Below are 144,179 nucleotides of genomic sequence, written 5' to 3'. Positions count from 1 at the left end.
ACAAGTAACAGGATAAAACACCATTGAGCCACAGCAGGTAGGGGAGGGAAGAGATCTTTTTTTTCCCTCTCCATTTCACTCTATGGCAAATGATGGGTGGGGCCAGATCTCCGACACAGGTTCACAGGGGGCACTTTCACACATTGTCCTAGCAGCAGCCTGACCCTCAAAGACCAGCTTGGCCTCAGGGGTTGGCCCAGACTGTGGGCCTCAGTAGGGCCCTTGGTGGTATTAGGAGTCATGTCAATTTAGAGTCGGATTGCAGTAGGTCCACAGACATTGCCCCCAGCAGCAGTTTGGGCTTAGACATCACCATGTTTCCAGATGTCAGCCCAGGTCTCTTAAATCCGTATGACCCCTATAGGAACACATCCCTTGGACACTGACTTAGTCACAAGTCATGGTCCAGACTCTGGGCATCTTCAGGATCCTTACTGGTAACAGGAGCCCTGGACCACACAGCATAGACCCCACAGCTGCATCAGGGTCCTGGACTAAGTCATCTTCCATGGCAGCAGCCCAGGCCCAGACATCACCATGACCCTGGGTGTCAAGCTGGCCACCTGAGTCAGCCAATTCTTCAGCACCCTCGACTCTTCAGATCAGCCTCTTTCCCCAGCACATAAATCAATCCCCCCATTTTCTTCTATTTCCCCACCAGGTATTCATTTCCCACAATAATTTCTGACCTTTCAGTGCCTGGCACTGGGCAGACTCACGGTTGATTCTGCCCTCCCCAGGCCCTACTGTGCTACTTTTTGCACACTAATTTTTGCTAGTTAAAATTTAATTTTTAGAAATATTTTATTAATTCTTTCAGGATTCCATGCAATGTGTTTTGAACATATTTGCCTCTCCTCCCCAAACTCCAACCATTACTACTCTCTTCACAGTCCCCTCCCCATTCCCAACCAGCTTTGAGATTCCTTCTTCTTTCTTTTCTTTTCTTTTCTTTTCTTTTCTTTTCTTTTCTTTTCTTTTCTTTTCTTTTCTTTTATTATTCCTCTCTCATATAGTAGATACACCCTGACTCTAGCTTTCCTTCCCTCTCTTCCTCCCAGATTTCCTATCTCCCCTCCCCCACACATCCACTGCTCCTCTGTTTCTCTTTAGAAAAGAGCAGGGCCTCTCACTGAACCCAGCATAACAAGATGCAAGAAGTTTAGGCACAAACTTTCATATTAAGGCTGGATGAGGTAAACCAGTAGGAGGAAAAGGGTTCCAGTAGAAGGCAAAAGAGTTAGGGACACCTCTTCTCCCACAAAGACTCCAAGCTAAAGAATCACAGCATGCATGCAGAGGGCCTATTGCAGACTCATACAGGCTTTGTAACTACTGCTTCAGTCTCTGTGAGCCTCTATGAGTCCCGCTTAGTTAATCTTTATTTTTCCATCATGTCCTGTTTGTGCCCAATTAGTCTTGGGAGTAGGACCTTCCCTGGAGCATTATCTACTTATAGGGATGGGGGGTGATCATACCTATAATCCCTTATCCGTCAACTGTCAAATGCCAATAACACCCCAGTTCACGATGAGAGTTCTTGTCCATTATCTCACTCTGCTGAGGTTTGCCAGCTGAATGGTGGGTGGGTCCTGTGCCTGCTGTCGATCACTGTGATTTCCTATGTGCATCTGCCCTATTGTGTCTGAAAAAGAGGTTACTTGATGGTTATCAACCACCTCCAGCTCTTACAAGCTCTCTGTTTTCTCTTTATTGAAAATATGTATTACACACATTAAAAACCATGATCTACTAAATTTAAGAGTTTATAAAGGATGATTGGCTAACGACTGATAAAAAGCTTGTCTGAAGAGGAGACATGGGGCTTTGAGTCAGAAATGGGATAGTTTTGGTATAAATCATCATTATCTTCTCTTAAAAGATATATATTTATACATTCTAAATTAATTCATAGTTTAACACTACTTTATTTACTATTGCAGGGAATGGAATGGAAAAATCCTAGATACCCATTGATTGATAAATGGATAGTGAAAATCTGATACACAGACAAAATAGAGTATTATTTTACCCTAAAGAAAAATAACATTTGAATGAAAATAGGCAGACTTAGAATGTATAATATTAAGCAAGGTAATTCAAACTCAGAAAGAAAAGCACCTTCATCTTTTTCCTCATATGTAGCATATAATGTAAACAGGTGTTAATGTAGGTAGAGTATAACCTTGAGAAAGAAATCCAAGAAAAGGGAACATCAGGTGATGAGGAGAGATTGAATGAAGACAGAAGGACACATGAGTCATGAAAAAGGATACAAAGCTACTTGTTTCTCTGGTTTCAAATCTATCGTGTCTCTACCTTGTTAGTGGATAAGTGAATATAAATGTAATTGATAGTAAGTGTGTAAAACCCTACACAAAGATCACCTACCTATCTTTAGAATTGAATGGTGGCTGTAATAATAAAGAATGCATAGGCTTTAGGACTCAGAATAAGTTTTGTTTGTCTTACCCCAAATCTAGCTGTATGATGTTTTTTATTTGTGTGTTCATTACAATAAAGTGAACACAGAGACCCACAACTGGGTAACCTGCAGAGACTAAAAGATTTTGGAACACTCAGTCCCAAAGGGTATGATTTTTTCAAATCCCCTGCCTCAGGGCGCATGGAACTATGCAGAAAAGAAGGCAGGAAGATAGTAAAAGCCAGAGTAGATGGAAGACATCAAGGGAACACTGCCTTGCAGTCACAAATATGAGCTCACAGACTGTGGCAGCATGCACAGAACATACAGAGTTCCAAACCAGATGGGATTCCAGTGTGAGGTGGGATGTGGACACATTCTTCCACCCTTAAACAAGAAGCCTCTCCAATTGAATTTGCTGACAGAGGAAAAATAAGTTTTCTTCAATGAAGTCTTACTGGGTATATTTATTAAACTTGAAGGTGGGCTCCATGCCCAGTAGTAGATGGACAACACAGCACAGATTTAATGGTATTTCTGTTTGTTTGGGCATTTTTCATTTTACTGCTCTTTCACTTGTATAATACAATTTCTGGTTTTGTGTTTTTATATTTGTGTGCATATATATATATATATATATATATATATATATATATATATATATCTTTTGGGTTTCTTTCCCTTGTTTTTATACAGGGATATGAGTGGAGGAGAGCTGGGGATGATTTGAGAGTAGTTGGAAAAGTGGAAACCAGCATCAGAATACTTTCTGTATTTTTTGAATAAAAATATAAAAAGAAAAATATTTTTTTGAGTTTTATTTCTAATTAAAAATTTAAATATATTTTCACATATTATCTACTCAAGTTTCCTTTTATTGTTACCTAGACACTATAAAAGCATAAAGTAATTAAAGTGTAGATAAAGAGTAGAAACCAAAAACCCTTTTTATTTATTTATTTATTCATTTATTTTACATCAAGACTGTAGATTCCCCCTCCATCCCTTTCATCCTCCCATTTACTGCCCCTCCTCTGCCCCCTCCCCCAATCTATTCCTCCTGTGTTTCTGATCAAAAATGGGCAGGCTACCCATGGGTATCAACAAAGCATGGTTTATTAAGTTATGGTAAGGCTAACCACCTTCTCTTGGATTAAGGCTGCACAAGTCAATCCAGTATGAGGAATATATTTTTTCAATATATTTTCAAGAGCCAACCTAAGTGTTAGGGACAGCCCCTGCTCCCATTGTTTGGAGTCTCACAAATGGACAGAGCTACACAACTGTCACAAATATGTAGAGGGCTTAGGTTGGTACCACACAGGCTCTCTGGTTATTGCTTCAAAGTCTGTGAGTTCCTGAGCCAAGTTAGTTGTTTCTGTGAGTTTTATTGTGATGAACTTGACCCCTCTGTCTCCAACAATTCTTCCTTCTCGTCAGCAGGGTTCCCTGAGCTCAGCCTAATGTTTGGATGTGAGTCATTACATCTGTTTCCATCATTTTTACTGGATGAAGGTTCTCTGATTTCAACTGGGGTAATCACCAGTCTGATCTCAGGGAATGGCCAGTGAAGGCTACCTTTTTCTTGGAGTCTTATCTGGTGTCATCTTTGTAAATTCATGGGTGTTTCCCTTGTATCAGCTTTCTGCCTCACCCTGAAATGCCCTGCTTCCAGTCATCTCTTTCAGTACTCTCTTTCCTTTTTCCACCCCCTCCCCTCAACGAGTTCCACGTTCCCATCCTCACCCACTCCCAGTTTAGCCAGGAGATCTTTTCTATTTCCCCTTCCGGGTGAGACCCACGCATTCCCTCTTGGGCACTCACTCCTTGTGACCTAACCTTTCTGGGTCTGCGGTGTGTAGGTTTTCATAGCTGTTCTGTGACTTGAGTTCTCAATTTCTACACATGCTTCAGTTTCAGAAGTGTGGTGTACAGAACAGTGCAGACAGAGGGCTCAGTGACTTGAGTGTTTTCTGTTCAAGGGTGAAGATCAGAGTTTTGGATCCCTAATACTCATGTAAATACTAGGTAGGAATGGGATCCAATCAGTAATTACAGCCTCAAAGGGGACAGAGAAACTGCAGAGACAATTAGCTGCGAAAAATAGCCATGTTGTGGAGCTCTAGGTTTGCTTAAAAGAACACACATCAACGACTAAGATGGAAGAGGGATCAAGGGGGATTTCCAACATCAACTTCATGTCTCTATATGCATGTGCATACATACACATGCGCATACAGACACCTGTGTGATCATAGATGTGCAAAATGGCATACATAATTATACCACACACACATCCACGAAAGTGACAGCAAAATAAGTAAAAATAAAAAAATTCAAATGACCATTTTAATTAAAAATTAAAACCGCTGTGTCAGCTCAGCGACATTCCTGACCAACAAGGGGCACCGACTTCTAGTAGACAGCCAACTGAGGGGTGAGTTTGCTTCTGGCCCATGGCAGGAGCCCAGAGAGGAAGAGTTCAGACTTTCCCCGACCCCCTAGACCCCCAAGTCACCCTGCAGTGGTGGCTCCACCCTGCTAAGCTTTCCCGCCTGCCATCCTAGCTTCCATCCAGGTACACCTTCCTATATTTCTCCCTTCCCCCTGGGGCCATAAAATTTCCCCAGCTCAGCGCTGGGCCTGGGCTGTAGGCGCATCCCGGCAGGAGGCAGTTCCTGTGTTTTAAAAGCCTGTCTGAGGACAGGTGGGCCCTGTGTCAGGTCAGCGACATTCCTGACCAGCAAGGGGCACTGAGTTCGAGCAGACAGCCATCGGAGGGGGGCCATAAAATTTCCCCAGCTCACCTGCCTTGCGCACTGGGCCTGGGCTGTAGGCACAACCTGGAAGGAGGGAGTGCCTGTGTTTCAATAGCCTGCCTGAGGAAAGGTAGGCCTTCTGTCAGTGAAGTCCCTGCCCAACAAGGGAACCTGACCCAGTACCAGAAGATCCAATAGAGAGCATTTGAAGGAAGAGATGGGCAGACGTCAAGGCAAGACCTCTTCCAACAATCTGAAAAACAACACGAAAACATCAGATCCCAACGACCCTACAATAGAAGGACTTCAACACCTTAATCCAGAAGAAGTGGAAAAAAGTGCCATTATGAAAGCAATAGAGTCCCTTAAACAGGATATGAATAACTCCCTTAAAGAATTGCATGAGAAGTATAACAAAAAGTTTGAAGAAATGAGTAAATCCGTGAATGATACACTGGGAAACCAAGAAAAAACAATCAAACAGGTAAAGGAAACAGTTCAAAAATTGAAAACTGAAATGGAGGCAATGAAGAAAACACAAACCGAGAACCAGCTGGATATGGAAAACCTAGGTAAATGAATGGAGATTACAGAATCAAGCATAATGAATAGAATACAAGAGATAGAAGAACGAATCTCAGATTCTGAAGATACCATAGAGAAAATAAACGCTCCGACCAAAGAAAACAGCAAATCCAACAAATTCTCTTCACAAAACATTCAAGAAATCTGGGACACAATAAAAAACCAAATCTAAGAATAATAGGGATTGAAGAAGGAGAAGAATTGCAGATCAAAGACCCAGAAAATATATTCAACAAAATTATAGAAGAAAACTTTCCCAACCTAAAGAACAGTATTCCTATGAAGGTTCAAGAAGCATACAGAACACCGAATAGACTGGATCAAAAAAAAAATCCCCTCGCCATATAATAATCAAAACACAAAACATACAGATTGAAGAAAGAATATTAAGAGCTGCAAAGGAAAAAGGTCAAGTTACTTATAAAGATAAACCTATGCGGCTTACACTGGAATTCTCTATGGAAACCATGAAAGCCAGAAGGTCCTGGATAGAGATACTGCAGAAACTAAGAGACCATGGATTCAAACCCAGACTACTATACCCAGCCAAGCTATCGTTCACTATCAACGGAGAAAACAAAATATTCCAGGATAAAAATAAATTTAAACAATTCGTAGTCACAAATCCAGCCTTACAGAAAGTAATAGAAGGAAAATCGCAACCCAAGGAATCCAACATTGCCAACACTGCCTACAATAACCCAGACATCTAGTGACTCTTCACAACCACAACTCAAAGAAGAGAAACACACAAACTCTACTACACACACACAAAAAAAATAATAACCGGAATCAACAACCACTGGTCATTATTATCACTTAATATTAATGGACTCAACTCACCTATAAAAAGGCACAGACTAAGAGATTGGATACGAAAACAGGATCCAACATTCTGCTGTTTACAAGAAACACACCTCAACCACAAAGATAGACATCTACTCAGAGTAAAGGGTTGGGAAAAGGTTTTCCAAGCAAATGAACCTAAGAAACAAGTGGGTGTGGCCATTCTAATATCTAACAAAATTGACTTCAAACTAAAATCAATCAGAAGAGATGGAGATGAACATTTCATATGAACATGTTCATAAAAGGAAAAATTCATCAGGAGGAAGTCTCAATCCTGAATATCTATGCCCCTAATATAAAAGCAGCCACTTATGTAAAAGAAAAACTCTTTGAACTCAAGGCAGTCATCAAACCACACACACTAATAGTAGGAGACTTCAACACACCTCTCTCACCAATGGACAGGTCAATCAGACAGAAACTCAACAGAGAAATAAGAGAATTAATAGAGGTAATGAATCAAATGGACTTAACAGCTATCTATAGAACATTCCAACCAAAAAGGAAAGAATATACCTTCTTCTCTGCAGCTCATGAAACCATCTCGAAAATTGATCACATACTCGGTAACAAAGCAAGCTTCCACAGATACAAAAACATATTAGTAACCACCTGTGTCTTGTCGGATAACCATGGAATAAAGTTAGAATTCAATAACAATTCGAACACCAGAAAGCCTACAAATGCGTGGAAGTTGAACAGTCAACTACTGAATCATCCCTGGGTCAAGAAAGAAATAAAGAAAGAAATTAAAGTCTTCCTTGAATTTAATGAAAATAAAGACACAACACACTCAAAACTATGGGACACAATGAAAGCAGTGCTAAGAGGAAAGTTCATAGCACTAAGTGCTCAATTAAAGAAAACGGAGAAAGCACACATTGGAGACTTAACAGCACACCTGAAAGATCTGGAAAAAAAAGAAGCAGACTCGCCCAGGAGGAGTAGAAGACTGGAAATCATCAAACTGAGAGCTGAAATAAACAAAATAGAAATACAGAAAACAATCCAAAGAATCAACGAAACAAAAAGTTGGTTCTTGGAGAAAATCAACAAGATTGACAAACCCCTAGCCAAACTAATCAAAGGGCAGAGAGAGAACACTCAAATTAATAAGATCAGAAATGAAAAGGGGGGCATAACAACAGACACAGAGGAATTTCAGAGAATCATTAGATCTTACTACAAAAGTTTATATGCCACAAAGTTGGAAAATGTACAAGAAATGGAATGGTTTTTAGATAAATACCATTTACCAAAGTTAAATCAGGAACAGGTGAACAATCTAAATAGACCTGTTAGTCGCGAAGAATTAGAAACTGTTATCAAAAACCTCTCGACCAAAGAAAGCCCAGGGCCAGATGGTTTCAATGCAGAATTCTACCAGAACTTCCAAGAAGAGCTGATACCTATACTCCTTAAGGTATTTCACAATATAGAAACAGAAGAGTCATTGCCAAACTCCTTTTATGAAGCTACAGTTACCCTGATACCAAAACCACATAAAGACACAACCAAGAAAGAGAATTACAGGCCAATCTCACTTATGAACATCGACGCCAAAATTCTCAACAAAATTCTGGCAAACCGAATCCAAGAACACATTAGAAAAATTATCCATTATGATCAAGTAGACTTCATCCCAGAGATGCAGGGCTGTTTCAACATATGCAAATCTATCAATGTAATCCATCATATAAATAAACTGAAAGAAAAAAAACATATGATCATTTCTTTAGATGCTGAAAAAACATTTGACAAAATTCAACATCCCTTTATGATAACGGTGTTGAAGAGATTGGGGATACAAGGATCATACCTAAATATAATAAAGGCTATTTACAGCAAGTCGACAGCTAACAATAAACTGAATGGAGAGAAGCTCAAAGCCATTTCATTGAAATAAGGAACACGACAAGGCTGTCCACTCTCCCTATACCTCTTCATTATAGTGCTTGAAGTTCTAGCAATAGCAATACGACAACAGAAGGGGATCAAGGGGAGTCAAATTGGAAAGGAAGAAGTTAAACTCTTGTTATTTGCAGACGATATGATAGTATACATGAGCGACCCCAAAAATTCAACCAAAGAACTCCTACAGCTGATAAACACCTTTAGTAATGTGGCAGGATACAAGATCAACTCCAAAAAATCAGTTGCCCTCCTATACACAAAGGATAAAGAATCAGGGAGGGAAATCAGAGAAACTTCATCTTTCATGATAGCCACAAATAGCATAAAATATCTTGGGATGACTCTGACCAAGGAAGTGAAAGACTTATTTGACAAGAACTTTAAGTCTTTGAAGAAAGAAATTGAGGAGGATACCAGAAAATGGAAAGATCTCCCCTGCTCTTGGATTGGGAGAATCAACATAGTAAAAATGGCAATTCTATCACAAGCAATCTATAGATTCAATGCAATCCCCATCAAAATCCCATCAAACATCTTCACAGAACTTGAGAGAATAATAATCAATTTTATATGGAAAAACAAAAAACCCAGGATAGCCAAAACGATCTTATATAATAAAGGAACGTCTGGAGGTATAACCATTCCTAACTTCAAACTCTATTACACAGCTACAGTATTGAAAACAGCTTGGTAGTGGTATAAGAACAGAGAAGTCGACCTATGGAATTGAATAGAAGACCCAAATATTAACCCACAAACCTATGAACACTTGATTTTCGACAAGGGAGCTAAAGGTGTGCAATGGAAGAAGGAAAGCATCTTTAACAAATGGTGCTGGCATAACTGGATGTCAACCTATAGAAGAATGAAAGTAGATCCATATCTATCACCATGCACAAAACTCAAGTCCAAATGGATTAAAGACCTCAACATTAATCTGACCACTTTGAACCAGATAGAAGAGGAAGTGGGAAGTAGTCTACAAGACATAGGCACAGGAGACCACTTCCTAAGTAGAACCCCAGTATCACAGACAATAAGAGAATCAATGAATAAATGGGACCTCCTGAAGCTGAGAAGCTTCTGTAAAGCAAAGGACACCATCAGTAAGACAAAAGAGCTACCTTCTGACTGGGAGAAGATCTTCACCAACCCCTCATCAGACAAAGGTCTGATCTCCAAAATATACAAAGAACTCAAGAAACTAGACACTAAAACTCTAATTAACCCAATTACAAAATGGGGTGCTGATCTGAACAGAGAATTCTCAACACAAGAACTTCGAATGGCCAAAAGACACTTAAGGTCATTCTCAACATCCTTAGCAATCAGGGAAATGCAAATCAAAACAACTATGAAATACCATTTTACACCGGTCAGATTAGCTAAAGTCAAAAACACCAATGATAGCCTATGCTGGAGAGGATGTGGAGAGAGGGGAACTCTCATCCATTGTTGGTGGGAATGCAAATTTGTACAGCCACTGTGGAAATCAGTGTGGCGATTTCTCAGGAAACTGGGAGTCACCCTCCCTCAAGACCCAGCAATTCCACTCTTGGGAATATACCCAAGAGATGCCCTATCATACCACAAAAGCATTTGTTCAACTATGTTCATAGCAGCACTATTTTAATAGCCAGAACCTGGAAACAACCTAGGTGCCCCTCAATAGAAGAATGGTTAAAAACGGTGTGGAACATATATACATTAGAGTTTTACTCAGCGGCAAAAAACAATGACATCTTGAATTTTGCATGCAAATGGATGGACATAGAAAACGCTTTCCTGAGTGAGGTAACCCAGACCCAAAAAGAGGAATATGGTATGTATTCACTCATATGTGGATTCTAGCCATAATTAAAGGTCTTTGAGCCTATTATTCGTGATCCTAGAGAAGCTAAATAAGAAGGTGGACCTGAAGAAAATCATGTAATTATCCTCCTGGGGATTGGAAGTAGACAAGAGTGCCAAGCAACCTCGGGTGCATGGTGGTGGGGTTGGGGTGTTGTTGGAAGGGGAGAGGGTTAGAGAGAAGGGAGGAGGGGAGGAATGGGGAAAGCTTGGGGGATTGGGATGGGCGGGAGGGAGGAAGGATGGCTATGGGATCAGGGTATATATATACCCTGATATATATATATATATATATATATATATATATATATATATATCACATATATATATATATGATATATATAGTTGAGTATATATCTCAACTAATGGAGTCTTTTTAGGGTTTACAAGAGATTTGATTATAAAGGGGATCCCAGGTCCAAGGAGAGATCCCCTGATTGTTCTCTGGACAGAGGAGAGTGTGCCTGAACCGACCTTGGCCCATAACCATACTGATGAATATTTTACATATCACCATAGAACCTTCATCTGGCGATGGATGGAGATGGAGACAGACACCCACATTGGAACACTGGACTTAACTCCCTTGGTCCAAACGAGAAGCAGAAGGAAAGAGAACGTGAGCAAAGAAGGCAAGACCAGAGGGAACCTTCACCCATTGATGGATGGAGATTGAGACAGAGACCCACATTGTAGCACTGGACTGAGCCCCCAAGGTCTAAATGAGGAGCAGAAGGGGGGAGAACATGAACAAGAAAGGGAGGGCCGTGAGGAGTGAGTTCACCCACTGATACAAGGGGACTGATCTAATGAGAGTTCACCAAGGCCAGCTGGACTGGGACTGAACGAGCATGTGATCCAACCAGATTCTCTGAATGTGGCCGGATTCTCTGAATGTGACTGGCTGGGGGTCTTTCTGAGAAGCCATTGACAATGACACTGGGACTGGTTTCCTCTGCATATACTGGATTTTTGGGATCCAGTCTGTTTGGATGCTCACCTTCCTGGACCTGGAGGGAGGGGGGAGCAACTTGAACTTCCCACAGGGCAGGAAACCCTGACTGCTCTTAGGGATGGAGAGGGAGGAGGAGAGGGTGTGGGGGGAGTGGGAGGGTGTTGGGAGGAGTGGCAGAAATGGAAACTTTTATAAATTAATAAACTTTTATAAAAAAACATTAAAAAAATTAAAACCATATAATTGGATACAAAGCTAATATATATTGATTTTAAATACAGATACATATAATAGCACAGACAACACTTAAGGATTTAAGATGGCCTAAATGAAGCAATGCCCCAGAATGTAGACAGATGCTCTTCCGAGTAGTCAAAGCAAAGTGAACATGAGCAACAAATAGTTTACACGAACACACTCCTGCAATAAACCTGGGACTTGGGGCAATCTCTGAAGAAAAAAATATAGGGGCTGGAGACAAAAGGCATTTTAAAATAGATGATAAATTTCTAGAAACCTCAGAGGATTCACTGTTTTTACAAAGTCATCAATATTGGAGCTCAAATACTTTCATAAGCCTACATAAGATATATAATATTTGTATCTTTATTGTACTCATTATAAAAAACTAATAAATCATGTCTAGGATCTCAAAAAATAGTGCTCTCATAATTTGATGCATACATGTGCAAGAGTATAAACACATTTGCACATACATATTTTTCTCATAGAAAAATATTTGTGAAATGCTTGTGAAATTTTTGCATATGACTTAAAGCTAGAAGAGATATAGCTCATGTCTTCCTTGACAAACAGCTAAAAGAATCATTTGGATAATCCTGAAAACAGTAAAGCTGAGTAGACTTTGACAGAAAATGCTGAGGATCATTCAATATGACTGTGAAACTCTCACACTTAACTATAATTGAAACAAAATTAATTGTGTTGAGCTCAATGCACTTTCAACTCTCTATATTTTTATTTCTGAGCTTTAAGTTTCAGTCTAACTGGTAACTGCTAAATATTTAAAATAACATTTTTTTTTATTATTTCATTTCCTAGTTGTGGAGACTGTATAAAATACAGATCTGATTTAGGGCACAGTTTTCCTTGATTTAGGAACTCAGCCCATGTAAGTTAACACAGTTAACAGTGTTCCTGACTCTTCTGTGTTGCCTGAACAAAGAAGCAGAAAGGTAAAGAGCAGAGTGTATCCAGTGTGCTGCATGCAGCAGCTGAAACATAGGGAAGGAAAAAGGGAAGGAAAAACTGTAGGGCACAGGCAACGCCCACAGCACCTTGTGTGCAGTGGAGGAATCAGTGGGCCAGAATGGCAGCCCAGGTCAGAACGGGACCGGCCGTCATCCAGTCGTTTCCCATGGGGGTTGTCCTGTGGAAGCCTGTGGAACCTAGGCCTGAGCTCATACAAAACTTTGAACTTTGTTTCCCTGAATGGATCAAAGCATTAAAATCCTGACAGATTAATAAAACCTAATGTGCTTCTAAGTTCATCTTCTGTATTAGCAGCCATCAAAAAATGTCTCCCTGAACAATTTAGTGAGTTCTTTGGGACTTGTGAATGTGACTGAAATATCATGGCTTCTGCATATATAGATAATCCATATAATCATATCTAGGAGACGTATAGGCTGGGTGAGAAAAGTTTAATGGAGACAAATAGACTAGACTAATAGATCTCCTTTACTGAAGATTTTATTTTTGCTTAATAAATACTCCGATGGAATCTTTATTGCTTTTGAGTAACAGTCATCAGTTTATTTGAACATTATATATATATATTTATAACTTTTTACTTAGGGAGAATGGACTTTCAGGAGAGAGCAGTATAGGCAACCTACCCCATGCATGTTCGTGTCTAATGGTATACTCCTGAGTCCAGAATATATCCCTCACACACAAAAATAACTTTATACTCCTTTTTATAAGACAAATTTTAGTTATTCTATGTATTATAAAAGAAAATAAGAAAGCAATATAAGCAATAAAAATACACTGCCCTAGGAGCTTACATTTCAAAACTTAAAAAGTTCCTTTACTAAAATGACTGTCAAATAAATCAGATACTATACATATTTTTTCACTTTTAATGTTAGAATATTCTTCAGTTTCGACTCTTACGCCACAATGAATCTGAAGTAGGAAAGCATGTATGATGGAATTTCAGATTCACATTATCAATATCTATAAAACTATCCTCCATGTGCCCTGAGATCAATTTCTGCCACACACCTAATTATCTGGCTACTTCTAATGGTGCAGTTCTTTAAAGGGATTGTTCAGTTCTGTAGCTTTGCAGCCAAGTCAGTGTCTAATTTGTAAAGTCCCTTTCCTTCTTGTAGCAATGATTCCTGCACAAAGCCGAATTTCTCATTAAAGGTTTCCCTTCTCTTTGGCAGTCAGAATAAATCCTCTAATCAAGCTCCAAGAAGGAGTCAGAGTCCAAAGATGCTGATGGTCCCGAGACCAGTCTTGTGTGCCTTGCTAAAGTTCTCGGGCTAACATTCTGTCTGTGAAGAGCAGTGTCGGGGCGAATACTCCTATCAGGAGTCAAACAAAGGACATTAAATGAGCACATGAGGAAAGTGGTAGTTTTATTCAAGAATGCAAAGCCTTGGTGTTTGTTCCAGAGTCTTAGAACTTCAGCTTCTTTTCTCGTATGTGCATCAGCTTGTGCAAGGCTCAGAATCACATGGCTTTTTGAAGCATACAATCTTTACTTTTCCTGGTCTCTTTCTAATTTCCTCCAAAACTTGTTATTCTTCATTTACTTTCTTCTCCCTTCTATCTTGCTTTTGCTTTCTCTTCTTATAAGTAGTACAAATATGTGTTTGTGTGTGTGTGGTAACATGATTTTAATGGATATATTCCTAGAGGAATAATGTTTTCAGACTATCTTTCTGAAAATTACTATCAGTTTTGAGGTTGTAGAAAGACAAGCTCTTTTCTAGGACCCCAGGAGAATAAGACCAAACTGAATTGTATTTACTTCCAGGCCAAGCTCAACAGGGATGTAGATTGCATATGTCAAATCCAATGCTTTGCTCCTGATAAACATGCAGGACTCCCAGGAGACTGGCCTGTAGGAAGAAAGAATAAGAAGCCTAATTCCTGTGATGCAAATGTGAGAAAAGAGCATCCCCATGATTTTAGCTTAACATTTGAAGAAGAAAGTTTCAATTTAATCTTAGAACAGAGATTTTAGCCATTCTTCTCCCATAAAGCAATGGTGTCAGTGTGAATTACATTTGATTTCATAATGCACACAATGAGATATCTTGTTTGTTTTTATATGCCCAAACACAAACAAAAGAGATACTTTGCACTTTAACGCACATGAGTGTTTTGCTCTAGGGGTAGAGTTAATGTTTTTTAAAGACTAAATGTGGCCAGAGTTCATGGGTATACGATTCATTCTAATGTGCAACATCAACTCACACTTTGTTGTAATGATCTTGGCTAAATAATTGGACAGATGAAATACCTTCTGATAAAGTAAAATATAAGGGTTACATTTGTTGTTGTGTGTCTTTAAAATGAATATCAAAATGCTTTAGTAAATAGCCCAGTACTTACTCATCCAAGAATGAGTTAAGGAAGCATTTGACCCTTGCTATCATGGTTTCTGATGCTAGGATCATCAATGAAAGTATTTCTTTGTAAATCAGCAGTCCATCTATTCCCCATAGTACTTGGATGAGTCAAGTGGCTTGTTTACAGCATAGTTAATGTTTTATGAATCCTGCCTCCTGATTCACTTCAAGTACTTTATAATTATATTCCTTGAAAACAGATGCTTTTAATATTCCACTTGAGTGTTTTATAAGCTATACAAATATTTTGTTTGTGGTATTTTCTGATGCTCACAGCCAAAATATGCTAGTCAATTTTTTGAAGATCATTTCATAATCCAAGAACCCGGGGCAATTCAACTGCTCGAGGTTTTCTACCAAAGTGGGATCCTTAAGCCTTATAATGTGCTCTATTGCAAAGGACCAGATCCCACAAATTAAATTTTTTGAATATAACTTGATAAAACCTTGTCTAATAAAGATCAGAAAACATTGATGTGGCTCTTGTCCTGGCTCTCCCTTCCTTCTCTTGGGGTGAAGAGTTTTCCTCAGGCCTGGTAAGGAGAAGGACCAATTAAAACCATTCATTCTTGTACCACTAAAACCCACACAATGATCTGAAAAAATACCCCTAATTTGAAGCTGCTAATACAGCTGTAATTTTATTTCTTGAACACTGCCTCTTGTAGGGTACTGCCAATCTATGAAAACAAACCAGTAATAGCACCATTTGAAAACCACCCAGGGCCAATTGTCCTCTTTTCTTTTTTCTAAATAACCTATTAAAAGGCTCCTAGCAGCTATAACAATAACTAAAGGACCAGCAGTGCCCATTATGCCTGGGTAGCAGTTGTGGTAGCACAGTTCCAGTCCCAGAAATACTCCAAACCAATAGTCTAGCAATTTTCCACATCTACACTGCTCACTCCAAGAAGCAGATTGACTGTTCTTTGTGACTGAAGTGTATGGCGTTTATATCTATGAGTTTTTAAGGTATAAAAATTTAAAGGCAATTTCTATCTAATTCCAAAATGCTTATAGGTCTAATATTTTACATCCAGACCATTTGTAGTCCTAACACAGGACTGTGTCATTCACTGCATGAATGTATGCTGAAGGCGGACAGACAGGGAATATACAATGTTTAAAAACACATCCCCATAGCTTGAATGCATATTGTTGCTTACTTGTGGGTAGCTAATATTACTTTTTGAAAGTAATAATCCTGTAAATGCTGAAATAATGCAACAATTTTTATTCTTTTTTTCTTGGGACACTCTCTTCCTTTTTTTGGTATAGACTTCTAACAGGCTTTCTTTGGGGCCACCAACCAGCTCTCAAATCATGAAACAGAGACTTACTATTAGTTATGAATTCTCAGCCTTACCTTATGCTCATTTCTTATTCACTCTTATAACTTAATTTAACCTGTTTCTCTTCATCTACATTTTACCTCAGGGTTTTGTTTTAATCTTCCTTTATTTTGAATACCCTGCTGCATGGCTGACAGCTGCCTGGGTGGCTGGTCCTGGACATCTCCCTTTCTTTCTCCCTCATTCCTTCTCTGTTCTCTCTTTTGAGCCTAGATTCCTCCTCCTACTTATCCTCTCTGCCAGCTAGCCCTGCCTGTCCCACTACTGCCTAGCTACTGGAATTCAACATTTTATTAGAGCAGGTGTTTTAGGAAAGTAAGGTAAAAGAGCAACGCTTCTCTACACAATTCATAAACAAATGCAGCATGACTGTGTCTGTTTAAAGTGATCCATAGCATAGACTTTTATATTCTGGTGACATTCTCCAGTATGCATCCCTTCAGCCACTCAGTTGAAAAAGTGGTGTGTGTTCTGCTTCTTGAGGAAAGGGCTGTGACACGTGCTTCTTGAGTGCTCTATAATACCTGACAAAAGTGAAAGACACATAACAGGGACGAAATAAGTAAAAATGAATCATGTGATCCCTTTTGCATATAAATGACTTTGCTCATAATTTCACTATTTATTTAGTTTGGTAGCGACTTCAGTGTCACCTCTTGAATGTTTAGGTATTGTCTGGAATGGGCCAAGCCTTACTCAGTTAATCAAATACTATAACTAATAAAGGCTTTCTGTCAATATTTTCATAATGATACTACTTTGTACAATTCACACATGCTAATAAGAAAGGAGAAAAATATTTAAAAGCTCAGATTTGGGCATTTTATTTTATTAAAATAAAATGATCACAATTATTATTTAAATGGTTTATTCTCAATCTTGGATTAATATTTATTTAAAATGTTATACATGAGTGTTATATTTATGTAATCTTCATCCCTGGAAAAACATTTTTAAGAAATATGTCCACTGTGGCATACATTTTAATATTAACTTTACTTACTTGAGACTGCATCTTAAGCATGTAAGAAGTACTTCTTATATTATGAACTAGTAAAAACGAGGAGGCCTCGGCTGAATGAGATGTCCACTTTCCAAAGACCAGAAAAATGCTAGTTTTATGAACTTAAAAAGTTGATAGTTTATAGAAAAGATTAAGAAGAATGTGAGTGTTTACACATCCTGATGGATGACTCTATCCTTCAAAGTATTCTCAAAGTCAAGATTTAAAAACAGATAAGCATTTTAATACTTTCTGGACTTTATTGCTGGAATTTAGGAATTGCCTTGTTACCTATTAGAAACAATGGGTCTTTCTTTTCTTTTTCCTTTTCTTCTTTCTTCTTTAGTTCATTCTTGTTGCTTTCTATTTTTCACACAGTATCATCCGTTTGTAATCTCTAATTCCTGCTTGAGATGAGAGGCATGGGATGGGAGCATGTTCCTTACTAAGGTCAGTTCCTGAGCCAGGCAGTAGTTATTCTTCCGTCCAGCCGTGCAAAGGCATTCGTGTGAATGTATGTGTTCCCACCAAGGCTGCTGCCCTCTAACACAGCTCCTACTCGGGAGAAAAGTGGTGTCTTGATTCCCTGCAGAGAAGTTCTGTCTGTCGTATTCATGCTCACACTGTCTTCAGCTTCCTGACTGACTAGGCAGGATCAAATTGACTTGAGAAGTTGTCCAGCAGGACTACAAATTACCTTCGATGTCTTTTCCTGACCCTTAACCTTACTCCTAAGGGAACACTTTGTGAACGAAATTATCCCAGGAAGTACCATCCCTCAAAGTGGAAACAGCAGAAGGAGAACTACCGCACAGACGTACCCAGATATTAGCTGTAACACTGACAGGCTTAAGTCAAGGCTCTCCATCTTCAAAGCATAGACAGTGGATATGCAATCTCATTCTGTCAAAAATGCTGAGGATTTTCATACATCACTGTGTTTCAAAATAAATTATGTGCACGGTAGCGCTACATGAAACCAGCACCCGGAATGGACATGGTAGCGCTACATGAAACCAACACCTGAAACATGCATGGTAGTATTACATAAAACCAGCACCCAGAATGTGCATGATAGAACTACATTAAACCAGCACCCAGAACTGAGATGGGTTTTACTGAGCTGCCCGTTGCTTTTATCTCCTGAAATAAGAAACACATTTAAGTTGGTTACTGTGATCATCCTGTAAACAATGCTCTCTTGCTTTGACATAAAGTAAAACCATACATTTTTAATCAGGAAGTTTGCCTTTTCTTGTGAGTGTGGGGGAGAATCCCTAGTGTTAAACATAAAAGCCATTTCAAGCGTTGTGGAGGGCATGTATGGCTCATATTGTCTGCATCTTCATGGGTGATGTCAGGCCTGGCTGCGAACAAGTATTTCAGAGGGACACAGGATTTACTCATTCCTGCCACGTTTCCTGTCTACCTGAAACTGAAAAGAGAAGCGTCACTTCTTTTAAGTGTGGGTGCCATGTCCAAATGTATACCACAAACTCATTTTTGGTTTTATCTCCTGTACTGCAGATTAGAAATTGCCAGTGGTATTGACTCTTTTTCTGAACCCCATCAAATTTTAATTTTAAGCTAGATATGTACAAAAAAGTTTCATTGAGACATGCCAAGTCATAGCAACACAAAATAAGTTGCCATAAAAATAGGGCTAAAAGTCTGAAATTACCAATTTCTGTACTTCAGCACCATGAAAGGCATAAGGAAATTTACAGTATGTTTTAAATGGGAGTACCCCCACCAGTCTAATAAATTTTGATAGCTTGGGGGTCACTTCCTAATAGGTGTAATTTCCTCTATTTTAATAAAGATATTTTAACACCTGAATTGTATGCCAGATAGCATTGTCATTTTTTCCACTGACTGGCTCAAATAAATGCTGGTGGGGGCCAGACACTCTTCAAATACTGCTGTTTAATGCCAAATACAACTAACAGGCATATGGAAGAAGCCAGGGAAAGCGGTAACCTCCGTAATTATAGCCGAAGGCTTGAAGTCCACAAAGCCGGCAGAACTTTTCGCTTCTGGGCTCCTGAAGTGAATGGGGGTCAGGAAACTGCTCAACCATGGATCCCTCAATTGGCATCCCTTCTTGCCCACCCCACCAATACACAGTCTTTTTTTTTTCCCTGCCAAATTCTTGTCCAACCACAATTCAAATCTATTTATACTAGCCTTTCCTATTCTGAGCTCAGATGTTAGCCCATACGGTGTGTTGACCGGCACTAAATGTTACGGAGAGACCAGCGCGTGCCAGTTTACTCGGTGCCTGACAGCAGGGAGACAAAAGTATCTGGAAGGACCTTAATCTTCTAAGCAAAATTCTGGCTTCAAAGAGGTGGTGGTGGCAAGGTTCAACTTAAAAGCGCCAAGTCTGCTGAAACTGAATAATTCAGGAGGTTAAGATGTGATGCTGGCGGCGGTCCTTCGACAGAAATGATGCATGCCCAGCAGTGGACTCAAACAGCAGCGGGAATGAGAACCACCCAAGGACTGTGTTCAGAGTACAGGGGTTCAAGGCCCACCTGCAGAAAGTCTGGTTCCGGTGGACTGGGTCAAGCTCCAAATCTGCTTTTAGTAGTCCCCAGGTGTGACTGCAATGCGGGTGGTCAGAGACCCCACTTTGAGATGCAATCCCAGGTCTACACGGCTCTTCCTGAAACACTGGGCCATGGTTCAAAGTACGGAAATTAGGAAACTGATTTAAACACGTTAGTGGAGTACTGCTTTATTTCAGATTTATTTAAAGCTTTGGAACAGTGAACTTTGTTGTAGAGACTTTATTTAAAATTCTGAAGTAGAGTAACCTTTTCTGAGTTCAATTTTAACAAGGAATGCTATTTGAAGAGTGGTCCTCGGTTTGTGAGGTCTGAGCATAAAAAGAAAATAAAACCCTGCAAGTTGGACCTTCTTATGTAAAACCAGACCTCATTCTTTTTAAGAGGTGTGACCTCAGATCATTAAAATTTTCTGAAGAGAAGAACTCTGGGATAGATAACTTTGCTGATAAAATGTGCTGTGAACCTTGTAGGCGGTGTCTCTGCGTCTCTGGCCTTCATGTTGTCTTAGGGGAGTACTGAAACAAAACAGAACATTTTTAAAGTTAAATAAGTGGAATTCTCTGTTAAACAGAGGGAGAAATTCCAATATTTTTATGCATTTTTTCCCTCAGGATATAGCTCTTAATTAAGAAAAAATATTTGATTTCCATTTGTGGGCAATGAGTGACTCTGGGTTTCATGGTCACAGAACAATTGACATGATTCATTTAGATAAAGATCTGAAAGCCAACTGTTAGGATATAATTGATTTAGATGTCTACACTAGTCATCAGGATTTGGGGGGCTTAGGATCTCTGAATAGCAAGGGGTACAAGTAAAACACCTAAAAGGTTAATTTCTGGGTGAGGACATGGAAGATGCCCAAGTGTGCGACCAAAACAAACAATAATGAGATATGGAAAACCCTGTGTTTGGCTTAATAGTTAAACTTAACAATTGTTTTTAAGCATCTGTGATTTTTTATTTATTTTATGAAAGACTGAAGAAGATTAAGTCAAATTGCTTTCTTCAGGGAAAATGAGCAACAATATTACTAAAGGTATAAATTCACATGGTGGGTATTATCTTTTGTGATATACGCAAAACCCCAAATATCTCTTAGGTAATAGAACATCACCGCAATGTTTAAGTGGAAACAATGCTCATGGCCCTGTGCAGGTCTCTAGCTTTCGGTACAGTGTAATACTCCAGCCTTACCCTTTAAATACTCACCAGATTCCCAATATAGTGAGAGGGGTTCATTTACCAGTTGATATGTTACTTTGATGCAGTTTGTTCAGAGAACAGTTGTGCTCCTCATTGATGAGAGCTGCGAGAACAGTGGTTCTCAATCTTCCTACCGCTGAGACCCTTTAACACACTTCCTCATGTAGTGGTGACCCTCAATCGTAAAATTATTTTGCCGCTCCTTTGTGTCTGTAATTTTGCTACTGTTAGGAATCATAAAAATCTGATATGCAGGATATCTGATATGCGAACCCCTGGGAGGGAATCACTGTGTTTGACGAAGCAATAGCACATCTATTAGAAGACTGGAGCTTTTCTTAGTGTACCATTGACTAGGGACCGCGGAAAACAATGTCATGCACATGGCTGTGTTCTTTTGCTTCACTCTTTGTGTACAACTTAAGAGAACAATGTTGTTTTACATTTTATGAAACATAGGCTGATGATTCAATCTATACACCAAGAAGGGGAAATGAAAATAAATGATCCCACTCACATTGCTTATTAGTTTTAAAGAAAAACATTAAAGAAATCCTATAAAATGAAAAGGCTTTTTATACTAGATTGTAATCCCCTAAAACCAAGCCCTTTCCATCTCATGTAAATACATGCCATAATACAAACATTTGTTAATTTTTCACCAGTTTATAAATATCAATAAACTTTCCATTTTGCTTAAAAAATGCTTGAAGCCAATAATTTCTAGTTACTGCTATGATGCAACTTCTGACACCCATATGACATGGAGTGTGCTCAAGGTAATGAGCCCAGTGTACTCTAACAGAGTTCTTCTGCGGCCATCACAGATATATAAAATATTTAAAGACCTCCTTCTTTCCCCCTCCATTTAGTATGTATTATAAGATAGTTGGATACACTACTAAAAGCATATCTCTGAGCTTTCATAAAGAGTTCTGGAAAGAAAGCAAAAGACATTTAAAGCATCAAAGGAGCTGATGAATAGGGATGCCAGGATATTCAAATACATTTAGAGACAGTATTGTCAAGCTTGTTTTCTGAGCCATGATACTAAAGATAGTAGGAGCCAGCAAAGAAAAGAACTCTGTAGAAATGCAAATCTCTTCAATGTTGAATCTATTAATCCACTGCACACTTTCTTCTGAATCATACTTACTCAGATGTACAGGCAACAAAAAGTATTTAGAATATTTGCATAATTTCAAACACCCAGTTCATAAATTATTTATTGGTCATGGTCAAATGAATGTTAGCTATTTCATAATTATCTTTTGTGTAAAAGGTTGCATGGCTTACAAAAAATATTTCAATGGCAATTGAATATCTGTATCTTTCTTAAACAGAACAAAAATAAATGATACTTAATTATGTAGCACTCATGTACATTTTCTCATGTTCAGAAATTCTGAGAAAAATTATACCTTATTTGGAGGTTTACTTTAAATGAACACCATATATTCACAGTAAAAGAAAGAATATGAACTACCTTTAAGATTGAATGGAAAGGCTATCAAATTAGAGGACAGGACACAATCTAAATCAAACAACCAGGCCATTACTTGCCCCAGGAGTTTGAGTTATAAAATCCAAAGCCCTAGAACAAGAAATGGTTTCAACAACTACTAGTTCAGCATCTCATTTTCATAATTAGGAGAACCATGACAAAGAATTTCCATGCCTTTTCCAAGGCTGGCAGACAGACCACATTTATGGCCGTTGAGCTGCTGATTCAGTACATCTTTTCCAACACAACAGTGGACGGACCGTTTGAACAGTAACATAGCTTTTAATTATAATAACGAAATCTTATAAACATTTTGAAACCAGTGTGTCTATCTAGAGTCGAATCTACTAGCATGATTTTAAAGAAGAAAAATATATAAAAAAAGATGATATAAATGTTCTTTAGAACATTCTTTAAATTAAAGAACATTAATGTGAATATGGATTCTAACTCTAAAAGTTTTATTCACAGAAAGTCCGTGGTTCAAAAAAAGTCCAAGTGAGTTCCTTTGAAATTTTATTTTAATTATTTATTCTTGTGTTGTTGCATATTGAACCATTAGGTTTGAGCAAGGTTTTCACAGGTATAATTGGAAGTCTATGACTACCTTTCAGCTAATTTTTATTGTTGCATACAGGTTTGGGGATCTTTATAAAAATAATTTGAAGATGTGACATTTTGTGTTTAGAGGAGAAATTATACACTCTCACTTGTCCAGTAAATGTCAAACCAAAGTTCTCTACCACACTAGGTGCACGCATTAATGAGCTAGGGCTACTATGACCCGACAGCAAGTGGTCTAAACTGTTCTTTCACAGTCCTGGAGGTAAGACATCCAATATCAGCACTGGAGAGATGGCCCAGAGGCTAGAAGTGCCTCGTGCTCTTACAAAGAGACTTGATTTGGTTCCCAAAATCCATATTAGGTGGTTCACAACCATCTGGAAGTCCCTCTTGGGAATCTTGCCTTTCCAGCCACCATAGACAGATGCCTGCATGTACAAGGGCATGTGAACTAATTCAAGCATATACATCTACACACATGGAAATCAATCAATCAATAAAAGAGAGACTTCCAAGGTCAAGATGAGGCTTTAATCTCGGGTGAAACCTGTTTTGTTCTTGTGGGTCTCACACAGCTAACTTCTTTCAGTGTTCTTGTCCTTTCTGTTAGAAGACAGAGAAAGCAGCCCTGACATCTCCTTGTCTTCAGGAGTTCTCAATGGTTATTTTCTTAATCATCTCTTTCCTGTACCTACTTCTAAATCTATAAAAGGAGTTTTAGACTATTGCCTTTGGTATAATCAACCCTATAAAGAAGGAGAAATCATGAATTGACTGGTTTTGTGTTTCTTTCTTAGAAACAATGGCTATAGACATTTTAACAACAGTAAAATCACAACTTTTTACTTGTTCTGCTATGAGTACTGGTCACCTTAGACGGACATGCTTCACCCTCTGCCTCCAGGTATAGGACAGGGCGGGAGTGAGGTAACAGAGGTAACACTGGAACAAAGTTTAAAAGAAACTCCTCTCAAAGTTGCACAAGTACAGTGCCAGAAATTTGCATGAAGCTAAGAGCAACAGCTTCCTTAAATTTTATTCCCTAAATTCCTCCCTTGTGTCAACCTAGTTCGGAGAACTGAACATGAATCTCTAGCTAAAGGGGTAGTGGGTTCTTATATATGTTCTAATTATTCAAAAAACAGAACCTACTAAATAGATGAGTGAAAATACTGAGAATGGAAATATGATCCATAGACTTTCTCCACGTTTGAGTGCTATTGTGAAGGCGATCGGGAACTTGGGAGATAGCTTCCAGCTCTCGAAATAAATAAATATAGGATGGTCTCTGAAGGCTGGGCCTGCTTTTGCATTTAGTTTTTGTTGTTGGATTCTTCATCCATAACATGTGAACCTCTGTTCCATGCTGCTTTCTGCATGGAGAGAGTAACTAGCATTGCTGTCATTCCTGTCAAAGATAGCAAAGATAGATAACAATTTTTTAAGACTATGAACCAAAACAGGCTGCTCTTTGCTTGACTTTTCCTGCAAGTTATTTTGTAACAATCACAGGAAAAATAACTAACAGAGTGCCCTTCCATTGTAGACCAAAATTAGTTCCATCTTAGTTAGGGTTTTTATTGCTGTGAAGAGACACCATGACTATGGAAACTTTTATAAAGAAAAATGTCTAATTGGGGGTGACTTACAGCTCATAATATTCATTAGCCCCCTAATGTTACGGCGACAAGCATGGCGTCACTCCGGCAGACATGGTTGGAGATGAACTGGGGCTTCTACATCTGGATTGGCAGGCAACAGGAAGAGCAAACCACGAGGCTTAGCTTGAGCTTCTGAAACCTCCAAGTCCAACCCCAATGACATACTTCCTCCAAAAAGCCACAACTACTCCAACAAGGCCAAAGGTCCTAAATTCTTTCAAACACAGCCACTCCCTGTGAGTCTATGGTGGCTCTTTTCATTTAAACACAGCTACTCCCTGTGAGCCTATGGTGGCTCTTTTCATTTAAACACAACCACTCCCTGTGAGCCTATGGTGGCTCTTTTCATTTAAACACAGCCACTCCCTGTGAGCCTATGGTGGCTCTTTTCATTCAAACAGCCGCAAATTCTGTCAGTTTCATTCACACCAAATTGGCCAACCCAAGATGAAGGTGGGCACAGATATACAAAGATCCCTCCAGACACAGCACCAGAACCAAGAGTGTTGAGGGAAAATGTTCATGGTCTTCCATGCTGTTGCTACATTCACCACGCAGTAGTACAGAATCAAGTCTTTATGCTAGAATTTCAGGTATTTTTATTTCTGTATTCAATTAGGAGCGCCCCGGGACTTGAGGCCCTAAAATGGCCTCTAGTCTTACACAGTCTCTAGTCCCAACACAACATTGTCATAATTTAGCTGTTACTATCTTTTTTTTTTTGGTAAAATTACAAGAAGACACACCCAGAATGTTTGTACTGATAATATCTCATTCACCAACCAAGTCGCATGGCTACTGTCAGAGTCCAGGAACATAATTAGAACTAATTAATGAACTAAATTAGAAAAATATCAATGGGGCATACATCCCTCGATCCTTAACAATCCATAGCTCTTCTACTTTAAAGCATACAACTTAGCCAGATTTCTAAGGCATAATTATATTTTGGTTTCACATGCAATTTTATCTTAAGGATGAAATGGTAAAGAGGACATAAAATAGTTCCCTTCAGTCCTTTTATGAATATTATTCCACTAATTATGTTCTCATCATTTAATTTATTCCCAAATGGTCATCTCTTAAAAACATCATAATGGAGATTGATTTGCATCTTGAATATTAGAACAAATACAAACACTGAAACCATAAAATACTTACAAAACTCATTTAAGTTAAATTTCAGTGAAAACAAGTTTTCTTGGATAAGTTGTCTTTTTCTATCTTAATTATTCATTGGCCCTGGTTTCGTAGGTACCAAAGTTTATAAACTGAATGTTAAAGATTTCTACACAAGGGTACAGAAAAATAACAACAGAAGTTCTCATTCATAAAGTTTGAAACATATAACATTGTTAGAGTAATTGCACAGTCATGCTGGGACATGAATTTAGCTCTTTGTGGTCTTGCTTCAGAGACTTGTACTAAAATTTAATTCTGCATCCCAGGTGTGCTTCTCCCCCAGCTTCACATGGTTGCAGGCTCTTGATTCTTAGCCCCATCTTCTCAGCTCTTGACTTTCCTCTCTGATTCGTTCTTCACTTCCTGTAAGAAGTGGCATAGATTTGCAGTAAAAGAAATGGTCCTCAGGAGAACCAGCAGCATCTTTTAAGGTTTAACCATTTCTATCTCTAGAGGACACAACTCCGTTAAACAACTTACAAATTTTTTCTATATCAAACTATAGTTTACTTAGATAAATAAAAACCAGGCTTGAAATTTGTTCCTGAAGCTGCCTGCCATTCTCTCTAGCTTAGAAAGTCTTCTGAAGCTTTAGCAAAATAATATGTTAATATTTTTTAATTTGATACTGATTTCACTGACATATTTTATGGTGACATTTGTAGATTTTTTTCTAACATATAGAGAACCTGAAATATGTTTTATTTTCTCCATCTTTAAAGTCCTGGGTTAGACATAGGTACTCTGAGTTCTACTTAGAAATCAGCACATTCTATCTTTAGTTCATCTCTTTTGGGCAATACCTTATCCGAAGAGGCTAAGAAGAATCAATTGATGTGTTCAATATTCTCCATTGGAATATCCACAAGTTCCTTAAGCACCTTCTCTAACTTAAAACTTAACTTGCAACATTCTCACTAGCTTTCACATTATTTGGTGTTAGCATTTTTATAGCCTTCAACCATGGTATCTTTTTATTTACTTTCTAAGTCTCTACTCACCAACTTCTTCAACATCCTTCAGATCTCTACTTAATTCCTGCTGTCCAGATCAATTTACTTTATCTTATATTTTCTGCTACTTTATTTCCGACACCAGCTTCTGAATCAGTTCTATATTCAGGAGAAATAAACTATCAATTGATTTGGGATGTCCTTTTGTATATATGTTGCTTTTATTGGATGATGACTAAAGCTGCTTTGCACTATCACAGGGTAGAATATAACCAGGCTGGAAGGGATACATAAAGAGTAGGCAGAGTCAAGGGAGACACCATGCAGCAGAAAAAGGAGAAAGAGACCAATTCAACATTACTGAGAGGCCACAGCCTAGTGGGGCTACACAGATAAATAGAAATATTAATAAACATTAATATATAAATAAGATGTAAGAGCTAGCTAGGAATATGATTAGCTATTGGTTAAACAGTGTTGTAATTAATAAAGTTTTTGTGTGTTTATTCGGGTTTGGACAACTGGGAAATGAAGAAGCAAGCAGCCTTTGACTACAAATGATGCCAATGTGGTTGAACTACATCCACATAAAACCTAGGAAGGAATTCTAAACACAAAAGAAGAGTTAAGCATGGTTTCTTGGTAGCAGCATTTTCTCAGGTAGGCTCTGTTTGTTAGAGACAAGCAGAGGGGTGGCTCTCTTAAGAGAAGGCTTCCTGACTAACAGCAAAAACTGTATGGCTTCCTGGTTTATGCTGGGGACAGGAACAGCTCTGACTCTCTTGGGAAATCCTGCACTTAAATGGGATTTGTGAGCAGTATGCTACTAGCTGCTTGGAGTTGGGGTTGTGAGCATGGCTTGCATAGGGGGTGAACATTCCTCTGCCTTGTTGGACTGGACAGAGCAAACAGGCAGCGTCATGGAGTTGGTTCTATCCATGTCCGCTTAGCATTTCAAAAGAGCATTCCTGATCAGAAAATGATTAAAGATACACAATAAAACCAGATTCATATAGAAATAATCCTCTGAATGGATCATAGTGTGTTTAAAAAATGTATGTAGTCTTGGGAGAAAGAAAAAGAGTATAGACAGTTATAAAAATAAATAGTTTTAAAAATAAAACAAAATTAATAAAGAGCTAGTGAAAGTAACATAAAAGAGTACAGACAATCATAGATTAAAGGAGTAAAGAAAAATAAGGAACATAAAGATGGAATATAGACCAAGTCTGGTTTAGGTCTATTATTTTGTTTTCTTTGAACTTTTTGACTGCAGAGAGACATTTGATTCTTGGGGCTGCTAAGTAAAACTAATGTAGAGGTATCCTGTCTTCAAAATTTGGTTCTAAGGTTATAGTGCTTTGGAAAATAAGTTCTGCTTTTATTTCCACATAAGATGAGAATGTGTGGATTCCTTCCTAATGTGATTTGTTAGAACAAGACCTGATGTAGGAGGGTCATCTGTCTATGTGTTACTTTCATTGGTTAATAAAGAAACTGCCTTGGCTTTTGATAGGACAGCAGTTTAGAAAAGCAGAGTAGACAGAACAGAATGTTAGGAGAAAGAAGCAGATTCAGGCAGAGGCAGGGAGCCACCTGCCATGAAGGTGCCAGGTCAGACATGCTGAATCTTTCCCAGCAAGCCACCACCTTGTGGTGACATACAGATTATTAGAAATGGGTTGAAATCAAGATGTGAGAGTTAGCCAAGAAGAGGTTAGATATAATGGGTCAAGCAGTGTTTTAAAAAATACAGTTTCCGTGTAATTAATTTGGGGATAAGCTAGCTGGGATCTGGGTGGGAATGCAGCCCGCTGCTCCTTTTACAAAGATCCCCTGAAAGTTCTCCATGAACCCTAAAAAGGCTTCATCCAACAAACAGCAGGAAACAGTTTGGAGAAAACAATGCCCAAATTCCCAAAATTATTGTTTATAAATGTTTTTTTATTTAAAGGGTATTGATTATAAATGGTTAAATGGTCGCAGTCAGTCTCTTTTCTTAAAAAAGAAGAGGATATAATATAGAGATGAATACTTTGCTTTGGTATAGATCTTGTTCTATTGATTTAAGGTCAATTTTGCTACAATATATATATGCATTTCTCCTCTTGTTTAAGGTATTATGTTTATGCAGCTCATTTAAAAATGTAATGTATAATTAAAAATTATGGACTAATAGATAGACATCTATAACAGTCAAACTTATAGTCACATCAGTTAGATTTTCTAGATGTACAAAGATATATTTTAGATGAATGGGTATTCTTCAAGCCTTTCAAAAACCTACAGAACATGACATTTAAAATGTTTTAAGAACTTAGACTTTTCTCAACAGTAAGACATGTCTGCCTCTGGCAGCACCGATTACTTTAGAGAAGTTAATAAAGATTGAAGAAACTCGTTACAGAATTTGCCTTCAATGTGACAAGGCTAGTCATTTGGACAAGAAACTGCTCTTGCCTGAACTGCTTGATGTTATGCTATATGAAATGGACATTAAGGACCCACGGAAAAATGACTGCTCCTTGAAAGAGTACCAGACATTCTGCAGGATGCAGAAGAAAGTGGCCAACAAACTGCCAATATAGGCTAAACAACCTTTCAAATTTCTTACTTCATGGAAAAGTCTGTCAGATACTATGGACTTGTAACCTGAAGGTGAATGTTCCAACACTACAGAGGAGCTTTGAGTGACTGTCCAGGTAGCGAGATGTCTCCATCAATTCTAGAGTTTTGGAAGTTGCTTGCAATGCACTTCCTGTTTACTTAGGTTATATTATATCCTTCTGTGGTCTTTGATGGAGTTGAAGAATAGTTATAGTTTATATAGAAATTTATGGTTTTCCTTAGTTATGATAAAAGATACAATAGGTATGAAACTTTAGACTCACAAAAAAATATTGTAATTAAAACTCTTGCTTAAGAACTGGTTTGTATATGTAATTTTACTATGTTAAAATTAAAATCTTCCTTTTTATTTAGACATAAAAGGGGAGATGATGTGGGATTTCTTTCTGTGTATATGTTGCTTCTATTAGTTGATGAATAAAGCTGCTTTGGCATATGACAGGGCAGAATATAGTCTGGTTGTAAGAGATATAGAAAGAGTAGACAGAATTAAGACAGAATGTAGCTGCCAAAGGAGAAAGATGCTGCCAGAATCTTACCAGTAGGCCACAGGCTCAAGGTGATACACTAACTAATAGAAATGAGTTAATATAAGGTGTAAGTGCTAGCTAGAAATATGCCTAAGCTATTGGCTAAGCAGTATTGTAATTAATATAGTCTTTGTGTGTTTATTTGAGTCTGGGCAGCTGGGAAATGAATAAGCAGTCTCCAATTATAACCAGTTTAGTAATTAATAATGTTGTATTAGATGCTGTATTACTACAGGCATCACTTTTGTTTCATTTGATGGAGCTAAGGTAGCATTTGTATCAGTCAAGAACTCAGATGGTGAAAGAAAAATCGAGGAGAATTTCTCTTCTTCTAGGACTTTTATTTTAGCAATTTAGTGTAAGTTTTTATGCAATGTTTTCTATGTGGCTGCCATTATAAGGGGGTGTGGGGAGGAGGAGAGGTAAATTCTAATAGAATTTTAATGTGTACGTGTTTATCAAGCTTTTTATTCATGCCATGGTTGTTAAACTTCATCAACCAAATATTCTGAGGACCACTACACAAAAGTTTTCAATATGCAAGGGCAGTATTTGCTAGGCCTTTAAACTTTTGTGGTATATTATAGGTATGGTGAGGAAAATTAATGAAATTTCCTAGTCAGTAATCTCATGAAACTGCAATTTACAAGAATTTTTTTTTTCTAAATTCTTTCTGCTTTGTTTTGATCAATTTAACTGGAACTGAAGTTGGGACTCTTGCTTTTTATAATAACAAACCTTCAGCCTGTTCTAGTGATCAGAAGTCTCATCTAATCCTCTCTTTACATTTCTTATAGAAATTTAGTCAAGAATATCATTGCTCAATTAATATTTAATGCAAAGGAAAACAAGCAAGAGATAATGCCTGTCATTAATGTGTACTCAGGGAAAAGATGTGCTTATTTTGAGTCATAAGAACAAAGTACAACAAAGCTTATAAAAGAACATCTGTTTTGTAATAATTTAATTTTGCTACATTGGATGTTTTGGGTACCATTCATCACAATCTGTCAACCACGTGTGACTGAGGTTACAGTTGCAATGTATTTTCCTACTGAGAAGGATGGTGACCTCCTCTCGGACAGGCTGTTTTCCATCTCTCGTGCCTCTTCCAGCTCTGCATCTTTCAACTTGAACCACTGTGGCTTTCACAGCCATGTTGGTGTTTCAACTGCGAACTATGGGGCATGTTTGCCATTGGAGGAAGCCATAAAGTTATGGGACGTACGAACATCTAGCTCCTCCTTGGTAAGAGATAAACAAGAGTAAGAGCACATTTAATGGTCACACTTAGATGCACTCATGGGAGCCTGCCAAAGTTTCCAAGTACTTATGAGAAACCAGGAAATACAAGAATGGCTTTGAGGGAGGAGATTTCATCTATTATCTGATTGACTGTGAGATAAGCAAAAAAGAAAGATATTGATTATGTTTTCCCTGTTAACTAATTTGCTTCCTTGTAATACATTATTTTACCAAGAACTCTAGAATTGTAAGTAATAAGGATAATTCAAAAAAGATATTTAGATATAACCCATATTTGTCATAATAAATCTCCTTAAAAGATCAAATTCCTTCCAGGAGTATGATGGTAAAATATGTGTTACAGAATTTTCTCCATTTATATAGTAGCTAAATATTTTCCCTTATGTCTCCCTACGATATTCTCAAATAAATATCAAGATGTAGTCTACTTTTAAGCATTTTCTTTCCATGATATGATATTAAGGCAAAAGGACCCAAAAGTAAAATATTCTCTCTTTGTGGACTGATTATTATTTTTAGGCAAAATGGATATATTGTTATATAGATCATATTATGAACTATAAAGCTTTATTGTTATCTGCCTCCAATGTCAGTCCATTTTAGAACCAGTGATTGAGAATATTTGTGGAACAAATGGAATTTTCAGTTTTTTTCCATATTTATATGTGTGTATACTTCTGTAGTATGTATTCACACCTCTGCATGGACTGGGCCTATGTACTGAGCTGTGAGTCGTGCTGTGAGCTACTCGATATGAATGCTGGGAACTGGATCCTTGTCCTCTTGCTGTGAGAGCAAGAACTTTTTCACTGCTAGAATATCTCCTTAGTCCCAGAACAAAGAATTAATTTTGATTTGACCAATGGATATCAAAATGAATTAAAAAAAATCCAAAGTCCTGGAATACTTTGCTAATACCTTATGAAGCACATTTTATTTTAACTAAGTATTTTCTCAGTGTAGATAGCTGCTGGAGAGTAGACATCATTTTCTTCCCCTTAAAGCATAGTCATATAAAAATTTTGTCAAGTAAACAAGAGGTAAACATGTCACCACACTTCTAAACTTTCCTGTCTGTGATTCATCCTGCATGGAAAATAGTTGAGTAACATGGAAGCTACAACCTTTCATTAATCATCTTTTGGATTACCAATGAGGCTCCACCACAACCCATGCAGCCTATATTGGCAGGAAGTCTGCCAAAGGCATGTTTAAGATGCCAAGTAGGTAGATAAATGCTGTACTATTGGGCACAAATGTTATGACCACCTGTGCTGAGGAAATGCCCTTTTCCTCTTTATTTTAAATTTGAGATGTGGTCTTTTTTTAGTATAGATGATCCATTGGTTACATTGCTATGGTTTTATCCCAATAAGTTCTAATAAATTCCTAAAGTCTAAAAAATAATAACTAAACTATGAGGGTATGGAAACTATATATGCATATATTCGTTGCTTTTTCTATCAATGGTGAATATTTAAGTACTTATACATATTTATCTACTTTACCTACTGATGGTTCTGGCATTGCAGGAACAAAATGAGGTCATTCCATGAGGATATTTAGAATCTTTCAGTACTTATATTTCTTGAGGCATGATAAATTCATTTGAAAAGCTGAACTTGTTATAGAAGTATGATGATATTCAAGGCAGTATGAAAAGTTATTCATCTTGAACAAAACCATTTTAAAAAATATTTGAATGCTATCTGTATTTAGTGTCTAACACAATCTACAGAATTTTCCTAAGAAAGTCTGTAGACCCCAGTTTGTTTCATTAGGATAAAGACAATTTGGAAACATTTGAAATTTTTAACAGAGAAGAAAACCAGTGTCATTTAATAATTGAAAAATGCAAGTGGTTGAGAATTTAGTGTGTCTTTTATGAATGAGTAAAGAGATTACTCTATAAATACAAAGTGAGATTGTGGTAGCCATTAAAGTTTTATGCGACTGGTTATTTTAAACAGCTTGCGGCTATAAGGCACACACATAAGGTTGTGAGTACTATGTAAGTCTTTCTGCAATAATATTTCACCAGAAGAGACTACAATTGTAAAAATTCTCATCAGCAGTTATATTTTACATTAATAATTCAATTAAAGGAAATCTAAAAGCATCTATTACGCTGAGCAAAGGTATAGTAAGAGTTTTAGAGATTCGCCCCTTATATAAGAAATACTCCAGTGACCAAATGTTGTGCTTGAATATTTGAACATTATCAGGATAGATCACTAGAGAAACATAGCAAGATGTCATCTGAATACATTTACTTTTCCAAGGGCAAAAGAATGTTCTAACAATGCATTTCATAAGAAATGGTATGAGCTGGAACTTTATTTTTCTTTCTTCTATCTCTCTTTTTTTCCTTTCATTACCTTCATTTTCCCTTTCTTTAGCAAAGTATCAGTAAAAGAAGCAATTATTACTAATGTTCCTGTGCCCCAACTTTAGGAAAAGAAAGGGGACCATTGCTTTGCTGTTGTTTTACTCTAAAAAAGTTGTTTAATTCAGGATTGGGGAAGCAGATCATCATAAAAATAAAATCCTGTGAGATACAAAGTAGTAATTTACTTTTTAATCTATAATTTTAGAATTCAAATCTGCATTTGTTTGAGTTTGTTCATAGACTCATATAGACATTTACAACCTGTGTGCCCAGACTTATTCCTAAAAGACCTCTATTCTCTATTGACAGAATCTATATGTATGTTTTTAAACTCACTGGTTAGCATGGGGCTTCTGGCCTGTCTCTCTCTCTCTCTCTCTCTCTCTCTCTCTCTCTCTCTCTCTCTCTCTCTTTCTGTGTGTGTGTGTGTGTGTGTGTGTGCATGCACACATCTGTGCTTTCATGTAGCCTATATTTCACTATATTTTTTCTTCCAGGGCACCAATAGAGATCTGCGGTTTGTTACTAGTTTGAAAAGTGTTCAGAATGAATGTGGTCAATCATAAAAAGATGATTTTTTTAGTAATCTTGAAGAGGATAGTGTATTTTTATGAACAAAATAATATTTTACTGCTCTATTGGGTCTGTATGAATCTATAATTTAAACACACTTTATTTCATTGAGTTTTTTGCTTTTTTAGTAAAGTATTGACTGACGTTTTGCAACGAGCCACATTCAGTTCTAAGTCTTGTCCCTTTAAATGGCATCATACCTATGGGATGGCTTCTGCAGCAAAGAGTTCTTTTTCTGCTAACCTCTTGAGGTCACAGTGGTGGTTTGAAGTCTAAGCAGCAATTCTCTTCAAAGAGTAACTCACAGCAGGTTGTGTGCAATAAGGGTGTTCGGATTCCAGTATTCACATACATTTTACTTTGCTTTTTAGAAAATTTGGTTCTGATGCTACTACAAAGGCAACATTCTTAAAACACGTCATTCTCTATGTCTCCCTGTAGCACAGCCTTAGATAATGACATTGGAGATGTACTGCTTGAATTTTCTCTACACAAATACCATTTAAAAACTACCCAGTGGAGGCCTTGATCCATCATGTGCTGTTTGCTCAGGAGTCCCTCCCATTCACCCCTGAGAAGGGCTCCAGGGTCATCTTCTGGGGGATTTTGGAAAATAACATGTCCAGCCAGGCATCCCATTCATTTAGGCATTTATTCTGATTGTGGGTAGAATGTGAAAGGAGTTCAGTTTCAAAGTACAGAGTTGAGAGTAGAGACGCTGGAATCCTGTTTGTGCCTATCACCAGCGTCCTGAATTTGGGCCACTTCCATTAAGAGCTTTGTCCCTCCATCTGTGATTGTGCTGTGGAGTTCCAAGATCGTCTGTGAGAAAGAAATAAGTTCATCCATAGAATGATTCATGTCTGTCTTCAATTGTCATCTGAAGAAAAATACATAGGAGAGGATCATGCATACCTTTATTAGGGTTTCCTAGATTTTTTTTCAAAGCCTTTTTAATAGATTCCTAGAACGCTATAATTATAATTTATGCAATTTAAAAAGGATAAATGGAACTAAATTATTCATATTATTACATTTACTAACTTCCTATGGGTGAACATGCATCATGAATTTTAAAACTTGAAAATTTAACTGAAATTAATTAATTTAACAAACTTATCCTGCATTTAACATATAGAGGACAACTAACATTTTATAGGAATGCTTCCAATTTGAGATAGAAATTATTGCTGTGGTCAAATATGTGCATGGGCATAATATTACTGGATTTATGTACAATTCCACTAGAGGAAATAAATGCCTAGTACCATAATATTGGCAAAAATGTACAGTGAGAGACTTCATGGTTCCAAGGCATGAACTAACTATAATTATTCTGCTAACTCCCCTTTAAATTCATAGCTCTAGACCCACAGATGAATGCAAATCTCAGAATTCATCAAAGAAGTCAGTCATTTGTACAGCGGATGGTAGTTAACCTAGAAACCTACAACTGATCAAGTGCAGGGAATTAGTATCTGTGAAGTGGGAGCATCCACTACTTTTGACCAATATAAGAGATCTCTGTGTAAATAGCATTTCAGATAGCCAATGGAACTAAGCACAAATGTTAGTGTAGAAAGATAGAGAAAGGACTGCTGACCACATAAAGACATTTCTAGTGAGTAGAAATTTAGAACGTATAGTTAAAGCATCAGCTCCATTTGGTGGAGTCAAGAACTTCTAATAAGTAATAATGTTAAAGAAGTACTTTTTATTTTGTCTTTCAGTATTAAGAAGACGTCAAGATGCACGCGAGCGCGTGTGTGTTCATGTAGTGACTGGAGACCAATCTCAGGCATCGTTCTTAAGAACTGCACCCCCTCCTTTGAGACAGAGTCTTCCACTTCTAGACTAGATTGGATGGTAGTTGACCTGCAGGCATTAGTCCTGTCTTCTTGTCCCCAGTGTTACAATTATAAGTGAACAAGCTCCATGTGGCTTTTTGTGTGGATATTAGGAAACAAATTCAAGTCTTCATGGTTACAATAAAGTGTTTTACTGACTGAACTCTGTCCCTAATCCAACCTCGACGTTATCTCTAAAAGGACCAAGTATAGTTGATTAATAGGGGTATGTTATGGGAGGGTAGAATAAAGGACAGAGTATCAGAAGGGAAAAATAACACTAAACACCTTTGAAAACGCCATATGGAATCCTACTATTATAGAAGTTTCCTAAAATATTGACATAAACACTTATGAAAGGATTTCAAATGCAATTATTGTAGAGCATGGAACAATGTTTTTCTCAGACATCAAAGCTAACATATCAAAAAACCAAATGCAATGGAGGGTATAACTATGAAAATCATTTGTTTATTTCCAAATATCTACTGTGAGAATTGACAAGCAAAGATATAGGGTCAAAGATCATGCTCAGATAATTGTCTCATCCAGAGCTAGAGAGTACTCAGAAGATGTGAAGAGAACCAGGCAAGACTGAAGAGAAATAATGGGATCTAGTAGTCTTTTCTTGAAATAGGTTGTTTATCCTAGTAATCTGGTTGGCTATACCTCTTGAAGCCTCTGTGGATTCCTTTCTTCTCTTTGAACTCATGGTATTGTCTGGAATTTGCTGTTTATCTCATCTCCACCCTGTATTCTTGAATCCTACCTTGTATTTCTTGTGTGTGGCTTATCACACCTAGATACCATCAACAACACAGCTGCCTCAAAATTTGGCTTGAGTTGATGGTGACCAAATTTTCCAAATTAAATGACAGTTTGGCCTGTTAATCTGGCAAAGAAATATTTTCCAAAAATCCCTGGTCCTTCTTTTACCTACTCTTGAACAGTTTTCTATGATTTCTCAGAAAAATAATTCCAACATCACAGGGAAAATGCATGAAAGGAAAAAGCTGGAGAGGGATAAACAGAATAGGAACTTCTTGAAGAATCCCAGCAGGTCTATGATCTGGGCATTGGGCCAAGGTAGGTAAACAAATGACAAGTGTGGTGGAAAGGAGAGAAGAGATGGCAGAAACGCTAAAAATGAAAGTGGAATTCACCAGCATTCAGAATCTAGTTCCATAGGGGAAAAAGAAAATAAATTTTGAAATTGAGTAACCAAGGAAAAAAGGTTTTACATTAACTAAATGTAGAAAATAGGACATAGTTTAGCTTTTAGAATAAAAATTTTATTAGGTCTTGAACATCATATCATACTATTGGTGTACCTGGCTAAAAACCAGAAGAATCAGTATTGGTGACTTGGAAATGAAGATCAGGACTTCAGAGAAATTCAGGATGAAAACATATATTGAGTCACTGGAGGTACTACTTACTACTGAAGTACATTGAAGTTGACAAGAAAATGAGTTTGTCAAGTAAAGGTTCTTTAATGAATGCTGTGAATTTAGGAAATAGCAAGAAGGGAGAGAGAAGAGGAAGTATGGTAGAGAAAGTAATAAGAACATGGAAGTTTGGAAAAGAACCCAAAAGACCCCTTAATCCTGTCATGTAAAAATAATACACAGAGGTAGTCAATAATTTTCTGAGGAGTACAACCTATATGATCTCTGTGCAGCTTAACTGTTCCATGTAATTATTAAGGTTGTCATATCCAAAATCCGTACATGAACTGACAGTTTAGAGATTTTTATGTCAGTGTCCTAGATTTGGTCCTAGACCATCTTCTAAAGGCTCAAGGAAGGGTCCATATTGTAGATATAAACTGAAGGCCATTGCCTAGAGAATTCTCTCTTTCTCTCCCTCTCTCTCTCCCTCCTTCCCTCCTTCTCTCTCTCTCTCTCTCTCTCTCTCTCTCTCTCTCTCTCTCTCTGTCTTTAAGGAATTTTTTTTACTTTTTTTTTATTCAGGACTTCATATGATTTGATGAGGTCTGTCAATTTATTGAGGAGAACTGATTTTGATGAGAGTTTAAAAATGCAGATGGTCATCAAAAACACAAACACACAGGATTACAGTGTCTGCCTACCATGCCTCTGCCTGTAGAACTGTCCCCAGAATCACAAAAAGAAAAACACTCGCAGTAGAATACAGAATAATATCTGGGAAGTTATCTACTATTTTATACCTCAGCCAATTTGACATAAAAAACTACCTATCAAGTATTTGTCTTTTTATTTCTAAGTTAGTATGCATACCCACTCCATAAATCATTTCTAACCTTCAAATAAAGACTATCCTTCTGTATGGCATAATATGATTCTCTTTTGTAGAGCTCACAACACGTTTATCACTTCCCCCAGAAAAAAATAGGAAATGCATCAATGATGTTAAATTCATTCCCTTGATATAATTTAACTAAAATCGTGTGAAGCACTGTTTTCCATGTAGCTGGTCATCCTTGTATTACACGGTACCCAGGCAAGCGGGTTCATAACAAATAAAGCAGAAAATGCTAGTGTCAGTTACGTCTGTTTCTGTAAGTGGCCATGTCATCGCAGCTGACGTAATATGTGCCTTCTGCACCATCTCGACTCATTGGTCTCCAGAAAGCACCTCTAATGGTTGACTCTGTTCTCTACTTTGTGAGGCGAAGCAAACCTTTATGACTGATGAGTCTGGGCCATACATAGTTCTGTTTGGATTGTGTAGTTTTCCATTCCTTTTAATCACAGAACCTGATAGTACTAAGGGACACTGTATGACTCCCCACATTGTAAATATACATGCCTTATTCTTTTAACAGAGCAGAAGCTCAGTTTCTTCTCTGCAGCCAGTATCAGTGCTACCCTTGGCACAGTTGCTCTTTGTTGATTCTGAGACATGAGAAGTCGAAAGTGCCTTGAAACAATCTCAACTTCATTTCAAAAGAATTACAATTGCGTCTTCTGGTGAAAATGTTCTTCCTTTCGGTAAAGGAACTCTCCTTCAATATAGCCTGAAATCACAAACAGTGTCAGTGAGAAGTTTGATACTGTGTAGGGGCCTTATTTCCATTTCTTTATCCTAGATTCGTAGGCTCTGGCTATGGGAGAAACAATGTTATGCCTTGGATGCTCAGTATGTTTACAGACACTAGTGAGTCCTATTATTTAGCCCTGGAAGAAATGTCCAATTATAATTGGTATAGCAACTGATTCACCAAAAAGATTAGGCCACTGTTTCATCAGGCAAGATGCTTCAGGATGGTAGAGAACACTGTAATTAAGTGACTTCTGTAAATGGTAGCCCATGGTTATACTCCTTGATCAGTGAAACCTATAGTGTGTAAAATATGATGAATAAATAGACATTTAGTAAGTCAAAGGCAATAGTATTGCAGAAGCATTTCTTGCATGGAATCACCCAAACCTGTGCCCACAGTAATAAAACAAGTCTGCTCTTCCATAATGGAAATGATCCAGTGTACTCAGCCTGCTGTGGGGTATTAGCTGTTCACTAGATCCGTTGGTATGATCAGACATTTATAAAATGGGGATGCAGGACATTGTCTTCGATTTAATTTAAAAGCCATGTTTTTAAACCATATTGTTTTCAGAGTAACTATCCACTCTGTAATTTTAATTTGCACACTGACAGAAACATCAATTCTTTTATTCAATTAGACTGTATAGTGTTCTCCATCATCAGTGATTCCAAAAAAAATTGCATGTAATTGCTGAGAAAAAAAAAACAAGCATCCAGGTTCTACTGATTTTCTTCATTTTGCCCTACCCAACACAGAAGTAATATTTTGAATACTTTTTTTGGGCTGAATTTCACTGGATGCATTTCGAATATGATTTTTTAGAATGTTTTAATACAAATTTACATAAAACATCCACACAATATGAAAACTCGGGTGGATTCCATGAGAGTAGATCTTGCCAATGCTCTTAGCATCACAATCAGTTGCATATAGTTTTGTGTATCTGTCTAGTGGAGGTTTGTTTGTATAAAATATGTAAGACAAACAACTCTGGAAACTCAAAATTTGACTGAGACCTGATGATGTCTGATGTTTTGATCACTCATAGCTTTTAGCTAGATCACTTGGAGAAGAGAGATATAAAAATAATATTTCTCCTTCCCTCATTTTTGTGATTATAACTATATCATTGTTTCTTCTTTCCATTTTCTCTTTCCAAACTCTCCCAAATACCCATTCTTAATCTTGTTCAAATTCATGGCTTCCTTTTTTGTTAATTGTTGTTTCGTGCATATGTATGTGTTCTATACATTTTTAAATATAATCTTCTCAGTCGGAACAATGTTATTCATATGCATGTTTTTATTTTTGAAAATCACCCATTATAATTAAAAGTCTTCTAACATTTTTTTCTTCTTTTTGAGAGAACAATACAATTACTTTACAAGTTATATGGACCATAAAGGAGAATGTGTAAAATACTGTATATTCTTATCTATTTATATAAAAAGGGCCAATAATGCACGAATCTTAACAAAGAATGCATATATGTGACTCACCTTTGCCTCCCCACTGCTGAACAGCATTCGGTCAAAGAATGTTCCAGTTCTCAACCATACTCTCCATCAGTTCTGAAATTCCTCTGAGTTCTGACTAGAAATGGCTCAAATTATTTTATATGTCTTACAAGAGAGAATAAAAGAAAATTAAAACTGTTCCTCGCAGGAGAGTATTTTAGCCACATCCTGGAGGAGACAGCCAGGGGCTTAGGAGAGTGATGGGGACAGCTTTCACCTGGGAGCTGTCACCAGGAGGCTTGTGCAGCTCTCTCTCCATCACAGCTGGCCTCAATCAGTTGTCTCAGAGACAGTGTCTTCTAGAGTTACATCTCAAAGCAAATACCTGCCGGCCACTCGGTACTGACAATGAGAACAAATGCCTAAGCCAGATCTCAGGGAACTCTCAGTTCTCAGTTGTCAAAAGCAAGTTGTGACACTTGTATTCACAATAAACAAAAACAACAAAAATCATGTATCTTTATCAGGGTACCTTTTTAACTTAAATTCTCTCTAATAACAGCTAGAAACTGTTTTACTTTTTAAATTCCTGTTGTTTAAAAGTTTTTGAAAGGCTTTCTCCAAAATGTTATTTACCCACTTCAAAGACACCATAAGAAAAATCGTCAGAACGATTATGATCTAAAGCTACAGAAAGGTGTCTAATACCGTTTAAAACTCAGGTTAAATGATGATTTAGTCTTTTAGATATTTGCTTATCTTTCAGAACACAATACATTTGAAATAGAAATGACTGCTTAAAACCAATTTTATCATGCTTATATAATTATCCTCTTTATATACATGTATATTATTTAATTTATCTCCTGAAAAAATGATAATAATGGCTATAATGTTGGTAGTAATCACATGCATTGGGCCTGATATATGCCAGTCTATGTTCTGAATGCTTTGCCTACATTGACTCATCCAACATCACAGGTTTAGTACAACACCCGCTTTATATGAAGAAATTGAAAACAATGTAATTCTCACAGGAGTCTCTCGTAAAGTTTAGAGTCAAACCTGGAAGTGTAGAGGAGTCTGTGCTTCACCTACCGCATTTTACGCCCAGGTTTGAAGGTCCTTTTGGGACTAGATGTCTCATGGGCAGAGACACATTTTACCAAACCTGAAGTTCTATGTCTGTAATCCACATAACAGAAGCAGAGAACTGACTCCTGTGAGTTGTCTTCTGCCCTCTGCCCTGCACTATGGCACAGGCAAGCCTCCCACATGCAGGTGTACTGCAGTAAAGAAGGAGATAAATAGACAAAGTAGCAGAAAACAAACAAACAAAAAAAGACCCTTACAGGTGTCTCTGGACCTCTAAGATCTTGATATATTGATTTTTATGGATACAAAAAGAAGAAATTTGGCCAATTGAAAAAAAAAGAAAACCTGTCCAATAGTTTAGAAGTTCTTGGCCTTTCATAAAATAGGTTGACAAGTCTTATGTAAAGATTACATTTCTCCTCCTCTTCTTTGAAAACAGGGTCTTTTGTTTCCTGAAAAAGCATCCAACTCCCTATGTAGTTGAGAATGACCTGGAACTTCTGATCCTTCTGTCACCATCTCTCAGATCCTGTGATTTCAGATATGCTCTCCCATACATGAACCAAAGCCAGGACTTCATAGATGCTAGACAAGCACTCTACCACCTGTGACACATCTCTCGCCTCTACATTTATTTTCTGACAGCAGATATATTCTGGTGAATAATTCAGGCCACGGTGTCTGTCTCTGAACCCGATTTAACAGTCCTTACGGAGCCAATCTGCCAAGCACCCAATGAGACTCTCAGTATTATTTAGAGCTTGTACGGAGTTCTCTTTTCTTGTTACTTATATCAGAAAGACAAAGAAATGACAGAGATCTCCAAAACAGGCCCTCCTACTTGCCATTTTGGTTAGGCAACGCTTAAGCCATTTGTACTTGAGGCAAAACTGATACTGACATTAGGGCATTACCAACAAACCAGGGCATCGTTCTTTAACTAAACAAGCACATGTTTTCAAGACAATCAATGTTTAAGCTCAGTCTTTGAACTTAACTAGAAAACTAACAAAGTAAACCAATCTTGATCAAAAAGAGCCAAATAAAAATGTTTTGGGGTTATATTTAGGAAGTGGTCTTCTGTGCCAATGTGTTCAAGTGTACGTCCCACTTTCTCTTCTATAAGGTTCAGGGTGGCTGACTTTATGTTGAAGTCTTTGATCAAGTGAGACTTTAGTTTTGCGCATGGTGATAGATAAGGATCTTTTTTCACTCTCCTACATGTTGAGATCCTCAAGACCCAGTAAGTAATACCACTTTTGGGTATATATCCAAAGGATGCTCAATCGTGCTGCAAGGACATGTTCTCAACTATGTTCATAGAAAAGCATTATTTGCCATAGACAGAACCTGGAAACAACCTAAATGCCCCACGAACGAAGAGTGGATAAGGAAAATGTGATACATTTACACAATGGAGTACTACACAGCAGAAAAAAAATAACGACATCTTGAATTTTGCAGGAAAATGGATGGAGCTAGAAAACATCATTTTGAGTGAGGTAATTCAGACCCAGAAAGACAATTATCACATGTACTACTCATAAGTGGTTTTTAAACATAAAGCAAAATAAAAAATCAGCCCACAAATTACAATCCCAGAGAACCTAGACAACAATGAGGAGCCTAAGAAAGACATACATAAATCTAATCTACATGGGTGGTAGAAAAAGACAAGACCTCCTGAGTAAATTGGAAGCATGGGGACCTTGGGATAGGGTTGAAGGGGAGGGGAGAGGCAGGAAAGAGAGCAGAGAAAAATGTAGAACTCAATAAAAATCAATTAAAAAAGAAAAAAAAGAAAATGTTTTGAGATATTCTGTATCATAATTCTTCACTTTTTTTGAGCACACTTCAGAACATTATTAGGAAAGTCTGAGGGAAAGAAATCCTATAATTCTGAAAAAATAAAGGAATCTACATTTATTCAAGTTATTTGTCTCTCAAGACCCTTCAAGTAAAGCCATCTAAACAGGTTAGTCAATGTAGGAGCCAGCTATGATAAGCTAAATAGAAACAGACGACCCAAAGGAAATTCTTTACTTCTAACAATTATCACCTGACACTGTAGGACTCAGCCATAGATATGTTTAATGGAGACCTGAGTCTCAGTAGTTTACCCTGAAGCAATACCTGGTTGCAGGAAGAATCACAAACTAAGATTATTGGAGCACCACCCAAGAACAGACTATGCAAAGAAAATGCCTAACGTTCCAACCTTATAAATAGGATCACCTGCCAATACATTCACCAGGACACCCCTAGACAAACGTTAGCGAATTGGAGTCCTGAACCTCAGAACCCCTCACCCCCACCTTTACTACTATAAAAATCCAACTCTAACTGAACCCAGGGCTCTCCGTTTATTCCAGTACATAGGGCATGCAGAGAGACCGAGTTTGCAAACTTGCATAAAATAAAGGCTCTTTGCTTTTACATACAGGACTTGGGTTCCTTGTTGGTTTTGGGGGGACTTCCCAGATCTGGGCATAACAGTCAGACTCAGTTGGCCACCCTGTGATTTCTTTTTGGCTTGAACTGTGTATTTGGACTTTCAGAGAAAAATAGTAATTAAAGGGTCAAACATCCCTTGGCCATATAGTTCAAAATTCTTATAGGAAAAGAAAAATTCAAAGCTAATTCATGTTTAAATTGTTTACGTACTAAGCAATTGAGTATAGTTTGTAACAAAGAGGCAAGGATGTTCATTCATATTTTTCTTTGTAAAGCTCAATTTCTCCAAATAAACAACCTTTTAATGAAGCAGAAGTATTACACAAAAACAAGTAAAAAAAATCAAAATTTCTTAAACAAAATATGTTCATTGGTTAAGATTTTGTGTGACCGTATTTTGTATTTTGATATGGATTTGTCTGCGCTGGTCTATATAATTTTAAAGCATTGCCATTTTAGGCTCTTAAGCCTCCATTCCTAAGATCTCAATGTCTCCCTACATTCCTGCCACAAAATCACAAACACCTTGTTAAAAAATATGTACCAAATATTAAAAGATAGCCTGGTTTGGAACAATTTCATATCACACTAGACTGAAAACAAACAAGTCCTTGTACCAAGGTATATTGGTAATCCCTGGGTATAAATGACATTAAAAGGAAAGCATTTATTGAAAAGGCAGGCCCATTGAATTCTCAAGGCTGGCTACATAGTTTCCTTCAGTGTTAATGGCACTTGTGTTCACACTGCGGAGGAAACAGACATCGGTTATTTGTTGTTTTCAGAATCAAATTCTTTATATCAATGCACTGAAAAAATGTTCTGTATTATTTTGGTTTAACATACATTATAAGTGGATGCTCTTTTGCCATCTAAATCAGTTCATAACTATATTCTAATAAAAGTGAATAGAATTTGCATTAAAAACTCTTTTGATGAACTTAATACTTAAACAAGAGGCACTGAAAATAATAGATTTTCTTCCTGATTGCAATAACTTTGTGCTTGTTTTCAGTAATTGGCAGAGGCCAAGGCAACCATGTAGATTCCATGGTACAGTCTGAAAAAAAATGCATGGGCCCAGTGTGAGGTTGTTCTATTAGCTAACTTTGACTTTGTTACTTAGATTTTGCATATCTAGGTAATTTATCTTTAGATACTTTTAGCTCTTAACGTCCAAAAGAAAGTGCCCAATAAAGATATCTGCAGCACTAACAACTGTTTCGTAGCTTAGAATGGTCTTGCTGTAATTCTTGGCTATTAGCACTTGAAATGGGAGTTATTATGACCTTTTCAGTGGGAACAACTTTTATAGTTTATCACTTGCCTTGAGTTTATAGTTGTAGGTTTTAACGTTATATCCCTACCATCCTTTCCTCCCACCCTCATTCCATTCCTCCTTTCCTCTATCTTGCCTAATTTTTTTTCAAATATTTAATAGAAGAGTATTTTCTAAACTAGATATGTGGCATGTTTACAACCTTAGCACTCAGAAAGTGGAGGTTGGAGGAACCCAATATTGAGGTCACATGGGGCTAAATAAGGAGACTCTGATAAGCAAACAAACAAAACACAAAAACTTTAAAGTTCAGGACTACACAAATTATTTTTCTTTACAGATCATATGGTGTAGATCATACGCTGCTTTTCCTGGTTAATAAAGGAACTGCTCTGGACCTGTAATAAGGCAGAACTTAGGTAGGCAGGGAAGACGGAACTGAATGCTGGGAAAAGGAAGGCAGAGGGAGAGACACTATGGGTCAGACACACCGAATCTTTGTCAGTAAGCCACTACCACATGGCGATATACAGATGAATAGAAATGGGTTAAATTAAGATTTAAGAGTTAACCATTAAGAAGCTTTAGCTAATGGGCCAAGCATTGTTTTAATTAATACATTTCTGCGTGATTATTTCGGTTCTGGGTGGCCAAGATGAATGAACAGCTCCTCCATGCAACAATCATATTTGTTTTTTTCCCATAATTGTACTACAATTAGGTTAATGTCTAAGTGGTGTGTGCTTCTGTGCCCGTGTGTGTGTGTGTGTGTGTGTGTGTGTGTGTGTGTGTGCATATGTGTGAATGTTTTTAGATCTGTGTGTGGAGGCCAATATAGTTCCTTAGGAGACATCCAGGGTCTCTCTCTGACTTGGAGCTCTTCAAGTCAGCTAGACTGGATGGCCAGTGAGACCTGTGGATTCTCCTACCTTAACTGCCTCCATTTGAGGATACCATCACGCCTAGCTTTCTGTGAATTTGGGTATGGAACTCAGGACCCATACCTTGCAAGTTGAGAGTATTTTACCAGTGGAGTGAATATAGTAATAGCTAACTTCTCTGCTTCTTTTTTTTAAACAGAAGGTACAAGATGGTTAAAAAGTTTTCTACTACAAATAACTGTTAGCAGATAGTGTTGGAGATAAGGAAACATGCTTAGAATCTCTTCGACCATGTAAAACGTGAAGCATTGAGTGTGGGAAGAGAGTGCAGTAGGTGTTCTCAGAAGATTGATCAGGCAGAAAGTTAAGATAGGTTTCCCTGAGATATAAGTTGTGAGGCCCTGCTTCCAGGGAGGTGCTGAGGTACCCTCCACTGATAATGATATGTGAGTTTAGGAAATTACTTTGTGGATCTAAAATCAATGTGTAGCAGAATAGCAACTTAAAAAAAAAATCACTGTTATATGTCCTATATAATTAAGCCTTATATGAGCCGTGTTTTTAAAGTATTTATTAATATCTTCTGTTTATATAGTCTTTATGCATACTGTAAGGCAATTAAATTTCAGTTTAATAAGTTTATCAACATTTTTGATATTATTATGTCAGTTTTAATATATTGATTTGATGTAAAAAGTGTCAAGAAATTCTCTAAGGAAAAAGTTATTAATGATTTGGTGATTTGAAAATTTGTAGTTTTGAAACACAGCCTGCTACTACACACAGAGGACCAAGAGGTAGGCTGCTCCAATATTCGCATCCAATCCACTGGACCCTGCAAGCTACAAGTCCCACCCCACCCCCATACTCTCCTATTCTCCTGCAACCTCAGTGGAACTCTGAAACACAGCCTACTCTGCTACAACACAGAGAGGACCAAGAGGTGGGTGACCAGTCACCTGGTGGGACACCGCACTCTCTGGGTCCTCCACACCAGGGACAAAACCCAGGGCCCTTCCTTCACCTCCTTAGTCTTCTCTAGCCAGCCAGCAGGAGATTTTCCTACAGGTAGGCTACTCCAATACTCCCATCCCATCCATCGGACCCTGTAAGCTACAAGTCCCATCCCACCCCCAAACTTGTCCCTCCCACAACCTCTGTGGAACTCTGAAACACAGCCTACTATTACACAGAGAGGACCAAGAGAAAGGGCCAAAAGAGAAACTCTGAAGCATAAGCTTTTACTAGACAGAGTGGACCAAGAGAGCAAACCAAGAGAGCAGACCAAGAGAACAAGCCAGGAGAGAATACCAGGAGAGACCTCAGCGGTCCCCTGAGACACAGACAGTGATAGTACAGAGTAATCCAAAAACAGTTCCCAAGACACAGACAACCACTGCAAGGATTGGAGCAAGACACAAAGACACTGCTAGCATCAATTGACGGAAAAGATGGGTAGACACCAATGCAAGAATTCATCCAAAAACCTAAAACACAACATGGTTACACTAAAATCCAGTGGTCAAACAACAGGAAGACTTGATTATCCTAACCAAGAAGAAGCAGAATAAAATGGTTTTAAATGTAACTTTATGAAGATGATGGAGACCTTTAAAGAGGAAATGAAAATCCCCCTTAAAGAAATGAAGGAAAAGACAAACAAAAAATTGGAAGAAATTAATAAATCTCTCAAAGAAACCCAAGAAAACAAAGAAAAAAAACCAGTCATACCTGCAGGGGTCAAGGAAGAAAGATATTAAAGAACTCCTGAAATTCAATGGAAATAAAGGCACAACATACTCAAACCTATGGGATACTATGAAAGCAGTGTTAAAAGGAAAGTTCATACCACTAAGTACCTACATAAAGAAAGTAGAGAAACCTCACACTAATGACTTAACAGCACACCTGAAAGCTCTAGAACAAAAAGAAGCAGACTCACCCAGGAGGAGTAGAAGATAGGAAATAATCAAATTGAGGGATAAAATCAATAAAATAGAAACAAAGAAAACAATACAAAGAATCAATGAAACAAAGAGCTGGTTTGTTCAGAAAAATCAACGAGATAGAAACCCCATTACAAACTTATCATAAGGCAGAGAGAAAACATCCAAATTAACAAAATCAGAAAGGAAAGGGGGATATAACAACAGTCACTGGGGAAACACAGAGACTCATTAGGTCATACTACAAAAACCTGCACTCCACAAAATTGGAAAACAAAAGAAATGAACAATATTTTTGATAGGTATGGCACACCAATATTAAATTAAGACCAGCTGGGCAATTTAAATGGACCTATAACCTGCAAGGAAATAAAACAAGTCATCAAAAGCCCCCCAAACATAAAAAGCCCAGGAGTGAAAGGTTTCAGTGCAAAATTCTAGCAAAACTTCCAAGAAGAGCGAATATGTATACACCTCAAAGTGTTCCACATACTAGAAACAGAAGGAACACTGCCAAACTCCTTTATTTATTTTTTAATTAATTAAAAATTTCCACCTCCTCCCATTTTCCTCTCCCTCCCCCCACGTCCCCTAGCCCTCCCTCTCCAGTCCTAAGAGCAGCAGGTGTCCTGCCCTGTGGGAAGTTTAAGGTCCTCCGCCCTCCATCCAGGTCTAGGAAGGTGAGCATCCAAACAGACTAGGATCCCACAAAGCCAGTACACGCAGTAGAATCAAAACCCAGTGTCATTATCCTTGGCTTCTCAGTCAGTCCTAATTGTCAGCCATATTCAGAGTCCGGTTTGATCACATGCCCATTCAGTCCCAGTCCAGCTGGCCTTGGTGAGCTCCCATTAGATCAGTCCCACCATCTCAGTGGGTGGACGCACCCCTCGCAGTCCTGACTTCCTTGCTCATGTTCTCCCTCCTTCTGCTCCTCATCCGGGCCTTGGGAGCTCAGTCCAGTGCTCCAATGTGGGTCCTTGTCTCTGTCTCCATCCATCGCCAGATGAAGGTTGATATTCATCTTTTTGGCTCTGAGTTATCTCACTCAGTAAAATGTTTTCTATTTCCATCCATTTGCATGCAAAATTTAAGATGTCATTGTTTTTTTTACCACTGAGTAAAACTAAAGTGTATATGTGCCACACCTTCTTTATCCATTCTTCTATTGTGGAACACCTAGGTTGTTTACAGGTTCTGGCTATTACAAATAGTGCTGCTATGAACATAGTTGAACAAATGCTTTTGTAGTATGATTGGGCATCTCTTGAGTATATTCCCAAGAGTGGAATTGCTGGGTCCTGAGGTAGGTTGACTCCAAGTTTCCTGAGAAACCGCCATACTGATTTCCAAAGTGGTTGTACAAGTTTGCATTCCCACCAACAATGGATGAGTGTTCACCTTACTCCATATCCTCTCCAGCATAGGCTATCATTGGTGGTTTTGATTTTAGCCATTCTGATAGGTGTAAGATGGTATCTCAAGGTGGTTTTGATTTGCATTTACCTGATCGCTAAGGAGTTTGAGCATGACCTTAAGTGTCTTTTGGCAATTTGAACTTCTGTTGAGAATTCTCTGTTCACTTCAGTACACCATTTTTTAATTGAGTTTATTAGAGTTTTAATGTCTTGTTTCTCGAGTTCATTAAATATTTTGGAGATCAGACCTTTGTCTGATGCAGGGTTGGTGAAGATCTTCTCCTATTCCGTAGGTTGCCTTTTTGTCTTAATGACAGTGTCCTTTGCATTACAGAAGCTTCTCAGTTTCAGGAAGTTCCATTTATTTATCGTTTATCTTATTGACTGTGCTACTGGGGTTATATGTAGGAAGTGGTCTCCTGTGCCCATGTGTTGTAGACTACTTCCCACTTTCACTTCTATCAGGTTCAATGTGGTCAGATTTATATTGAGGTCTTTAATTCATTTGGACTTGAAGTTTGTGCATGATGATAGATACGAATCTATTTTCATTCTTCTACAGGTTGACATCCAGTTCTGTCAGCACCATTTGTTAAAAATGCTTTTTTTCTTCCATGGTATAATTTTAGCTTCTTTCTTGAAAATCAGGTGTTTGTGAATTAATATCTGGGTCTTTGTTTCAATTCTGTTGGTCAACATCTCTGTTTTTGTCCCAATACCAAGCTGTTTTCATTATTGTAGCTCTGTAATAGAATTTGGAGTCAGGGATGGTAATGCTTCCGGAAGTACTTTTGTTGTATGGGATTACTTTTGCTATTCTGGATTTTTTGTTTTTCCATATTAAGTTGATCATTATTCTCTCAAGTTCTGTGAAGAATTTTGTTGGGATTTTGATGGGGATTGCATTGAATCTCTAGATTGCTTTTGGTAGAATTGCCATTTTTTTACTATGTTCATCCTCCCAATCCAAGCGCATGGGAGATCCCTCCACTTTCTGGTACGTTTTTCAATTTCTTTCTTCAAAGACTTAAAGTTCTTGTCAAATAGATCTTTCACTTCCTTGGTTAGAGTTACCCCAAGATACTTTATGCTATTTATGGCTATCGTGAACGGTGATGTTTCTCTGATTTCCCTCTCTGCTTCTTTGTTCTTTGTGTATAGGAGGACAACTGATTTTTTTGGAGTTGAACTTGTATCCTGCCACATTACTGAAGGTGTTTATCAGCTGTAGGATTTCCTTGGTAGAGTTTTTGGGATCACTTAAATACATTATCATATCATCTGCAAATAACAAAAGCTTGACTTCATCCTTTCCAATTCGAATCCCCTTGATCTCCTTATGTTGTCTTATTGCTATTGCTAGAACTTCAAGCACTATGTTGAAGAGATATGGTAAGAGTGGACAACCTTGTCTTGTTCCTGATTTTAGCGGAATTTCTTTGAGTTTCTCTCCATTTATTTTAATGTTAGCTGTCGGCTTGCTGTATATTGCTTTTATTATATTTAGGAATGAACCTCGTATCCCTAATCTCTCCAGGACCTTTATGACAAAGGGGTGTTGAATTTTTTCAAATGCTTTTTTAGCATCTAATAAAAAGATCATATGGTTTTTTCTTTCAGTATGTTTATATGGAATCAATAAAAGACACGAATATTAATTCACACATCTATGCTCACCTGATTTTTGACAAAGATGCTAAAATTATACAACAGAAAAAAGAAAGCATCTTTAACAAATAATAAACATCTGGCATAACTAGATGTCAATATGTAAAAGAATGAAAATAGACCCCTATCTATTTCTATGCACAAACTTAAGTTAAAATGGATTAACTACCTCAATATAAATCTGACCACACTGAACCTGAAAGAAGAGAAAGTGGGAAGTAGCCTTCAGTTCATAGGCACAGGTGACCACTTCCAAAATATAAGGCCAGTAGCCCAGACATTGAGAACAATAAATAAATGAAACCTCTTGAAACTGAGAAGCTTCTGTAAAGCAAAGGATACAGTTATTAAGACAAAAAGGCAGCTTACTGAATGGGAAAAGATCTTCACCAACCTCACATTAGACAGAGGACTGAACTACAAAATATATAAAGAACTCAAAAAATTAGACAGACATCAAAATTCCAAATAATACAATTAAAAATGGGGTAGAGAAATAAACAGATTTCTCAACAGAAGAATCTCAAATGGCTGAAAGACACTTAGGAAAATGTTCATTATCCTTAGACATCAGGGAAATGCAAATCAAAACAACTCGGAGATAATGTCTTATACCTGTCAGAATGGCTAAGATCAAAAATGTCAATGTTAGCTTATGTTGGAGAGGATGTGGAGTAAGGGGGATACTCTTCCATTGCTGGTGGGAATGCAAACTTGTACAACCACTTTGGAAATCAGTATGGTAGTTTCTCAGAAAACTGGGAATCAACCTACCTCAGGATCCAGCAATATCACTCTTGGGCATATACCCAAAAGATGCTCGTACTACAAGGACATTTGTTCAACTATGTTTAAAGCAGTAGTATTAGTAATAGTCAGAACCTGGAAACAACCTAGATGTCCCTCAACCAAAGAATGGATAAAGAAAATCTGGCATATTTACACCTTAGAGTATTATTTGTGTTAATTTTTTTTTAAAAATGGCATCTTGAAATTTACATGCAAATGGATGGAACTAGAAAAGACCATCCTGAGTGAGGAAACTCAGACTCTAAAAAATGAATATGGTATTAATTGACTCATAAATGGATACTAGCTATAAAGCAAAGAATATTGAGGTGATCCGAGAGAAATTAAGTAACAAGGTGAACCCTAAGAAAAATATACATAGAGTCACCAGAAAAGGGGAAACAGAAAAGATCTTCTGACAGAATTGGGAGCATGGGGGTCAGGGGAGTAGGGAGCACAGAGGGGAAGACAAGAGGAGAAAGGAAAGGGGGAGGAGAACTTGAGGAAATGGAAGAGTTAATATGGAGGAAGGACAGAGATAAGAGCAAAGAAAGAGATATTTTGATTGAGGGAGCCGTTATGGGGCTAGCAAGAAACCTGGCACTAGAGAAATTTCCAGGAAGCCATTAGAATGACCCCTGCTAAGACCCTATGAAATAGAGGAGAGGGTGCCCAAACTGGCCTTGCCCTATAGCCTGACTGATGAATATCTTAAAAGTCACCATAGATCCTTTATCCAACAACTGATGGAAACAGTGGCAGAGACTTGCATCAGAGCACTGGATTGAGCTCCCAAAGTCCAGTTGAAAAGTGGGAGGAGTGAAAATATGAACAAAGAGGTACAGACCATGAAGAAGACACCCACTAAAACAATTTACCTGAGCTAATAGAAGCTCACCAATTTCATCTGGACAGGGAAGGAAACAGCATAGATCCAAAATAGTTCCGCAGAATGTGGGTGACCATTGTATGACTAGGGCAGACTGTGGGGAAACTGGCGGTGGCACCAGATTTATCCTTACTGCTGTACTGAGTTTTGGGGAACGTATTCTCCTTATATGGACACCTTGTTCAGCCTAGATATAGCAGGGAAGGCTTTGGACCTTAAACAAAACAATGTGCTTCATACTCTCTGAGGAGTGGGTGGGTAATGAGGTGGAGGGAGGAGTGACTAGGTGGAGGGAATGTGGAAGGGAAGAGAGTGGGAACTGGGATTGGCATGTAAAATTAAAGAGATAGTTTGTTTTCTTTTTTTAAAAAAATAAAAAAGTGAAAAAAGCACCTGTTAAAATACAGGTGACGAATATATTACATTTCTCAATCACGTTCTTGCAATATTAGATTTAGTTTTTAAAGAAATATTGTACATTATGTAAAAGTAATGTGATATATATATATATATATACATTAAGCTCTTTAAAAATTATGCAAAGGCTTATTCTTTCTACTTAATAATCTAAATTTTGTAATATATTATTAAATTATTTAATAGTAGGCACAAGTCTGTAAAACAGTAATTAAGTAATTATTGAGACTTGTCAGTAACCCCAAACTATGTATTTTGTGATCTATACCATGAGAAAAAATTTTCTAAAACTTAGATGTTTTAACTTCTTACATATAACATTTTACATTTTAAAAACTGGTTTCCAAATCTTATGTTTATCATAAGTTAAATATATAATGGTCTTCCATTAAACCCTATAGTCTTGTCATATTTTCACAAACACCAATGGCATGTATATACATCCTTTAGGCCTTTATTCTGCTATTTCACAGCAAGAAATGTTTTCTCCAAGACCTTTATCATGAAGGAATGTTGTATTTTGTTGAAAGCTTTTTCGACATCTAATGAGTTGATCATGTGATTTTTATAAAACAAAAAAGAAGAGCCCTTCGTTAACAAAACATCTTAAATGTCATATTCAGTAGGTCTTTGAAATATTTTGAAGACTATCTATCTACCTAAAATATATCTCTGTATGATTTTGAAAATGTATATAACATAACTACAAGTTTGATTATTATAGATGACTAACTACTAACCTGAATTTCTTAACTACGCATTACATTTTAAATGAACTATGTAAGAATAATACCCCAAACAAGAGTAGAAATATACATGCAGTATAAGAAAAATAACTTTACATATATACAAGTATAACAAAGTCCATACTAATTTGAAATATTTTGGTTAATAGTTGTCTTTTCATCCTATATTCCTATATAGCCCCTAAACTATAACAAACATCCATAACCAACTTGGAAATGTTGATTTTGTGTTCTCTAGACTGCTTCCTATTGTCTTGGGGCAATGGCATCTTTAGGTAATCATGAGAAAATTGAGATAATGGTCAAGTCTTGGGAAAACTAGCTGGAACATTTGCTGTCCAGTCTCAGAACTGTTCCCATGCAGAGGGATCATATATATATATATATATGCATATATATCACTTGTCTTATAGTTTTTCTTGGTTTATTTCTTTATGCCTCTAGCCAATAGTCTCAGAAGTTGTCCCCTGATCAAACCCGATCTATATTAACCTTGAAGGAATCTACAGTCTTTCATTTCCTGTGAAAACAAAAGCATACTCTGTCCCAATGCAATACATTTTCTGAATTCTATTTTAATGTTAAGACATCTCCAAAATATCTAGTCTGGTTTATTTCAGCAGCCCCTTTTACAAAGCAAGGTCTCTCAGCAGATGTCATTACCTCATCAGCATGAAAAAAAAATCAGAATTAATACAATACCTTACAGGATCCAGATTTCATGTGTATTTTCCATCTTCATACGGCTTTTCTTTATATTAATTTGCACAGTCTTTAAAGTCTTTAATTTACTATTTCTAAACTATTTATTTTTTACTATGTGTATTCCCATTTTCCTTTTTTAAGTCTAAAAACATTTTAATCTATGTAGAGGATTTTTTTTCATCGGAAATTGTCTTCACTGTGTGCCTGTAACCTTTTTCTGACTGTATGAATGAAACTTTAAACTGCTAAGTGGCAGCTAGATACCACCATGGTTCTGGTTCCTGGCTCTGCCCCATTTTTGAGTCTGTAAGAGCCAAGTCTTAAGCCCATGGGTCTGATAGAGAGAATGCATTTTACCAGGAGCTCCATATACTGCCCGAGTTCTAGGAAGTTGCTGCCCACACTGGGACAGTCATTTTTACTTAGCTTGTTGTTTCTAATTGGTGTGTGGTTGCTCATCTGCTTGCTGTATGGCAGAGCCACTTAAAGGAGCAATATCTTAGCCAGGCAGTGGTGGCGCACACCTTTAATCCCAGCACTCAGGAGGCAGAGGCAGGTGGATCTCTGTGAGTTCAAGAGAAGCCTAGTCTACAAGAGCTAGTTCCAGGGCAAGCTCCAAAGCTACAGAGAAACCCTGTCTTGAAAAGAAAAAAAAAAAAAAAAGGAGCAGTATTTTTTTTTTTCTGCAGCTCTCTCATTCTCTATGTGGAAATGCAAGCCCCATGGTGGGTGCCAAATGTAACAGGCTTTCTTGGACCACCCTGCCCCCAGAGCATGGCATGGAGACTTACTCTTAGTTATGAATGCTTGGTCTTAGTTTAGGCTTGTCCCACAAGCTCTTATAACTTATTTTAATCTGTCTCTCTTTATCTATGTTTTGTTTTTGGGCTTTTTAGCTCTCTTTCATTCTGTATATCCTACTTTCTGCTTCCTCCATGTCTGGCTGGCTAGTCCCTGCCTCTCTTTCTCCCACATTCTTTTTCCTGGAGTCTAGATTCCTCCTCCTGCTTATTCTCTCTGCTGGCCAGCCCTGTCTGTCCCTCTACTGCCTAGCTATTGAGCATTCAGTTTTTCATTTGATCAATAAAGAGTCGTAGGCAGAGAAGGTTAAAAAAAATGCAACACATCTTTACGTAGTTAAACAAATGCAGCATAAACAAATGTAGCACATTTTTACATAATTAAAGTAATATTCCACAACAGTAACCCAGACTCAGGAAAAAAAAAAAAAACAAATACCATACCTTCTCTCTCATGTAGAGATTCTAGCCTCTTACTGCTAAATATGTGTCTAGGTGGGAATAAATGTAGATGAAGACCATGAAACCAGGAAGAAGCCACAATATGGGAAAATAGAGATTTTAAGGAATGAGAAAGAGAATAGAACAAAGTAGAATGGGGATACGGGGATGAAAGTGTATAATGAAAAAGTAGGACAAAGAGATGGAAGGGTAAGTTGGTGAGAGTCAACTGAAATAGAAATGCTTTGACTTAGAATATGACACGCCAATTAATAGAAACCTGTCACTTTATAAACTAACAAAAAACATAAAATAAAACACATTTTAAAATAAAAGAAAAATTAATGTTACTTATATAGTTGTAACTCTTCTACTTAGATGTTATTCCTTTAGGGATTTTTATAATGAAATCATACAAATGTGAAGAAAATTTTGTAATGAGAGATAAACTATTAATTATCTGAGAAAGCCATTCAGCTTGAGGACTATGTCAGCACTATCTTCTGTTTAGCCACCACATTGCCATTTTATCATTTTCTAAGCACTTTAGTAATAAGATAGTAAAGGTGAAAAAAAAACACATGTCACTTATTTGATATTTTTAAGATAATATTCCATTTGTAATTATAGAAGTTGAGATTTGGAGATAATTTTTAATTTTATAAAATATTATATGTCTTCAACCAATACCATGGAATAAAACAACAAGTTAATCATGGACCAGGAAACTGGTGACTCACTTGCTGCTCGTGCAGAGGCCCTGAGATCAGTTCCAAGCATCCATGTAGACTGTCTGTTACTCAAGGTCCAGAGGATCTGATAACCTCAGCAGGTACTGCATAGATATATATGCAGGGAAAACGCGAATATACATTTAAAAAAATTATAGTGTTTTGTATGTATATGTGTATATGTGCACCCTTAATACTTTTCTACAAACACTAAACAGGAAGAAGAAATAAGGCTGATGGCAAGTAGTCTTTTCAGTCTGTCTAATCTCCTCAGAAATTGGAATGACAGAAGCCACTAGCATTGTCATTCAAGAGTAAGTGGAAATCAGTGAACAGGTTTATTATCAAGTTCAAGGCAGGCTTGAAGACAGCAAGGTCCTTTAAGTTTCAGTTGTTTTTTTTTTTTTTTTTTAAATAGGTTATCCTTGAAAGGGAAGCCTGGTCTTAAAGGCACACTTGCTGTACCCCTGTCTTTTTGGTATAATTATTTGCAATTTCTCATAGAATGTGTGAGAACTCTAAGAGATTTAGTCAATAATGAAGAGTTTTCTCTACCATCAGCCACTAAGGCCCTATCATTGCCCGTTTATTGTCACAGTTTGATTGATCAATACAAATACTTAACTCTTCCAAATTTATTGTTACAATTAATTTAAATGTTTACGTATTTCACACAGATTTTCCAAGGATAACCTTAATTTCCCTTAATTGCTTGTACCTGAATTGCACGACACATGTGTTTGAGGATGATGCCAGATTTTCATAGGAGCTCCTGTCTCTTTTCCTTTCTGGTAAAGCTTTCAGGATGGCGTTTGACTTTGAAGGTAAAGAACACTGAACTAACTATGCACATTGACGAATGTGTGCAAAACTGCTTATTCTAAGCAAAGACTGCAAGGAGAGTTTAGGGTTTCACAAACATACAACATGAAACAATGTCTAGACTGGAAAGTAATACAAGGAGCTTTGAATTTTAAATTTCAAAGTTTACACCAAAATATATGTATTTTTTGTCTTTCTGTCTCTTCCTTCCTTCCTTCCTTCCTTCCTTCCTTCCTTTGTTCCTTCCTTCCTTCCTTCCTTTATTCCTTTCTTTCTTCTTACCTCAGTTTCTTCATTCCTTTCTTTATCCTATTCTTTCCCCATTTCTTTCTTTCTTTCTTTTTTGAATATCTGTAAAATACAGTTGCTGAGCATGGTGTCAAGCTAAGCCACAGAGTCACCTTTTTTTGTTGTACCTAAGTAATTTTCCCTTATGATACAATCAATAAAATTAAGGGTGCCTACAGATAATGATAATGTTTTTTTATATTTACTGAAAAGATAGAATAAATGGTTTTGAAGGATTTCATATCAAATAAGTAATAAATGCTAAAGGAAATTGTCTTATATATATAAAATATCACATGGTACACAGTAAATACATGTAATTCTTGTGTGCCCATTAGGAAGTTAAAGAGAAATAATATTTGAGGTAAGTAAAAGTAGAAATGATTTCATTTATTTTAATCTACACATGGATATGGTTATGCATGATTGTAGAGTCACCATTCTTGTAAGTTACATTCATCTTAACCAACAACTCAAGATTTTATGGTGATATTCAATGTGTATTTAGATAAATAAAAATATAATACATTATTTGAAAAATTCTATTCATTATAGCAATGTATTTTAAGGCCATTATTCAACCATATAAGAGATAATTGTGCTACATAGATTTGATTCAATAACATATCTAAGTTATAAATCCCTATAAAATATTTATGCTACTTAATGATTAGATCACAGAAAGGTTTACTAAAAACATCTTCCATTGATTTTCTACTGAAGTTATTTCATATTTTATTTTGGATGTTATCCAATTACAAATTCATTTGCAAGTTTTATTTGTAAAATAATTTAATCATGACATTTACTTTATTCAAAGTCCAATTAAGCTCATTCCACAATATGTCAAGAAGAAAACACATTGACATGACAAATGCCAATTCTGCAGAAGACACTTAGAATATTTCCTTAAAAGAAATTCTACTGGTAAGTGAGAACTAAGAAGAAATTTCTCTGGTTTAAAAATACAAACAAGCAAAAATTATGGTGTTTGTGACTGTTATGTTTGGCCCCAACAGTTTAATATAACATCAAGAAAAATTACACACCAAAGGCGCTCTTATTTATAATCCCTTCACAATAGAAAAGAGAAGATTATGAAAACAAGTCGCTGCATAATGACCAAACAAGGGGAAAGTTCATTTTTTATTCATATACAGATTTAACCGGTTTAATTTGGCTCAAATTTTTAGAAAATAGAGAGGGAGAAAGAAAGAAATGCCTCATGATAATTTTAGTTTGCTCTTCATAGTCCTAACTGTAGACTGGTAGAAGGGTGTGGTGCTTGAGTGTGGATAGCATCTGTGGTTGCCTTACCGCAGTTTGTATTGGGGGCAGGGACCTAGAAAGGCAGGATGGTACGGAGACCCTGGAAGCTAGCCAGCCGAGGCCATTAATTAAGTTGAATGACTACATTTCAGAATTTGTGAGGGACAAAGTGTTTTAAGCTTCTGAGAAAGTGAAGACTTCAAGCTAAAACCTCTGGAGCTTTTCAATCAATTCTTTAAATACTCACAATTATGGGTATTTCAATCCTATCTATGAAAGAGGAACATTTTCTAAAAATAGAAAATTGGGCTTAGTGAAGCTGTAGTACAGAGCTACTCAAGACCACAGAAGGCATCCCTTAAAATGGTGAAGAAACAATTGAAACGATAGAACTCAATGTCCAGCCCTCACCAGACTGAGTAGATGGGATGTTGTAAGAAGTGGGGAAAACTTGCAGTGACTTTGAAGCACTGGATCAGCATGACTGACAAAAAGAATCACTGACCGAAAACAAAATCGCATGGGCAACAGCTGCCAACCATTGGTAGAAAGCACAATACTTCACATGGAAAAAACTACAGGATAAGAATTAACTTTGTATGACAGCCTATGACTAGAGATATTTTCTCTATAGACACACTTACAGGATTATATTAAAAAACAATTCACAGCATCTTTAACTACAAGGCTATTGACCATGGATAGGACTCCACATATTTGAAATTAGATAAACTATAAAAGTCCAAGTTCCTTTATTTCACCCACTGTGTAAAGAATCAACATAAATGGATATCAAGATCAAATGGCTGTGTAGAGTGAACCCTAAAGGGATTTTTAAAGTTATTACATTATTAAAAGTTTACTAAATAGCCCTTTTTAATGGCATAATGGAATTTGTTTTTGAACTTCATTGATTTTATAAGAGATGTTCTTTGTAAATATATACCTATTTACTGAGTGATCAAATTTTGGCTTAAGGTAAGCACTGGTTTTGTAGCAGGCCCTCTTTGTATATGTTATGGTTATTAGCTTGGTAGTTTTGTGGGACTTGTAACAGTTAGAGAAGGTGTAACTCTGACTCTTTTGCCTGTTCTTGGGACTCTTTTCCTTTTATTGTGTACCTTGTCCAGCTTCCATATTAGGGCTTCTGCCTTGTCTTATTGTATTGCTTTGCTGTGTTTGGTTGCTGTCTTTTGGAGTCCTGTTCCTTTCTGAAGGGAAACAGAGGGCGAGTGGAACTGGGGAAGAGGGGAGTTGAGTAGGTAGCTGGGAGAAGTGGAGGGAGGGGAAACTGTGTTGGACGTATTGCATGAGAGGAGAATCTACGTTCAATTAAAAAAAAGAATATTACCAATGAAAATAGGTTCCAGTTCTTTTGTTGTTGTTGTTGTTGAGATGGAAAATTTAAATACCAACTAAAGAAGTCAAAAAGCATGATTAATATACAGTTCTACCATAGTAGTGAAAAGAACCGTAATGCGAATTCAGAGAACGTATATAGCTAATTTAGGCTAAAGGACTTAAAGCTTGTGATGTTGAGTCATGTTTCTGGAAATTGTGATATAGGGAAACTGGAAAGATACATGGGTGAAGGAAGTGAAGAAATGAAGACTTTTAAGACAGTCCTTTTATAACAAAAGCCACCCAGCTCTTAATCATGGATTTTATCTATGTATGGAACATCCTTTAATTAACCATCTGATAAGTACTAAGGGATTCATAAGCAATAAAATCCAAAAGTGATCAAACCAATTTCAGACTTGAAAGAATTTGTCCTCTTGAAGGTAATAAACATATGTGAAGTTCAGTAAATATGACAGCAGGGTAACAATTTGTCATTGCTCTAACAATGTAGATGGTAGGGCGGGGTGACAATATTCTCTTAGGAGATTAGGGTCTTGATGAGGGTCTTGAGTAGGGAAAATGGAGAATTAGAAAAGAGTAAAAAGTTAAAGATGACAGTATGATGAAAGATTCAAAGATTCAACCACTCTTCATGAAGTAAAAGGGAAGAGATCGGAGAAATCCCAAAGTTTTCAGCAAGGAAACCAAATATGTAAAGGTGACTAAGGGGAATTCAAACAGCAAGTGATTCTTAGGGGTGTCCATTCCCTTCTGTGTTCTGCTTTGAGGTAATGTCTTTAGGATGTTTTCAGATTTTCGGGTAGTTATTAAGACACTTATTTTGACCCTTGTTTAGAAATGAAATTGTCAAAAATAAAAGTCATCCCCTGTCTCATCTTCTTTAACTCTGTGCAATATACTAACAATATCTTGTTAAGAATCTTATATATCTTATTTTAAACACTAGCAGAAATACTTTTAAGAAATCATTACTCCAGATAGCAGCTATAGAAACTGAGAGATTTATTGCAGTTTAATTTAAACATATATTTTAGAAAACTCTTAAATGTATTCCTAGTATTTGATCTATTGAAATGAAGCAAGAATAGGCTTTCCTTGAGTCTCTCACATGGTGATGTTTCAGACAGTATCACGGAATATAATAAACTCCATTTTGTCATGGAGACATCACTAAATGCCACTCATTAGAGTGACATTTTCTCACTCTGGAAGAAAAGATCAGGACCATCCTTCCTGACTTTCAGTTTGTCACCAGAATTAGATTAACCTTCTGTCATTTAGAAATGCATGCCTCTAAAATCCTAAGCAGCAGGACTGAAGAGATGACTCAGCAGTTGTGAGCACCGGTTCTAGAGGACCCAGGTTTAATTTCTGGCATGTATATGAAAGCTGAAAACCTTTTGTAACTCCATTTTGAGTTACTCTCTTCTAGGCACCAAATATACAAATTGTGCATACATACTTCTGGGGAAAACAACCATAAATATTTGGGTAAAAAAAGAAAAAAGGAAAAAAAAACTTATGCATTGAAGACTTGGTTTCTAGCTTGGTGCTGTTGGGATATAGTGAAAATTGCTAGGAGGTGGGGAAGGTATCTGAATGGAAGTTTCTATGTTAGGGGTCAAGATTTTGAATGAACATTGGGGTCTCATATCTCTTGTGTTTTATTCTTTCTTTCATTGCTGGTAATTTGGTAAAGAGGTTTGTCTCTAATGTGAGTTGGTACTCTGATGTTCTGACTTGCCACAGGTAGTAGAACAATGGGGTTAACCATTCACTGGGACTTCCTAAATTGTGAAGCAAAATGAGCCATTGTTATCTATAAGGTGATTGATGGAGGCACTTTATTACAGCCTTGAAAAGCTGACTTCCATATAGCCTATTAACCTTCAGGTAGGTTCATACAGAGGAAAGTAAGCACTGGTTTAAAAGTTAAATTATCCTTCTGTTTTGACTTGTTTTGTTCCTAAATCTTTAACACTGGGAAGCCTATGGTATACAGCCCTTCTGATTCACAGAGCTTGTAATGCACCACCATGTAGGTCCTTCTCTTCCCCTACGTTATACTATGACTTCCATCATAAATATTCACTTTTCATCATTGATGCTATGTGCTTCTCACCTCAGTGTTGTCAGCGGCTTTTTTTTTTTTTTTACAAACTTTTCACTAGTTCATTTAGCACTTTTTATTAGTTCTTTGAGAATGTTATACAATGTGTTTTGATTACATTCACTCTCTCACCACAGATCCACACCCTTTCCTTACCTCACCCAAGTTTGCATCTATTTTATTTTATTTTATTTTATTTTATTTTGTATGTCTTCTTTTGCTTTACTCAAGCCCAGGTTGCTCTGCCCTTATTTTCTTGGATATGTCATTCAACTGGAGCACAGTTTACTTCTGAGGCCTATCAGTTACTAAAAGTTCCTCAGCTAGGGGTAAGATTTCACATCACCTTCCTTTTCCATGCTGGGGTTTATTCTGTCTTGAGCTCAAAGAGGTCTTGGGCATGTTGTCACACTTCTGTGAATTCTCACGTGCAGATTCCCTGCTGTGTCTAGAAGTCAAGTTTCCTTGCAGTCATCCCTGTGACTTTTATACTGTTTCTAAACCTCTTCTGCAGACAGCCCTAAGTCTGGGGGCGGAAGGTATGACAGAGACACGCCACTCAGGGGTGAGAATTTCAGTCTCTTATTTTCATCATTTAGACCAGATGTGGGTCTGTGTTAACCACCTTCTACAGCAAATTGAGGCTTCTCTGATGAGGGTTGAAAGAGATTCACTAATCAATGAATGTTATTTATTAGGAATCTTTTTAGCATTATGTTCATTGACTAGAATCATGGCAGGAGGTTCTCCTGAAGGGCTATGACAAGTCTAGTCACAGGTTCTTAGAGTAGCAGTGGTAACAGTACGGAAGTCTTTACAATGAAACTCATTCCTGGATGGTTTTGCTTTTTAACCTTATTTTTCCCAGATAGATTTCAGCTGTGTTCCTCCCACTGATTTAGTTTAAAGCTCCCTACCCTGGCCACAAATCTTCAGAAAGCACCCCATGACTACTTAGAGAACCTCCAAGTTCCTCATCTTTTGTCCTACCAAGTAGAGGACTGGGAAACTGTATATTATTTGTTTCAATGTTATCAAGACATTTCAGAGGTAGAAAATAGATGCTACAAATATTGATCATTTGTGGAAACCAATAATAGTAATAATAAAGATCGAACTCACATTGATCCTCCTGCCTCTACTTTTCCAGTGCTGGGATTCTGCCTAACTTAAGATCTAACAATCATCTTAAACATTTAAGAGCTCACTGTAAAGGCTTTGCTATCTTATTTCAGTATTGCTGGATAATGAGACCAGCAATGTGGAGGATGTACTCTATTGTGGTTATTACTTTAATGATACTTATTTTTGAATCATAAAATGCAGCTACTTAATTTTTAAAACATTATAGTTAAGAAAATGTTAGAGATGTTTGGATCTACTAACTTTCAGATGAATGGTTTAGGAATGCAGGGTCTTTTGGTAGAAACAGAAGTGAAAACCTGCTTAAAGTGGCTGTTTATACTCAAAGGTTAGATGACAGATAACAGCATGCTGTCTAGAGGCTTTTGAAATTCAGGTCCATGCTATCAAATTCTCTAAATGACACCAATATGGAGCTGATAAGCAACGTTAATGGACCTTTCATATCTGTATTGCAACTAGGACATACACCAGGTATGGTTCTTAGCTTCTTACCTGGAAGACTTCATTCTGATAGCGTAGCTTCCTGTTAAGTGACACATTGCAGAAACAGTTTTGGGTTTCTCATCTTTTTAACTAAATATGTTTCAAGCAAAATGACATTTTTCAAAGTTATCAGTTTCTGACTCTGTGTGTGAGCTTCTGTATTACTATATCAATTATTATTTTAATATACAAATAGTTGTTAATGAAGTTTTCATTTTCTTTTGAAATCATAATTTAGCTCTAGAAAACATTTTCAGATTTAGAAAAATATATAATCTTCCTGCCATTTACATATGTGTTTCCCTTCAAAGGTTTTCAAAATTATGTCCAAGCCCAACCTTTTGTCATCTTTTCACCAGAAGTCCTAGCTGCTTTTTGGGCACTTCCATCCCTATGACAAGTCCAGAATGTGGAATTTCTGGGTAATCACCCGCAGTCATTACATTTCTTCTGTCTCTAAACCTTCTTACCTCCTTTTGGTTTACGTCTCTTCATGATGTCCCTGCTCTCTTTGTCACGTGTTCTCGAAAGGCCTTTGTTCCTTTCTCCCTGCCCCCTCCCCGCTTCCGGGTAATCACTTCTTGTTTCCGTGACCTGTCAGCTGTTTCACTGCTATGTTGCTATCAGCTTCCTTTCTTGACATTCCTACTCTCACAACAGTGTTGCATCTTCATCTTTCTATTAATATTTTCCCAAAAGGAACCATCTTCAGTATTGTCCTGTAGTTTGTCATATAGTGCATTCATACTAACATATACCTGAATTCCCAAAACCAAACCAAGCAAGAATAACATCTAACTAGCCCTGATTTTCTACTAAATAAGGTCAAATGGCCATAGTTTGGCATTCAAGACCATTTATGACCTGGTTTGTGCTCATTTCTAGACTATACCACCCACATTTTCTTTGCAGATATCCCTCAACAAAGCAAATGAGTGTTTCCATGGCTATGCAGGATCAACGCATTTTCTAAAGAATGAATGGTTAGTATGTTTTTAATGCAACCACTAGAGCTGTTTGACTGATATGAAGAGCTGTTTGACTGATATGAAGAGCACTTCAGATTACAAAAACATACCAAGTGCTCAACTTTGATAACATATAAAAACAGGTAACACTGCACAGATCGAGCAGGTCAATAAAAAAAGCAATGAATTTGAGAAAGAGTGTGCAGAGGGTCATCTTGGGAGAGGTTGGTGGGAGGAAAGGAAGGGGAAGTTGAGAATAATGTAATTATATTATAATTTCAAAAAGTAAGATGATTATTACAAAACCAACAAATTATGATGAAGTTGTTACTGGATAAGTACTTTCTGATAATTGTGCTCTCCCCAGTCCTTGATCATAATATGTCTGGATATATATATATATATATATATATATATATATATATATATATATATATATGCGTATAATATGCCTATTACCATATGGGTAGAAATCCTGGAGAAGTCTACCTTTAAAACAGAGTCTTGTTTTTTACAGTACGTGGAAATAGTTGTTTCGCAGGCCACGAATTCTAAAAGAAACACGGTTTAGTAAATAAAAATTGTTGGTTATTTAAATGCTTGTTAGGTATTAAATACTTAAATACAGATCAAGCACATATATGAATTTGTTTTGTTTTGCTTTTCCGCTTAAGATATATCTGTAATTAAGACATTTAGTTACATGATGGCCTATGTGTCCATGATCTCTGCCACTAACTGGAAATAATTAACCTCTGAAAACAAATAAACATTACAAAATCAGTAGACAAATAAGGGGAAAATAGAATACTCTCTTCTGTGTTACTTAGAAATAAATGTTGACTACAGAATTGGCTTAGTATAAGAAGCTACTGGTCTGCACATGCAAAGTAAATTATTATATTAAAATTACAGTTTTAAAAACATTTGTTTCTCATCTGGCATCAAATAAAGTTTAATTGCAAGTTGCTTTATGTCATTTTCTCTTGGGGATATGTTTTGAAAACGATGCACAGGCGGCTCATATGTACACACATCTCATTATTTCTCAGTAGGGCTCATGTTTGTGCCACCTACTCACAATTGGAGGTGCATACTGGAATGTCTTGGGCTTTTATAACAATATATTCTTATTTTGCTACATGGTTTTGTAGACTGTTTCAAAATGAGTTTCTAAACTGCCAAAAAAAACAAACCACCCAACCAAGGCCCCTCAATGACTCTCAACAGTTTCTTTGACATATTTAAGTAAAATATTCTGTTCCCTTCAACAAAAAGTCACAAAATTTTGGGTTTGGGTTCGAATTACATTTGGCCAGCAGCTGCTTATAAAATTGAGCAGCAGACATTGCAACAAAAACAGATTATATGTGGATTCTGTTTCTTTCCTGGACAGTCTGTCTTGTAAATATTTGCTTTTAGCATCAGGAAAAGAAAGGAAAGCCTTTGCCTGTCTCTGCAATTTAGAAAGGGCTGTGGAAAAAATGTAAAATAATTGTACATGGATTCATATAATGTATAGTACTTCATTTCTTTGATTAATACAGTCAAACTAATGAAAAATTGTTTTATATAGCTCTAAAAATTGTGTTAATTGTGTTTACATATTCTCTGGTAGGGGGAAAAAAGCAGAAATTGCTGTTTTAGGTTCGTTAAACTGAAAGACTGTACTAAACTTTGCAAAGAATATCTGAAATTATGTATAATGCCATCATTTCTAGGAAATTGGGGGTTTTGAGTTGTTGTCAGGAGCAGAACATTGCATAGTATTGCCTGGATTTTCTGATTACAGTTAAAGGTGTCAGTGGCTTCCTGTTCTTGGGGTTTGGTCATTAACTGCTTCCAAGTCAGGTCGGAGCTGTTCCTTCCCAGCTTGCCTTATGGGTCTTTGAGGTCACTGCCTGCACTTTAGCCTGGGCCCATGCTGTCTTCCTTTCAGTTCCTCCCATCTGCAGGAGCTCTCCTCCAGCATAGCCTCCTCGCTATAAGGAGAGGGCTTTCTGTGCCTTCCTCCCACTGCTCAGCTTCCTTCTATCCCATCATCTTATCTTAGAGTCTGAAGCTTTCCTTTACCCCTCCCTCTCTTCCTCCTTCCCTCCCCCTCTCCCTTTTTCTCTCTCTCCCATTTATCAGAATTGCCCTTCTCAATTTCTATAGGCCATAAAGCTGTGGCCTCTGCTTTGGTATTCATGGCAATTGTAACAGTGTCCCTGACTCATCATAGGTACCCAAATATTTGCTGAATTTCTACAAACAACTCCCCCTTAACTCTTACTGTGCCATTCTCTTTTCTAGATTCCAGTAAACTTAATGCTATTTTTTGCTCATATTCCTTTTCCTTACATGTCGTAGTGCAAGTTACCACTAAAAGTACCTGGTGTTGTATTTGTCTACCTACCCAAGGCATAGAGGAATCACTGACTTTTAATGTCCAGTGACATGCTTTGTCTATGAACGGTAGTACATGGAAGATCAAATTTTTTTCCTGTTCTAATTCAATATTCCATTTTGTATAAAATATTTGTAAACCCCTCTGAAGGACATTTTTCTTCAGGGTAATTTGTCCAACTATGATTCTATAGCAACACAAGAAAACACTGCATTAGTTTATGAATCTTACCTTCTACTCTCCAGGCAGGTATATTGTGCTCTATCTTTGATGCCTCAAAGGGCCATTTGCCAGCTAGAAACCAGTGATTATAACCTGAAGTGGTGCAAATGCTATCAGAAAAATCCCGTTAATCCACTTCCTCTAAGTATTTACCTTGGTTGGTTAGCAAAGGTCATCAGTTTAAAATAAATAAACACAGTGAAGCAAGGCTCCAATGCAACGGTCTAATCTAGTCCAGAGGGACAAACGACCACTGCTTAGGGGGTCAAGCTTTGCTCTGATGCAGGAGAACTCACATCTCCACACCACCTTGTCAGGCCTCCTTGTTACTGTCACTGCACCTATCAGCAGAACCCTTGCATTTCTATCTTATCTTCCACTCCCTTATCCATTTGGAACCCCTACCTAGAATCTCTGGCCCAGGGATGGAGGATTAGGGGGTTGGGAGTAGGGGGATGTAATGGGAATGAGTGGCTGCTTTTCTGAGACCAGCTGGATGCAATCAGAACAGAACAGCAGCCTGTTGCCTTTCTCAATTTGGAGGAAGGTCTTGGGAACAAGGTTACTAAGTCTCAGGTTATTGTCAGTTCCTGGTGTTGTCAACAGTGCCAGTCAGAAACAATGAAACAAAATTGTCAGAATATCTGAAAAAATAATCATTGGTTGAAAGGTATTATTGTTAATAAACTTCAGAGTATTTTCCTTCCCATTGTAGCTGATGGGACCTTTCTAAGTGAAGTGAAATGGGCTGTCATTATTTCACACTCCATGTAAATATGAGTAGGTTTTTTATTGTCTGATTTACTTTTTATATTTTCTTGTTTATAGAAAAATGGAAACAGTGCTGTTTGTAAGTTAGAATATTCTAAGATGGCCACTGCCATCTAAATTGGAATTTTGGACTATTTCCAGTATGTGTAGAATCCAAACCCTTTCTCTAATAATAATAAGAAGAAATGCAAACCTAAAACAGTTTTGGTCTTAAGTTTGCATTCCATCCATCTTCTTTGAAATGTTACAACATCTGGTTTTAGGGAAAAAATCAACTTCAACATGTTTGGAGAGAAAAAGGCTGCCTACAACATAAATCAGGGTCAAGTGTTGTATTTCACGGGTAATTATAAAGCAGTCCAATTTATTAGTAAATCTTGCATCATGCTAACTTACAGTCACAACTGCTGCAATTGTTCTTAAACTCTCCTTGGAAAGCGCCTAAATTATAGTGTTCAGGAAAATAAGGGGCCAACTTTTATAGCAAAGAATGCCATAAGACTTCTCACACCTCAGTTCACTAAGTTTCCATCTTTCAAGTTAAAATTTTTGTCTTTGTTATTTATTTTCCCAATTAATTCATGAATTTTTACCAAGAGTTACTTGGAAACAAAAAGACGCCCACAATAAATTATTGAAAAGAGAATGCTTGCTAGTTTAATTGCAGACCAGATGGTTGGCTCGAAGGGTCCTCTTACTGTGTTTCCATAGCGCAGCCAGGAAGAAGGGGACAGGTTGCAGTGGCCCTGGTAAGCGAATACAAACAACGTGGAGGAGGATGAGTCTCAGCATTGTGATAAATTCAACTACTTGAGATTTTTAATTAGAGTTCAAAATATACACAGGTCTTTTTTTTATGTAAAAGATCTTATAGCTATCTTTACGTAAGTTATCCTGGGAGCGTCAGGAACTTGGAGCCTTTCAAACAAGACGACGTCAAGATGGAAAGCAAAGCCTTGTGTAATTTGGAGCATTGCTCTCTGGTAGGGATGTCCCTTGCTCACCAGCTGCTGATTATTCGACTCTTTTCTCAGTAACTATGTCTCAGACTTTTTAATACTCTAAGTCATTTTCTCTTTTTACCCTTCCTACCAGTCCACTTAAATAATGTACTACAACTGGCCTGCTATCAAATGGGAAAGATTTAGTCAAATTGTGAAATTTTACAATTAGATTAGGAAACTAGACTTACTACATTCTCTGTGGGAATTCTGCAACTAAAAATAAGATTTATTCTTTGCTAACTATTATAGAAACAATATCATATAAAATTTATTGTTGTTATAATTTAAAGAGTGTGTTTAGGATGTAGTAGTAGAAGACTATGTGACTATAAATTGCCAAAGCCAAAACAAATTTAGGTGTGTTATCAAGATTTTATTTTGCTTATATTAGATTAGGCTATTTGATAGCTGCTAAAAGTTCTGTAAGTAAATAAAATATGAAGAGGCACAACAAATGTTGTTTACATTTTTTTGACTGCCTATTTGTTATTAGATAACCAATTAGGATGTTCATCCCTGGGGAAGACTGATTCTTCCTCTCTCAAAAGTCATTGTCTATAGTTCTTCATCTAAGGGTGGGGCCTAGTGAGATCTCCCTCACCCATGTTGGCATGGCAACTGGTGTTGTTACTGCTTAGGTCTTGTTTAGGCAACCATATTGCTGAGGTTTATTTGCCTGTATGGAAAGCACAATCTCTTCACAGACACAGTCTCCTCTAGCTCAATAGAATCATCTTTATAGCCTCTCTTCTGTGATGTTCTCTGAGTCTTTGGTAAAGAGGTTGTGTTATAGATTTATCGGTTGGGGATGGGTCCCTCATAGTCTGTTGTCTGATGTATTTTGATTTTGTGTGTGTGTGTGTGTGTGTGTGTGTGTGTGTGTGTGTGTTTGTGTCTATGTTGTGTGTATGTGTGTTTATGTAGAAAAAAAGACCGTGAATTTGAAGAGCATTGAGGGACACTTAAGAGTTGGAAGAAGAGGGAGAAAGGAAATGATGTAAATACAGTGTCTATCTATCTATTTCTCTATCTACACTATCTACTTATGTAAATAAATAAAAGAATCTATGAATTTGAGAAGGAATAGTGAGGAAAACAGAAGAGGTGGAGGAAGGAGAGGAGTACAGTACACACACACACATGCAAATGTGAAGAAAATTAGATAAGACATGCTCATAATTTTACTTATGGTTATAAAGGCCAATCACCAATTAGAGTATACCTATTCTCATTTCACTTAGAGTTCCGGCAAGCTTTGCTATCTTGTTCCTCATTGCAAGAATTTGCACACTTAGTTTTGAGAATCTGAGATGAGAATATCGACAGCAAAATCGTTGTAGTTGGCAACAGGAACATGGTAGTACAGTTCTTAACTCAAGATCATTGGCAGCTCAGATCTGTATAATGTGGAATAATTTGGCTCTGTTTAATGTTGGATAAAGACTACATGTCCCAATGGTATTGAGAATCTGACTTCTTTAGATCTTTTAGAGATTTTGATTGAATACATGCCGAATAGGTCTAATGAACTCTACTTCACAACAATTCAAGAAGCTCTTAGCAATGTTTGGGAGTATAAGAACTTACAAAAAATTCAATAATTGTTGTACACATTATAGCCCTAACACATGAGGAAAAAGTTAAAACACCTGACTTGTTTTTGGTTAAATATGGAAACAGATGGTTCAGTGACACCATTTTAATTTTTCTACCAAGAAAGTAGCATCTAAAAGGGTAGATTTGAGTAGCTGTAGAGTTCACTTGATGTTTCTGGTTATATTTTGACTGTTAAGACTAAGTAGGGTATACTAAATCATCTTCAATTAACATAAAAGATTGAATTTTTGATGGATGTGATTCAGATTTAGAGTGTCAGCATTCTTCATTATAAGCATTATCAAATAAGGAGCACCTATTTGTAAACAAGTTATAACTCGATGAATTCATGATCTGGAGGAATTTGCTATTACACTTTTCTATGCAGCTGTTGGTACCAAACCTGAGGCCTCTTGTATACTAAATAAGAAATGCACTATTAAGCTGTGATCTTAGTTCTAGTATCACTTTTCTGTCTTTGGTGTTAGGTAGGTTTTTCCTACAAAGCCTCAGAAGTCCTAGAGCTCACTGCTTATACTCTGCTGGAGTAGAATCCAATGGGATTTAACACTAACCTCTGATTCTTGAGCCCTGGGAAGGTGTGCAGCACTCCACTTTTTAACATAGCATTTAATGTTATTAGCAATATCAGTGCAGGTACAACTGCAATGCTGTTGTGCTCTCACATTTTCTTAAATCAAAAGTGTTTGAGCTATTTCTATCTTATTGTCCTAGAGGAAAAATTAAAAAAAAATATTTCTATTTGTATGATTGAGGAATCATAGAAATGTCTTTTGATTTTTCTTTTTTTTTTCTTGAATGTTTTTGCAACTGGTTACTGAATATTTCAACCCCCATTCCTGGTGTCATTCTGGAGACTTTTGATATCAACTTGGATGACTTCCTATCCCCAGATCCAGACTTTCAAGCCCTTCCTTTTGTTGTCAGTATGACCTTTATCTCTACACCACTTCAGCCTTCTTACTTCATTGCTGCATGCTGAGTTTGTTAGAACCGCAAACTTCTTTCAAGTACTGAATTCAACTATTCTACTCTGTAATGTCTGAGTTTTACTCTTCCCATTTTCCCATTTACTTTTCTTCCACCACAACATTTCTGAGAGTTTTTAGTATTTCTTCTTTATTTCTCTCTCATTTACCCTTATGAGCAAGAACACTTTCGTCCTTCCTTATCATCAAGTTCAGTATGGTGATATTCTTAATTGTATTGCCTTCAGATATCCTAGTATATTTTTCTAAAGGACCTCCTACACCATGATACAAGAAGTTAATTGGATCATGGTACAGGAGGTCTTTCTGCCTTTGTGTTGCTTTCATTTGCTAATAGCGAAACTGCTTTGGGCCTCTTAATAGGGCAGAACAAAACTAAATGGCATGCTGGGAGAAAAGAGGTAGAGTCAGAGAGACACCACGGATCCACTGGAACAGATGGCAGGAATTTTACCTAGTAAGCCACTTACATGTGGTGACACACAGATTAATGGAAATGGGTTAAATTAAGATGTAAAAATTAGCCAATAAAAAGCTATAGCTAATGGGCCAAGCAGTGTTTTAATGAATACAATTTCTGTGTGGTGTGGTTATTTCGGTGCTAAGCTAGCCAGGAGACAGGGACAAAAAGCAGGCCCTCCTCCTACAGGATCAATCCTAGTTCAACAAATTTTCATACTTTCTGAAAATTAAACAAATTAAAATATCAGTGGCACTAGATATTTATGGACTCCAAGACCAGCTTGTCTCTGACAAGCCCCGACAATACATCTAGGAATCGGGAGCTGTCTTCATGAACTGTTTCCTATTGCAATGGTTCGAATACTTTCACAGTTTCCATTAGATCCCCTTCATTCCCCCTCTATCTCAGAAAATCATGTCTCTAACATTAAAGAAAGTAAGCCGTCATGAATATGTGGACTTCTGCTGCCTTTCAATTGTAGTAACACTTCCTTATCTCTGTTGGAGTGGCCTTTACCTGTAATTGGGATTATTTGTAATCTTGTCTCAGAATTTCCATTTCTTTTCTCGCTTACTCATGTGATTCTGCACATGCTGTTTTGGAAAAAGGATCTTTCATTGAGTTTGTATTTGGCTGGGTTGGTTGAACATAAAGCCTCAAGGAACTGTCTATATCTACCTTTCAGCACAGGATTAGAGGTGCAGTCCACTGCACCTGGTTTTTTGATGTACAAGAGGCAAACATGAATGAATGGTGCTCTGTGTTTTACCTTATATTTCAAGAACAATGCATATATACTACCATATGGTGTTCTGTATTCTTGGCATTTGAACTTGCCTCTTCCAGCTTCTTTTTTAATTGCTTTATTTATTTCTTCTCAAGTTTCTCTCAGATCAATCACACTCCCAAAGAGGGCTTTTCTCTTATAACATTAGTTTCTCTGTGTTTATAAAACACTTGGTTATAGCTATTCACTATCACGGCTTCCATCCTGACCAGAGTTATGCCTCAACCAATTACTAAAACATTTTTCTATTGCCCTCATATCTGCTAGAGTTGACAACTTCTCATTTATGATACAATTAAAATGTCTTAAAACGTAAAGCTGATTCTAACTCCTAAAAATCCTTCCAGAGTCTTATCACTGCACTTAAGATAACAGACTATGAATTCTAAGTGTTCTACCACCTCTGCACAGTCCAGCACTTACTCAGTTTTTCAATGAGTGCTCGGTTTAGAAGCATGCAGCTTTTTCTTGAATGAAGTAGACTACTTATCACATCTGGGTTATTACATGTTCTGTTCGTGGTGAGAAATAATGTCCCCTCTTTTCTTCCAAACTCACCTTCTTTGTGTATCAGCCTAGAGGTATTCTGTCACCAGTGTCTTTTTGTCATTTAACTTGGGCTAGGCGATTATGTTTTATTACTTCCTAAGCAACTAAAACTTCCTGTCTTTGAGTCTTCACTCTCATTTAGTACCCTCTGATGAAAGCGAAGACTCCTTAGTAAGAACTAATATGTTTGCTACCCATTACCATTATCTAATGCTGCACAGTCACTGGACAAAATGCAGTTGTTTACAAAACTTATAGAATCAGTATGTCTCCAGATATGGGAAATGCTACACTACACCGGAGGAAAGTGAGATGATAGAAAGAAATCGTGATGGAAGTGTTGCAAGTACAGTGTGTATGGGAAGAAGATTAAATAATATTTGTCCCCTGAGTTGTTGACAGAGAAAGTTTTACAAGGGCTTATCATTGGAGAAAAAGTACCACATAAATACTTCTGGGAAGTATTATGATGTTTAAAATTTGTTTGCCTGATATCCTTAACCAGGTGCACTATTCTTTAACATGTACCTCTAAGAGAAGGGTGTCCTATGTGCCAAACCTTTCCCACTGCATTCCACTCCTATCACCAGAACACAAGCCCCTAAGTCCAATGTGAGTTTTGCTGCCTGTGGAAGTAATATTCAAGCAAGACAATTTGCGAGCATAGCACAGCAAATCATTCTGAGGTCACATTTTAAATCATCTCAAAGATAGTTTTTCAAACTATTTTTTGAGGACACAGCATATTTTTTTGTAAAATACATAAATATAACTGGGTTTTATAAATAAAGAGTAATATAATGGTAGTAGAAGACTCAAGTAAAATGAGTAGGGCTTTTTTTCCCCTATTCGTCTTGGATGACAAGATTCTTTAGTTCCCTCCTCTAACTGCACTAAATTATAATATTCTTCCACTTCAAATACCTTGATCAAACCTTTCTCCATACCTTCCAATTTCTTCCCCCCCAAGGGGAGGGTGAAACATATGTTTGAAAGAGTTTTATCCCTAACACAATCCATGTGATCTCCATGTCTTCCAAAATGATTTCTGGTGGGAATGCTAGTGATTTTAGGGATCACATGTAATTTCCTGCTGAGCTGTTTAGCATGTGCAAATTACCATTTGACCTCCATAGTGACATATTTGTCATAGCAATTTTCACTTCTAGTGAAACAAGTTAAGCTGCCACAGTAAAAGTGACTTGAAGCAGTAATTCTTCATACAGAGCCTTTCACATGGACCTGCCACTATGTGTTCCTCAAATTGATACCTGGGCTTCAGATATTTCTTTTTACGTTGTTTTTAATAAGAAGCACAATATTTCCATAACTCATATTTGGAATGGTTCCTAGTTTTGGAAGCAGATTATTAAAGCTGAGCATATGGAGGTCTTAAAGTAGAACCTTCTGGGGGAAAAACAGTTGATCAAGGCTATTTTGCAACACTGAAAATGTAAATGCATGCAGCATCATGGTGAAGCACAGTTACTGTTTATAGCCTTTCATAAGCTTGGATTAGTGAGCTTGTTTCTTGGGTAAGTTCATAGGCATATTGAAGCCTTTGTGTCTTGCAAACTCTCAGACCGCTTCTACTGTTTCTTTAACTCTTTAGTTTGCTTAGGAGCTGTTGGTGGATTTTTAAAAGAGGAAGTTGAAATTTCAATGATTGACTCAGAGACAATGTTTTAGAGAAAAGAGTGGTTAATTCTAACTAAACAGAGCGGTGAAATAAAAATCTGATTGAAAGAACTTGTTTTATGCATACATTCGGTCCAGCAAATCCGAAGGATTGCACTAGATTCAAATCCATTTACACACATTCACTTCTCTCCTCCGTGGACTTGCCATTTTCTCAAAGGACTATAATCAGAAAATTGTATGATTTAAATGTGCATAATGATTGCCTTTGTTTCCTCATCACAATTTTCTGAGTACCAGATGTCAGCCCTGTGATTTGCATTTGATATCCAAAGGCAAATAAGATACTATTTCTTAAGTGTTTTCAACAGCAGAAGAAAATGCAAAAGTGTATGAGAGATACCCCTGGGAAGTGTATATAAGTGGTAATACCCAACTTAGGCACCCAATGGCAGAGGCTATTAAATTTGTATGTAGGGGCATTATACTTTGCAGTGATTATATCTTAGGACTTATACAGGGGGTCTCAAGAGATGGCGGGGAAAAAAACAATGTAACCTACTCTCAAGACTAGGAGGTAATATTTTAAGAACTATCAGGAAACCTATTTTGGGAAAGGTTCTCTAAAGAAGGGAACATATAACACAGTAAAATAGTATAGCTAGCTTAATTTTTTAACTTGAGGAAATCTGGAATCAACTAAGAGCCATACTTCTTGGTACTTCTATGAGAATATTTCTAGGGGGATTAACAGAGAAGAGAAAATCCTCCTCTCTAGTGGAAACATTAAGGCATCTCCTATCCAAGAACTATCCAGACCACCTCTACTTACTTTCTAAGATCAGGGTCGTAGGTCTTAGACAGTAGGATGTATCTATAAACGTGTCCTACATGTACACATGTTAGCCAAAGCAAGATAAAGCTGGATAGCAGGTTTCAAATCATTATCAAGTAGTGAGGCTTGTCAAGACTACCAAGGGTGCTAAAAGATATAGTGACCTGAACATTTGATGCTTCCACCCTCATATTTGTTTGTGGTATATTTAGAGCAAACCATTTTATTGCACTCATTTGGCAGACAGGAGGATCATTGAAAGTAATAGTCAGGGACCTCCTTTAAGAAAATGTTAAAAAATATTCTTGACTTTAAAAGTAGAGGTAAACAAGTTGTGCGTAAGAGTAACTCTGAAAAATTTATATCAGAATTCTTCCCTTCAGAGACTAAAACAAGGATCAGATTTTGTGAGATTTCAATACATGTTTAATAGGCAGGTATGTTAGAAGTAACAAAAAAGAAAAAAATGGGATTATAAATAGAGGTAGAGCCAAGACAAATTGTAATGATGACAGTAAAAATAAGGATTTGTGAGAGATTTATTCTAAGATATAGGTTCAGGTCTCCTGGGAATACCTGAAATCCAGACAATACTTAACATTTTATGTAGATATTTTCCTTATTCATATATACCTGTGATGATATTTAATTTCTACATTAAGCACAGTAAGAGATTAACCAGAGCAACTATAACCTTTAGTAATCCTATTACCTGTCGTTCCTTTCCTTATTTAGCCTAAAATGTTGCCATGCTTACTTAAAGGGAGTACTCTGCAGACTATCTTTGGTATATCTAAGCGTCAACACTTCTGTACCCTGGGAACACAGATAAAGTCACTTGAACATGAGCACTGTTAGACTGTGATAGATGATCTGGTGACTGAGATGATTCCCAAGTGATGGCCAGTGCTTTACTTGGTTTCTACTGCTGTGATGAACATCATGACCAAATCAACTTGGAGAGAAGAAGGGGTTTATTTCACATTGTAGTTCACCATGAAAAGAAGTAAGGGCATGAATTCAATGCAGTAATATGGAGATAGAACTTTAATCATATGCCATAGAGGAATTACTTACTGGATTGTTCCCCATGCCTTGATCAGAAGCTTCTGTTAAGTTGACAAAACACTAACCAGAAGAACCATACTGATACTGTAGAGAATGTGATACTATGGCAAAAGTAATGATTCACATTCGATATAAGATGAACTCTGACTATGAGAAATCACTTCATACTTATGTAGGATGATATGCAACTTAAAACTGGTGAATGATTTATTTATAGAATTTTCCTATTTAATCAGAATGGACTAAATTGTTCAGATGTAATTGAAACCTTGAAAAGATAAACCTCAAATTAGAGAGAGCTATTGAATTGCTCATTTTGGCTATATCCATAGGTACCAAGTTATGATGAAAAACTAAAAAAAATAGATTGAATAAGTATAGGAAAATGATGTGCAAATATGGATATATAAATTTGTTATGTAACAATGGTAATATGACAATAGTTTGAAAAAAAGCATTTATCTGAAAAGTTCTTATGGTTATCTTTGTAAAATGATAATGATGGATGGGTTATCTTCAACTATTTGAGTGGGAAGGAAAGGAGACAGAGAAACCATTTCATTATTCAGGAAAAAGATGATTCCCCTTACAAGATAAGAAGGGATGTGCTTCATTTTGGAAAGACATTCATCTCAAAGAGAAGAAACTTCATCTTTTTCTGAGGCTAAATATGTTTGAAGAAGATGATAGACCAACATAGGCAAGTTTGTGTGAGAGTGTGCGTATGGGATGACAGTGAGGACAAGCAGTCATTTCAGATGATATTTGCCATTGTCTCAATGAAACCCAAGTAATGGAGCAGTGGTGGGCAGAAGGCAAATATCATGGGTAAACATTTTAGAGAGTTGCTGTGAAAAATACAAGTAACAGTTCGTGAAAAGAAATCCAAACCCTGAAGTAGGCTGGGGCTCAGCTCAGCATTTCGTTATACGGGACCTGAGGAAAGGAAGGAAGGAAAGAGAGTGCTAGTAAAGATAAGGTTACACATGGAAGCTTGAAGAGATGAGGACCGTGGGAGGAGGCAGGAGATACCGTGGAAAGGACTCTACTCTTGGTAGCCTGTAATTCCTGTGTGTTACTGGAGACTGGAGATGTGAAGAGAAAGGCAGGGGTGAGAGAGACGGCAAGGACATGGATTGACTGTTGGCCGTTTTACATTGCCTTTCTGGAAGCTGGAAGAGGATTCAATTAACAGCATACAAAATGACTATAGAATGAGGATTCTAAAATGCTTCAGAAAGCTCAAATGTGTAATACCACCAATCTGCTTGTTCGAGTGTGTGTGTTTCTCTCTTTGTGTGTACATTTGTGCATGTGTGTGTGTATTTCTCTGTGTGTGTTTCTCTCTGTGTGTGTTTTTCTCTTTGTGTGTATGTGTGTGTATTTCTTTCTGTGTGCATATGTGTGTGGATTTCTCTGTGTAGGTGGGAACGTGTGTTTCCTTTGTGTGTGTGTGTTTTTCTGTGTGAGTGTGTGTGAGCATTTCTCTGTCTAGGTGTATATGTGTGTATGTGTTTTCTTTGTGTGTGTGTTTGTGTTTATTTCTGCGTATGCTTCTCTCTGTGTGTATGCATGAGCATTTCTGTGTAGATGTGTATATGTTTCCTTTGTGTGTGTGTGTATTTCTCTTTGTATGTTTCTTTGTGTATGTGTGTGTTTATCTCTCTGTGTGTGTGATTCTGTGTGTCTATATGTTTACGTATTTTAAAGACAGTAAGAAGACATAGGTAGAAGTTGAGAAAGGTTTGAAAGTTTTGAGACATAGGCCAGAAAACAAAGGCATAAGAGACAAAAAATGCTTTGACAGGGAAAGGAAGTAGAGATTAAGGCTGTACTCGAATGCATTTAAGTATGAAAATTAAAGTGGTTTTTTTTTAATATCCTTTGAGTCCTAACAAAAGTTAAGACAGTTCCTTATTTAAACTTGTGAGGTATTTAAATACCTCTCAAGGTATTTAAAAATTCATGACGAATACATAGCTCAATTATCATTGAGGACAGGCATCCTGTGTTTTTGTTTGTATTAAAATATCTAAAAGTCACATGCAAAGAACAGATGATTAAAAATTGTATTTTTAACAAACGCTATACCCAAATGATTGTAACTATTTAATTAGTCTAACAACATACAATGAAGAGGTATATATTGCAATCATTTTGCATTTTATTTCTTTACTCTTTCTCGTAGGCATAGTTGATAAGAATGAGTTATAGCAGTAATCATATGGCAAGATGGTTCTGACAAGTGAACTCTCCTCAGGTCTCTAGTACTGATGATGAAGTAGGGGAGGGAGAAGAAGAAACAACGTGTAAGCACAACTGTCCATGAACTCAAGCTGAATAAATTGCCCGATAGTAAAAGGAATCATTTATGTTTAAATAAAAACAACAGGTTGAAATTCAAGGATGAAAAAATAATGATGGCTGCCAAGTCAGACGTTGATAAACACGATGTGCTCTGCATCATCTTTATTCATCAAACGAGACTTCAAATCTCCTGGTGCACCTGAACCAGAAACTCGGGTCTTCAGAATAAGATAAGGTTTGAAATTCTTGTGGCACTCAGCCTTAGACTTCGCTAAGAATTCTCTGTCTACACGGTTGACAAATCCTCTGAAAAGTGCAACATTGCCACTTTCATTAAAACAAAAAACAATCTTTATTTTTGGCTTATGGTACCCACATAGCAAGATGTTGGGTCATTGAACCAAAATAAATCATAGGCAATGATTCTGTTCCCTGTTTCTTCTCACGTCATACTTTATAAGCTCTCTGTTCAGTAAATTAGAAAAACATATCTTATGAGTGTTGATGCTATGAGCAAGAGCTAAGACAGTTTGTGTCACTTCCTACACAGAATGGGAAATACACTGTGATGGTCGTTCACAATTCAGCAGGACTCACACCAGACCATCCAGGCCTCTTCCCGCAACATGATCTCTGGCCTCCACTAAGTATAGTGAACAGGACAGAATACAGAAAACAGCAAAGAAGAAGCCAAACAACACAATAAACCCAATTAAGACTGCTCTTTTGCATGTGTGAAATGCACACATGGTATGTTTTAAAAGATTATGTTTCTGAGTCAAGAGCAATCCTTTCTTTAAAAAAAAATCAAAATTTAAATAAAACTAGAATTTGAAGGGCAATAGTTGTCATTATCTAGGTATGTACCTTTAATGTATTTTCTGTAATAGAATCCTTATAATATGTTTCAGAATTATATGGTCAATTAAATGCTTAAGTATCTAAAGCCTGGGTGAATTTTAATTGTAAATCCTTAACTCAGTGAGTTAACCACATGTATACTTCTCATTTTTTTTTTCCTTTTCTGGACTTATGTGTAGCTTAAACATTGTCGAAAGTGAAATATTCTTAGCATTAATTGATAACTTAGTAATAAATTGCAGATTGCATTTCAAACATTCTAATTGCTTTTTGGATTAAAAAAGAAGTTACTTATAGTGTAATGAATTTGATAAACATGTGAGAACATATTTTTGTGTCAATTTGATTGTTTCAGTTGAACTTTGAAATTTGCTGTTATACGTGTTTTGAGAATAGTTAATTGGTTACATTTGAAGTTTTTATAATCTGAGAGAATGTAACTAGCCTGCTATACACAGTTGACGTGAAAGAGCATCTTGCTGTAATACTTAAGAACATGTTCACCCACAACTATGTCCTAGAGCTGACAGACAGAAAGATTTGGGGTCATTATAGAAAATTGAGACCTCAAATGGAATTTTGTTAGCTTTTTAAAAACTGATCTTGAAGGTGAGGAAAAGATATACTTTAAAAAAAAAAGTAGGCTTGGGAGGTGGTGCCACATGCCTTCAATCCCAGCACTTGGAAGGCAGAGTCAGGCACATCTCTGTGAGTTTGAGGCCAGCCTGTTCTACAAGAGTGAGTTCCAGGATAACCAGGGCTATCACACAGAGAAACCTGGTCTTAAAAAACAATATTAATGAAACAAAAACAAAAACAAAAAAAGCAGGTGTAACAACAGGTTTCAGTGGATACAGGTGATTTGACCACAAATATAGAAATATCCACTTTAGTTTCTGTTTTCATTTCTTTTAGGTAGATAAAAAGAAGTAGGATTGAAATATCAAGACATTGTATTAGGTGTTTTAGGAATCAGTATGCTACACCGTGTTCTATTCTTGCTATTAACACACAAAGATTCCAGTTTCTTTACTACCTGGAAAAATATTGGTAACATTTGAACCACTTGCTAAGCTAGTGCATTGAGCGTACGTTCATGTGTGCATCATCTATTTGCTCATCTTATTGGGGAAAATGTCCACTGTAGACTTTTATCACCATTTAACCAGAGTTATTTATCTTATGCATTACACAATTATCTCCTTTTTATGTTTTTTTTTCAATTACAATGACAATGCTGTTTGATGTACCAAATATTATTTTTTTATTTTGATGAAATTGAATTTATTGTGTTTTGTTTACTGATCATGTTTAGCTGTCATTTCCAAGAAAATTCAACATTCTGAAGGTTTTTCCTTATGTCTTCTGATAATTTTGTGCTTTTTATCTCTTGTATTTCATCTTTTGGTCCAGGTTTTGTCTTTTTCTTATACATAGCGTGAGGCAACAATTTAGAATATGAAATTATGCATCATATATTGAGGTGACAAACTTTTCTGTAAATGAATGAATGGTCTTAATACTTTCTTGAAATTCATTTGATTATATCTAATGGCTTATTTTTGGGGTATCTTCTCAAATTATTTTTCCATGCATATGTGTACATGATATGCATGCATGTATGTGTTTTTTGCAGGTGTGTTAGTGAGTGTGCATGTGTGTGTGTGAAAGCTAGGTTTATGTTTGTGTCTTCCTTTATTACTCTCTATATGTTGAGGTTGCTGATAAAAACCCAGTTACAAATGCATATTTGCCCAGTTTTAGTAGTCATACAGCTTCAGGGGCCACCTTTCTCTGCCTCCCTGAAGGCCAGAACTACAAGAAAGCCACGACTTCCACCTGACATTGTTGTGTGTACCAGACATCTGAACTTCAGTTCTCATGCTTACATAACCATAATTCATTTCTTAAATCAAAAATAAATCACAATTTGTTTATTACTATGAACTGAATTCTTTATTAGTCACCTTTAACAAGCTTTTAAGCTAACATTTGATGGCCAATTTACACATATGTATCATGTTTCCCATAATCCCCTCAACTGGGGCATTTTACCCATCTGTCCTTATTCTTCACTATCTAGAGTCATAAGGAGTCCTGCCCAGGAACTCTAGTTTGCTCTGGAAGCTCAGCTCCTCCAGAACTGCAGTGCACTGGATACATGGTACCCACTAGTGATGCCAGTTTTTATCCTTCATTAAGGAGGACTGTTCCTCGATTTTGTAACTTACTATTTTTCCCATCATACTTTGCTCCTCAGCAGTTCTAATCTGTGCTTAGAGGAGCCATGTTTGCTTCAACTATTGGGGAAAACAATCTACTATATTAATGTGAAATCTTCCTGAAGCATTTGCTTCTTTCATTATTTAATCATGTACCTGCAATCTTAGTGGGCACAAAGAGACGTATTTTGAACTTCAAGTGTAATTTATTTGCTGCCTCTATTCGTTATTTGTTGCCTCTATTCACTTTCTTTTCAAATTTTCCTGTTTTGACTTTGAAGGCTCTTTCTGTCTCCTCCCCTGGTTCTCTTTACAAACATTTACATCCTTTTTGTTCTTCCACACAAAATATCGAGATTGTCTTGAATTTTCCTTATTTCTGCTCTGGAATCAGCTAATTGTGTAAGAATGCTTAATTCCTTTTTATTTAGGGGTTTAAAAAGCAAGGTCGAAATTATTTTTCAGATATAAAGAAGAACAAAGTCTGGATGTTTGTTGAAGAAACTAGTGCAACTGGAGATAACCCCACTAAGTGAATTTGGCCAATGTCAGAAAAACAAATATTTTTTTCTCCCATACTCAGTTTTTACACTGTGGGAAAACACACACACACACACACACACACTCACACACACACACACGCGCGCGTGCATGCGTGCACAGAGGAAATAAAGGAAGAGATAAAACTCTTGAGGGTGGGGCAAAAAAGACAAATAAGAATCGAAGAAAGGAAGTGTGAAAAGTATAGAGACCAAGTTGATAAGAAACACGAGGTATGTGCTTGGAAAAAATTAAAAAGAAAGTAACTTTTTTAAAAACAAAAGTTAGATCAATTTAATTTTTAATGTTTTTACCTTTTGAGATTATGTGTTAAAACTTTTATCTGTCTTACACTGATTACACTGATGTATTTTGGAACAATAACTGCTAGAAAGACAATGATATACATACCAATACATACAAAAATACATCCATATACAGAAATACGTACATGTTTTAAGCAAACTGATATTCTTGAGAGTGTAGAATTTGCTTGCATCACTTCTCCAGTAGTGGTAAGGGGTTGTTAAATGAGTCATCCACACTGAGAAAGCAGCGAAGGAAGCACTGAGCCCATGAGGATGACTGCTCAATATTTAGGAATGTGACCAGCACACATAAGCTGTATTTTTGTGAAGGACTTACCTTCCTGTTATAACCCATTGGAAAAGTAAATTAATGTTGCTTATGTGTCTTGGAAAATTCACCATCAAAGACTGCCAAATTATCAGGAAACTGTGCTCTGAGAATATATTCATAAATAATTATTTCTCACCGGAGTCATTTACAACACTTTTTGGGAAGATTTAAATCAAGTATACCTTAATTTCCAAGCATAGCAGTTTGCACTACTATTGCATAATAATTACTAAAAGGTTTCTCTGCACTGTTTACATCTTTTGAAACATAAATTGGTGAATGTTCACCACCTTGATCTTTTTATTTTATTTTATTGTTTTTATTGAGCTATTTATTTTTCTCTGTTCCCCTTCTTTCCTATCCCCGCCCCTTTCACCCTCTCCCATGGTCCCCATGGTCCCCATGCTCCCAATTTACTTAGGAGATCTTTTTTTTTTTCTTTCTACTTCCTAGGTACATTAGATCCATGTATTTCTCTCTTAGGGTCCTCATTTTTGTTTAGATTCTCTGGGATTGTAAATTGTAGGCTGGTTTTTCTTTGCTTTATGTCTAAAAACCACTTTTGAGTGAGTACATAAAATATTTGTCTTTCTGGGTCTAGGTTACCTCACTCAATATGATATTTTCTAGATTCATCCATTTGTTCTTAAATGTCAAGATGTCATTGTTTTTTTCTGCTGTGTTGTACACCATTGTGTAAATATACTGCATTTTCCTTATTCATTCTTCAGTCGCCAGGCATTTACCTTGTTTCCAAGTTCTGGCTATTATAAATAGTACTCCTTTGAACAAAGGTGAATTCATGTCCTTGTGGTATGCTTGAGCATTTTTTGGGTATATACCCAAAAGTGGTATTGCTGGGTCTTGAGGGAGCTTGTTTCCTAATTTCTGTTTCTTTGTTTCCTTGTTTCTGAGAAATTACCATACTGACATCCAAAGAGGTTGTACCAATTTTCACTCCCACCAGCAATGCAGGAGTGTTCCCTTTTCCCCATATCTTCTCCAGCATAAGTTGTCATCAGTGTTTTTGATCTTGGTTGCTCTTACAGGTGTAAGATGGAATCTCAGTTGTTTTGATTTGCATTTCTCTGATGATTAAGAATGTTGAGCATTTCCTTATTTGTCTTCCAGCCATCTTAGATTCCGCTGTTGAGAGTTCTCTGTTTAGATCTGAACCCCATTTTTTATTGGATTATTTGTTCTTTTGAAAACCAATTTCTTGAGTTCTTTGTATATTTTGGAGATTAGCTCTCTGCTAAATGTGTGATTAATATAGATCCTTTCCCACTCTGTAGGCTGCCGTTTTGTCTTGTTGATGCTGTCCTTTGCTTTACAGAAGCTTCTCAGTTTCAGGAGGTCCCATTTATTAACTGTTTCTCTTAGTGTCTGTGGTACTAGGGTTGTATTTAGGAAGTGGTCTCCTGTGCCAGTGCATTCAAGTATACTTTCCACTTTCTCTTCTATGAGCTTCAGTGTGGTTGGCTTTATGTTGAAGTTTTTGATCCATTTGGACTTGAGTTTTGTGCCTGGCAATATATATGTATTTATTTTCATTATTCTAAAAAACATGTTGATATCCAGTTATGCCGGCACTATTTGTTAAAGAAGCTTTTTTTTCATTTTATACTTTTTGTTTCTTTGTCAAAAGTCAGGTGTTTGTAGGTGTGTGTATTGATATCTGGGTCTTCGATTCAGTTTCCATTGGTCCTCTTGTCTGATTTTATGCCAATGCCAGGATATTTTCAGAACTGTAGCTCTGTAGTATAGCTTGAAGTAAGGGATTGTGATGCCTCCAGAGGTTCCTTTATTGTACAGGATTGTTTTGGCTATTCTGTTTTTTTTTCCTTCCATATGAAGTTGAATATTGTTCTTTCTAAGTCTGTGAAGAATTTTGCTGGGTATGGCATTGAATCTGTAGATAGCTTCTGGTAAGATTGCCATCTTTACTATGTTAATGCTATCTACCCAAGAGCATGCGGGATCTTTCCATTTCCTGGTGTCTTCTTCAATTTCTTTCTTCAAAGATTTAAAGTTCTTGTCATGCAGGTCTTCCATTTGTTTAGTTAGAGTTACAACGAGATATTTTATCCTATTTGCTTCTATTATGAAGGGTGATGTTTCTCTGAAATCTTTTCCAGCCTATTTATCATCTTACCACCTTGATCATTATGTAAGTTAACTAATGCTCTTTTGATGTGGGAGAATTGTTTGTATTCTGTCAATCATGTTTTAAATAAACGCTGATTGGCCAGGCAGGAGGTGTAGGCAGGAAAAACAGACAGGAAGTGGAAATGATGCAAAGAGAGCAGGAAAATTCTGGGGAGGAGGAAGTTGATTCCTCCCACTCCTGCCCAGATCACCGAAGCAGCAGGATGTGAGCTGCCCCACTGAAAAAGGTACTGAGCCACATGGCTAAAATAGATCAGAAAAATGGGTTAATCAAGTTGTGAGAGTTAGCCACTAAGAGGCTAGACCTAATAAGCCTATCAGCTTTATAACTTACAGAGTCCTCTGTGTTATTTTCTTTGGGGCTAAACAGCTGGGGGTACAGGGCAGGACATAAACCCCAACAAGCAGGCCACCTCATGTTACACTCTACTCAATTTTATTCCATACATTGAAGATAATGCAATTATTTACAAAATAAAATGATAATAATATGCTATTAAATTGTCAATCATTGGTAAAATGATAAAATGGTTCAAATTGAAGATAAAATTTTTTTTATTGAAAACAGAACTCTTAGTATATGTGATCCAGTGTATGTGTCTGGGAAACCCAGCTTTAAACAATCTCTGTTTTGTTATTGTTGTTGTTTTTATTGTTTTAGAATTTTGAAGAAATAAAAAAGCACATTTAATTTTGGGATTACTAGAACTAATACTAAACAAAGAATACAAGAAATGATGAACCTTTTTATATACCATGAAAGATCTTATCTCTCTTTTCACATATTGAGAATGAATACTTAGATGTTTATTTTGTACTGTTTTTCACTGATTTAAGTACATTGTGTATTCTATAGTTCAAGTACACAGTAGGGTTTTGTTGAAATTTTAGACTTTGGCCTAACATTTCTTATTAAAATATATAAAATTAATTACATATTATTGTTACTATGGGTTTATCATGGCTCGTTTGGCTTCATTCAGTTCATAATACACAGAATTCTGATTGTTTTTCTCAATTCTGCACTGCTTTTGCTGCTTTGGACTTGAAAGTAGGCAGAGTTGAATTCAATTTCAGAAATGAGATACACAGTAACATCTATTACAGCAGTGCTGCAAGCATCTAGTTACTGTTACAGGTTTATTTATGTCTAGTAATACCAATGTTGAGGTTTGTATAGTACATGCTCAAAATCTGAAAATTTCAATGCACCCCTATATGCTTATTGATTCTTTGTTTATGCAAATTATTTATCCTATATTTAATATTGTCATAGCAATATTAAAAGGTATACTACATCTTGGTTCAAAGTTAAAAGCTACATACACCCAAATAATTTCTTCGTGAATAATTGTAACAAAGTAAATCAAAACTTTACATTTGCTTAAATTAATAAATAGTATGACTATAAATTTTGTGAGTAAAGTGGTCCTCCTAGTGCTATATATTTTTGCAATCAAGATAAGTAGATACAGTCAATGGCCTTTTTTATTTTGTTTAGAAATCAGAATATTTATGATTATTTTTTATTCCCAGACTAATTCCTAGTCTAATATTGTCATGTTGCCAGTATTTTGATGAAAGTTAAAGATTGACAAGGAATTTAAACGGGATATATTTTTCTTAAATCCCTTTATGAATTCTTTATTTTATTACTCTGCATAACATTCGGCTATGCTATTCTGTTGAACTCTACTTGCGGCGAAAAAGCTTAACCAATAAAGCCATAAAATCTTGGACCAACTACCCAGGTAATTTTCCAGTTAAGAAGTTCATGATTCCTTTAGCCCATTTTAATTGAGAAACTTCCAGGATAAGCAAAATATTCCCACACTCCATCAAAAATTCGGGATTCTTGGGAAGATCCTAATGAGCTGTTAGCAAGGAGGGTGAGAGTTTGATGACAGCACAATGGAGTGAAATAGTCACACACGCACACTCACACACACATTCACACACTGCATACAATCAACATTAGTCTAAACTAACCATATAAACATTCAATAGTAATATCAAAGTAAATAAAATGAGATTAGCTATGAATTATGGTCCGTTCAGAAAGTAAATGATAGTGTTTTCTCTGTTTTGTTTCTTTCAATCTATGTAGAACATGTTACTACAAATGGAAATATTGTTACTAAATTTGTATAAAAAGTAACAGCAACAGATTTATCTTAGTATTAACACATAGTATTATAATCAGCAGGGTTTTAAAAATTGTCCCCAGGGTTAATATCAGTGATCACCACACTACTCGCTCTTATTCTTATTGGTTATATTGAGTGGCAGATTGCAAGATTTCCTTATTATCTTGTTAAATCAAGAGGTGAAATCTTTTCAAGGCTTCTCCTTTTAAACATCTTTTATTAATGCTAATGTGCCAGATGGGAGAAATTAAAATGGTTCTGTTCTTCATGCTGCCGTTACCCACAATTTTACCACATCATTTGCTGGTTAAGGAAGCATATGAAAATGTTAGGTAGAGTACACAGTTGTAAAAGTTTGAAAATTATGGAATATCTTACCTAAGAATACCCTTTCTTATTTCACCAGGGTGGGGGTTGGATGGTTGTCTTTCCCTAATCCCTCTTCAGAAATACTGACAAAGCTAGGACTTATAAATGCATCACTTGTCCAAGTCTTTTAAATTTATCTCGGTTTTACATTCTAAACAATAACTAGCAAGACGATTATGCAAAAATAATCCCCCTTGATTCATAAGGTTAATTGCCCAAGGTATCTAAGTTCATTTAAATTCTACTTCTTTTCTTTTCCGTTTGCTTCTTTGTGAAATGGAACTTTATATGTATAAGCACTCACCCTTTTGTACATCTTGGGAAACATCAAGCCACTTTCCCACTTACCTGCCTAGGAGAATATTTACAAATCTTTGATCCTCGGAGAGACGCAGCCACCTAGACTTTGATTCTGTGCCCGTTGGATTCTGAATGTCTAATCTACCTTTTCTCCAAGCCAGGAGAAGACATGCTAAGATGCATACAAGGAGAACTTTTGTTATAATGGTACAATTCACACTAGGTTTTACTACAGTAAGGCAACTTATATTTTGGGTTCATATGTAATAATTGAATTACATATAAAACAAAGTACTTTACCCTGCTTCCTAACTGATTGGGTCTTTTTAGTTGATAACCATAGATTTAGAAAGGTCCAAATATATGATTTTATTTTTTCTTTATTAAGGGAAAGAATGGGATAGAGAACCCCTTATTCCTTTCAGTGGAATTTTATTTAAACTGACCTTGAGTACAATATTTTTCTTAGATTCTGTACTTAGATAAGAATGCATTCTATATCTTCTCTCATAAATGACTTGATTATCCATTTATCTTCATGTTTCTTTCCCAGTGTTTCTTCACATTTGGGAGACCAGATTTTATCAGTCTAATAAGCAAAAAGTATGAGGCTATGCTTACATATGGATTCTAAGCCTGGAAATTCTGGCAGGCAGTATACTGCATAACATAAATCCATAGCGGAGGAGAATGCATGAATGCCACTCTCCTTGTTAGAAACAGAATGATCAGGAAGTTAAAACAAACTAGAGTTTGTTCAAGGCCTGGATTATAAAATTAATCATTCCACTATCTCTAAAGAAATCTATATTTTGTCCTGGCTTCACTTTTTTTCCTTTTACTGATATTCACATTTATAATCCTTAAATTCATTCACTTAAACACAAGTATTTTTTAAGAAAAAAATGGTATGTATAAAAATTCACTTCATTTCTCCTTCTTTGATGCTAATGTAGGACCACATGAGACACGAAGTCTGCATAATATAAAGAGTCATCAGTATACATATGGTTCAATCTGCAGAGAAACACATAAATACATGTTTTAAAGATTTTATTACATCTTTTAGTATTTGTCTGTGTGTATCAGCATGTGTGTGTCTGGTCACATGGAGGACAGAAACGGGCTATTTTGGTCCCTGGATCTGAATTTGTAGGAGATTGTGAGTGCTGGTAACTGAGCATAGATCCTCAGGAAAAGCAGCAAACACTCTAACAGCCAGGCCAGCTTTCCAGACCCAGAGCATAAACATCTTTAGAAGCTCCTGTGAGTACAGTTTGCCTTTTGAATTGACCTTACTTCTTAAATCAATTTCTAGATTATTTAACTGTCAACAGAGTATTTACTTAAGGTAGCATCTTTGAAGGTAAATGTAGATATGGTGGTTTGAATGAGAATGCCCCCTCCTCCCAGGCTAATATCTTTGAATGCTTGGTTAGAAGATCATAAACTGTTTAGGAGGAGTAAGCCATGTGGTCTTTTTGGAGGAGGTGTGTCACTGGGTTAGTGCCTTGAGGTTTCAAAAGCCCATATCATTCCCAGTTTCTCTCTCTCTCTCTCTCTCTCTCTCTCTCTCTCTCTCTCTCTCTCCCTACCTACAGCTTTCCAAAAAGCTCTTAGCTGTTGATCCAGTACCATGTTGTTTGTCTGCTTCCATGCTCTCTGCATGGTCAATGTTGGTGCACCCACTGTCTGAAACTGTAAGCAAGGCCCCTGATTAAATGCTTTCTTTTATAAGTTGCCTTGGTCATATTTCTTTGCAGCAATATGACAATAACTAAGATACTAACTATGATCTATGGTGTTTCTATTATCTATAAAGAAAGGATTAGGTTTGCAGTCCAATTTTATACCAGTTTTTACTATGAATACATTTCTAGTAAAAAAAAAAAAAGGGCAAACCTGGTGTGGGAGAATTGTCTGTATTCTGTCAATCATGTTTTAAATAAATGCTGATTGGCCAGGCAGGAGGTATAGGCTGGAAAAACAGACAGGAAGTGGAAATGATGCAAGTAGAGCAGGAGAATTCTGGGGAGGAGTGATTCCTCCCATTCCTTCCCAGATCACCGAAGCAGCAGAATGTGATCTGCCCCACTGAAAAAGGTACTGAGCCACATTGCTAACATAGATCAGAAAAATGGGTTAATCAAGATGTGAGAGTTAGCTAATAAGTAGCCTGACCTAACGGGCCAATCAGCTTTTTAACTTATAGAGATTTCTGTGTGATTTTTCTCTGGGATTAAACAGCTGGGGAACAAGCTAACTGGCCCCTCATGTTATATAAACCCAAAGTATCAGATTCAAGAACATATACAAGAAGACACAACAAGAATACACACAAGAAAACACAATGAGGACATACACAAGAAGACACAATGAGGACACATACAAGCAAACACAATGAGGACATACACAAGAAGACACAGTGGGGACATACACAAGACAAAATGGGGAAATGCCCAAGAAAACACAACGAAGACATACATAAGAAGACACAGTGGGGAAATACACAACAAAACAAAATGAAGACATACACAAGAAGACAAATGAGGATACACACAAGAAGACACAATGAGAACACACACACAAGAAGACACAACGAGGACACACATAAAAGGACACAATAAAGACACACACAAGAAGACACAATAAGGACACACATAGGAAGACACAACAAGGACACACACAAAAAGACACAATGAGGATACACACAAGAAGACACAATGAGGATACACACAATAAGACACAATGTGAATACACACAAGAAGATACAATGAGGACACACACAAAAAGACACAATGGGAACACATACAAGAAGACACAATGAGGGTATACACAAGAAGACATAACTAGGACACACACGAGAGGACACCAACACACTGCAAGTTCTTGTCAGAATCTAGAAGATTTTCCCCATTTTTTATACACATAGCAGAGTCAGTTTACGCTTGAAATCTAAAATTAGATCACTACTACTAAATAACCGGATGTTAAAAATCAGAGACATACATGAATCTAATTGACATGGGAAGTAGTAAAAGACAAAACCTCAAAGACAAGATCTCATGAGTACATTAGGAGCATGGGGACTATGGGAGAGGGTTGAAGGTGAAGGGAGAGAAAGGAAGGGGAGTAGAGAAAAATATATAGCTCAATAAAATAAAAAAATCAGTAATGAATTATGTACAACTGCCAGACCCAAGACTACAATGTTAGAAGTGTTCGGAGATATATTAGCATTTTACACATTATTGCCAGCTACTTCTGTTCTCATAAAAACAATATATACTCTTATTTAACTTTAGTCTTTTTTATTTTTCATGGTGTTTTATCATTGTAACAGTTTGCTACCACTCTATTTCTTTCTAACAATTTCTGAGAAACGCATATAAAATATTGCCTCACCATGATGGTTACCTTACTTAGGGTGTTTATTGCTGTGAAGAGACACCATGACTGCAGGAACTCTTATAAAGAAAACATTTAATTAGGGTGACTTGCTTACAATTTGAGAAGGTCAGTTATCATCATGGAGAGGAATAAGGCAGTGTGCAGGCAAACATGGTGCTGGGGCAGTTGAGAGTTCATCTTTCAGGGAACAGGAAGTTGATTGAGAATCTGGCAGGTATCCAAGCAAAAAAAACCTCAAAGCCCACCCCCACAATAACACACTTCCTCCAACAAGACCATACCCACTCCAACAAGGCATACCTCCTAATGGTGCCACTCCTATGAGATTATGGGGGCCAGTTACATTCAAATCTCCACAGTGATTCAGACCTGTGGAAGGCAGAGGCTACAAGTGACAGTGCCACCACCATGGTTGGTTAATTGCTTTTGTGTGGAATTAAGAAAAATGACCATCATACACCAGATCAAATAAGAGGTACACAGTCAAGCAGACACAATTCCAAACTAGGAGTGTATGCAGAAGGTGGAAGCATCTCAGATGCCAGCTCTGCCTTTTTGGATCTCTTTTCTAAATTCATTAGAGTTACAAAGATTGCCTAAAAAGGAAGTGCATTTCAGTCTCTGCAACTCATTTTCAGAAACAGAAAAGAATATATTTGCTCCATAAAAACTTGTATTAGTTGGCATTCAATGGTGCCAACTTGGGTCTTCTAGCTATCCCAATCATCTCCCGTGGTTCTGCATACATTTATTTTAGGAGAATTCCAAAATCTGCTGGGAGAAAACACACTCCAAGATTTATCTGGGGGGAAAAAAGACTTATTTTTTTCTCCTATGTGGTAATAAGGGGATTAGAGACATATAAACTAGTTTTAAAAGTTTGAGTTAGTCGTTGAAATTATTGAAGAAGTGTTCTTGTACTGTCAACACACAGAACACAACTGCATGTGGAGAAACGAGTGGGCTTGAAAGAAATTTGCCTGATAATAGTACTTTGTGGCTGTCTTTCTGGCTTGGTATGAGAAAGCAGGAACAGTGGTACCAACTCTTCACTATTTATTGTGAAAGGTAAAGGAAATTGCATTAAGACCCATCTTAGAGAAAACTGAACTGGTAGATGTTCTTTCCACAGAACTCTTGACTAAAAAGTTTCTTTTTCTGCATAGATAGGGTTCGTCCAGTCAGTGTGTCTGGGACCTGGTAGCACTCTCCATGGTGAGGCTGCTGTTACTCTTTTCCTATTTTTTCCAAGTGCATTCATCTTCTGTACACTCTGGCAGCCAGAGATTTGTCAATGTCAAGCAAAATACTGAGTGTACAGGGTCTGTGCAAGTGACTTTGTTTAGGTATCGGTGCATGCAATAACTTCATAGTGGGAAGCCTGTCAGATGCACTCACCTTGGTTCAATCTGAAGATTTAACACATCCTAAGGAAACAAGGGGTTTTTCTAAATTATGTAAATAAGAAAAAGTAATCATTCACGTGCCCTTTTGCACGGAGTACCTTCAATTATATCCTCACAGAACACTGATGGAACTTGTTGTACCAGTGTGACCATTATTATCTGTGTCACGACAAAGAGACTGAAGGTCAGAGAGAGAAATAGGATTTCAGACTTCTCAGACAGTGAAAGATAAACACAGGGCTCAATATCAGGGGATCTGAAGACACATTCTGTGCCTACTTCTGCCTATAAAGCCATATTTCCTTCCAGTTCTGTAAAGGAGAAGAAACAGATTTCCTAAACACCTGTTCACCAAATCAATGCATTTCATCAAGAGGCAGTGACTCTAGTGCAGGTCCTGGAGGCTGGTTATATTTTCTTGACTGAACACAGGACAGTCCCCACATTCCATATTGTGCACAGTTGTATTGTGAGAGCTCTTTAGAAGTGACATGTTTTATTTTCTTGACAGTGAGCCTCATACAAAGTGGTTCACATAACTCTATATTAAAAGTGAATATTACTTAAGTGTAAGTGTAGTAGTATCCTGAGTAGGTTATATTTATTTTTTTATATTATTTGTTATTTTCTCTTGAAAGACACATTCTTCTAAACTGAGACAACTTTCCTTAGTGTAATTGATGATAATTTGGATAGACAGTCTTAGGTAGATACCTGTATTTATAAACGCAGTTGCCAAAGTCTGTGATTTCCAAGAAACCACTGTGGAGGTAAACTTTGCTCCTCACAGTGAAACTCAGTGTCATGCTATTCTCTTTCATGATAAAGAAATAAAAAACAGTGTATTTTACTTACATTTATAGTGTAATCACTCTACGTTACAGCATATGTATACTTACATGCTAGTTTCTCGGATGACATTGTCCCAAAGCAAATATGTATACACACACACACACACACATATACTAGATGGACTAAAATCTTGCCTCTTATATCACCTTCAGCTTATGATTCAACTGTTGAATAGGTGCATCACTTCCATCAAGGCAAACATTTTTGTGCCTTCACCAAAGAAATGCTTTTACAAATAGAACTCCTACTCAAACAAATGGAGTTTATAATTTGAAATACTGACTGTGGTCACACATGTGATTCAGCCTGCTACAAGTTAAAAAGACTAGCCTTAATTAAGTCAAAAATAGTAAATTGCCTAAATATTGAACACATGTATTGGTGTATATTAAATCAATGACTAATACATGCTTTTAAAATCTGGATAAATGTTTGAAATGCTTCTTCAATTAAAGCCTGCAAAAGATATAACCTATAAATACAACTGTTGAAACTGGCTTTCTTTTTGTTACTATAAATATGATACATTTGATGTGCTACTAATAGTGTATTCTGCCAAATACATTCACTTGATGAACCATATCCAGACTTTCAAGTTGTGGGCAGAAGAACAGCGGCTGCCCATCCTACTTCTTGGTAAGGGGAAACACAATGGTGAGGAATTGATGGGAAATTGACTTAATTTTCCTCTTATTCTTTTTTGGGGGTCCTTTATACCCTTCCTTCTACTTTCTTCTCCCATTTTTTTCTTCTTTAGTCCCTGAGTATAAAATAATGAATGTAATGCCAATGGTAATACTAAGTTAGAGTTTAAAAACAAGGGAGAAACGAAACTGTCAAAGTAATCATTGCAGTTCATCAAAATATATTCACTAATAGAAAAGTAAAAGGTGTTATGGGATTCCTTAATAAATGCTTTAGAGATTTTTGAAGGGAATTCCATTTGTAAATGGGTAGTTCACTTTTTATTATTCCTTAAGAATTGTCTCTTACTTAGAAATTAGAAATCACTCAAATCCATTCTACCCAGTTGGAACTTTGTATTTTTCTATTATACATTTGAATACTTCTTGTTCTTTAGGTCATTTCCCTAGTCGACATGCTTTTTGATCTTAGTTGCTACATTCTGGTTGCATTCATATTGCCCTATTCTCTGTTAGAGTTTACAGATTCGATACCTTGTCTTGCCGAAAGGGAAGCACTGATTCTATTATCTACTCCTTCAGGTCCTGCTTCTCATAACAACATGGACTGTGCCAGTGATAAAATCCTAAGAGACTCAAATGACTTATAGATGTTTTTCAAAGTAGTAATACTTTAACTATATAAAAGATAAAGAGAAGGACTTAAAATACAAAATGAAATGTATTTAATGGTAGAGAACGGTACATATTTCCAAATTGATATATTTATTTATCTATCAAACAATTATTTATTGAATGCCTTCTTTGTAGCAATCATTTCACCATAGTGCTCACATTCCAATTGAGAGATAATATCCTGTACATAAATATTCTGATTTCAGGTTAAATAAAACATAGGTCTAAGGAAATAAATATAGTGTGGTGGGAGATGTTAGAATAAGTTCCATTAAGTGAGAGCTGAATGGTACTAAGAAGCTACCCAGACAAACTTCAGGAAAAAGCAAGTTCCTAGTGGTGTGAACAAGTGCAAGGAATAAAAATCTTGTGTTTGTCAGTTCTTTAGTAGGCAATTTATGAAACTTGTTTTCTTTCCCATCCTGTCCCTTATCATTGACTAGCACTTGGAAATGAAGAGCTGATAAGCCTCTTCCTTGTGAAGCAGTCCTTTAAATCTAGCAGAGCTTTATTTGGTATGTATCCTACCTAATAACTACTTTCTATTTGTAAAATTTTAAGCATAGGTCTCTGTCACTTACCTCAGATCATCCAATGTAATATGGGAAGTTGAATTAACAGATGCAGTTTATGTAGATCTTTGCCTTGGTGGAGTCAAAAATTTGTACTGGCCTTGGTCATAGAATTAAATTCAGAGTCAAATGCAGCCCACAGATTCCTTCTTTTTAGATCCCATCAATTCTTAATACAAAATTCTTCAGAGTGAAACATCTACACCATAGAGGGATTTCTATTTTAAGACTAAACCTTGTCAACACCAATACAAAACATAACCAGAACTTGAAATGATGCAATATTTTACTTTCAAAAAGCCATTCCAGCCATTTGCTATGTTGTTACTCAACATTTTTTTCTGGCCTAAAGTAACACTCGTAGGGGCAAGTGGTGAGATCTTTCAGAGCATAAGGGGAGCTTGCTTCTAAGTCTAAGGACCTGGGTTCAATCTCTAGAACCCACTCATACATACAAAAAATAAGCAGATACAATTCTAAAAGGAGGGACAGAGTCCACAATGGAGAACACAGCATAAATAATCCAAGACACGAAGGGAAATGATCAATTCTAGTGCCACTACCTTTAAAATGTATTATTTGAGGCACTCTGTACTCTTTTGAAGTAATAGTACAATTTACTGAGAAGTAAACTTTATTTGGGGATAGTACTTTGCCTGGGATTATATAGCTGCTTGCTTGTATGACTGGGAGCCAAGGATTCTCTTTGCATTCTGCCTCCCCTAACCCAAGCCACAACTAAATGTCTTCAGCTGAGAAGAGTTGTCCTGCTGTGAGCTCTGGCTGTTGTAAATTCGGATCACATTTTAGAGGGCACATTTCAGGCAGTTTCTAAAAAAGGCACCCATTTTTACATTTTCATTAAAAAGGGACCATGATTTTCATTATCGATATCTAATGAGATTTTATTCATATTTAAATATTTGAATAATTATGTTTGTTTATATAGTAAGAGCAAGTTTGAGACAAGTGGCTTTTCGCCCAAAAAACAGAACAATAAAAATCCTGGTTCAAATAAGCCTTAGTTGGATTTAGTAAAGGAACAAAGAGCTGTGCATCGAGTTTCTAATGTTCTAGGATGGGAATACAGAAATATTTTAATCCTTTTCTAGCGTGTGTTAATAGTTCTTGTTGCCTTAGAAGAGTTCAGCATGTGTGCATTCTCATTGAGCATTTTGAAGAGAGCACTCTGGATTAGGTTTCCAGTCACTGAAACAGCTGAGCGGGCATGAATGAACTGGAATCACACAGTGATAACCGCTGTGCCGTGTGGGCCGTACTGGACACTCCTGGATACTGGCAGCCCATCCTATCCGAGTTATCATGAACAACAGTTTCCAAGTTTCTCCCTGACTAACGTCGAGAGTGTGCAATGGACACTAATTGTTTTGGTCTTTTCTGTACTGATTATGTTTGAGGTGTAATTAAGTCAAGCAGACACGTGTCTGTAAGGTGCTGAACCACTGGGATAATGTATTTGAACTTGTCCCAGACAAGGATGTAATTAAGGATTTGTTAACACATGTACAATAATTCTCTATTATCAAGTACTTTTAACTAAGTATTAAAAATTCATTCTCAGCTGCAACTTGCCATTCATGGTCTCAGCTAGAAAGCAATTTTCTTTTACAAATTTTCTAAAAAAAAAAAAGAAAGAAAGAAAGAAAAAAGGAACGAAAGAAAAGCCTACTTTGTAATGTTTGTAATGGATTTTTCCCTTTTATAAAAAGTTTCAGCCATAACAGAAGAGAATATTTGTGACATGAAATCATTAAAAGAAGAAATGTTTCATTTGCTTTCGCCTCTAGTGTGCTGTTTTTTTCTCCTGGGGTAGAGGACACCTGTTCTAATTTCTTCACACGGTGGTCAGTGGACGTTCCCTGTGGAAGCTGTGCTACCGTGTCTCACACTGTTAAACAACAGCAGCGAACTAATCAGTGCTCACGCGGCAGCTCCCAGTTTCCACAGGATGGCATTCTGTGTGGTGGAGGGAGTGTGCAGCGAAAGGACTAAATGGGAGTTGGTGGGCAGCCTGTGTTGGTGATCTCTATTTGGCCACTTGTGCCTTTCTGTAATGATCTTCATTTGCAGCAGAAGAAACATTTTTGCTGATGAGTGAGAGCTTCTCTTATCTGAGTATATGAGGGCAAATATTTAGAGCAGTGTTATAAACTAGGCTTGGTTAGAAGAGTGCAGTGGTAGGTTCTTTTCTAGGTCCCATGACCTAACCAGCTATGGGTCATTGGCCATTTTACAATGCCAGGCATGAATTCCCTAACATTGAGCTGGTTTTATGTACAGCTTGGTGGCTGTTGGTCACATCCAGGATATAAGTGCCATTGTTACAGCTTTCCAAGAATCTTGTCCTACTGCTCATTGTTGTGGTTTGTTGGTGTTCTAACTGGATAGGACTATTGACCCTTGATTCCCTTGAGAAAAGTCATGGCTCCATTTACTATTATTAGAACTTGTTCTCAGCATGGAGGATCTCACTTCAGATATAGACCAATTCCTTCATATCACGCATCCAAAGCATTTGGTGTCTTCAGCAAAAGGATCTTACCCATTTTCTCTTCTTAGAGGCACCACGGATAATAGTAATAGCTTATATTTTATGGGGGTATCTCTTGGATAACTCTGACTAACAATTCAAAATGAGATTTTCCTTTCCTGAAACTGAAGCTTTTGCTAGATAGTCTGTAGCTTTGGGGGGAGAGACATTTGTGCCCCAACAGGCATAACTGCAATTTAGCTATACACACACACACACACACACACACACACACACACACACATATATATACACATACATATACATATAAATATATATGTATATATAATGTAATTTTAAGAAACAATATTGTATTTATAGGAGGGCTTCTGATTTGGTTGAGTTGATCTTGTATCCTGCCACATTACTGAAGGTATTTATCAGTTGTAGAAGTTCCCCAGTAGAGTTTTCAAGGTAACTTATATATACTATCATATCATTTGCAAATAGTGAAAGTTTGACTTCTTCCTTTCCAATTTGAATCCCCTTGATATTCTTTTGTTGTCTTATTGTTCTAGCCAGAACTTCAAGAACTATGACAAGATCTCCTGAGTAAATTGGAAGCATGGGGACTTTGGGGGAGGGTTAAAGGGGCGGGGAGAGGCAGGGAGGGATGTAGAGAAAAATGGAGAATGCAATAAAAATCAATAAAAAAGAACTATGTTGAATAGATATGCAGAGAGTGGACAGCCTAAGACTCTAAGCAATAGAGGAAAAAGTGCTCAACCTGGCCTTGCCTTGTAGTCACATTGATGAATATCTTAAATGACACCAAAGACCCTTCATTCAGCAACTCATGGAAACAGAGGCAGAGATCTGCAGTGGAGCACTGGGCTGAGCTCCCAAACTGCAGTTGAACAGAGGGAGGAGTGAAAATATAAGCAAAGGGGTCAGGACCATGATGGGGACACCCACTGAAAACAGTTTACTTGAGCTAATGGGAGCCCACCAATTCCAGCCAGACAGGAAAAGAACCAGCAGAGAACCAAACTAGACCCTCTGAATGTGGGTGACGGTTGTATTGCTGAGGCAGACAGTGAGGTCATTGTCAGTGGCACCAGGATTTATCCCTACTGTTTCTACTGTTTTTTGGGGATCCTATTCTCTTTGGATGGATACCTTGCTGAGCCTAGTAGTAGTAGATATAGTAGGGAAGGCCTTGGACCTTTCCTAAAGCAATGTGCCTTACCATTTCTGAGTAGTGGATGGGGGATGGGTAGAGTGGTAGGTTGAAGGAATGGTAAGAGGGGAGGGAGGGAGAACTAGGATTGGTATGTAAATTGAAAAAAGATTGGTGTGGAAGAATTGTCTGTTTTCTGTCAATCATATTTTAAATAAACATTGATTGGTCAGGCAGGAAGTATAGGTGGTCAACCTGGCAGGAAGTAGAGGAGCAGTGATGAGTACAGGAGTATTCTAGGAAGCAGGAAGCTCCCTCTGCAGTTCTGCCTAGACCACCAGAGAGGCACGATGTAAGCTGCCCCGCTGAGAAAGGTACTGATCCATGTGGCTAACATAGATAAAAATAATGGGCTAACATAAGTTATAAGAGTTAATAAGTAGACTGAGCTAATGGGCCAATCAGTTTACAATCTTATGGAGTCCTCTGTGTGGTTTTCTTTGGGCCTTGCTGGCTTGTTGGGGTACTGGGCGGGACAGAACCCCCAACAAGCCCGCACTCATGTTACATATGCACAGAAGTAGTGCAGCTGAATAGGGTCATGTGGTAGCTTTATTCTTAGCTTCTTGAAAATTCCTCACACTGATTTCTAAAGTTGCTGTTCCAGTTTGCAATTCACCGTAGTGAAAGAGGGTTCCCCATTTCTATACAGTATTTTTTATCAGTTATTTTGTGGATATTAGCAATTTAGACCGGGGTAGAATGAAATCTCAAAGTTGTCTCAATTTCTGTTTCTCTCATTGCTCAGGATGTCAAACACATTTTTGTTTTTCTACAGTTTGAAAAGTAGAATTTGAATTAAAGTCTTATGCATCTCCTCCAGTTATTTCTTGTATTCTCCCCAGACTAATAGATGGTCCAAGGAAACTCATTTTGGCAGCTTATCTTTTCATAAACTGAATGTACATACGTCATATATTTAAATTAAATAAAAATAATGGAAGAACTGAATGAAAGTTTAGATATTTCCCTTAAAAGTTATACAATAACATATACTCTTCAATCATCTTGCTCCCTGTCTTTGAGAGCAACATAGGGAAACCTCCAAAACAATAAAGCATGCATGCTCCCCTCTCCCACTGACTCAGTTCTACTACTTCCTAATTTCAGCTATTGGTGATGAATTTTGTGGACACAGTAGCAGTTATTGAAGGTTTTTATTGTTAATCATTGCAAGTATCTACTGGATTCTTCTAAGCATTTTTGTCAAGAAACATGTTGATTACCACTCATATGACAACAAGCAAAAAAATCTTGTTGAAGGCACATGTTTGATGAATTCATATTTAAAAATTATCAGAAAATATTTCCATAAAGATGAAATTAGTAGTGATAGAAATGTTAAATAGATTTAAAATAAACGTTATTTATTCATAGTACCTTTAAGGGTGAGTTGTTCATGTTTTGTTTCCTACTACATTTATAACATACTGAATGGCTTAAAATAATGCACAATTTGATGGTCCCTGTGGATTAGAAGTGTGAGTATAACTTAGGACCTTTCATCCAAATATCATAAGAGTACACTCAACATAGCAGTCTACTTGTGATTTCCTTTATATATAGGGATTAATCTCAGTGTGCAAAAACAACAAATGCCCATTGCAAATATTAAAGAAAGCTTCCTAGTTGTTGCTCTCATTGTGTAAATAGTAAGTTCAGAACGAAAGATGATGTTAACAAAATAAACAACAAAATGATAGTTAAAGATTTATTCAGGAGCAGAGAAATTATGCCATGAAAGTAGTAATACGGGGAACTGGCCCTATCGAGAACATTGTGGAAAGATTCCCCTAGAATTACTGATCCATCTCTGTTTAAAGATGAGTAGAAGCTATTTTCTTCAATATTAGGGATGGAACATCTTTGAAAAATGAAAGAGTTTATTAAAGTTTATTTTTAAGATTAGACAGGGCACACTGTCAAGTTGACAGGACCTAGTAGCTCTGAGAGACATGCGCCTTTGGGAGAAACCATGAAGGACTGTCTAGTACGTGTTTATAGAGTGAAGACCAACCTTAAATGTGGTTGGGACCATTCCATGGCCTGGATCCTGGTTTGAAGAGAAAGAGACATATTGCTGAGAATGGGCATGATCTTCCTTTTCTGACTGTGGTAACATGTGACCAGATACCTCCTTCTCTACCCACCACATGCTCCTTCCTCATAATGAACTACATTGCCTTAAAGAGAAAACTTTGTATTTTGTCACAGAAACAAGTTAGATCTGACCTGAGACTTTCTTCTATGGGGACTAACCTTGATGGCACCAGAAGACACCACGCAAACTTCAAGGGAACGGAAGCAATCAGCGGTCCTACCTATGACGCTCTGAAAAGACAAGCAAGGCAATTAACCCTGAGGTGGCATAGCGGCACATATACCTTGATGATAATCAAGAACGGTAGTGGTATTTCATTTGTATTTTAATAAATAAAGCTTGCATGAGGATCAGAAAAGCAAAATAGCTACAGTGGCCAGCCTTACAGACCAGGCAGCAATGACACACACCGTTAATACTAGCAGCCACAGTGACACACACCTCTAATCCCAGTAGCCACACTAATTTGCTATAGAAACCAGGTGGTAGTGGTGCACGCCCCTAACCCCAGAGTAAGAGAGGAAAATAAAATGGGAGGAGACAGCTCTCATCTTCAGTTTCATTCTGAGATTCCTGGAGGCATTCTGAGATTCCAAGAGGTGGAATGTGGATTTTTTTAGTTTAATTGATTATGAATGTTGTAGATACGATAAGACACAAGGGTAGATTATTGAATCTAGTCTGAAAAGAAAAAGGAATGATACAAATAATATAAAAATGTAGATTACTTGATCTAATTTTAAAAAGCAATATTATTAGTTTTAAATATTTTATAATGAATTAGTGTCTTATATATTGCTTATAAATTTTGTATATTAATACAAATTTGATATTATTTTTTAAAACATACTGTGCAAACATTTCTAATCTTGTTAAAGATATTGTACCTATGCATAGTTCATTTAATTATGCAATGAAATAGTCCTTGAACATTGTTGCTACCAACTGTTTAGGATGATAAGGAAATATTGGTTCGTACTCAATCACCTAGTATAGTCAAACTGGTTGTCACATTAGGTATGTTTTCAAGGTCAAATAAAGATATGTTTTTGATAGACAGGTCCTCTTCAAATACTTTAGAGATTTAAAGAATAAGGCATTGAAGATGTTTTAATAACCTAGGTTTTTTTTTATGACAATGAGCCATATCTGTTCCTGGCAGCACCAATCTACTTCAGAGAAGATAACGGACATCAGATAAACTCCACATGGAGTTTACTTTTTTGTGGCAAAGGTAAGCCACTGGCAAGAAAATGTCCTTGCCTTGACTGCTGACAGCATGCTGTCCTAATTGGACAGGCAGGGAATGAAAGAAATTGACTGCCAAATATTGTCAAGACAAGGAAGAAAAGTCCTTCAGAATATCCTGCTTCACAGAAAAGTCTGTCAGAAGTGCTAGGCCTACAGGCCGAATACGGATGCCCCAATGTTGCAGAGGAACTTAGGCGAATGCCCAGGTAGCCAGCTCTTTCTGTCATTACTCACATTTCTTGGAAGTCGCTTTCTTGTAATTTCGGCTAATACAGTTAATATTATTACCTTCTCGGGTCTCTGAGGTTATTGAAGACTACATAGTCTCCCTTGTTTATGAGACTCAGAGGAGAAATTCATGAATGAAGTGTAAAGTATATAAGGTTGAGAGACATCAAAATCAAAAGATAGTATTGGGTGTTAATGTAAGTTGTTGGAGAAATTAAATTAGGTACAAAAATTTGGACTCACCAAGATAGAATAGATGTGGAGTATTTTCCATGAATTTGTCAAATGTAAATGAACTAGATATTGTTGATGTATTTATTGCCTGTATAAACTGTATATAGCTACTATACTTAATCTGTATAGCTTTTCTTATATTAGTTATAACCTTTTTTACTTTAGACCAAAAGGGAAAATGTAGTAGAATTCCACTTGTATTTTAATAAATAAAGCTTGTCTGAGAATCAGAAAAGTAAGACAGCCACAGTGTCCAGTCTTACAGACCAGGCAGCAATGGCAATGACACACACCTTTAATACTAACAAACAGTCACAATGACACACACCTTTCGTCCCAGTAGCCACACTAGTTTGACATAGAAACCAGGTGGTAGTTGTGGCACCCTTAATCCCAAAACTAGAGAGGAAAATAAGACAAGAGGAGACAGCTCTCACTCTCAGTCTCATTCTGTGATTCCTGGAGGCAGGATCACCATTTAAGACTGAGGTAGAGGTTAGAGCCTGTGACTGTGTGGTTTACTCTTCTGACCTTTAGGTTGAACCCCTATTTCTGTCGCTGAGTTTTTAATAATCATGCTTCAAAGAACTCTCTAATTGAACTTAAGGCTTGAGTAACAAAAGAGAAATTATGCTTGATATAGACACTTAGCTCTCTACCCAGGGCTAGTGAAGTCATGGGTCTTGGAGGAAAATGCATAACTGTCAACATAATCCCTAAGTACGTTTTAAATATTTATCCTTGTACACATATATACATGAAGTTTTTACTTTTTATTTAAAAACGAATGGTGACCACTGTAGAAAATCACAAGCAATCAAAATTCAGAGACCAAGAGCGTGTGTGGTATTCAGTCCCAACTGATACATCTACAACACAGCTTCTATGACTAAAGCTTAAGGGTAATTGAAGAAGAGCCAGAGGAATGTGTAGTGTGATGTGAGATTTTTGTCTCCTAGAAGCTATTCCTAGGAAGTTTCAAAAGCATAGCTGCCTAAGCAAGAATTGTGAAATAATGACACCAGTAGACATGCCTACTTAAAGGGGAAAATACTCATGAGGCCTCAGCTTTAGACAAAGAACTACAGGTAACTAAGAAATGCTGAGAGCATGAAAAAGTGTCTTCCCCAAGAGCTCCCACTTGGCTATCCAATACCAAGTGCTCATCTCTGACATCATAAATACAGACAAGTAACATTATACAGACTGAGCAGGTTTCACTTGTATCCTAGAAATATATACCATTCATACACACACACACATATAAAAAGCCAGCGAAAGAAATAGGGGGCAGGAAATAGGAGGTACAGACAACCTTCTTCAATACAGAATTATATGGCCCAAAATATTAATAGTGTCGAGAGTAAGAAATTAACTAGATACTGATATTGCAAATGCAGAGAAGGAAACATATTAGAAAAGTACTAGAAAATTCAATAGGAAGGACTCACTGAAAATGGAGACACTAAATGATTTGTCTGCAACTTTTGCTGAGTAGAGACAAGGGGTAAAAGAGAAGGTTTGGTAAAATAGAATTTTCACATTGAACTTGGAAAGTTGGCCGTACCTTTAGGAGTTCAAATTTGAGTTACCAAGTGGTTATTTATATATTCAGATCTAGAGATTAAGTAAAAAGTCTGGATTAAAGATTTAGAGTTACAATTGATCTCTGATTAACAGGCAGGTGGGTATAAATGAGATTTTCTAAAGGAGAGAGTGGGTTTGTAAGAAAAGATGTTATAGGATTAATTTGTTAAGAATTAATCATTAAACATTTACTACCCTCATTAAAGGTAATGGTGAAGCAAGGAATACCATAGACTGTTATCAAGGTTATGAGAAAAATTAAAGAAATATAAAGTGTAATAATACTTTTTTGTAGAGTGTAGAAGTTCATATTTATAAAATCTTTAGTGTAGAATGAACACTTTATGAATAAATACTGCCATACTAAATACATTTCTGATTGTATGATTTTGTCTGTTTTTCATAGTTTCCACTGTATCTCCATTTAGCTGCTTTTAGGCTACCAGAATTCTGCTGATTGGAATCATAAAAGTTATCTTCACATCTTAAGTCCAATTACAAACCCATGAGTTATAGAGACTGAGGACAGCTACAGGCTTTAATGTAGTGTGAGAACATCTGTTACATATGTTCAAAGTTCCTGGGGTGGAGTTATTCTAATGGTAATGACTTCAACTGCTTAGTGCTGTTTGGTAATATGTTTTAACATTCCTTTTTCACCATTTTCAAGCTGTATAACATATATACTAAGTTCATCCTCTGGAGTCTGTCTGGTTTTTACTCTGTTGGGGAAAAAACGCATCTTCACATCTCTAGTAGAGAATAATAATCATTTTCTCTACAAAATTGCAATTTGATACTCAAAGAAAATTTAATAAACTTTTGCATTTTCTTTAATTTATTTATTTGACTTATATGCATATTTGCTTTTCTCTTAACATTTAAATTTCTTTTGAGCATGAATTATGAATGTGCATGTGTTATTTATCACAAATTAAAAAGAGTAGCAAGAGATTAGCAGATAATACATAAGAAAATACCTCAGTACTTATATTCTGGAATAGTAAGAGGATATTAAACAACCTCTCCTACATTGACAGACACACTTTTTTAAAATTTTATTTTAAAATAGGTATTTTATTCTTTGTGGCTACAGTTTTTTTTTTATTTCTTAAAAATTTCCACATCCTCCCATCCCCCCATTTCCCTCTCAGTTCCCCACCTCTCCCTCTCCAGTTCTAAGAGAAGTCTGGGTGCCCTGCCCTGTGTGAAGTCCTAGGCCCTCCCAGCTCCATCAAGGTCTAGGAAGGTGAGCATCCAAGCAGACTAGGCTCCCAAAAAGCCAGAACATGCAGTAGAATCAAAACCCGGTGTCATTATCATTGGCTTTTCAGTCTGCTCTCATTGTCATCCACATTCAGAGAGTCCGGTTTGATCACATGCTTGTTCAGTCCCCATCCAGCTGGCCTTGGTGAGCTCTCATTAGATCTGTCCCACCATCTCCGTGGGTGGACACACCTCTCGCGGTCTTGACTTCCTTGCTCATGTTCTCCCTCCGTCTGCTCTTCATATGGGCCTTGGGACCCCAATCCAGTGCTCCAGTGTGGGTCTCTGTCTCTATCTCCATCCATTGCCAGATGAAGGTTCTATGGTGATATGCAAGATATTCATCATTGTGGCTATGGGAGAAGGTCAGGTCAGGCACCCTCTCCTCTGCTGCCCAAGGACCTAGCTGGGGAAATCCCCTTGGACACCGGGGAACCCCTCTAGAGCAAAGTCTTTTTCCAACCCTAAAATGACTCCCTTAGTTAAGATATCTTCTTCCCTGGTCCCATATCAACCCTTCCTCTATCGTAACCATCCAATTACCCCCCACCCCAAGCTCTATGGCAATAAGAGCCATAGATACAGGATCCCAATAAAAAGGTTATAATGGGGAAAAATCCGAGATAACTAAAAAGAAGAATTGGATAGTAGTTCAAATATAATATCAAAAGCCTTAAGTTCATAGCAATGTAAATAAATTATCAAATAAGTGAAAGAAGCAAGTCAAATGTCTCATGCAAATGTCTCATTTTACAATAATTTATTATACAATAATAAATTATTGTAAAATAATTTATGCAGATAGTTTATCTTCAAGAAGATGTATGACCATTTGACATTGGATTACCAATTAGTTCACTTTTTTCTAGAAAAGAATATTTTTCCCACTCTTACCATTCTATAGTTCTTTGTCATTCCTTTTGTAAGGTTGAGGTATTGTGGCCTTTCCCATGTCTATTTTGGCATGTCTATTCGTGTCATGGTTATCCAGCTCATGTCTAGACATTCAAGTTAAGAAGACTTTATGAGTGTGGTTTCTAACATTACTAAGAAATACAATCTCACAGTCCTGAAAAGCAGACACACAAGTAACACTACAGAAGAACAAGTTATATTTAGAAGTATACTTGCATATATCTATACATGTATGCATTCAATAACAATTAATGAAAATAGGTTATCGATATGAAAGAGAGAAAGGAGTATAAAAGAGGGTTTGGAGGGAGGAAAGAGAAAGGAGAAATGATGTATTTATATTATAATCTCAAAAAAACCCTCTGTATCAGTCACATAGAAAAGTCACAGAAATAATAATTGTTATGTATGTTTTGAATATCCCACATCTGTGGAAAAATGTCATGTGTAGAAATTCCATAGATAACCAAAAAAAATTAATTAACCCAAATACTTTTCTTAATTAAAATGTGGATTCACACACACACACACACACACACACACACACACACACACACACTAATACTAAGCATAACGACACATGTCCATAATCTTAAGATATGGGAATTAGAATGAATGGTGAGGTCAATGTCATAGTGACCAGCATAAGGAGTTTCAGTCTAACACGTGTTACATTGCATGACTCTACCTCTGAACAAAGGAAGAAACAAAGAAGAAATTGAGCACAGAAAAGAAGGATTGTAACCATCACAAAGTTTGTACAGACTGTGGTAGTTTGGATAAGAATGGCCACATGGGCTCAATCCTCAGTTGGTGAATTTGGAGGGAGCAGTAGGAGTATTACTAGGGTTGGGCTTTGAGGTTTCAAAGTATCATATCAAGTCTTCTCTCTCTCTCTCTCTCTCTCTCTCTCTCTCTCTCTCTCTCTCTCTCTCCCTCTCTCTCTCTCTCTCCCTCTCCCTCTCTCTCTCTCTCTCTCCCTCTCTCTCCCTCTCTCTCCCTCTCTCTCTCTCTCTTTCTCTCTCTCCCTCTCTTTCTCTCCCTCCTGACAGTGGATCAGATGTGAACTTTTACCACTGCTCCAGTGCGAGGCCTTCTTGTGTGCTGCCATGCTCCTTATCATGATGATCACAGATTTACCTTCTAACACTGTAAGCAAGCCCCCAATTAATTCCTTCTTTTTGCCTTGGTCACTCATGATATTTATTCACAGCAATAGTAAAGCAATTAAGGCTTTACTGTATATTTTAATATTATGGTATAGAATGGAGAAAAATACTTTTATAGTGAAGAATGGTAGCAAGCACCTCAGCCTGGAGGTCAAGTTTAGTGTTCAAAGTGAAGCTGAGAAGGCAGGATAAGGCCTTGTCTTTCTGTAATGAAAATAGTGCTTCACTATGTAGTCTTACAACCCTTTAACTTCAGTAAAATACCAGAAAAGAAATTAGACAAATTCCGCCATGGGGTATTTCACAAAAGATTCAACCAGCATTCCTCAAAACTTCTAAGGTCATCAACGTCAAGGAAAGGCCATCAGAACAAAGAAAAGTAGCTGACCTAAGAGTACAACATAGGGATGGAAAAAGACAATGGGATTCTTCTTAGTCATAGAGAAAAACAAAGCAGGAAATGGATGGAAAATATGTATTTTCTTTTATTCGAGATGCTAGCTTTTCTATAGACACATAAAATTGTGTGTGTGTGTGTGTGTGTGTGTGTGTGTGTGTGTATACAAATGAGAGACAAAAGATATGAAGGTAGAATTAAAAATCTCCAGAGGAGCCAGACAGTGGTGGTACTTGACTTTAACTCCAGCATTCTGGAGGCAAATGCAGAAAATCTCTGTGAGTTTGAGGTTAACCTGGTCTACAAGAGCTAGTTTCAGGATAGGTTCCAAAACTACAGAGAAACTCTGTCTTGAGAAACCAAAACCAAACAACAACAGCAAAAAAAAAAAAAAAAAAAAAAAAAAAAACCCTCTCTAGTGGACAATGGAGGCAAACCTGATGAGGATGTGAAGAAATGAGAAATGTTGGGGTTAGAGGAGGTGTTAGAGAGAATATGGTCAACATTTAATAAATAGCATGAAAGCTTGAAAATTTAAGCAATTTTTTAAAATAAAACCAACTAAACAGACATAGTGACAGCATAAAATTTGCATATAACCTATGCACACCCTTCCATATATTTCAGACCATCTTTAGATTGCAATGATACCTAATGATATGTAAATTAATGACAAAATTGCTTCACTGAGCAAATAAAGATAATTTAAAATATGCAATATATGTATATATATAATGTATATGCATGTATTGAGATGAGGGTTCATTATGTTGTCCAGGTTGGCTTTGAACTCCTATGCTCATATAAACTCTCTACTCCAGCTTCCTGAATAGTTACTGCCTTAAATGTATGAATGTATATTCAATTTGAACACTTTTTTTTCTCTGTATTTCTTCTTTTTTTGTTTTTTGAGAGAAAGGAAGAACGTCTTGTGATGACTTGAAACTCACAGCCATGCTCCTGCCTTGACCGTTCAAGGGTTTTCAATCTTTTATTAGTTGCATATAGAAAATTGACATTGTAATAAAATATACATTTAGTTAATTGTATCAATACTAGTTTTAAAGTTTTATGTTATTTACTTAGTATTTAAGTTTTACATATTTCTCAGTTGTTGATCATATCCAACACCTACTTTATCTTTCAACTTCTCTCAACCTTTCTCACATCCCGCTCCCAATTTTATATCCTCCTCTCTCTGTTTCTTTTTATAGCACAACTCAATACTGCCTGAATAGTACATTTTTAGTCGTCCCAAATAAAACATGTTAATGCAATATATAAATGATAAGAGCAACTAGAAACAGAGTGAAAAGAAACATACAATGCTATGGTCCTAATTTTTCAAAACCAGGAGTGTTTTAATAACAAAGCCTGGTGAAAAAGACACTCAACAAAACAAGCAAACAAAAACTCAAATGGTAAGATTGCATCCATTCATGAACCTTCCCAGCAGTAGCTTAGGGGTAGGGGAAGGGGGATTTAGAGGGAGGGGAACTGCATGTTGTGCAAACCTGGTCACTAAGTTTGATCACTAATACCCGAACACTAAAAACTCTGTATTGTGGCACAGATGTGCTACTAGCAATCTTGGGATGACATGGTAGGCAAGGGTAGAAGAGACTGAAGGAACCATAGTTTGCTATCCAGAATTACTAGCATGGTAGCAGAAACAGGAGATTCTATCTCAAAGAAGAGATGAAATGTGAGAACTCACTCCAGAAAGTTGTTCTCTGACATCCACAGGTATGGGCACACACACAGGCATACTCGCAAGCCAAACACACCTAGAAGTAAATAATCAAATGATAAACTCACTCCAAAAAGTTGTTCTCTGACATCCACAGGCAAGTAGGTATGTGATAGGGGAGTTCAGCCAATCACATCCTCTTCGTGGGGCATGTTGCCCTAAGGCAAAAGTTTACCTATAAACCTGGCAGGTGAAAGCTCCCCCCACCCTCTCTTTCTCTCCCTCTCGACCTGGCCTGGATCCAGCGTTCCAGACGGGTGGGACTCTGTGTAAGTTTTTCCTTCTGTTTTATTAAAGCTGTATCTTTTGTAAGATAGTCTGGGAACATTTCATTACCGATCGCCCTGCGTCTTCAGGTATGGGCACACATACAGGTATACTCACAAACCAAACACACCTAGAAGTAAATAATCAAATGATAAGTACGGAGATAAATAATGGAAGTGATATTTTAGCTTTTATTTCATGCCTGCCAAACCAAAGTGTGCTTTTATTTCCTATTGTAGACTTTTCTTGGAAGCTAGCCAATGTAAAACTCCTTTAAATATGCTCATGTCATTTTCAAAGTCTTTTAAGTAACCTGAGTTTTTGAAAAAGGAAAAGTTGTTGAACTCCCCTGACGTATTTGTGAGCTTGGTGACAACTTGTAATTTTATTACTTTCCTGGATTCATTTTCCATCAATTAATAAAAGTTATAGAACATATATCACATGGCTAATTTATAAAGTTCAGCATCTCTTACAGATAGATTATGAACAATAAAAAACACTAGAAATTGCTATTATTATCATTGTAGATCTACATTTTCATCTATTTTTCTTATTTCTGTACGTGAAGATTGGAAGACAAGGAAATACTTTCACATACTCAAATGTTCACAAAGAAATATGTAAAGGTAGGGGATTGCATCAAAATTCTCAAATTTAGGGAGAAGAAATTTGAAATTAAAATATTAGGTTGCACAGTAAAGCCCTGATGAACCCGTTCCTCTACATTGTTTATAGTCATTTCACTTCTGCTTAACCTAGAATAGCAAAACCCAGAAAAAGAACTTGTGTCTGGACTGTCTGGCTGAATCAGACACTAGGGCACTCACATTTTATTGGCATGGCTTATTTTGTTGGGGAAATCCTGTGGTCTTTCTCATCATCTTTGTTCTTCTTTTGCCTTTCCATGGAACTCAGGTATACTAAATAGGCAAAAAGTTTCATTTTTACACTATTTTAATCTTCACAAGCATGTTTTTGCTCCATTAATAATTCTAAGAAGGCTTCTGGGTTTCTAAACACCTAGACTGTGGTCAGACATATGCGCTATAAACTTTTCTGTCACAGACACCTGGGAAGTATATCTGCCGTGGCAATCTGACTAGGCTGTGATTACCTTTCCACTGAAAGCTTTCCGCAACATCAATGTCCACTTGAGTCAACTTAGAACATTTTCATCATACAGTATCTTGAGGACTACCTCAGATAATATGTGTTCTCTGTTGGTGGACATGAGTAGTCACAAGTGTGAATAGTTCATTGGGTAAGACAGTGTTTCCGCTTTGGATTCTAATTTAATGTAGATATAAATGATGACAGTGTTCTGTTCGTGAGCACTGAAGGAAAGGGTTTCACAGAGGCTCATTATGGCTTATTTTCTACTTAGGAACATATGCTACAGAGACACCTCTTAGCAATAAATTGATCTGAAAGTGAATTAGCATTAATTGAAAGGTTTTAACAATAAATTGGTAATAATAAAATTACATGCTTCTTTCCTTTCTGTACCTTGTGGATGAGGGAAGAGTGAAAAAATGTTATCAAGACATTGCTTTTCACGTACATTCATTAGTAATTCAAAGATTTAGTAGCTGATGGTGATGCTAGTGTAATTAGCAGGGAAAAATGGAAGAAAGGCATGTTGCTATAGCAATATGTTCATCATGAATGATCTACAGCATAAACACTCAGATTAATTTGCAAGATGCCAGGTAGAAAACTGCATGGCTGACTAGGCTACTCAGATGCCATGGTATTTGCTTTTATTAAGTATAAGCATTTCAGTGGAGTTTTCAAGGTTTGTGTGCTTGTCACTGTCAATCACACAAGGGTTGCATTTCAAAAGAATTTTCAATTCATTTTCACAGATAGGAGAAACATGCCTTTTCAGAAGAAAAAAAAATGTGTACAAGTACAGATGACATTCTGACACCAAAACAAGTTTACCAATCTCCTCGTTCACAGGCACAGTAAACGTCTCTTTCATCTTAGCTCACATCCGGCAGTATAGGAACGTTAATGTGCAAGCCTATTTAAAGAACCAAAACTGGAAGTCACAGTATCAGTAAGCAAAAGCCTGAAGAAAGCACTTGAGCACTTGTAGATATAACGATGAGCTAAATGACATTTTAACCCACCATACTTTATTGCTAGAGACTTAAGGGACAAAAATGTGTCCTTACATCATTGGGCAGGGAAACATGATATGTGGGTATATATAGGTGTGTATTCATAAGCATGTCTGAAAGATAGAGTTGCCAACTGGTTTCTGGTTGAAGATGATATTTTGAGGACTGGAGCCAGACACATGATGGTACCAAAGACTCACATTCCTCAGATTGGTTTTGGATGGTTCTATAGCCTTGGCATAAACATAGACCATGTTTATGACATGACCCCTTCATTCCATTGTCAAAATAGATGAACTAAAATATTGAACAAACATTAGACGGGACTGGAGGCATGGATAGGTTGAGAGAAAACCTCAAATATTTCTTGGTATGTATAGCTCAGATAATCACATCTTCATTCCACACTACTCATATTTATGATTCCCTGGTCATGTAAATGCTGAACACAAAATGTGTGGGTAATATGCAGTGGATAATATTCTTGTCAATTTATTCACATATTTTAAAAAGTGAAAATTCTGGAGTATGAATGAATTTTGCTCAAAGATTGTTTAAAAAGACTCAGAAAATGTGGAGAGGTCATATTCTAATGGGACATCAGTGTATAGTGTCCACATTCAGTTACCATATGCTTCTAGATCACCTGTATCACAGAAAAATCATTGTATCTAGGTGGTATTTGAAGTTATAATGATCCCTAGTGCATAATTCTTAGTAGTATGCCAATAAACTTGAGGGAAGAGCCTTCCAGGTCATCATGGACTGTCAGAGAGTGGAAGCTATTTTCTCTTAGTCTAGAGAAGGATTTGGTCTCTGAGAATAACTCCCAACATCTGGTTAAACCGTGTATGTTATGAGACTTGGCTAAGGGGAGTTTTAAGCTTCAAACCAGGCTTGGCATTCACCAATACTAACATGAGATTTAGCCTGGAGGCAAGAGGTTGCCAAACCCATGTTTGGACCCTGCATTACTTACACTGTGTGGAGGAAATGAACAATAAACATCATGTCCTCTGGATTTCTACAAAGGAAAACAATAAACTTGCTTCAATCCTGCTTCCAAGAAAGGATGGGTTTCTTGAGGCTACTGTCCAAATAAAGACTATTGCAGACAGGCAGGGAGGCTGTCCCTGAAGAGACAAGCAACTTTCTTTGCTTGCTCCACCCTGTTAGGAAGCCAAAGCTGGCCACCAATGAAGCTGGTGCTAATCTAATCAGGATGTTTTGCTGTAACTTCTGGTGTGGCTTTGTGTCTGGGTTGAGAAGGAAGAAAGGGTTTTCAAAAATGCTACAAATCCAGTTGAAATTGTTTCTGTGGGTGTCTCTGTTGTTGATCTAATATGAGTTACCCTAGTAACACTGGTTTATGATGGATTTAGACTTTTCTAACCTTATTTAAAGTATCAAACAATGGTTCTCAATTTGGGATAATTTTTCTCTCCCCCAGAGACATTTGGCAAAGTGGAGAAACATTTTCAATTGTTATGACTGGGTTGGAAGTACATGTGTGCTACTGGCATCTAGTGGGAAAGGCTAGGGACACTGCTAATAGCCTACAATGCACAGTAAAACTTTATCTTGTGTCAACAATGTTTGATAGAAACTCTGATCTAGTGATCTAGTACACTTACATAATAGATACCTAATATTGACAAAGGACCGCATGCTAAGAAGAAACATCTGAAGGCATATTGCAAACCAGAAATAATGGTTTCATTTTCACTGTCAAGTGGCGCGCGCACACACACACACACACACACACTTAGAAGTTATATAATAATATATATAATTTACAAAGACCTGTCAAATCGAAAGATATATATTAAGTTAGAGTAAAAGCAATCGGTCACATAATAATATTTCAGATTCTGCTTATGACTTTACAATACAATAGAAGAATAAAGATTTACTGAAGGTATAGTTTTTGAAGAATGATGTTTAACTTTCAACTTAGGATCAAAAATATATTACATTGACTGTGTCTGTACAACCCTGAATACAGCTTATCTTGTCCATAAGAGGTTTCAACTTCCCTAAATATAATGTTCTATATGCTCATTACTATGTTATTTGGAAAGAAAGCATTAAATTCTCTAGTTGGGAAAATAGCATCTTTAATTTTTGAAATATTTATATTTCAAGCTCTGATATGTATAGCATCTTCTCTCCCCACCTCTCTATATATGGATGTATACATAGATACGAGTTATATATAATTTGAATTTCACAACAAACCTTTCAAAAAGGCATAATTATCCTATGACACAGATTATGTGAGGTAACTATGCTAATATTTGAAACTATGTCTCTTTTGTCTTGAAGCCTTAGTGGTTTCTGTTTGTTTAATTTGTTTGTGAGCATGTGCATGCATGTGCGCATGGATGCATGCATGTGTGTGCATGCTTACGTGCACACGTGTTCATGTGTGCATGCATGTACACGTGTGTGTGTGCATTTGTGTATGTGTGTGTATATGTGGGTGTATGCATGTGTGTGTGTGTGTGTGTGTGTCTGCCTGTCTGTCTGCCTGTCTGCCTCCATATAGATCCAGAAGCAGATGCTAAATTAAGATTCCTTAACTGTTCTCCACCTTATTTTTTGAGATATGATCTCTTCCCTGTCATCTAACCTGGAGCTTGCTGATTGGCTAGAGTGACTGACCTGCAGGACTCAAGTATACTCATCTCTGCCTCTCTAGTCATGGGATTAAAGGTATTTGCTACCACATTAGGTTTTTAAAGTGTTGCGGATTGAACTAAGATCCTAATGTTTATGCAGCAAACTCTTCACCAGCAGAGCTACCTACTTCAGACCTGGGCCTTAGTGTTGTCTACTCCACCAAACTAGTTCTGACTCAGTCTTAGTACTAAAGCCACCACATGGATTTCTAGGTTCACACAGTACAGATTTATGTTATGCAAAAGGAAGATTGGAGGTAACCTCCCTTCCTATAACTTTCTGACTTAGCTTTGCTCAAATCTTTAAAGTTTACATATTTCATCTCTTCATGAAATCATCTTGTGCTCCACTCCTACGCTTTTACTTTAAACATCCGAACTAGATCTATCCTAGTGCAATCTTCAACAGTTTTATTTTTCTCTGTCTTTTTGAGTACCAAGAAGTAAGAAGAGTATCTCTTCTTACAAGAAAGTTGATTGTAAGAGTCATAAAATTTCAGCAGAAATGTGTGTGTGTGTGTGTGTGTGTGTGTGTGTGTGTGTGTGTGTTTGTTTATATATGGATGGTAGGGAAATCTGTCCATTTGTGAGAGGATGAGACAATTCTTGGTGTGAACAAATAAAGCACTGGCTTAGTCTGGGAGCTTTAGTCTTAACTCAATTGAGTTTTGGCTAGTTATATACTTTTGGAGAAATTAATTTCCAGAGCTTCTGTTTTATTATTTGTAGGATGAAGGGCTTGATGTTAGTATGAAGACAGATGGCCAAGATAAAGATAGAGAAAATGAAGGAATATAATCTCGACAAAGACACAGAAGGTAGCAGGATAGGCAATGAAAGGAAGGGGCGGGAGGAGTGCTCACTTTCTTGGGCTATAGAAAGAATGTGGCAATTTGTGACATTTTATTATTTCTGTTTCTAAACTGTGTGCAATTTTTTATAAGTACATGCTATTTAAATTTTTTAAGAGAAAAAAATTTAAGAGAAGTTCAATGTAATTGGATTTATGTTGAGGTCTTTGATTCACTTGGACTTGAGTTTTGTGCAGGGTGATAGATATGGATCTCTCTGTATAGATATGCAGCGTCATTTGTTGAAGATGCTTTCTTTTTCTATTGTATAATTTTGGCCTCTTTGTCAAAAACCAGGTATTCTTAGGTGTGGAGATTTATGTCAGGGTCTTCCACTCAATTCAATTGATTCATGTATTTGCTTTTGTACCAATACCAAATTACCATGGCTCTATAGTAGAACATGAAGTTAGGGATGGTGATGTCTCTGAAAGTTTCTGTATTGTACAGGATTGTTTTAACTACCCTGGATTTTTTATTTTCTCATATGAAGTTGAACACTGTTCTTTGGAGGTCTGTGAAAAATTGTGTTGAAATTTTGGTGGAAATTTTAGGGAATATATAGATTACTTTTGGTAAGATTGCCATTTTTACTATTTTAATCCTATCTATCCATGAACACGGGAGATCTTTCCATTTTCTGATCTCTTCTTCAATTTTTTTCAAGAGAAAGTGAGAAGTAGCCTTGAATGCATTGGCAGAGGATACTACTTCCTGAATATAATACCAGTAGCGCAGAGATGAAATCAATAATTAGTAAATGGGACCTCCTGAAACTGAAAGGCTTTTATAAGGTAAAGGATACTGTCAATAAGATAAAACGTCAGTCTAAAGAGTGAGAAAAAATCCTCACCAACCTCATATCTGGACATAGAACTGATCTCCAAAATATATAAAGAACTCAAGGAGGTAAACAACAAAATACCAAATAATCAAATTAAAAAATGGGGTATAGATCTAAACAAAGAATTCTCAACAGGAGAATCACAAATGGTTGAATTACACTTAAAGAATTGTTCAACATCCTTAGTCATTAGAGAAATGCAAATAAAAACAACTCTGAGATACCTTCTTATACCTGTCTGAGTGGCTAAGGTCAAAAACATTGATGACAGCCCATGTTGGAGAGGATGTGGAGTAAGCACTCCATTTCTGGTTCGAGTGCAAACTTGTACAGTCACTTTAAAAGTCAGTATGGCAATTTCTTTGAAAATTGGAAAACAATCTACTTAAAGACCCAGCAGTGCCATTTTTAGGAATATACCCAAAGGGAAGGGAAATCATACTACAAGGACATGTGCTCATAACAGTGTTATTTGTAATATCCATAACCTGGAAACAATGTAGATGTCCCTAAACCAGCGAATGGATAAGGAAAATGTATTACATTTACACAATGGAGTACTACTCAGCTGTAAAAAATGATGAGGTCATGAACATTGCGGGCAAATGGATGGACTAGAAATAAACATTCTGAGTAGGGGAACTCAGACCCAGAAAGAAAAATGTGATATGTGCTGCACTCTGAGGTAGTTATTAGAAGTAAAATATAGAATAACCAATATAAAATCCACAGCCCCAGAGAGGCTAGATGTAGAAGGCCGCAACTACACTCTCCACCATAGATGGCGCTGCACCGCCAGGTGAGCTAGAAAGCTCACACGTGTTGGTATTTTTCCACTACTCCCAAGGTATCACCTGGGACTGGGAGCAGTTGACCAATCCAAGAATGACACGTCCAAAGCAGGGTCTGTTTCCTTTATAAGGGATGGGTTCCATCTTATCTGGGTCTCCGCCATGTGGCTTATGCTCTAGCTCCCAAGAGACATAAAGCTTTTCTGCAGAAGGATCCTGTGTCCCGCGTGGTTCTTGTAGGCGAGACGGTAGCGCGGGACAGCTAGATAACAAGGATGTACCAAAGAAAGATGCATTACTTTTTCCTGGGAAAGTGAATAGAAAAGATCTCCTGTGGTGTGGGAGGTCCTTCCGTCTATGTATTGCTTTTATTGGTTAATGAATAAAGAAACTGGCTTGGCCTGATAGAGCAGAACTTAGGTAGGTTGAGAAAACTAAACTAAATGCTGGGAGAAAGGAGGCAGAGTCAGGGAGAAGCCATGTAGCTCCTGCCAGAGATAGATGCTGGAAACATTACGCAGTAAGCGACAACCACATGGTGATACACAGATTACTAGAAATGGATTAAATAAAGTTGTAAGAGTTAGCCAATAAGAAGCTAGAGCCAATGGGTCAAGCAGTGATTTAAATAATATAGCTTCTCTGTGATTATTTGGGGGCTGAGCAGCAGGAACCAACAAGCAGCCTCATTAGATACTCCTGGGTACACTGAGACAGGGGATGGGAAGGATGGAGGGATGAGAACTAGAGAGAGCAGGTTGGCCAGGTTGAGTTCAGGAGGCAGATTGGAGGCAGGATGGAGGGGGAGAGTAACAAAAGACATGTCTTGATGGGGTGGGGGCATTTCACAATCAAGTATTTACAAACTTCAGAGAAGATGAAGTCAATTACTAACTGTACTTTCAATACTTCAATAAGCTTCTCATGTCCCTGCAAATCCTCAATGTTATATGAACATTATGGTCATATTTATTCACACTTCATCAATAAAAGTGTAGCATTTATTAAGTTTCTCTCTGTCTCTCTGCTTGTGTCTATGTCTCCCAGTTTCTCTCTCTCTCTCTCTCTCTCTCTCTCTTTGTGTGTGTGTGTGTGTAAATCCAAATCAAGCTTTTCTTCCTGGAAAGATCTTTCAGTTACATGATTTTAAAGACGATGTAGAAATTTGGTTTTTTTTCCCCCCTTTGGCAAGGTTTCAAAAATTCTTTAGATACAAGCATACATACAACTGGAACTGTGCATTAATCAGAAATACAATGAAATATCATTGCATTTGTTCTTGAGAAGATTATCACACCGTGGAGTCCATTTCTCCACTGTGATCACTTCATATTGCTTTTTCTGAACTCAAAAGTTCTGACACAGTAAGCCTGGGAGGAAAACTTTGGTTAACCATATAACAAAATATCCAGGGAACAGCCTATAGTTCTACTTTTATAATTTCCATTTTCTCTGGTGCCTTACCCCAAAAGGTCTTGATATATGTATTTCTTGATAACTATGGTAATGAAGAGCATTGAGTGTTATATTGAGCTCCATGGAACACCAGCGTTTAAGTTCGCCATTGAGAATGAGAAATAATAAGAGAGCAAAAGCAGATTGCAAAAGAACACAGTATTGTCAAGGAAACTAAGGGCAAGGAGCACATGGAGAAAGGTGTGGTCAAGAAAATCAAATGCCACAGAAGCCTTGGGTCACATATTTTGTAGACAGCTGTCCCAGCTGCCACTTCATCATGACAAATTGTTACTCAGATCATAGAATCATCTGTGAGCATTCTGAAATCAACCCTGGAAGAGAAATCTCTGTAGTTTTGTGTGAATCCAGATGCTTTTTAGACAATGTCAACAATGTATATCTAGACCAGGTGCCCATGATGTCTAGAAAACACTTTTTTCTGAGATCTGAAATCAATCTGTGATGTTATACCTGTACTTTGATGTATGGCGTGGTAAAACATAATTTTGGATAAAACAGTTTTGATATTGAGTCAGTTACAAAATTGTGTATTTATAGGAATTTGTACAATTTCAGGGAATGTGTAGTTTTATAAAAATATAAAAAACATTTTAATGAACCACCATCTAAACACAAATTGTAGGATTTATTTTGACAAATGATAAACATCTTTCATTTAGCCTTAGAAATTGTTATAATTTATCTTGATTGTTGATTATCTCCAAATGTATTTAGCAAGGATTGATAACATGTTTGATGAGTTTTATAATTAATACAATGCAATATGCACTGCATATCAAGGCAATCTTTTCATTTTAATAATTATATCCATCTTAGTTCATATACATTCAACTCTTTGTAGCATTATTGAGCAGGCAATTGAATGTATAGTAAAGGAAACAAATCAGGTTCATAAAGGACAAATTAAAATACATCACGTATTAAACTAACATTATATCATTCACATAACCCAGAATTGGTATAATTGCTCAAATAGCATCACGGATATTAAACTTCATCACAAAAGACATTTATTAGCGAAAAAATTAATTTTCTGAAAAATATAGTATGTTTAAAATTCTGAGTCAATAAACCTTATTTTGTAGGACTTTAGTTCACCAATTGTACTCTTAAACTGATTCTGAAAATCATTCCAGAATTTTCTTTTTCTTTTTTTTTATTAATTTATAAAAATTTTCACTTCTTCCCCTCCTTCCAATACCCTCCCACTCCCCCCATTCCCTCTCCTCCTTCCTCTCCAGTCCTAAGAGCAGTCAGGGTTTTCTGCCCTGTGGGAAGTTCAAGTTCCTCCCCCCTGATCTCCCTAGTAAGGATAATGGTGAAGGGAGCTTATGTGCTCTTTCTGTCTAGGAGGTGTAAAGGTGAGATGACATTTAGTTTGTAAATATATGGGAGGCATTATTACTGACTCTGCTGTCAAGAAGTCATCTCTGGTAGATCCTTCTAAAATATTGCCCTGCCCTTAACTGTACACCATACCATAACAATCTCTATATTTTTCATCTGTCTGTCTTAAAGTTAATTATCATCTTCAAACCCATGTTTTTTTTATTGAGTATTATTTGTTAAAGATTGTAATTTGATGGGTCGAGCAATTTGTCATGTTTATTGTCATATCCCAGAATCTAGGGCTGCACCTAACATGTAGTAAGCACTCAAAAAATCCATTCTTGAATAAACAAATTAATTATTCTGCTTTTTCTTTGTAGCTAATCACCTTAAGTATAGCAACAATTTATCCATTTTTAAAATTGTCTATCACTTTTAGAATATAAGATGCTTTAGAGCATTCTAATTGGTTATAGAGTTCCAAATATTCAGTACTAAAACATGAATACAAGTAACATACAGAATGAACATGATATTATATTTATAAAAATATATGTATACACACACAATAACAGTGAACACAGAGGTAATGAACAGTTACTGAGTAAAGAGGTCATGAATTTGTAAAAGAGATGGGGAAGATTTATGGGAAAATTTGGTGGGAGGAAAGGAAAAGGAGACATGCTGCAATCATATTATAATCTAAAAAATTAAGAATAATTTAAGAGGAAACAGAATTCTTTAACTGATATTCTGATGTATCATATTTCCAAAAATGTTAATGTTACACATTACAAATCTTTGTCTCCAACAAGCCTGGCAGTTTCTAAATATTGTTCTTAAGGAATAGGGAAATAAGAAGGTAGATTACTCTTTAGCCTACAGCTATGTTTATAGAAAACATTGTTGACCATGTGCTTACAAATCTACATGTTTAAATAATGACTCTCCTCTAGTCTGTCATCAGAAAGCATGTATCCCACAGCAGGGGTAGCAGCTATGCCCTTGCTATTATGATGGCCAATCAATAATAAGTGTACCAAGTTGAAGTGAAGAGTTCCAAGAAACTGGAGAAAGGCAGAGATGTCAATTCACTCGCTCCACCCTTGCATGAGACTCCTCCAACCCAGACTCTTTACTTGGTTGGATATCAATTATTTTGCCAACTTTGATTTGAGTCTCTATCATTTGCCATTGAGAAAGCATTGGGCTCATTGCAGTTTTCAGTCTTTTCCTTCACTCTCTGCCTCTAGTAGTTGGCTAAGCCTCTGGTCCTCTCTCACAGACAGTTCCTGGTTTCTTATTTCCTCTCACCCTACAGGGTCCTTTGTCTAGGCACTATGCATAACTTGCTAATCATGTTGTGTAGCTCTTAATTAATGACTTAAATTTTACAAAGGCTCAGGATACTCAGATGACATCAGGAGAAACTTTTAGACTAGAGTATCTATAACATAGCTTATGTTTTACTTTCTATCATTCATTGCCTTCAATTTTCTGGAATGTGTTGATGATACAACATATCTTAACTTTTGCTTCTTCTCAACAGAAATAAACTGCTTTTTTATTTTATTGAAAACTGATTTGTTTCTCACAATATATTCTGATTAGGTTTCCCTTTCTCTACTCCACAACCTCCAATCTAGATGTGCCCCCTTTCTGGATTTCATGAGATAATAATAAAATATACTATCCTTTTATATACCATACCATATCATACCATACTATACCATGCTATATGACTAACACATCAGAATTGGATAAAACAAATAATCAGAAGGAAAAGAGACCTAGAGAAGACACAAAAATCAGAGACTCACTCACTCACACGCTCAGGAATCCCATAAAAACACCAAATTGGAATTCGTGAGATATATACAAAAGACCTGTAGGTTAAAAAGAGAGAAAATATAAAATAAAAATACAATAAATATAAATAAAGAATGGATAAAAATTTAAGAAAGGGAAAGCCCTGACACATTATGAGACAAGGAACCTCCAAAGATTCCTTTGTGTTCATTTTTTATTGATCATCTACAGTTGAACATGCAGCCTACACTTAAGGGTGGTTTGTTTCCCCAGTAGACTTCCTTGGAAGAAACTAAAGTTTTGGTCTCAAGAAGCTATCAATTGGACATAGTTTCTAGGTTAGGGATGGGGCATGTGTCAGGTCTGTCAGCTCAGGACCCCATCTGGTGCAGACCCATACGGGTCCTGTGCATGCTGCCTTCCTCTCTGTGAGTTCATATGTGCTTTGTTGCCTTGGTGAACTCCATCTCCTCTGGCTTTTATTCCCTTTTGTCTCTTCTTCCCAGGATTCCTTGAGTGCTGAAGGGAGAGGTTTGACAGAGACATCCCTTCAGGGCTGAGTACTTTTCCAGCTCTGTGAGACTAGTTGCTCATTCCCCTATGTCTCCCTGGCACTTGCTGCATTCATCCATTAGCACGCTGTAGTTCCATCTCACTTCTAGATTATGGGCCACCGAGATCCAAGTCTAAATGAAATCATTTTTCCCGACTTACCCAATGGCCTCATATGTCGTGAACTTTTAATATAATATTCGCTGGCTACGTGAATAAAGTGCAGAATTAGTCTCCACGGCTGCATTTCAAAGCTTGCTCTCAGTGCATATTCACAAGTCCTTCCTTGGCAAAGGAAACAATTAAAAGCAGATGACACCTAATATCTAGCGTCTTATAGGTTGTTCCTCACAGAATTTACAGCTGCACGCATGAATATTGTTGGTTAACTGACCCAAATTTAGACTCATTTTGAGAATTATAATTTTCTTTCTGAAAGACTTCTTTTACCTCAAACTGAAGCAAAGTCAAAAAGCAAGAGGAAGCCTAAGGTCTACTTGTCTGTATTTACTTGGTCTAAAATAGCAGTGGACTTTTGTTTCATGAGGTTTTCATATGATTTGGGAGGAAAAATTTTAACCTGCTGCTTTGTTTAAACAGTAATAGCCAAAACTAAAAATAACACAAGATTCCAAATGCGTATATGGAAATTAAAACACAATTTTGGGCAATTTCTGTAAAAACTTCCACACTCCTTATACACCTTTAAACTTAGCCCCAGCCACCTCTGCCCACAAAGGCGAGGCTTAGCTGATAGCTCTGCCGAGTCAAAGGCCTCTTCCAGGGGCCACAGCTTGGGGGGTTTGGGCAAGGGAAGTGTGCGGTTCCCTCTGAATTTCATCCAGAGCTTCTCTCCCTGTTTGACCCTGGAAATTGCTGTAATTTTGGCTTCCTGTGGTATGCAGTTGAAAAAACAAAAAACAAAACAAAATTTAAAAAAAAAACCTAAATCAGAAATGATAGAAATATACTTTGCCAAGTGAAGGGAGCTTATAAACTTGCTGTGCTTCATCTGGCTATGAATTGACAAATGGCAAAGCCTAATTTAGTCTTTACCAGGCATTAACCATTCAGATTCCCTGAAAACGATTCAGTCACCAAGGCTACTGTCATGAGTACGTGTACATACATACATGTATAAATAAGTTATAAATTACGTTAAAGCAATTCTCTTAAAAATAAGAGATGAAAACTTTATGTATTGGAAGACCTTACTCAGGAAGTGGCTGTCTTCAGATGACAGGGTAAGACTGGGGAAGAGCAGTGTGAAGAGCAGGTCCCTGGCTAGGCGGACAGTGTGAGTAGTTACCATAAAAAGAAAGGTCACAGTGAGGCAGCCAGCTAAGTCGTCTGTGCTAAGAATACCACAGAGCTGCCTGCTGCACTAAGATGTCTTTGATGAAAAATGACAAATGAGATTGACAGGGGCATGTGAACCATTGCAGCTGTCCCATTTCAGGCGTTCTTCTCCAGGGCGGCTACTGCTTGGATTTTAGAAGCTGCCGACAGCAGCCATTTAAAGAAATGGACACTGTCGAAATCACCTTAGAAAGCAATTTGGAGCAGAGTATCAGTTTGATCAGAATATGTGGACCCTAGCCACCTCACTGTTTCAGCTGGTTGCTTATGATCTCAATGAATTTCCCCTACTATGTTACATTGCTCTAGTGTATCCTTTACCGTAACCTAAAGAGAGTTTCCAAAGTTCAAGGTCTTTAGATATTTCACCTCCTTAAAACGCTATATTAATGTAAAATAGTATAGCATTAATTTGGAAATCCTTGACATAAATGCATTTTATTATGTAATTGATGAATTATTTATTATTTGTTAAACATTTTAAAATTTGATATACATTGGTAACTCCTATGTGAAGCTCATTAAGATATGCATTACTATCAACATGAAGGGAGGTATAACCTGTGTGGCATTGGGGTTCTGTTAGGCAGTTGATGGTTCCTGGAGGGAGCACCATTCTGCCATGTGGCATTGAAACTATTTATAATTAAAAACCAGCTGTGGTGATGCATGCCTTTAATTCCAGCACCTAGGACAAAAAGGTGGTTAGACCTCTTTTTTTAGGCCAGCCTTGTTTACCTGAGGAGTTCCAGAGCAGCCAGAGCTACACAATGAAGACCATGTCTCCAAAAAAAAGCCCCAAAAGAAAAAAAAAAAAAACAAATCGTCCTGCCAACTACATATAATTATACATTAAAACTATACATATTATGAATACTTTGACATAAGCTGGTAAGTAATATGTTTCCCCATGAATCTTTAAAACAGTCTTACTGTCAACTATTTTTCTTCTTTTGGTCTTCCTCTGTACTAGGTTCCATTCCTCATTTCCAGGTAAGAGCTCACATATTTCCTCTTCTCCCTTCAGAGTGTCAGTGTCTTGCTATCCCTGTCTTTGATGAGTGTTTCTCTATCTGTGTCTGATATCAGGTGACTGTATTTACACAGCTTACAAGTGGATCTTTTATTCTGTTTCATTTATTTCTATGTCTATTTCTGTACCGGTGATATGATGTTTTTATTACTAAGACTCTCTAATTTAACTTTAAATTTGTTATGGTAATCCCTCCAGCTTCTTTTTGGTTAGGATTATTATGTCTATCTGAAGACTTCTGTGCTTCAGATGAAGTTTAAAATGTTTATTTCTGTGAAGAGTGTTGTGGGATTTATTTGGAATTGCATTGACATAGTTTTATTCTTTGGGTAGGATGAACATTTTCACAATTCCTCCAATCATGAGCATGGGAGATCTTTCCATCTTCTAATGATTACTTTAATGTCATTCTTCAGAAATTAAAATTCTTATTGTAGAGGTCTTTCATCTCTTTCTTTAAGTTTTTTCTTGGTACTTTGTGGGACTATTGTGAATGAAAGTATTTCCATGATTTTCTTTTTATTATATTTGTTATTAATATATTGAAAAGCTACTATTTTTATAGATAATTTTGTGTTCTGATACTTTACTAGAAGTGATAATCTTTTCTGGAAGTCTTTTGTTGGATCTCTTGAGATTTCTTATGTGTAATATAACATTATCTTCAAAGGGAAACATTTCTTCTTTTATTGTTTGTGTTCCTTTGATTTATTTTTCTTATCTTATTGCTCTAGTTAGAGCTTTATGCATTGTATTGACAAAGAGTGAAGATAGTAGACACACTGTCTTGTCTTGTTCCCAATTTTAATGGACTTAATTCTGGGCTTTCTCCACTTGAGACTAATTCGGGAATGGGTTTGTTGTGCATACGCTTTCTTATATTGAGCTATGTTCCCTCGACCCCTCTTGTTTCTACACCTTTTGTCATGAAGGCATACTAGATTTTGTGAAATTGTGATTTCTACATCCATTGATGTGATAATATGATTTTGCCTATACGTCTTGATATGTTTTATCTCATTATTGGCTTATATGTGTTAAGCACTCCTGCATCTATGATAAAGACAACTTGGTTGTGGAGCACAGATACACATGTATATATGTATATATGCTTGAATTCAGTTTGAAAGTGCTTTGCTGAGAATGTAGCATCTATTTTTAAAGAAGCCCCCAAAACAATATAGGCTATAGTCATTGTCCTCACTTTCTTGCAAGAACAGGAAGGTAAGATGCTATTGTTGAATATTCTACACACTTTGATTATGGGATATGAATAAATCAAGCTGCTTTTGAACTAAAAGCCTCCCTGCTGAGGGCTCACTCTCCGTGAGGGTTAGTCTGAATGTGCTACGTAAGATGCCAAGAGAAAGAAGCTGTCAACTATCCTACTCAGCTATAAATCCTAAGAACAAAAATAACGATGTGGCCTATAAGCTGTCTCCAATGGAGTAATAGTGGCATTTGTATTTTGGTGGCAACCAACAGCTGTCTAATTGTTTCTAAAGCCTGCTAAATTGGATGGAAATAGTGCCCTGTGTTGCAAATTGAGCCAAGAATCTTTGGCTTGTTAAGTCATAGCTCTTAGAGAAGAACCTACTACTGCTACCATAGTACTAAGCTAATAGAGTTTCCAACTGGCTTCTAAATATACATCCTTAAATTTACATAGATAAGTGGAGCTCTCATATATCATCAACAAGTCTTCTTTTCAAAGCAGATGGAAACTTTTAGAAAAATTTGCAACTTGTTAGAATCAGAGAATTAAGTGGCTATGGGGTGCCAAGCCTAAATGAGACCTAAATAACAAGGAAAATCGTGCAATAGTGGATGGAAAGATTGTGAGAGCTTGAGGGCTGGGTCAACTGTTGTAAGACGCCATCCTGTCCGCAGGAATGGGATGTTGTAAGACGCCATCCTGTACACAGGAATGGGATGTTGTAAGACGCCATCCTGTACACAGGAATGGGATGTTGTAGGACACCATCCTGTACACAGGAATGGGATGTTGTAAGACACCATCCTGTACACAGGAATGGGATGTTGCTTCCAGGGATCCTCAACAATATAGTTGCTCAAAAAGACCTGCAGTGACCACATACATCAACATGATAGAGCAGATGAAGGAAATTTTGAAAGGGATCCATCCCAGATGATGAACTTTCAAACATCCAATGGCCGATGAAGGAAAGATCATCTCGTTTTGGTTTTAGTTTGTTCTGTTTTGTTTTGTTTCTCAGGGACGAGATGCCCAATCCTAAAAGCTAAACTGGACTTGATTAAACTGGACTTGATATTTTTTATGTGGTTTCTGTGTGTGTGTGTGTGTGTGTGTGTGTGTGTGTGTGTGTAAAGGTTTATAAAACAAGGTTATTAATTTTAGAGGAGGTGGTAGAGGATGTATGGGAGAGGTTGAGCGGTAAAGGAAGTGGAAAGAATGAGAATACAGTGCCCTGTTCTATAAAATCTTCAAATTAAAAATATATGCATTATCTCATGTACCATTCTGGTGGTATAAACAGCTACAATTTCTTTTTATACAATGTCATATTGTATCATATACTTTGAATGTATTCATCACTCCAAATTCATGTGTTGGAAGCTGACTGTCCAACCAAAAATATTGGAAGTGCCTAATGAGAGATGTTTGGTCATGAGGCCTATATCATCATGAGAGGATGAATGCTGCTATACAAAGAATACTCAGGAATGCTTTAAGTTGTTCTGATCTTCTGCCACACGAAAAATAATGCCTCTCTCACACACTGGAAGATGCAGTATCCAACCCGCTATTGAGTAATGGGAGCCTAAGACTTCATTTCCAAGCAGATCTAATAGTGCTTTGATGCTGGACCTTGCAGCTTGTAGAAACATCGAAATGAATGTCTGTTGCTTGTGTATTGCTCCTCCTTTGGTTCACATTTGCAACAGTACAGAACACACTAAAGAGTCATGCAATGCTCTTTACCGTCACTCCTCATCCTTGCGCCAGAGATTTCAAACTTAGTCCTTGGAAGTTCATTCTGGTATTCTGTAACTACCATCTTTCTCACCCTCTCTGCCATAGCCTTTGCACCCACCATGCTGTCTCATACTTTAATGAGTTCAGCTTTTTCCTAAACATAAGAATGAGACTGTGTCTTCCTGAACTTGGCTTTTGTCACTTTTAAAATGCCATACATGTTCATCCATATTGTCCCATAGTAGCTTAGATTTGATGACTAGTGAAGCTGAGCAATTTTTCACTTGTCTATTGGATATTTTTGTACCTTTCTTTGAAACCAAGATATCTATTTGAGTCTTACAGTTAAGTTCTTGAATCAGTCTAAGTTGTTTCAGCAGTGTGTTGACTAAGGATACAATCGAGTATTTCTGTATGTGGAAGTCTACTTGCCCTAATACCTGTATTTAAAAGATTGTCTTCTAATTTATATTCATGATACTTGTGTTGAAAATCAATTACTTGTAGGTTCACGGATTTGTTTTGATGCTCACTGTTACTTTTACTTTTACTTCATTTCTCCCTTATACTTCATACTTTATATGGGAAGCAGTACCTTCCCATGTACTGCTCCTTGATCTCTTTTGCAATCATGGCCTCTTTCTAAATTAATTGTTTATATATATATATATATATATATATATATATATATATATATATATGTATACACAAACATATTGCTAAATACACAAACACAGCCTGCTCAGCTGTGTACTATTTTATGTATCTTTCAGACTGAGCACTTGGTGCTTTATAGCCCCTTGCAATTCTCTTTGGTAGCACTCCTCTCAAACTATTGTCCTCTGTCTTAGGCTTTGTATTGCTGTTATTAAACAACATGACCAAAACTCACATTGTGGAGTAATGGATTTACAAGGCTTACACTTTACTGAAGGAAGTCAGGACAGGAACTCAAACAGGACGGGATCCTGGAAGGCAGGAATTGATACAGAGGCCATGGAGGGTAGTAGCTTACTGGTTTGCATCCCATGATTTGCTCAATTCACTTTCTTCTAGAACTCAGGACTAGCAGCCAGGGATGGCAGCACCCCTATGGGCTGAGCCTCCCCAATCGATCACTAAATGAAAAAAGTATCTTATAGTTGGATCTCAAGGAGTCATTTCCTCCTTCCAGTGATGACTCTATAACTTGTGTCATGCTGGCATACAAAACCAGCCAGTACAAATTCTTTTTCTTGAGGTTACTGTTATGCATATACATAGTGTGCATACGTGTGTACACAAATTATAAATTTTATCTGCTGGCTTCATTTTTCTTATTTGTGTATATAAAATTTCAGGGTTGATCATTGATAACCAATTACAGGGCCCATCTTTGGGAGAAGGTGATTCTCCCTCTCTCAGCAAACACTAATTGCTTGTTCTTATTTGCCTTGCGGTGCAATTCTTTGAGACTTTCCCTGTTCTGAATTAGCATGTTTATTAATATCGCCATTGCTTATGTCTTGTTTAGACAACCAGTTCTAGGAGACAGAGCTCACAGCATACTTCCTGGTTCTTATCATGCTCAGTCCTCTTCTGCGATTTTCCCTGAGCTTTGAATACAGAAGTTGTGCATTTGTTGGTCTTTGCATTGTGTTTAGTTGTGGTTTTCTGTAATGATTTCCATTGGCTCCAAAGAGAAGCTCCTTTGATGAGTACCAAGAGAGCTGAGAGCTACACTTATCTGTGAGTCTAGCAATAATTTTTATTCAATACTTTTTGTGTTTGCCATATGCAAACTTTTGATTACTATAGCTTTACAGGCTATTTTGAAACTACTACATCCTCCCTCAAGATAATGAGTAGAATAGTGCATTTCAAAGCCATGAAGTAAAGTAAGATATATAGAAAATCCTTTATAAAATTTAATGGGTATGCCTTAGTCTATTTTATGCAAAATATTTATTTTATTATTCTATAAATCTTTTTGCAAATTTGTAAATATTGTATTAAGGCAAGTTAAATTTTAAAAATTCAGTGGGGACTCAAACATTTAACACTTTTCATATTTATTCTGAAATTTGAAACCTTTGTCTTCATACATTATTTTATTATATGTCTATATACATTATTTTATAATTTTAGGCCACTCCATTATGACAAAGTGTATATATATATATATGTGTGTGTGTGTGTGTGTGTGTGTGTGTGCATGCGTGTGTGTATTTTTTACAAGAAGACTATATATATTCTCATATATGGATAAATATGAATAAACATTTGAGAATATGCATTCGTACCAAGCAGATAGAAGAATTTTTCCTTTGCATTATTCCATGAACAATGCAGAATAACTTATACTCATAGCAAATATATTCAATTGGGTGTTATAAACTAGGTAAATGTTTATGTAATATTATAGCATTTAATGTAAAGTATTGCAGATAGGATCAGTCCCAGTGACTACTGAAGGACAATCTGCTCCTGACATACATGAATACACATGACAAATGTGTATAAGTGATGTTCAGGAGGACTTCGCATAGTTACTGTAAAAATAAAATAAAACCTCCTATCTGTAGATTTAAAGAGCATTCTTAAAATATCTAATGTAGAATTAAAGTGAAGTCTCAGCAGTTATATAAAGCAAAACAATTTAAGTAGAAAACAATGATATCTTTTCCATATTCAATTTTGTCATAGTTTCTTTGAAATATGTCAGTAAAACCATTAGGAACATTTTAGTGTATGAATCAGATCAGATCAAGACACACTGGACTAAAAACACCTTCATGCTAATGATTTTGCACTGTATATTTTTCCTCTATTACAACAGTGAAAGTGTTTAATAGTGTTCAGATCCAACAATGTTGAGTATGCCTGTGTAGTGAACAACATTTCTCTTGTCATAATTTAGTTTAAATAATTTTTACAGTAGCTGGATTTTTTTTTGTACAAACATGATGTCTTTGACTTTTTCTTGCACAAACACAATGTCTTTGTTTTTTTATTCTGAGGCAGGGCCTTTTTAATTTAAACTTGATCTGCTGTATTGGCTTTAAATACCAATATATTGTTTATTACCCATCAAGAGACTCTTTTTTCTGCTATTCAGAATTAAATAAACCAAGACACAACACATGTCTTAAAACCACAATAGTTTATTTATGAGAAGAAAGACCGCCTATCAAACTTTCCACAGGAATTTTAAAAATCCACTGAGACTCCAAGCCTTTCCTTTCTTTCCATTCATATAATTTTGGTTTTGGCTTAACACTTAGTACAATATTCACTTCAAAGGAATATCCCTTGCATTTAAAGTAAACAATCACTGTTTTACACAGACACTTCATTTTTCCCTCTGCCCTTTGCCTCTTTTATTCCATTCTGAGACTTTGCTAGTATTACATCCAAAGCACATCAGATAGAAAATTCTTTTTTTAATACTTTGATATGAAATACAAATTATGGATAATCAAATTGTTACTTTTTTCATTTTCAATGACTTTTTACATATAGTTTCTTAACATTTAAAAATGATACTTCTATTATAGAGAAGGAAATCCATGAAGTAACCTCAATTAGAATGAAATACATTCTAATTTAGGGAAGTAAAGTCAGTTTGAGCATGATGTGGGCAAAGAAGTTTCATTCTGAGACTCAAATTCTGTGGTACCAGATAAACCAAAACATATGCTACAGGGTGGCTTTAGTTTCATCCAAAGTGGGTTTTAAAAAATAACTTAAAATCTCACTTCCAAGGAGCCTGGTTAAGAATAATCAAGTGAAAGTTGACAATGAATACTTGCAAATTGCAAATCCTGTCTCTTGCTCTTCTGTCTTAAAAGAGTTAATAAACTATAGATCTGTCTCTTACAGTCAGCACTCTCTAAAATACATAAAGTTCCATTGTGTCCGATCCACTGAGGTAGTAAGACTTATTTCAGTTCCATTTATACTGAAAATCCAGAAGGATTGCATTCTTCCAATGATTCTGGCTCACGAAACTCTTAATACGAACAGTATACCTTTAGACAAAACACATTTGGACTTGCCAATAATACAAAATGCTTTCATGATGATAGTGAAATGAATCGTTGCCTTGCTTTGTAGAAACTTTGTGTCTTTGTTGTAGAAACAATGCTATCTTTGGTCCTGAGTGTGTTCACAGACTCTCCTATTTTTCTCATAGGAAACGACCTATGTCCTGGGGACAAACAATGCTGTTCCCAGTCTTGCTTCATATTCTTTTTCCAAAGGCATTTGCAAATAGTCTTGAGGGGATTAAAATATGAATTTATAAATATGTATCCCACTCTAGAATATAAACATATGAACACATTGCAGAACCTCCTAAAATCTAGGAGATTTTTATTGTTTTTATCCATACATATGTTTACTCTAAAGATATCTTCGCCAGTGTGGTACTTATTAATTCTGAATCAACACATGATTATGGTCTGTTTTGATCTTGGTCTTACTTGACCTGTTTTTCAATTCACGGTTAGGAGGCAGTAAAATGGAGTATCAAAAGTCCAAATACAGTAGAAATACCTGGAACTTTAAAAAAAATAATTCATTGGGCGCATAAAGAAAATCAGTTCTCTGTGGTAACTACTAATATCCTATAACTTTGCTTCCTGCCATCTGGCCTACAACCAACATCTTCATTTTTCCTGAGAAATTAAATTTTAAAAATGATTTTCCAATTTTTAAATATTGTATTTAGGAGAGCTCAGTTTTTGAGATTAAGTATTTTGAAGTTAGATTTAATATTCTGCTAGCGTCCAGTTTAGTAACTGGGATAGGAAGAGTCACCCATTTTCCCCCTAGGTACCTCACCTGAAAAATGAGTTTATGAAATGCAAACATTGAGGGAATGGGATATTCAAGATGGGGGAAGGACAGAGAGGAAGAGCATGAAAAGAGATATCTTGATAGAGGGAGCCATTATGCAGACCTGGCACCAAGGAAATCCCCAGGAATCCACAAGGATGACAGGAGCAAAGATCCTAAGCAATAGTAGAGAGGGGCCCTGATCTGGCCTTTCCCTGTAGTCAGATTGATGACTATCTTAAATGTCACCATAGAACCTTTGTTCAGCAACTGATGGAAGCAGATGCAGAGATGCACATCAGCACACTCTCCTGAGCTCACAAAGTCCAGTCTGAGGGAGGGAAGAGCGATAATATGAGCAAAGGGGTCAAGACCATGATGGGAACACCCACTGAAACAGATTACCTGAGCTAATGGGAGCTCTCCAACTCTCATCTGACAGTGGGTGAGCCAGTATAGAACCAGACTTGTCCATCTGAATGTGGGTGACAGTTGTATGGCTAGGATGAAACTGTGGGACCACTGCCAGTGACTCCAGAATTTATCCTTACTGTTTGTTCTGACTTTTTGGAACTCTTTCTTTTCGGAGGAATACCTTGCTCATCCTAGATATAGTGGGGAGACATTTGGTCCTGCCTCAAAGCAAGGTACTAGACTTTGCTGACTTTCCATCAGAAGCCTTACCCTCTCTGATGTGTGTGGATGGAAGGTGAGATGGGAGGGGAGGGAGCAGGAGGAGAGGAGAGAGTGGGAACTGGGATTGATATGTCAAATGAGAAAAGATAGTTTTTAAAATTAATTAATTAAAAAAACACAAATATTCATTATTAACATCTCTGAAATCAGGGAAAGTATTGGAATAGAATGAAATAATGATTTGCTTCTTAGTGGTGTAGAGCATGGTATCATGTAATACCTTAAATTCAATTTTATCTTAATCTCCTGTAGGGGGTTGCAGGGTCTAAAAGAGTTAACACAAATAGTACACTTAGAAAGTACCTGGCAACAAGCATCATTTACCACTGCATGTACATCATAGAATCTTTTGATTCTGGTTGAGACGGTCAGATTGAGAGTATCACATCCTAAAGTGGGAGTCAGAGTAATCTATGTTATAAAACTCAACAAAATGAGACAGTTAATTGCCTTGACATTTTCTTTATATTATGAAGTCTTAAAAACAGAAACTGAGTTTCCTCTTTTTACTAACTAGTACACTTTCACAAACGTTAGGTTTATAGTTAGTAAATACTTCTGAATCATGTCTCACCTATTTTGTTTATTTAATCATTTTATCTGTAAAACAATAAGAAATATTTCAAGTACACAGAGGAATTTGTAGACAGCTGTATGGAAAAGTGAAATAATAACAATAGCAGAAAAAGCAGATGGAACTGGACATTACAATGTTAAATTTAATAAGCCTGAGCTAGAAATACAAATGCTTTATGTCTTCTCTTATATGCAGACTGTATATTTCAAATTCTGTACACAGTGTGCCTATATGTGTGTAGGTCATAACACTAGGAAGTGTATCATGAGAAGGGGTCTGAAGAAAGAATGGAAGTAGGAAGAGAGAAAGAACACATGTGACACTGAAGCAGACAAGGACACTATCTAGAAGAAAGAGGGCCAGCACAGCTTGATTCTTTGGGGAATGCAAATTGGGTTTTACTACAATGACACATGGGTATGAAATAACCGTAATTAAATTCATTGCTTTATATTCTAAGGTAAAAATTACCTAAAAGAAAGGAAACTAAATAGAGAAAGATTAAAAACTAGAGGAAACAGTGGCACATGTCTACAGTACCAGTACTCAGGAGGCTGAGCTAGGTGGATCTTAAGTTATAAACTTGTCTGGGCTATATAGTTAGATCTTGAATCCAAAATATATAAAAATATTAAAGAATCATCAAATTAACCAGTAAAAAAAACAAATGAGCATTAATAATGCTTGACCAAACCCCCTTTTAAAAAACGTTTTCTTTTTTTTTTTCAGTATTCCATGTAATTCATTTTGATCATATTCATCCCTGCTCCAGCTCCTCCCAAATACCCAACCATCTCTTTACTCACTCACCCTCCTGTTATCAAATCTCTCTTCTTACCAAATATACCCTGATAGCTCATGGATATCAACAGAGCATGGCATATCAAGTTGCAGTAAAAATAAGCACTTTACCTTGTCCTAAAACTGGGCAAGGTTACCCAGTATGAGGAATAGGTTCTCAAAAGTCAGCTAAGGCATTAGGGACAGTCACTGCACCTGTTAGTAGTCCCACTTCCAAGCTGCATGGCTGTCACATATATGTGAAGGTCTTTGGTCAGTCCCATGAAGGCTTCCTGATTGTCAGTTCAGTCTCTTTGAACTCCTATGAGCCCATGTTAGATGTGTCTGTGGGTTTGTTATGCCCTTGACCCCTTTAGCTTCTACAATCCCTCCTCCCTCTCTTCAGCAGGATTCCCAGAGCTCAACCTAGTATTTGGTGGTGGTTCTCTATATCTGTTTCCATCATTTACTGGATGATGTCTCTCTGATGACAACTGAGGTAGTCACCAATCTGGTCACAGTAGATAGCCAGTTCAGGTTATGTATCCACTGTTGCCAAGAGTCTTACCTGAGGTTGTCCTTATAGATTCCTGGAAGATTTCCTTGCACCGGTTCCTATCTGATTCTAAAATGTCACCTCTTCCAGTCATCTCTGTCAGTACTCTGCCCCTCCAACCACTCACTCCCAATCTGATCTTTTATGTCCCCATGCCCACCTGCCTCCAGTCCACCCGTAAGGTCTCTTTTATTTCCTGTTCCAAGGGAAATCCATGCCCCCTCCATTAACCCTCCTTTCTACTTAGCCTCTCTTGGTCTGTGGATTGTAGCATGGTTATTCTTTACTTATCAGCTAATATCCACTTAAAAGTGAAAACATACCATGTTTGTCTTCTGGCTCTCAGTTACTTCACTCAGGATGTTTTTTTTCTATCTCCATTCATTTGCCTTCAAATTTCATGATACCATTGACATGTTTTTAACAGTCAAGTAATATTCTATTGTGAAAATGTACCACATTTTCTTTATCTATTGCTAGGTTGTTTTCAGGTTCTGGTTATTACAAATAAAACTGCTATGAACATAGTTGAGCAACTGTCCTTGTGGTATGATTGAGCATCCTTTGGGTATTATGCCCAAGAATGGTATAGCTGGATCTTGAGCTAGATTGGTTTCCAATTTTCTGAGAAACTATGATTTTGATTTCCAAAGTAACTGTTAAGTTTGCACTTCTACCAGCAAAGGAGGAGTGCCCCCTTGTTCCTCATCCTCTCCAGCAAAAATTGTCAACTGTGTGCTTGATCTTAGCCATTCTAACAAGAGTAAGTCATTTGATTTGCTTTAGTCTAAGGGCTAAGGATGTTAAACATCTTTTTCTTAACCTATGCCTCTGACTTTTGAGAATCTTCTGTTGAGAATTCTCTTTTTAAATCTGTCCCATTTTTAAAAAACTGGATTATTTGGTTTATTGATGTCCAGTTTCTTGAGTTCTTTATATATTTTGAAAATTAGCCCTCTGTCAGATGTGGAGCTGATGGAGATCTTTTCCTATTGTGTGAGGAAATTATTGTGTTTTCCTACTGATAATGTCCTTTGCCTTACAGATGCCTTTCAGTTTCATAAAGTTCCATATATTAATCATCTATTTCAGTGTTTGTGCTACTGGTGTTCTGTTTAGGAAGTTTTCTTCCATGCCAATTCAATTAAAATCTCATTTTCTCTTATATCAGCGTCAGTGTATCTGGGTTTATGTTGAAGTCTTTGATCCTCTTGGACTTGAGTTTTGTGCAGGAAGATAGAAATGGATATATTTTCACTCTTCTGCATGTTGGCATCCAGTTAGACCAGCACCATTCATTAAAAATGTTTCCTTTATTCCATTTTGTAATTTGGCTTCTTTGACAAAAATTAGGTATGTGGATTTACTTCTGGGCTTTTGATTCAATTTAATTCTATTGATCCATCTGTCTGTTTTATGTCAATAACATGGTGCTTTAATGCTTTAGTTCTATAGTATAACTTGAAATCAGGATGGTGATACCTGTAGATGTTCTTTTATTATGCAGGATTGTTTTAACTAGCATGGGTTTTTTGGTTTTTCCATATGAAGTTGAGTATTGTTCTTTCACGTTCTTTAAAGAGTTGTGTTGGAATTGTGGTGGAAACTGCTTTGAATGTATAGATTGTGCTTGATAACGTGGTCATTTTTCCTATGTTAAACCTACCGATCCATGAGCATAGGAGAGCTCTCCATCTTCTGATATCTTCTCCAAATTCTTTCTTTAAAGATTTGAAGTTCTTGTCATATAGGTCTTATACTTGCTTGGTTCTGGTTACCACAAGGTATTTTATATTATTTGTGGCTATTGTGAAGGGTGTGGCTCCCATGATTTCTTTCTCAACCTATTTATTATTTGTATGTTGTATATTATAATTTGTAAATTATAACTTTTTTAAGTTAATTATTTTAAGTTAATCTTGTATCCAACCACTTCACTAAAGGTGTTTATCAGTTGATAAAATTTTCATTTTCAAAATATTAAGCCTACTAATCTAGGAGCATAGGAGACCTTTTCAACTTCTGATATCATATTTATTTATTTAATGTTTTAAAATTTTAGTGTACAGATCTTTCAGATCCTTATTTAAATTTATTTATCTTTTTAAAACCTTAGGCTATTATGAATAGTATTATTTCCCTCACTTTTTCCCCTTGGGATGTCTGTTATTAGTATACAGGAAGGCTATTGATTTTTTTTTCTACAAATATTTATCCTAAAACTTTGCTGAATATACTAATCTGCTTTAGGAGATTACTAGTTAAATTTTTGGCTCTTTTTTGTACAGAATCATATTAAATGCAAATAAGGATACCTTCATTACTTCCTTTCATGTTTAAGTCTTTTTATCTACTTATCTATTCATATAATTAATAATTCAAGTATTATATACTGAACAGGAATAGAGAGAGTGAACATTCTTGTCTTGTTCCTGATATGAGAAGAAATGCTTTGAGGTTTTTTTTTAACCTTAATGTTGTATGTGGGATTGTATATTTTCAACATTATGTAAAGTATGTCCTTTATAGTCTTAGATTCTATAGTACTTTTATCAGGAAATGCTGGTAAACTTTGTCAAAGGCATTTTCTGCATCTGAAGAGGCTTTCATGTGGTTTCTGGCCTTTGATTATATTTATAAATATTGAACCATCCTTGTATCTCTGGCATTAAGTATTATAAATAATACTGTTGGAGGGATTTTAAATTCAGTTTACAATTCTTTTAAGTTCAATACTATTATGTTTATTATAATTTTATATTATTTCATAATTTTACAGACTCATCTTTTAAAAGCTTGTTTTAAAATGTATTAAGAAATTTTGGATACATGTTTAACAAAGAGAATGCTCTAATTTGTTAGCTTTTTGTATGACTTTAGTATTAGGTAATACTAGATTCATGAAAATACTTTGAAAATGTTACTTTCTCTTGTATATCCTGAAATGCTTTGAAAATATGGGTCTTAAGTCTCATTAGAAGTACTGAAGAATTTTCCATCATCTCTATCAGTCATTAGATGCTTTTTAGTTGGCATTTTTTAAAGCAATTCTTGCTTGTGTTTCATATATTGCTATGGATATCTATCAATTATTTACTTTCTCTTTTCGTTATCATGAAACCTGGTACTAGGGAAATTCCCAAGAATCTTAGCAGCAGTGGAAGGGGTGCCCAAACTAGCCTTCTCCTGTAATCAGATTGGGGAATACCCTATCTACCACCACAGAGTCTTTATCTAGAAATTGATGAAACCAGATGCAGAGAGGAAGGAGGGAATATATGAGCTCAGGAGGTCAAGATCATGAGGGAGAAATCTATAGAGACAAGTGAATCAAGATCATGGAAACTCATGAACTTGTAGTCTCCATTGGACTGAATTAGGTCCTCCATATGTGGGGGATAGTGGTGAAGCTTGTACTATCTGAGGCAGCCTTGGTAGTAGGACCAGGATCTATCCCTGGTGTTTGAGCTAGCTTGCTAAATCCCTTTCCCTATGGTGGGATGCCAAGCTCAACCTTAATGCAGTGGAGAAGGTCTTGGTCCTGACCCAACTTAATGCGCCAGACTTTATTGACTTCCAATGGGAGCCCTTGTGTATTGGGACGAGTTGATGGGGTGTGGTCTAGGAGAGAGGCAAGGGGGGACAGGAGAAAGGGTGGGAGGAAAAACTGGTTGGAATGTAAAATTATAAAAATAAGTAAAAATTTTGAAAAATTAGGTAATAAGTTTGGACATTAATCTACTTTTATATGTTCCAGTTTCGTATAGATTGTTAAAGTGTAGCTTATTAAAGTCTGTCCTTATGGTGTTTTGAATAGTCTTAGTGTTTGTTGGATGTTTCTTTTTCCATTTTGGATTTTATTTATTTATGTTCTTTCCTTTGGTTAATTTGACAGCAGGTTTATCAATCTTGTCACCCTTTTTAAAGAACTAAGTTTTCAATTCATTTATTTTTTGTTTTTTTATATTTCAATTTTATTAATTTAAGCAATTATTTTGAGTTTCTCTTCTTATGTGCTGATTGGGAGAACTGTTATGTTTTTATTTCTTAAACCTTCAGAGGCATCAGTAAGTTAATATTAGATTTTGAAAGTATTTTGATAGATATCTTTAGCCATATAAACTTTCTTTTTTTATTATGTCACATCAATTTTTGTATGTTGTATTTTAATTTTTACTTAATTCTAGGAATTTTTAAAGTTCCATCTTGAGTTTTCCATTGGTCCAATTTTCTGTCAATAGTGTCTTTTTTCCCCCATGATTTGTTAATTTTTTGTAGTTTCTACTGCTGTTGAGATTCAGATTTGTTGATTCATTATCAGAAATTCAGGATGTTAGTCCAGTTTTCTTGCATTTGTTGAGATTTGCTTTGTTTCCTCATATGTGGTTGATTTTGAAGAAAGTTCCTTGACTTTTAAGAAGCAAATGTATTCTTTAGTGTTTAAATGAAATGTTCTGTAACTATCTTTTGCATCCATTTTTTTAATGTTGTCATTTAACTGCAGATTTTCTCTATTTATCATTTGTCTGGTTACCTGTCTATTGGTGAGAGTGGGATCCTGGTGTCACCCACTGTCCCTGTGTGGAATCCAATCTGGGGTTTTGTATGTTAAGCATCTCTTTGATGAAATTTGGCACCACTGTGTTTAAATGGTCTTTTGGTTTTTTTTCTTTTGATGAATATGAAAGATCTTCCCCAATCTCTTTTGATGTGTGTGTGTGTGTGTGTGTGTGTGTGTGTGTGTGTGTGTGTGAAGTTTATTTTGGAAGGTATACTAACCACATCTACTTTTTTTCCTCCATTTTCTTGGAATATTTTTTCCATCTTTATATTCTAAGGTATTGTCTATTGATGTTTATGTATGTTTCTTGGATGCATTTGAAATATAGATCCAGTTTTATATCTAGTCTATCAGTCGATGTTATATTATTGGGGAGTTCAGACAATTAACAGTGAATACTACTACTTGGGAGAAGATTGAAGGGGAGGAAAGAGGTAGGGAGGGAAGCGAAGAAAAATGTAGAGCTCAATAAAAAATCAATAGAAAAGATAACAGCTTCTAGTTCTTCACGACTAACAGGTCTATTTAGATTGTTCACCTGGTCTTGGTTCAACTTTGGTATAGGGTACTTATCTAAAAAAATGTCCATTTCTTTTACATTTTCCAACTTTGTGGCATATAAACTTTCGTAGTAAGATCTAATGATTCTCTGAATTTCCTCTGTGTCTGTGGTTATGTCCCCCTTTTCATTTCTGATCCTATTAATTTGCAAGTTCTCTCTCTGCCGTTTGATTAGTTTGGATAGGGGTTTGTCAATCTTGTTAATTTTCTCCAAGAACCAGCTTTTTGCTTCATTGATTCTTTGAATTGTTTTCTGTGTTTCTATTTTGTTGATTTCAGCCCTCAGTTTGATTATTTCCAGTCTTCTACTCCTCCTGGGTAAATCAGCTTCTTTTTTTTCTAGAGCTTTCAAGTGTGTTGTTAAGTCTCCAATGTGTGCTTTCTCTGTTTTCTTTAGGTGGGCACTTAGTGCTATGAACTTTCCTCTTAGCACTGCTTTCATTGTGTCCCATAGGTTTGAATACGTTGTGTCTTTGTTTTCATTATATTCAAGGAAGACTTTAATTTCTTTCTTTATTTCTTCCTTGACCCAGGGGTGATTTAGTAGTTGACTGTTCAACTTCCATGAGTTTGTTGGCTTCCTGGGGGTACCATTGTTGTTGAATTCTAATTTTAATCCATGGTGATCTGACAAGACACAGGTGGTCACTAATATTTTTTTGTATCTGTGGAAGTTTGCTTTGTTACCAAGTATGTGGTCAATTTTCGAGAAGGTTCCATGAGCTGCAGAGAAGAAGGTATACTCTTTCCTATTTGGGTGGAGTGTTCTATAGATGTCTGTTAAGACCATTTGATTCAGTACCTCCAGTAAACCTCTTATTTCTCTGTTAGGTTTCTGTCTGATTGACCTGTCCATTGGTGAGAAAAGAGGAACACGGTATGTATTCACTCATAAGTGGATTCTAACCATAATTAAAGGTCTTTGAGCCTATTATTCGTGATCCTAGAGAAGCTAAATAAGAAGACGAACCTGATGAAGATAATTTAGCTATCCACCAGGAGGTAGGAAATAGTCAAGAGTCCCAGGTAACCTTGGGTGCATGGGGGGGGGGGTGGGAGGGTTGTTGGAAGGGGAGAGGGTTAGAGAGAAGGGAGTAGGGGAGGAATGGAGAAAGCTCGGTTGACCGGGATGGGGGGAAGGGAGGAAGGATGAATGTGGGATCAGGGAAGAATATATTTCAACTAAGGGAGTCATATTAGAGTTTACAGGAAACTTGATTATATATGGGATCCCAGGTCCAAGGAGAGATCCCCAGATTGTTCTCTGGACAGAGGAGGGGGTGCCTGAACCGGCCTAGGCCCGTGACCATACTGATGAATATTTTGCTTATCACCATAGATCCTTCATCTGGCATTGGATGGCGATACAGATGGAGGCCCGTGTTGCAGCACCGAACTGAGCCCCTCCAAGATCCAAATGAGGAGCAGAAGGAGGAAGAAAATGACGAAGGACTGCGAGGGATACTATCACCCACTGATACAAGGGGTCGGATCTAATGAGAGTTTACCAAGGCCAGATGGACCGTGACTGAACGAGCATGTGATCCAACCAGATTCTCTGAATGTGGCCGGATTTTCTGAATGTGGCTGGCCTGCAGTCTTTCTGAGAAGCCATTGACAATGACACTGGGACTGGTTTCCTCTGCATATACTGGATTTTTGGGATCCAGTCTGTTTGGATGCTCACCTTCCTGGACCTGGAGGGAGGGGGGGAGGAACTTGGACTTCCCACAGGGCAGGAGACCCTGACTGCCCTTGGGGACAAAGAGGGAGGAGAAGAGGGAGGGGGCGAGTGGGAGGGCATTGGGAGGAGGGGCGTAAATGGAAACTTTTTATAATTTAATAAAATTACTTTAAAAAAAAATCAATAGAAAAGAATTATTTTCTCTTCAACAAAGACATTTTGCTAGTATGCAGCCCGAGAAACCATTATTTAATGGGTAAACGGGACCTCAAGCATATTTACGTATAAGTATGCTGAATGTTTTCATTATGTCTCTAGTTTATTGTTGGTCCCACCTTGAAGTTTAGTAGACATCTTATATTTTTAATATGTCTTCACTATGGATGTATCTAAATATTTTTTTCTGTTTG

This window comes from Myodes glareolus, chromosome 15 (assembly GCF_982192425.1).
Source record: "Myodes glareolus chromosome 15, mMyoGla1.1, whole genome shotgun sequence".
Classification (NCBI taxonomy): Eukaryota; Metazoa; Chordata; class Mammalia; order Rodentia; family Cricetidae; genus Myodes; species Myodes glareolus.
This window is presented reverse-complemented; position numbering follows the sequence as displayed.